The sequence below is a fragment of the Mytilus galloprovincialis genome, chromosome 2 (genome assembly GCF_965363235.1).
Source record: "Mytilus galloprovincialis chromosome 2, xbMytGall1.hap1.1, whole genome shotgun sequence".
NCBI classification, from domain to species: domain Eukaryota; kingdom Metazoa; phylum Mollusca; class Bivalvia; order Mytilida; family Mytilidae; genus Mytilus; species Mytilus galloprovincialis.
Genome location: NC_134839.1, coordinates 108,969,624 through 109,078,125, shown reverse-complemented (window position 1 = coordinate 109,078,125; position 108,502 = coordinate 108,969,624). Strand labels below are relative to the sequence as shown.

The 108,502-nt window shown below is 32.4% G+C and overlaps 1 protein-coding gene across 6 annotated transcripts; it reads left to right on the top strand.

Moving 5' to 3' along the window:
- The first annotated feature begins 4,573 nt into the window (after nt 1-4,573).
- On the top strand, nt 4,574-69,984 carry LOC143065343 (formin-like protein). 6 transcript variants are annotated; one of them, XM_076238867.1, is made up of 33 exons: nt 4,574-4,712; nt 6,309-6,503; nt 11,474-11,667; nt 15,153-15,236; nt 24,280-24,366; nt 25,016-25,033; nt 31,006-31,085; nt 32,106-32,189; nt 32,410-32,602; nt 33,303-33,379; nt 35,136-35,229; nt 35,897-35,974; nt 36,630-36,740; nt 37,501-37,650; nt 38,244-38,292; nt 38,688-38,740; nt 39,057-39,198; nt 39,639-39,803; nt 40,512-40,636; nt 41,132-41,276; nt 41,602-41,659; nt 42,234-42,303; nt 42,747-42,824; nt 43,494-43,580; nt 43,929-43,997; nt 44,332-44,412; nt 44,733-44,862; nt 45,216-45,391; nt 46,783-46,884; nt 47,609-47,710; nt 50,081-50,119; nt 50,910-51,015; nt 69,835-69,984. In XM_076238867.1, exons 1-33 carry the CDS (start codon nt 4,658-4,660, stop codon nt 69,936-69,938), a joined length of 3,381 nt encoding a protein of 1,126 aa, XP_076094982.1. In that variant the 5' UTR covers nt 4,574-4,657; the 3' UTR covers nt 69,939-69,984. The 6 variants fall into 6 exon arrangements, with proteins under 6 accessions (XP_076094982.1, XP_076094981.1, XP_076094984.1 ...); XM_076238866.1 differs by lacking the exon at nt 69,835-69,984 and adding an exon at nt 52,318-56,082; XM_076238869.1 differs by lacking the exons at nt 50,081-50,119; nt 69,835-69,984 and adding exons at nt 48,191-48,214; nt 52,318-56,082.
- Nucleotides 69,985-108,502: the final 38,518 nt, after the last annotated feature.

The following is a 108,502-nucleotide window of genomic DNA, read 5'->3' as shown; positions in this document are numbered from 1 at the left end:
GTCATATTCCTGACTTGGTACGGGCATTTCCTTATTATGTTGAAAGCGGTGCATGTAATCTGTTTAAATAGCTAGCGAAATCTCTCTCAGTCAATCATATTAACAATAATGTGTAAACATAACAAACAGACATAACTGGTAAACACCAAAATAGGGGTACAGCAGTCATCATTGAGTTATAATCTTAATCACAACAAAATCAAACAAATATGTCAACAAAGAAAAGAAAATGGAATATAGTAAAGAACGTCATCAAAAAAGAAAGACAATCATACAAAAAAAAGACCATAGCACAATAACACAATGGCGGGATGTATAAGGATAAATGAAATATGTTACGCGGGACAGCCTTAAAATAGCCGTTTTTTTTTTTTTAATGAAGCTTGTCGCATGCAGCATAAAACAGTTTCAACAATTATTTTCTTCGTTTTTATTTTAAAAAAAACATTATTTACTAAAATACGTACAATAGCAATGAATATGATATCACAAAATTATATATTTTGGACTTGCATCTTGCCAACTACGCCCGATTTTCCAATGAGGTACGAACATCGCGCGTAACGTCAATTTAGCATTCTGACACGTAATTTTACAAGATGAAGAATATATGCAACAGTAGTATACCGATATTCAAAATACATAAATCGTTTTAGAGAAATCAAATCTGGGTTAAAAACTAAAACCGACGAAAACACATCAACTATAAGAGAAAAACAAAGAAACACCAAGAACACTAAAGTGCAACGAAAACAAGCGGCAACATGCATAGAAATGAAATATTTGATAACAACTGCCGTATTCCTGACTTGGTACATGACATTTTAAGAAAAAGTGGTGGGTTGAACCTGGTTTAATGGCTAGAAAAATCACCCGCTTCATGACATGACAATGTTAAAAAATATCCATAAAATGACAACACTACGTGATGAAAATACAGCACAATTTCATAAGTCAGTGTAGACACAGACATGTCGTTTTGTAGTTGTTATATGGTAAGGAGTACACTCCTGTATATGAAGTCAGTATAATGTGAACATGCACAAGTATAACGTATTAATTGAGATTTGTAAACACCATACGACGGAGTAGAGGGTATGTTACTGCTGAGAAATGGGAAATTGATAATTGGGAAGTTGAAATCATTCAATTTGTCACAGATTTCAGTGTGAAAGTTGTCAATCTGTGTCAATATTAAGGAACATATAAAGATATTAAGCAGATCTTCTTGTATCAGTAGTATCCTTAAATCAAGTTCACTGGAATATATGAGATGCAAGTACTGACTGACATATGGGTTATTCAGTGATAGGACATCATCAATATATCTGATAGTAAAATTCAATAGCTTTGCAAGGTGCTTTTTGTTTTGTCTTTTATAAGGCCCTGGATGAATTCTGCTTCATGTGTGTACAAAAGCAAGTCACACAGAAGGGGTGCAAAATTAGTACCCATAGGAATACCGACTGTTTGTTGGAATATCAATAATCAAATATATTGTCATTTGAAAAGTCGAGCTTTTTTATTTTATCATATTCATTGTACTATTTAAAGAATAATTAGGGTTCTTCACAAAATAATAACTCCTATAACTTAAAACAAGAAATTTATATCTACGATTACCATTGTTATAGAAAAGGCTCTGTTTAATGAGAAGGTGTAGTCGAATTTCATTTGAACATGGGGAATGGTAGTGTAAAGCGTAGAAATATCAAAGGTCTTAATGTTGCTGCAAAATTGTAGAGATTGTGGTCTGAGATTGAGCAGTAGATCTTTAGAATTTTTGAGAATCCACATCTGATTGACACCACTGGTTGAATATATCTCATTATAATATTTTTAAGGCCATCTTTTACTGTAGAAAGAATAGTAGTCAACATTTTAGAAGTTGTAACTGTTTAGTCAACCATCTTGGTGATCTAACTACTTGCAAAATTTCAACATTTGTAAATGATGTTAAAGAATATGTAGGATTACAGATGTATAATCAGTTATAACAGATAAACATTTGTCAGTACCTAGAATTTATAATTCAAGACCATGTAATATTTGTGAAAAGTTAAAATACGGAGTATTAGTCAACAAGGTAGGAGTAGCAGTTGTACGCTCTTACAAATCGAAATGCAGGCGAAGTTGGTATATTGCTACTGAGGTGTGCGAAATTGATAAATTTGAAATTAGAATCGTCTCGTTTGTTATTGATTATGGTACTGAGATGACCGTTTTTGTCAAATTCTATGTATAAGTCTAAACATGAGGCGGTCGAAACCGTGTATGTTGGTTCTTTAATTTCTAGTTCTACAGGATATATCAATTGAACCCAAATTATATAGAATAGTTTGAATTGTTAACGAAAAGAATGACATCAATATATCTGAATGTGAAATTAAATGAACTGGCTTCTTCGATTTTCTTGTTTTGATAAGTGTCTGAAGTATTCCAATCCGTTTGAAAATAAGAAAAATTATGCAATAAATTTCAGACAAAGATAGTGATTTAAAATTATCCAGAAGTTCTTTAGAGTTGTTTTTTTAGAATCCACATAATATATAGCTGATAACACTACGCGAATAAACAGTTTCATAGTATTTCTGAAGACCCTCTTTCATTGCGGGCAGAAATTTTGTCAATCTAATGAACTATTCTTTTCAAGAACATGCAGATGAGCCAGTTAGCCTATGTACCGTTATTTGTATGGAATTTTGTAAAGCTTATGTATCCAATGCAAACAAGGTAAATCCTCAAAATTGCTGTTCAGTGTAATTTTCATTGAGGCCATGAAGGACTTATGATTCGCCAAAAGTTCATCATTATTAGATAATAAGTTTTATATTTGAAATTACCTGAGTGTTCATCTATTCCTAATTCTTTACAAGACATTCGTAGTAGTTACTATTCATGTACAAAGACAATATTACTTGAAGCTTTGTCTGCAGGAATAACAACATATTTATCGTGAAGAGATGATAGAAATTTCGCAGCTTCTTTGAAAACGGACATTAGTCAACCATTCACGTGTTGTTTTTTTTTTTAATTTTGAATACGACGTTTTATCAGAGACCTGATTGCTTTTACCCATTCTGACAATGTTGTCCAGTTCAACTTCTTTTCGTTTATTCCATGTTCTGACGTCATCAATCGAATCCACAATGATTTTGAATTTATTATTCCAATTGATATGTTTTAGTTTCTGAACTTATCACCATGAGAATAATTATCAAAGGTACCAGATTTATATTATATACGCCAGACGCGCGTTTCGTCTACATAAGACTCATCAGTGACGCTCAGATAAAAAATTTGCAAAGCCAAAGAAGTACAAAGATGAAGAGCATTCAGGACCAAAAATTCCAAAAAGTTATGCCAAATACGGCTAAGGTAATATATGCCTGGGATAAGAAAATCCTTAGTATTGCGAAAAGTTCATAATTTTGTAAACAGGAAATTTATATAAAAAAAACAAGAACATATAATTGATATTCATGTCAACGCCGAAGTTCTGATTACTGGACTGGTTATATCCCCGGGGACGAAACGTACATCGGCAGTGGCATCGACCCAGTGATGTTAATAATTATCATAGAGTTACCAGTAAATCACTTTTCCTTGAATTATGTTTAAATCCCCAGCTATAACATGGCAAGGGGCTGTATATATATACGGCGAGTAGGAACAATCACATGTGAGAGAGAATTTGAAGAATTAATTCTTCTAAATCACGGTCCTGCACTGATTTGTTTAAGTTAAATACTCACGGTGCAATGGTTTCGTGTATATATAACTTTGTATTAAAATACATAATACTGAGCGGGAAATTTAAACAGTAGCGATTTCTTTCGATTTCAAGCAAATTATGTATCTTTTTCTTCACCTCTGGTATGAATAATTACTCTTGAATGCAATAATAAGTTTTGATTTCATTGGCATGACTATTTATCATGATCTGTCGTCATAGTTTAGACAAAATCTATTGGCAATTAAGTTAAAAATCCTCCGTTTCATTCTAAAACAGTGCATGGTTGTATTCATGTGGCATTACGATTTGTAAATAACCTATAACACATACGAATAAACAATCACACAAATACACACACTTCATATTCAATCAAGAAGGTGACATGAGGTGATAATTTCTAAACTCCCGATTTTTTGTTATTTGTCACCCCCCACCCTTTTATATCCACCTTTTTATCACCTATATCTAATTTCCTCCTCCCATTTTACCCCCTTTATCCCACACGCACCTTTTATTTCACCCCTACATCTTACTTCCTCTCTTTTGTTACCCCCTTTATCCAACACCCAAAAGGCGTGGCATCACCCCAATGGGATGTATTTCGTTTCTCTTCCTTTGTTATATTATTTGTTGTGTGTGTTGAAAATGATATTGTGTAAAAAATGTAATTGAAACTTTGCAGCTGGAAAAAGAACATACTTTTACTAAAAGTACGATATTATCTTTGTTTGCATCCTTGATACCTTGGGTGAATGATTTTCACTCGATATTTAACCAATAAGTATTTATATTTATCCGTCAGTAGGTAAGTTGTAAATAACTTATTATAATAAAGTGAAAAGACTTGTACGTTGTACTTCCTTCCTGAATACTTTATAACAACAACAGTGTTTCTATGAACTTTTTTAACCTGTAAATAAAATGGATGTTATTCAGGAACAGACGACGCCCCCTGGTTCTGACGAAGATGAAGAAGGTATGGGATATGCAAATGTCTGTTATTTCCTTTACTGATGAAATCTTGCAAATGATTATGAGACGGATAAATGTAAATAGATAATAAGTTTCTACTTATAGATATACACATACATGTACATGTACTTCGTGATGGAATGACAATTAATTGAAAATAAGGAGTTAAAGGTTAGTACTGCCCTTGAAACGGTTGACATCGGAATTATGACCGGATATTTGAGACGGTCGAAAAATAAAGTTTGATGACGATCCAAAACGTATACTATCGACAGTTAACTAGAGATGGAGAGATGAAGGTGGAAATTGTATTAACGGATCGATTTTAGTTTGGGTGCCAATGTCTCGGACGGTCATCATTGTATTGATAGCAGCTGTTATCCAATCAAACTGAATTACATATAAAAACTGTATTGTAATCTTCATTTATGTCAGATCATTTGGAGTCTCCGAATGTTCGAAACATCACCTACATAGTACTTCTTAACTCAAATATGTGGAAGATTACAAGAAGACACAACTCTTATGATTATGCGATTAACAGCTTTACATAGTTTTAAACACTTTGATGTCTGACATTAACGTCGCGCCAGCAAGTATAGATGAACGAGATAAAATTGTACCTGAATATATGTTTAGGATTAAATTTTGTTTCAGTTTTAATCGGCCCTTTTTTCTTTTTTTTTGCCCCTTTGTCGGACAGTCCTACAACATGTTAATGATCGATAATGTATATTTTTCCTGGAGAGTTATGTTGCGTTTCTTTATGTTTGTTAAGTTGGCGTTTGTTTCTGTTTCAGTTCAGTTTCTTTTGTTCCGTTGTTTACCTCTCATAGTTAATGTATTACCCTCGGTTTTAGTTTGTAACCCATATTTGTTTTCTCTCAATCTATTTATGACTTTTGAGCAGCGGTATACTATTGATGCCTTTATTTACTATACTATCTCAGAAGTATCTAAACAGGTAGTCCAAATAGTTATGACGTATTGAAAGGCTATTATATGTTTTGCTTTGTAAGGCGCCAAAGCCAAGCAGTGTAGTAGCCTACAAGACGTCATTATTATTTGGACTACTAAACAGGGTCATAAAATTAATATAGGACGAGACCCTGCAATCCCATTTTTTTTATGTGGGACAATGAGTCATAGTTGGCGTTACCAAACACAGACAGGGAACAGGCACACGCACGCGACCGTAGCGTACTTCTACCGATAATGAGATAAAATAGCAAATAGTACATACATATTCAGGATTTGTTTTCTCTCAATTGCTTGATGACTTTTGCACACCGGTATATTGCTGTTGCCTTTCTTTATATCATGTTGTCGAGATATTACTATACCTTGCTTTGAAATAGATCTACACGCCGAGTTAAATAATTAACTTCTGCTCTCTAACAGTGCCTACAAAGACAAAATCATACTACCAAAGCCACATTATTCTGAATCTGAGCCAATCTTCGTTTGACTATTATTTTTAAATCGCCGTCAACAAACATGTTTGTCGCCATGTCTGCATATCCAGATATGTTATATTATATATATGTTCAAAACAGATGTTGACAGCACTCATATTTGGATGTTTGTTTCCTTTATTTAGATGAGAAATTATCAACCAACTTTCGGATTCCTGCAAATTCTGAAGATGATTTATTACTTCCGGGAACAACAGACGAGTCTATGTCTCCATTAGCGAGTAGTGAAGACGAAATCTTATCTTCTCAGAAAAGCGAAGACGATGAAAAATATAATAGAAAAACTCCAACTGACAAGACAATATCACAGCAAGAATCAGGTGAAAACAAATTACACATATCTTGAATGGTATTTCTTAATCAGAAAATGTGTTCTTTATGTTCTAAAACCGTTCTTTAAGTTAATCTCTAAAACCGTTCGAATAAAGACACGCTGTAAAAAGTAAAATTACAAAAAAACTGAACTCCGAGGAAAATTCAAAACGGAAAGTCCCTAATCAAATGACAAAACACATCACACGAATGGACAATAACTGTCATATTCCTGACTTGGTACTTGCATTTTCAAATTTAGGCTCGGTCTATAGATAAAGGATCTAAATGTAATATGACCAGGGGCGGATCCAGGAATTTTGGAAAAGGGGGGGGGGGGGGGCGAATTAATAGTTTTCCGAGCGGAGCGAAGCGAATTTTTTTTTTAACCTTTTTTAGGCTAAAAAACATAAAATTAGTGTAACTGCACTTTTTAAACGGTTTCTGACTTTGGGCATGTATATTTTATAGTTGCTGTTAAGTGTAAGGGTTAAACATTTTTGATGCCGTATTCTCCCCATCATGTTATTGTCTATTGTAAAACGTTTGGATAGATCCAAAGCTTTGTACTAACTGAATATATTTGATGAGGACTTGTCAGAAAAAATTGACATAGAAAATTCTCATTTGTTGTATGTTAAGTTAGTATAACCTCACAGATGTTTTGTTGTAAACAAGATATATACGCCGAGCTATTCAATGAAATTTACAATACGACCGACACGAGTTAAGACACAAACTAGCAAGTTCTATCCAAATGTTTGGTTGAAATGTTACAACCAACAAGGAAAGTGAGGGGTCCAAAATCAGCCAAAGGCTACGAATAAGTCTGAAATGACAACGAATTTACGAATGACGGTCTACAAATGGAGACATAAAGGCCACATCCAGCAGGCAGGTTGCAGTCGGTCCTTGAAAAAGTATTTAATATATCAGTTCGGCGAAAGAGACATTCCGGTCGGATATGGGATTTACATGCAAACCCCCGCCACCCCCCCCCCCCCAAAAAAAAAAACCCCAACTAAGTCCGTTTATTATCAATCATGTTCATTATATATGCTAAATAATTCTGTTGGAAATTTTTGTTTCTAATAGCAATCAAGTGGATAAGATTATTTTTTCAATCCAGGTAAATCAGGCTAAGAATTTGTTTTCTCAAACATCTCAGACTACCCCCTCAAATCAAATGGTCCGTACCTTAGACTTTAATTCTATGTAGAGATTACTGACTGGGGATCATTATTCAGCTATGTTATTAATAGGCTGGGGCGTGTGGGGTTAATATGTTTTCGTAGGTAAATAATATTGCTGTGAAACCTTTTTTTTCATGAGAGTGTAATAGAGTATAACTTTCTGTGTGGTGGAATTGTATAATAGAAGTCAGTACGTTCCTGCTCAATTCTTTGTTGCTTTGTAGATGTCATGCTTGTCACCCTTGATGAGCAGCATAAGCAATGTGCTACTGTAGTTTGAATTTGGAAATGACTGAGTGACGTTTTTTCAACGCACTGGTTAACTCCAGCGTAGCGAATCACATGACTTTGACATAACCAATAATATATTACAGTAAATACGAGAAAATATATCTGTATAAGTAACGAATTGTCGCATAAAAACAAAATACACGGGAAATAGCAAATTTCACTAAGTCTAGTCTAGTTAATTATTTTCCAAAAAAAAAAAAAAAAAGTCCAAGCAAAAGGGGGGTGAATCCGCCACTGTTGGCTCGGTCTATAAAGGATCTAAATGTAATATGGCTCGGTCTATAAAGGATATCTATCTACATCGATAAAATACTCTAGTATATAACGACAGTCAGTGATAAGTCCATCCTTGGACACCCACATTAATATGGCCCGAGCTTTTAATAGTAGTTTTTAAGGTATCCAATCGTCACTTTATTTTGATAAACCCTTTTACAGTCGCATGATGAAAGATGAACGTTTTTCATTATATAAAATGTCTTATGATTAAAAAATATGGTTTATGATGTGAACTTCCAGTCACTTTGATTTGAGTGCATGAGTCCTTTGACAAATAGAAGGGTGTGACAAATTTGATGGTTGCAAGATTTATCTTTACAATTAATCAATTTCCCTAGATCGTTAAACCATCCTCGTGAGAACAGTTGGGGATATGAATTTCTACACAGTCATGACTGTAAATGTTTCCGTAGTAGTGGAATGAAACAGATTTTAATGCCGTGCAAACAGTCAGTTCCGATTGTAGCATTTCTGTTTCTGTTATGTTGAACTATTCAAAACACTAAATGTTTTCTACTTCCTGGCATAAATGGCCTAAACCATATTTGGCACTATTTTTAGGGCCCCTGTGTTGATATGCGTTCGTCCCCCAAAGATTTTAGCTGCCAGTGTAATGAGTACTCCTGTGTTGACATGCCTTCGTCCCCCAAAGATTTTAGCTGCCAGTGTAATGAGTACTCCTGTGTTGACATGCACGTTCATTGATATGGTGATTATCTGTAAATAACGTGTTGAGTAAATTACTTTTCTTCTTCTATGTATTGACGGGATGAGTCGTATTTGATTAAACAAAAGAACTGGTTTGAATAGTTAAGGTTCTTTGGTGAGTCCCCCTTCGTAGAGTATGAAGTAACAAGTGTGGTGATTTCAACATTAATCATAGAAAATATCTTTCTATAAATCTTTTAGAAATCGGTGTCAGTTTTTTGTATAGAAAAGTCTTTCACAGTCCTGATTTGTATTGGAATAGAATTTAAAACCGCCGTGTCAACGCTTGCATTTCTACGTCAATTCATATGACGTTACATACCCAGTAGTAAGAACTCTTTTGTGTTAACTTGGCATGTCATTGGTACGGTATTTTTTTTTTGTAAATCCCCTGTACATGATGTTTAACTATTCGAAACATTAAACGTTTCCTACTTCCAGGAATAAGTTGCCTTGTCATATGTCATAAAATTGAGTATGGAAATGGGGAATGTGGTAAAGAGACAACAACCCACCCAAAGGGCAGGCAACAGTCGAATGCCACCAATGGGTCTACAATGCAGCGAGAAACTCCCACACCCGGAGGCGTGCTTCAGCTGCCCCTAAACAAAAATGTATACTAGTTCAGTGATTATAGAAGTCATACTAAAGTCCGAAGTATACACAAGAAATTAAAATTACATACAAGACTAATAAAGGCCACAGGCTCCTGATTTAAGACATGCGGGGTTCAACATGTTTTTAGAGATCTCCATATTTGCTACCAATTTAGAAATTTCAGGTTTCCAGTGCTCTTCGGGTTAATTTGACATTTCAACTGCTTTCATTTGTGTGTCACTAGTCAGTCTTAGACGGAATGCGGTTCTGTATACGTACGCGTAGTACCAGGCAGCACGACATTAAAATCCTGGTATTATTTATTTGTTTTTACAACCCGGCACAGGGTCGATACCACTGTTGGTTGAAGTTCTCAACAGCCATATAGTAATTGTTCCTATGTTGACATGACATATGATTGATATATTAATTTTCCTGTTGAGGAACAATGTTGAATCATATGAAAAGCTTAATTGTATTTTCCATAAAAAGGGTTGAAATTAGCCATATCAACTATTTTGATTCAAGTGATTTTAGCTATATAATATAAAGACGTCCCACGTATTGGACGTATCAAAACATTAGCCTCAAATTATCGACTGCCGTAGTCCTGATTTGAAACCTTCACCAGAATGTGGCGGATTGAAACAAGTTTTAAAGCCAACGATCCCGCTTTTACAACAATCAGGTCCATGATAAATGACGTATGGGGTCAATGTCTCGGTGAGGTCAAGGACGTATAAGTCTCGGTGAGATGTCGCAGGGTATTGTGCAGTCAAACGTACACGTTATACACTCTCCAGCGGACCCCATGCTGTAGTATTATGGAATTGGCGCTTGCTTTCATACCTCCGCCGTTAGAATTTTTTTTTATTATTATAAAATGTCTGTTTGTATAAATAAACTTTTTGGTAAAATATTTCACCGAACTGCTTCGGGAATGATTCAGACATAGTCAGGTCAGCAATATTAGTATTATAAATATGAGCGGTAAATGCATGTTGTTCGCTTAATTAAGAAGGCTATGTCTGTGTAATTGTCCATTTTATGTTTGTGCTTTTTGGAGTAATGGTGTATTTCGTGTGACAAAAACAGCTAGTATAGAAAATACAAATTGAATAAAAAAATAAATCATCTATGGTACTTATCTTGAAATTTATATATATATATATATATATAACAACAAAAAAATGATATCGTGTATTAGTTCATGAAAAAACTGAATTTTGACGTCATATTTATTTTAAGTCATTACTGGACAATAGTTAAAAAATTTAAAGAATGAATGAATAATATGCTGTTAACCTGCAAATACTATTTATATATTTTGACATTCGTAACGAATTTGGAATATTTAATGTCTTCATGCCTTTTTAACTATTTCAGATATATATATATATATGACTGTTATATGTTAATGATCTTAAAGTTACTCCAAAACAATTCACTACTATTCTAACATTAGAGAAAAAATTCGGGTACCTTTTTAGGAGGATCTCTGAGAATTTTATCGTTTGATATAAATGCATGTTATTGGTTGATTTGAAGAGTAAAAAAGTAATAATCATTATAAAATCTTAAAAATCTCTAAAATCTGTCCATTCTTACATTCCAACACAGACGCTTTTGATATTTAATTACTTTGAGATTGTCCCTCGAAACATCTATATGACGCAGACTTTTGATACAGATGCAAATTCTCGCGAGATTTCACGATGATCTAATAATGCTGCTCCCTTCCTGTCAAAGAATGAAGTTGATTGTTTAGAACTTTATGACAATATAAAAAGATTATGACAAAATAATACATTAATGGCATCATAGGGAATTAAAACACACTTACATGTAACCTGTGCTTACTTATCGTTATTTATGTTACTCATGATTTTGAGCCATTTTTGTTCAAGCAGAACTCTGTCAACAAGGCAAAGATGACCCTCCGGATTCCGGACGGGTTTGTGTAGAAGATAGTTTACAAACTATGGGAAATTCAGAAAGTACCCATGAATATAAAGGACACCACGATCTCAGGAATACAGCCATGCCTATTCGTCTACCCATGCCTGACTCAATGGAGTTGGAGCGAAGGTTCACTAAAGTCTTGGTAAGGATTGATATATAATTAAGTCACAGTTAAGTCAGTTTATATCATACAGGGTATTGAACCAGCAATCTGTATCTATGAGATACCTATTCCTAGGGATTTATTGAATGGGGATATCCGTCTTCCACTCAATATCGCAGGCCCACCAGCCCAGGCATGTGAAAATTCTGTCGGGCCTGGAAAAATCATCTCTACAAGCAATACTAATATACACCTTATTGCTATTTGTCTGTCTTTACTGGACATCACACAGGTTCCCATAAAATTTTGACGTCATAATACAAAATATCTGATGCCCGGGCACCACAATGGAAAAGTGATTGTTGTATGATGTCAATAGTTCAAGTGGGACAGATTCTCAGGTCAGGCGGGAATAGTGATACATGTAAGGTGTATTTACACTTGTACATGTTTACAAATTTGTCCGCAAAAACTAAAATCTCAAAAGTTTCTATAAAATTTGACATTACAACTAAAACATGATGGTACTGTGACATCAGAAGGTCATTCGAGGACAAAAATTAAGCTAAATACCAAAATTGTACATACAACGTATGTTTATAGAACATGTAGAATCCAACTATCACATTCAATATGATTTAATCACTTCCTTTACTGCAAACAACGACATTAGATCCAGATGAAATCATACATACATGTAGAGAAAAAACTATGAATTTTAACCCAAAGAAAATTAATGTTTGTACAGGATTTCATTCATGAAATTTTAGTCCGATATTGCTGAATTTGTAAATTAATTGTGTCTAAACTAAATGTATTATAACTTGTACACAAGCTTATTATTACCACAAAATACAGACAAAGCTTGAATTTGGATAGTGTTACTAATACATAGGCAGATCCAGGGGGCCCTGGAGGGCTGCCCCCCCTTTTGTGGGAAAAATTTGGTTGATTATATACATGTAGGGAATCACTGATGTATGAAAATTTCACAGAATCTTAAATACTTGATGCTCCTATTTAATTTCTTGATCCAGATGATAACTATTTTGGGTTCCCCTTGGCGGCTAGCAAGTACAAAATGTAGTTGAATTTGTCATTACTGTATCTAGGAGTACCCATGTTGTTAGTTTTCTACCCAAATCCAAAGAATCTTCACGGACAGTTTGTACACATACATGTACGGACACATTGGAGTTGCACACTTGCTCCTCTATTATAGGTTTGTTAATATGTAGGATCGTTTTAAACCTTTGTCTGCATCATTCTTACAGAATATTTTTAAAAGTTGGGTTTAATGAACAAGAAATGTAATGAATACTGATGTATAGGTACATGTACAATGTAACTATACAATATATGCAGGTTCTGTTCAGGTTCTAAAACTATTGCTTTAGGTCATGATGTTCTCTTTACATCTCCAATTTTCATTACACATAAATCAGAAATGTATCACAATACAATGTACCATTGAATCTTCTAAGTTCTGTTCCATGAACTGTTTCAGTCCAAATTGATTCTGTTAGTAAATGAATTTATTATTGCTCTGGTCATTCATACCCCAGGGGAAACTGATTTGACAATAATAAATTAACTGGTTCAGCTGTCTGATGCCGAAATAATATAACTATTATTATTGGCTTAAATGACCATAAAGAAGTTTTTGTAAGAAGAAAGATTGTATGAATGGTTCTCAATTTTCTTTTTATAAAGTTGTGAGGTCCAAACTTCCCAGTCTGGTATTAGATTGGTTATAACACTGTTAGGTTTCAACTGATATTGGATTGGCTATAAAATTGTGATGTTTCAACTGGTCTCAGATGGGTTTCTAAAGTTGTCTCAGCATTTCTTTTGTTTTAGTGTACTTTAGACATGCAAGTCAAATTTGTGTCGAAAAGACTTGTAAATGAGAACAGATGTGTCCATGAACAATTCTTTGAAGAAGTCATCAATATCATAATTATAAATGTATACACACATATGCATTGAATATATTACAAAAGGAAGGAAGCTGAGTTCACAGTTACATGTACATAACTTTATTTTGCATGCTCTTTGGAGTGTCCGTAATCACAATAGTACTATATAGTATCACTGACCTAATTACAACTACATACTTTTCATTAATAAAAAAGTCAGCGTGAGTCACCTAGGGTTATTATAGCTATCTTGTAATTAGCGTAGTTTACTCAGTGATGGGTTCTGATTGATGTGGAATGATAGGAACTAATTATAGACATGAGAAGTGTAAGGATCTGACCAGCTGGCTTCAGATAAACAATACAAAACATATGTCTTCCGTGGATAAATATGCCCTCTCAAGAGTTTATGTGTCTACACACATTGTTATGTGACTGTATTCCAAAGTGTCCTACTTATAAATAGAAGAGTAACAAGTTCAAATATATTAAAACCCTGGAGTTATAGAACTACATGTACATTTGAAGTTTGATCAAAATTATATTACAGTCAAACAATATATTTGTACCTTAGTACTTTGTATATAGTAAATAAAATCAATGGTTCCGCCTACAGTACAATGAATTAAAAGGCCATTTTTCACCTCAGCATCAGTAATATTGCTTTAAATAGATAATGATTTGTATGACAACATTTACGGTCTGAGTAAGTTTGGAATTACCTGAACAGATGTTGATTTACCTGTGGAAATGCCCTAACATTTATAGTGTGATACATAACTTTTGTCATTCAAATTTATTAAAAAGTTTTTGTGACGCATAAAATGAAATAATTTATGGAATGGAAAATGAATTAAGTATTCTGAACTTTTTCTTTGATTCTTAGCGCAAAAGGAAGCTTTTATGTATAAACAAACTGTTCCCTTTAATATGTAAATAAAACATTCCTATACATGTACATGTATAACTCTACTCTTAGGTCATTCCTTAGTCATAACTCATAAGTATTCACACTCATATTGAGAGAATATTTTATTTCCTGTTTCCCACACATAATTAATTAACTTAAAACACCTAATTGGGGTAATGAAAAAAAATTTAAGTATGAGAAATTTCTTGTTTGTACTGCAATACTTAAGCTTGTTGAAATCATGTTTAGCCCACATTTCCCAAGTATTGCCTGAACTATTTCAATGTTCTCCCTCTATGTTGTTGTAAATTAAAAAAAAAGAAGATTAAATTCCTCTGAAACCATTTAACTAATTTCAACCAAATTTAAACTGAATCATTCTTAGGTTAAATAGTAAAAATTTGTGTTTTTTTTCTACCAAACAACCAACATGGCACCCATGGCTGAAAATAGGACATATGGGTAAAATGCATTTGTTCCCTGATGTCTTGAAAACCATAATAGATATAAAAAAAATCCAACAGTTCAAAATGTCAACATCTACGTACATGTATCTAATGTCATGAATGTTCTTTAAGTTCTTGTTTTCAGGATAGGTTTATACATTTTTATTGTACAGGTTGTACATTTACTCTAGCTATAGCAGTAATTTATATGAAATATTACTATGAGATATCAACTGTTTTATATTTTAGGCCTCTATGGACTTGCCTCCAGATAAAGCTAAACTACTCAAAGGATATGATGATGATAAAAAATGGGACCTAATATGTGATCAGGTTAGTAATGTTATGTATGTTAGGGGCGACTGCATGAATAAGGCCTGGATGCTCTAAACATTTTGTATGGATCTCTGAAATTGAACCATAAGGTTCAAAATCACTAAGAGAAGGCTGGGGGATAATCCGATATGATATTAACAGTTTATGAATTAGGGACCAAAAACAAGCATTTTTGTAGTTTCCTTAACTTTGTGTAAGTGTATGGGTCTCTCTGATATTGGACCACAAGGTTACATAACACTAAGGGAAGGCTAGGATTGAGTATGGGGGTAAATGTCTCAAACATGAAGGAAATAGGGACAAAAAAGGGACCAAAAGCAAGTTTTTTTTCTAGTTTCCAGACAATAACTTGTGTTTTAATGTATGGATCTCACAAAAATTATACATGTGAAAGGTTCCATACCACAAAGGGGAGAATTGGATTGAGTTTGGAGGTAATTACTCCAAAAGGAGGGGGGGTAAAAAAAGATTTGGGTTGGGGTTTCCAATTTATTTTTGGGTCATATTTTTTCTTCAAATTTTTTTATAAATTTCCATTTTTTTTTGAAAGTTTCAAGAAAAAAATTTCGATTGCGTAGTATTGCACAATAGATTTTAATGATCTTTGACCACATTTATTTTGTGTCAGAAACCTTTATTTTGTCAAAAATATTATCAGAATCCAAATTTAGACAGTATCAAGCTTGAATATTGTGTACAAACTAGCCCCAACTGTTCAGGGTTTTGACCTGTGCAGTCGTATCAGGTGGCGCTCAGCCAAGCATTTTATTGATACTTATTTTGCTCTCATATAATAAAGTTCTAATCAGGGTAATAAAGTGGACAACACCTGTACCTATTTCCAAGTTCTATTATTTTGCTTAATCCTCATTAATTATATGCAAATGACCATTTATGATTATAAAATGAGAGATTGATATGGGTATTATTAAGTGAGAATCACAGCTGGTCGTTTGATGGCCCGTTTATCCTTGGACAGGTTGTCAATATCAGATGCTTACACTGATTTTTCTTCCACAGTATATTGTGGGTTATCTATTGATACAGTCATTGTGAAAAGCAGTCAGCAATTAAGAATTCACTAAAAATTAATGCATATGTTTTCATAAAGAAATCCAACTTTTTACTATTATTAAAGTGATTAAGTATTTATTTTGTTAGTAATTGAGTTTGTAAACATGTTTTTGTAACTAACTTAACTTCCTAAACGTCTAGATTTGTAAGGAAAATGTAGGTCTAAATCCTTAAAACTTAAGTTAAATATTCCAAATACTTTATGATTATCAAATGTTTATAAAATGAAGTAAATACATGTACACAAGTGTAGTACTGAGAAAAATTCTTGGGTTCTAACTTTATTTGATCTATTGGCCGTGATTAAGCAGTGATAGGAAAATACCACTTGAGAAGGAAATTAGTTACATGAATGAGGACAAAAAAATATTCAATCACTTGACAAATTGACTATTACATTCATATGTACAAATGTACATATGTAATGGACTAGAATTCATGACTTGTTAATTGTTGTACAAGTCATACAATTAATGATATTAATTATAATGTCTGTGATTAGACCTGTTTTCATACTATTTCTTTACAAGGAAGCTTTTCTTTATCTTGAAAAAGAAACTGTACAAGAAACTTAATGTATAAGTTAGGTTTAATATAAACTGTCTTGTTTACATTTCAGTTGTCAATAGTATAGGAAAGTAGCTTTCATACTTATCTCAAGTGATAAAATCTTGTTTAAATAAAGTCAATACCCTTAAAGCGTGTAAAAACTTAAATGGTTACATATCAAGGATAATATCTGAAAATGAGGCTCTTGTTCCACCTTCAGGGTTAGGTTGTGCAAATGTCACATTGACCTATTAAATCTTTTTAGAGGACCAAATAACCTTGTATGATAAATTAGGTGCATAGTCTGGGCATATTTTTGTTACCACTTTCATTCGGTGTAATCAAAGTCAAAAACTTGTTAAGCTACTGAAAAATTATAGGACTGTTATAACTATAGAATACCATTTTGAAGCTGTTAAAAGTTAAATCTGAGCTTAAACTGCATTGTGTACCTGTAAAAAAAAATCCTATACTTTTTCTGCTGGTATACATTGTAAAATAGGTTTTGTGCCAAAATGTCATGAATGTGTCAAAAAAGCTTTTTATTTTAGTTCATTTGTGAATGTTAAGGAAAATTTACTGCCTTTAACAATGAGGCAAATCTTCAAATACAACTCTGTTATCTCCATGCAACAGACAGAAAAAGCACCACCACTTAAAAATTAGTCACATGATGTTAGCAGTTGCATACACTATTTCAGAATATCTATCTTGGAGTTGCTGTTGTGAAATGGTTTCATTGTCCAATTAAAATGAATGTTTCCACCATTGTTACATTAGATTGATAATAATCCAATGGACTTATTGTAATGTTGTACTGTCTTGGTGAATTTTTCTGGCTAATTTAAATATGACAGTACATAGGAAGCTTCAACTAATAATTTAGTGTTTCTTGTGAATTTTATGACTGTTTTACTTTATGTAATTGTTCAAGTCATACTGATAATTCTGTATTTCTGACATATATATGACAGTATAAATTGTAAGATTAAAGTCATACTTGTAATTTTGATAAACCTTTCTGACTTTATATGACAGTATTTGATTGTAATATTTAAGTCATATTTATAATTCCGTATTTTTTATTAACTTTTCTGACTGCATATGACAATTTGAATTGTAATATGTCATATTGATAAGATCATCCATGTAAAGATCATACTAATTAAAGACAACAGTAGTTCTTATATCTCTGACCTTATCAAACTTATTGTTAACTTATGCATGGTATAGTTACATAAATATCACAGGTATTTAACATCATATTCAGATCAAACAGATGTATTTTGCATGATAGACAAATTTGTCAATCATTAAACATATGAGGGGCTCTAGACCAATGTCCGAGACTTGCATGTACTTTCATGTGGAAGATAAAAAAGTGTATATATATCAGAGGTCATGACCTGTAAACAAGTTTCCATTGTTGTCAGTTTATAAATATCTTAAAAGAAAAATAATAATATATATCTTTGCTTAAAATTATCCATTAACATTTCATTCTTTAACAGAAAATCGACAGGAATTTGTGACCTTTAACTAAAAATAAAATTGAAACCCATTTAGTGTCCCTTACTGAACATAGTAATTTCACTGAGAACTATATACTAAAGAGAACTTCCGTGATATTTTTATGAAATTTTCCATTTTGTATACTATTGTTTTTTCTAATGATCTGGAAAAAGAAATATGTTCTTTATATGTGACCTCATCATTTTTAGTGATGTAACAGTAGCAAATTGAGAGGAAAGACTCTGAGTCTACTTCTTGAAATCTAGAGCCTCAGTTGTGCAATGCTAAAAATACATGTAAGACACAAAGAAATATCTGTATAAGAAAAACTGATATATCAAAATAAATACTAAAAGTCGAAAGTCAGTTTTTTCTAAAGATATATGCTTTAATGAATGTGAAGATATGCTTATTGCTATTTAAGAAATTGATAAGTATTTATTTATGCATTCTACCTTTAGTAGACCATGACCCAAAGATAAAAATAGTGCTGGATGATATATGCACTTTTATTATAATGCTTTGAAAATCATCATGACCAGCAGTTTATGTTTTTACATGATTTTAGTAAAAATAGATGTAATTGAATTAGTCTGATTGAGGAGGTTTCCTTATTTATGAGATTGCATTCGTCTGATAGAGGGAGGTTTCATTATTTATGAGATTGCATTTGTCTGATGAAGGCAATGAAGGATGTCAATTTCCTTTTTGCCTTTTTGCAATTCTCACTAAATACAAAGAGATTCTGATAAAAGACATGTTTGTAATTTTCTCTTAGTAAAATCTTTAAAGTTAAAATATATCAGCCTGTTACTTTCATTTTCATATTTGCCCTGATCAGTTACATGTAAGCATTGAAAATATATAATGTAAAGTTGAGATGTAAGTTCTAAAATTGACCAGAAGCACAGGGAAATACTGAAATTGGGACATTATACAAACAATGAACTAACACAAGGCATGAGAAAATGATGCCCGTTCAAATGTGTTTTTTTCTTCTGAAGGGATTTGTTGTTCATATATTATTGAATCTAAGCAACGGATTACAATTAAAGTAAAGGATGAATATCAATTAAAGGTGACATGGTGTTTATGCAGGTGAAAAAACATTCTAAGAACAAATGAAAAAAAAGACATCTATTAAAGATCAACATACAGTCTTCATAATAGACAACAGTTTACAGCCAGTCTTCACTGATTATGAACAAAATGAACAGTCTATCAAAATATCTGCTATCATCACCAAACTTAAATTTAGGTAAAAAAAAACATTAACAAAAGATGACCACTGATAGGGTTCACTAATTGTAAGTGGGATACACATCTGGACATGTGGAATATACACCTGAACATGTGGGATATACATCTGGACATGTGGAATACACACCTGAACATGTGGGATATACATCTGGACATGTGGAATATACACCTGAACATGTGGGTTACATGTATATGTACACCTGGTTCCCCATGCAGGATATACACCTGAATCTGTTGAACATACACCTGGGAATGTAGGTTATACACCTGAACATGTGATGACACTGATAAGACTTCTTATAAAGATCCTCATGTTGGATGAACACCTGGACATTTGGGATATATATATACACAACTGGGCCTGTGGGATATACACCTTGACATGTGGTGAGATTGTGAGACTTCTGATATGGTTCTCCATGTAGGATATACACATAGACATGTTAAACCATACACCTAGACACATGGAATTTATGGTCCGAGACCACAAATATTTCGTAGTGCATTTCTTTTAGAACATAAATCAAAATAAACAAAAATCCCACCTGCGCTTTCTCAAAGAAACTTTAACAGTGTGTTGTACTACTTTTGGGACAAATTATATCAAAATTATGGAAAACTTCATCAGCTCTAACTCAAAATATGGACAATTTTATGTTAAGGGCGTCTTGAAATCGTTTGACAGCTTCCAAAGTGCTAATTTTCAACTTTTTTCAGCTGGACCAAATCACTACTTTCCTTTAAAATTCTCGACCCAAATTTTTTACAGTGTAATTTCACACCCTACTTACAATTTGAGGCATTAAACATGTAGAACTTAATTTGGAAGGGGTATAAAAATTAATGCCAAGTAACCCACTGTTAACACTAGGGACTATATTCGTGAACAAAGAAAATCAAGGGACGACAATTGTGGTCTCGGGACCATATACCTGGACATATGGTGAGATCGTGAGTCTTCTGATAAGGTTCCTCATGTTGAACATACAGCTGGACATGGGTTATGCATCTAGACATTTGGGTTATACACCTAGGGTTAATTTATTGTTTTCGCAACTAAACCCATCTTTTTATTCTCAGTAGAATATGTACTTCATGCATGATGATTTTAAATTTTCTTCTTTACACTCTTTATAATATTGGTGACTGAAATGCAGAAAAAGTTTTATAACAACAGCATATCATAAATATGCATTGAAAAACACAATCTTGTGCAGTGTCGTCAGTAGATTTGTACATTATACGCAGAAAAAAATACATGTACTTATAAGTGCTGTCTAAAAAAGTTAATATTTTGATTACACTAACCAAGAAAGCTAAACTTAATATCATGAAAATGGGTTACTGTGACATTTGATATTTGATACTTTAATGATGTTATTAAAAGGAAAGATCAATAGATCTTTGATCTAAGAATACAACATATAAATACATGATTTGTTATTTGATAGTTCTTATGCACTAGAAATAAGGTGTAGTTTACTTGAGAAGCAAGGAATCTTTCCAACATTTTGTAAACTGAATGTCAGAATGAGCAATAAAGTAGTACTAGAACAGTGATATAAAGTTTTCTTACAACAAAATATTACACAAGTTCATTGTTCAACATCATTAAATTGTTAGAAGTGATAAGAATTGTTCTCAAGGCTGTGAAATTTTGGTAGTAGCAATGAACCAGTAATCTGAAGGTGAATTTAGTGTAGCAGTTGTCACTCAGCTTGTCGTTCAGATAACAGTTAATCATTTCTCTGCAATAAATGCATATCTATTATGACATTGAAAAGATGCAAAACTGTGTATTCTAACATGCAGGAGATTCTTTTTCATGTACTTAAATACCGGTTTCAGTGTATGCTATTAATGCAATGATTCAGACATAACAATATGGAATGATGTTTCTGTGACGTCTTTATTGCATCATAGCTCAGTTACCTTGTCTGTACTTGGGGGAGCTCTAGTCGACCTTTTAGTATTGTATCAAAGGTCAGCTCCACATCTGTAGCTCTGGAGGAAGCTCTAACCTTGACCTTTTAGTATTGTATCAAAGCTCAGTTACTTCATCTGTATCTCTGGTGGCAGCTCTAACCTTGACCTTTTAGTATAGCCTTGATTGACCTTTTAGTATCACATTAAAGCTCAGTTACTTCATCTGTAGCCCTAGAGGCAGCTCTAGCTTTGACCTTCTTTATGGAGGGAGCTATTTAATTCATCCTAGGAGACTTTCTAGCAACATAGTTCAGATGACGGTCAGCAATAAAAGCATTATAGATTATTTCCTGGTATTTCATAAGAATTTGTTTATGTCCACAATATTTTTCATCTGTCAGAGTAAGGAGTCACAGTCTGTTGATATACTGTAACTTTTATCAGACAACACATAAACTAAATGAGTCTTCACAATAAACTTTCAAATCTGGTGTTCAATTTTTGGAAAATTTTAGTTAGATTATGGTGGCCTGTAGAGATGATTTTTGCAAGGCCTGAAAGTATTTTATAAGCTTGGGATCCAGGGTAAACTATTTATTGTGAAGAGGGTTTTATAACTAGTTTCATTTCTTACTTGAAAATAAAAACTAATTTGATCTCTAGCTAGTAATTGATCAAAGTAATGAAACATAAAAAGTTTACAGAAATAAATGATTTTCATAACATTTATCATGTTATGTGACTTTTGTTGTAATAGAATAACTTTAACCTCAGTTTTACTGTATTAAGGTGTAAACAAAACAATGATAAGTTAGAAATCAATAGGTTTGAAGTATAAATCTTTGGGTGGCACTTGTATAGAAAAGAGAAGATTTAGGGTATATGTCAATGATATGGCAACCCAACAACACAATAAAACACATGATCTCATAACTTTAACATAAAGAAACAAAATAATCTATAGGTTTTCTGAACTTTTTAGGTTTTATTGATTTCCAATAGGTTAATGACTCTCATCTTATTGACATTATATGTTACACCTACATATGATATTGTCTTGTTTATGATACACCCTAATTATTGATGGATTATTTTGTGGACACTTTTTCATGTATTTGTGGTTTTCATTATTTGACTAATTCTTTCCTGTTATTGGTCATCGCTTGGCAGAGTAAAACTTAGTTTTAGTATAATTTTGTATTCATATGTTATTTTATTTTAAATGTATTACATGTATTACTGTTAAATCTTATTCATACTGTTCTTCACAGTAAAGCCCAGTCCATCTATGTACTATTATTCATTTGTTCTGTACTTCATGAACTTAGGGCCATAAAAAAGAATAGGTTTGTTTGCCCAAACCCTACCTACCCAGAAAAAAGCTGCCTACTCAAATTCTTTTATTGTCCTGATTTGAAGAAGTTTTTTTTTAATCAGATAGGCATGAAGACTAATAAACACCCGATACTTCAATTTCTTTTTTTGAAAAAAGAAAAAAAAATGCCTACCTACCTACCCACTGTCTCAACCTTTGGGTAGGGTTTGGGCAAACCAAAATATTTTTAATTGTGGCCTAGTGGAGAACAAATTTAAAAAAATGTTTGCTGTGAAAATGACAACATACTCATATTTGATCCCCACTCCCAACCCAGTCAGGTTAACTTGTATTTTCCTGTATTTTACAAACGAAGTAAGGCCAATTGAAATTAATTGATAGATTTTCATCCCGGCCCGCCCCGATTTTTTTTAATTTACGATTTACGGATTTTGTTCGTTTCCGTTACCCGTAAAAATTACGTTTCATTTATGATTCCTGTTTCAAATTTCGGTTTCGTACCTCGAGTAAATCTAACCAAAATGATTGTCGACATATTCTTCTGCTCTATGGTGACAACATCACCTTTTGAGAGTAAAAACTGATAATGATAATGATGTGAAATATTCATGTTACGAGAAAAACGCTGTGTTCTAGACCACAAATCGTGGTATGTCACAAATTTCTGTGATTAGAAAACTGGATTTTTTTTTTATGCAATGACTTTGTGTCAGGAAGTTTAAATGGGAAAGATATCCAAAGCACAAAACTTGTGGAACCCATTGATACAGAAAACATGACTGGATTAAAGATATTGAAACACAAACACGAACTTGTATATTGATTTTAAAAAGTCGACTAACGTTCGCTTTTCATTTACACAAGATCTTAGATTTTACCCATGACTGTTGTTTCAACACTGTTTGAGTTTTCATTTTATTCTGTACTCATAATAATTGTGTTACATACCAATGCATTTGCTTCATTTTATATGGACTAAAAACCATCGTTTAGGAACCCAAATACATTTGGTGTGGAAAGTCCAACTGAAGAGAGCATTTATACACCTTTTTGTTGTTTAATTCTCAAGCCGCTATAAGAGACATTTATTTTAGGATTTGAAAAATACTGTTAGATTCCTCATACCTGTGTAAACATGATATAAGCTTATTATTACACTTGCATATATGAAGAACTCGTCACAAAATTGTTTCATATGAAATAAAATTTAAAAAATAAAATCCTCCCACCCGCCCGATTTTTTTCAAAAATTTGGATGAAAATCTACTAATTAATTTTAGTTTGCCTTAAAGTCAGAATTTTATTAAGTGTTGGTTTTCAGTTAGAAAACTGATAATTGTGATAAACAAGTATTGAAATTATATTATATTATTTCTTTTTCAGGAAAGAGTTCATGCAAAGGACCCTCCCAATGTTTACTTGGACCATCTCAAAACGTATTTGGATCCTAAGGCTAGCAGAAGTACAAGGGTAAGATTATGTTGTTCGCTAGAGCATGTCAGTTCTTACACAACAATCATAGATTAGCTTAACTAACACCTTATCCTCATTACCACATTGTCATCTCCACCGAGGCACACCCTCAAAACATAGAAACAAATTGAAATTTCTAAGCCATAAACAGAAATACTCCTAAAAATTCCTTTACTTAAATATCAAAGTGTTATGGCCACTCAGCTTTAGGCACATTATGTTTGATTGTACAAAGGTGCACCATGAAAACTTCTCAAAGGTCAAAATCATAGTAAGTCTTGACTCCACAAGCCATGAAATATGTCAAATATTAAGATTCTTGGGCAAATTCAAGTTGTCACAAAGGGTCACTGAAATTTTGTTCAAAGTTCCAGGCTTCACCAAAGCATGTCCAGAATCAAATCAGCTTCTTACTAGTCTTTATTTATGCATTTAAAACTGTGTTTGCAACATTTCTATGAGTGACAATACCCTAGTTTTACAATTGATTATGTAAGTATTGCCTCTTCTTCATGAAGATTTCAGGGAAGTTGGGGAATTATTTTAGACAAGGATTTTTCCCTGTCACTTCCTGAAACGGATCTGTGATCAGTAATACATTATTTTGTCCATCTAACAATTTATAAAGATTTTATGACTATTTCAGCAATCACAGTCAATCAAGGTACAATTCTAAATACTGAAACAAAGTGCATGACTTTAATACTCACTTCCTTCAGGTCGTTATGGTATTACTCTGTTTCCACACTTTTTAACTTCAACAAACCGTGAAATAGAAAGTGTTGTCTCACATATTCCTTAATAGAATTTTGTATCAAACAAAACTATGTTTGATAGTTTATATATTTTTTTCATTTCTCTTTAGAACTTAAATAATAGAAGTTGCACTTACCAATATTTGACAAAAGTACAATATCAACAGGTTTTACACAATTTTTTCTACATTTAGCAAGATTTTTTTTCAATTCTGTGATATATAATGATTTGTTCACTAAATGATTTACATTGTCTGATGAAGGAAGAGAAATGATTCTATAAAGTATTCAACATTTCTATATACAATTCTCTTTTTCCTATCCCTAAAAGTATTTTTTTTTTATTTACTAGTCTTATTATAATGCAAATTTTGCTCATATATTTATAGTAGTTTTGTTTTCTACTAAAAAAAATGATTTATTGTAGTTTCGTTTTATTGATAAAAAGATATCACTAAAAAATGATTTAAAGAAAAAAACATTAGAACAATGGAAAACATAAAAAAATAGACAATTTTAGTTTTGGATAAAACTTAAAATGTATTGTATGAGTTTAAACAAATGAGCAGTTTTCCAAGTTTTATGTTTGATATAAAAATGCCTAACTGTTCGAAATCCCACATAAAACTGTTTTTCTTCTGTAGTGTATATTTAGGTAGAATGACATGTACATGATTTAGATAGGAAACATTTGGTTTTCACATCATGGTTTTTCCTTGTCTATAATATATGTCTGTAGTACTTCAGCCTTAGATCTCTACTGCACCTTTCTTCCCAAATCTGCAATAAATGGATTCCAATGTTTTAAAATTTCAAATTTTCAGTTCTAGGTATTTTTTTTGGTGATTAATAGATTTATAGGATAAATAAATGGCCCATTAAATAATAAAACAATCATTGTCCAGTTCTTAAGGACTTTCCTTATTTTAATTTCCTAGTACATTGAGTGATTAAATTTAATTTCTGAGGAAAAAAAATCAATTTTTGAGTAAATTTTCCTGTTTGTTTTTGAATTTTTATTGAACAATAGTAATTATGAGTATTGTTTAACTATGAAAATGGGAAAATATCAAAGCTTATATACTCCATGGGAAAAATATTTGGAAAAGCACTTTAAAAGGTTTGGCCAATTCTATACAAATTTGAATAGAATGGAAGATGCAAGGGAAAAGACAAATATAGTTTGATTGTTTTCTAGAAAATAAGTTCAAAAGAAAACTATAACTGTGTAGCTTTTGTTTCCTTGATCTGACAAAAATTGAGATGAAGAATATTTATGACAGTATCAATTCCCTTATTCTGACAGAATAACCCGATTTTTTAACAACCAGAGAAAATAGACAATTCTTTTTTCTGAAGGTGATCACAGTAATTGTATTTTGACAATAGAAAATAGATAGAATTTCTCTATAATCAATACCAGAATCTTGTTCTATGATTATTCTGTGGTCTATTAAATTGTAGGATTTCATATTGTATGAAAATAGTAGATATATACATGGTTTTGGGGGAATGTCATTATGAAAGTGAAAATTGTAATTTGTTATAACCCCAGTCTAAAAGACAGGCTAACGTGAAGGAAAGAACTATTAATGATAAATGATTTTATGTTAAATGTCTTTTCAATTGTTTCCCATTTTGTAATTGGTACAGTGTGTGGGCTTTGTGCATTATTGAAGGTGAAGTTGTTATCTTAGGTTGGAGAGGTGTTTCACTGGCGCTTATACCATATCTCCTTATTTATACATTAGTAAAATTAACAGATGGACAAAAACTATGTTATTGATAAGAGAAGTGGTTGATTATATGTCAGTTTCATTGTAATCCTCAAAGTTTACAATGGTATATTATCTGTTGTTAATTACATCACATTTGATCATTATCTCTGATGGATGGGGATAAGAGACATTGAAATGTACTTGTTTTGAATGCAGTAGCATAAATATAATGAAACTAGAATATGGAAAACGTGAATTTCATGCAATATTAATTTGTTATGTAATAAAATCTACATTTCCTCAATGTATGCTATCCATTACTGTTATTACCATACACTATCATTAATTGCTATAAAGATTTAGAGCAGATCTCTCCGTCTCTCTGTAACTTTTCAGCAAATCATTTTGTGTGTTTTCTGTTGATTTAAAAGAGTTTTAATCTGACTGTAATGAGAAACAATCAGCATTGTGCTTGTTGTACTTTAATTTGCAGATTAATTCTTTCCTAGGAAGAAAGATTTTCATATCAAATCATATAGCATAAAAAAACCATGACATTTTTTGCAAGACAAGGCTTAGGATATTTATAAACTGATGAGATTTGATTAAGCTAACCCTGTCACAGTAATACCATGATATGTTTTGTTACAGGGAGCCTGTGTGGGAATGGTTGCCTTCCCCCTTCAGTGTGGTATTGATATTGTACGTTCATTTTTTAGCTTTTATGTGTCTTCAGTTGCAGTATCAGATGTTTTATTTCTGATTTTGGCATGATCAGTGTAGTAGTAACTAATGTCTCACAGTCGAAGAGAATGTCTTTATAGTCAAGAATGGAATGTTGTAGAAACTTGTAAATTGTCAGTGAAAAAACAAAGTAAGGGAGATGAGTATAAGAATTTCAAGGAAATTTTCTAAAGAACATTGATAAAATCAGTGTTCATCCTCTTCCACAGGTAGAAATCATCAGGTTTACATAGAATAAACAAGTTAAAAGATACATTTTTTTGCAATAATAAAAACATGGATATAATTTCTGAATTTACATTAATAAAACAAATATTTGAATGGGTAAATGCCAAGGAGACCGCACCCTAGAAACCCAAGTTAGTCAATGGTTCCTTATGATATTGGCACTACATGGCACAAGGTCTTGATAAATGGAGAAGAACTTCATTTAGGTGGTCTTAAATGTGAGGCTTAAACAACCACTTCATAAATGTGGAGAACAGTATTGTTGGAGTGCATTTTAGTTATGTTGTGAACTTAACAGGGTCAGTGTATCTAGATAAACTTTATCTACTTCACGAAAATTTAATTTTAGATACATGTAATATGCTAACAAGAATAAATATTTGGACAGTTTGTTTTCTTGAAACGGAATAATTAACTCACAAATTTTAATATTTTTTGCTGACCTTTTTATTACATGTATACCTCTCCTTAAGTGGTTGATATTGCTCATTGTTGAAGACCATACAGTGACCTTTAGTTGTGAACCTCTGCATCATTTGGTCTCTGGTGGATAGTTGTCTCATATCACATCTTTTTATTTTTATATAAATGTGAAACAAACATGTAATATTGACACATATAGATTTTAGTCTTTATATATATATAGTGTAAGCAACAAAGTATTGATCATATGTTTATGCTTTTGTCTTTATATATATATATATATGTATATATAGTGCAAGCAACAAAGTATTGATCATATGTTTATGCTTTTGTCTTTATATATATATATATATATGTATATATAGTGTAAGCAACAAAGTATTGATCATATGTTTATGCTTTTGTCCTTTGAAATTGTGAGATTTTTGTCAAAAGCAGGATAAATATAATATCTTGCATGACACTTTCATTTGTCTACTAATTTGTTTTACTATTGTCTGTTTAACATTGCATCTAGTGATTTTCGTAAAACAGTGAATTGGAAAACGTAGTCTCTTCAAATCAACATACTAGGTTAAAGAAATGCCTAAGATACTCAATTTATAAAGTTTTAACAATCTTGTATAGAAAAAAAACCTTAATGAAACATGCACTAGTATTTTTAAATCTTGATATCTTCAGGTTAAACCTATATATTTCTTTGAACTTAACCTGAAAGGTACATACAGATTTGTATTCTAATTTGCATTTAAACTGTTACAGTAAAATGCATGTATTAAGGCAAGTTTTTTTTGCCTACTAAAAATTATGTGAATTAGATGTTATAATATTATATAAAATAAATAAATAAATATATATTTTATTTGAGTGTCACACATCGATTGATACAGTACATATATACAAGTAAATTAAGTAACATCTTTAAAAATTCAATCAATGCCCAGCCAAACATTTGACTTATGAGACACTTTAAAAGCATACATGTACATATTTACAATAAACTGCATGTTAAATTTGTATAAAATATTTCTAGAGTTAAAAATCTAATAAATTACTTTTTCAAAATCGCTTTCAAAAAAAAAAAAAACTATTTGTAAAAATATAAAATGATAGTACTAATTATATGAAAAACACTATAGGAGTTCTTATTAAAAAATTATCAATTGTCTTCTAAAATAGAAATAAATATAATAAAAATATTAATCTCAATAAATAAAAATACCTTATTTTAAAGATTTGAGAAAAACAAATATGCTTAATGTTTAAAACTTAGACAAAAACTAGGCTATCAAAATAAAAATGTACTTCTTCAATCAAATGTAAATAATTTCCTTCTCATAAAACATTTCTGTTATAAGAATATATATGTGTGCTTAGCTTTATTACATTAATTACATTGGTTAATTTCTTCATGTGATGCAGTGTTTATTGTGCAGCAAAGTATTGGTAATAGGTTGTTCTGACTGTTCACTGTTCTGTTAATGTTAATGTTAGAAGTTCTCTGCTGAATTATGTGTATTATTTAAATTAACTTATGTCAAAGCAGTCGGAGTTATATTTCTTACCTCTAATGGAATTCAATTTGATTATTATTAATTCAAAAATAGAAACGAAGAAATATTTGGGTAGTGAAGTGTAAACAGTGGCGGATCCAGGGGGAGGGTTCCGGGGGTGGAACCCCCTTTTTTTTTGGACGATCAATGCATTTGAATGGGGACATATAGTTGGAACCCCCCTTTGTCCTGGGTTGGGAACCCCCCCTTTTTAAAATGGCTGGATCCGCCCCTGGTAAATCACTTTTTAAATTAATTTTTACAACAAACAAGTTTTTAACTTTTAGCTGGCCTTCCTAAAGTTTAATTTCTTGTGGTTAAATAACTATATATTATCAGAATGCTGACTAATTAAGTATGGAGCATTCATTATGTTTTATAGTCTGGTCTGTCTGTCTGTCTGTACCTCTGACAATGAATTTTGTTCTTCTCTGTTCTTGTTACCATTATAACTTTGATTTGTTGATTTAGACCAATTTTAAGAGCATGTAAAATATTACTTATGGAAGATTAAGATGAAGCAACTGGTGAATTCTTCCATTGCAGGCATTTGACATCACATACTTAGCCTTTCTTGACCTCTTCAACATGCTTTTAGTATATTTAATAAATCAAGGATCATCATTTAAATGTGTTTGAAATGTTATATTTAGAATGCAATTACATATTTTAAAAGTTAAATTTGCCTCTGAAATGATAATCAGTGCATATCTATGTTAAATGAGACACACCTTGTTTTATCTGTAGGTTTGCATTGAGTTTGGGTTTCACATAGTTGTACTCAGGTTGTTTACAAGTGCCAGAATAAACAATTTATCTACCAACAAATATTTAATGTAGTATATGATCAGAACTTGCTATTTTCAGGGAAATACATGTCATATGTTTACTTTCTATAATGTATATTATTTCAAAGTGTTTACATATGTGTATAAACTTAATTTAATTAAGAACAGACCCACAACACATACATATTTAACTTGTTAGCATTCAATAATGATGATTTGAATTATTTATATTAAAAAGAGATTTTTTTCACAACTTCTGTTCAAAGATAAAAATTGGAACCTTGAATTTATTTTTGCCATTAAATTATGTAAATGAATATGCACTATGATGTCTTTAAGAAATCAAAAGACATGTGCCAGTCAGCTTGAGATACTAGGAGTAAAATTTTGGATATCATTCTAATGTTCTATTATTTTATATTTTCAGAAAAGGAAAATGTTAGCCGATTCATCATCCACACAGGTGCTACGTGACTTAGAAATATCACTTCGTACCAATCATATAGAGTAAGTATTCCATGCTAGAACTAATGGAACAAACAGGGAACTATCGGATGAATAGTATAACAGGAAAAAAGAAACGAAAAAAATGATATCCAATATACAATTGTTTATATCTTCAGCTACATATTTAAAAAAAAATTCTTTTCATATTTTGCTTTCGAAACCTATCAAAATGCCAAAACATAGCTGACTTCTTCCATCTTACTGATAAAACCTATGGAAATGTCAATGATAAGATGACTTCTGTTAGTCTATTACAATGACTCTGATCAGCTGATCTTTGTCATCTTAAGGAGGGGGCCTTAGTGGCAAAGTGGTCTAAGTAGTTTCTCTACTGTAATCAATAGTCAAGCAGCTCTGAGGTTGTGAGTTCAAACCCCGTTTGTGCGGGTGCACTCAACACTTTTCTTGATGGACTCGGATTGTCAGTGAAGAGAACCATGGGTTGGATGTTTTAGTGGATTATTTATCATATTTTGTGTTTTACAGGTTGCACTTTGTAAATACAGCTGTTTCTCAAAACATGCCTCTTTTGGGGAGTAATTGAATATTCATAGAAAAATAATTTTGTTTACATACTGGTTCCCAGTTATGCTCTCAGTGTTCCATATCGCAGAGACAGAAATTGGGAATGTTACCAGTAAATAAACACGTGCATATTGTTTACATTGAAATCTGAGGTAACCTTTCATTCGAGGTAGGGGTAGTTAAGAAAATTAGTGTAAGTTTAAACTCTGAGAAGTTCAGGGCATATAAACGTTGAAAATATGCCGCACAGCCCTATATTTTGACCTTTGAAAAAAAATTGTGGTGCATATGAACTTTCAATTCTAGGATAAGATTTTTTTCAAAACTTCATAGTAAAAGTGGTACAGTTTTAGCTGTAAAAGGAGTTCCTATGGGAAATTGCATTGTCAATATTTACAGAAATGCAACCTACAGATGTGTAGGAGAGTTTTTAAGTGAAGAAAACCATGGATTGGATGTTTTAGTGGATTATTTATCATATTTTGTGTTTTACAGATGGGTACGAGAGTTTTTAAGTGAAGAAAACCATGGATTGGATGTTTTAGTGGATTATTTATCATTTACACAGGTTGTCATGAGGTAAACAGTCTCTTTAACTGGTTCTTATGAATTTATTGCTAGTTATTTTATTTGCAATCATATGAAATCTTAAGTCTGTATAACTTGTTGAATTTAAAAATTTAGTTAATAGTTTTTATGGATTTAGAGATGAAGGAATTTAAAAAAAAAACATTGCAACCGTTTACTTATGTTGATTTCTGTATGAGTTTGTGATTAATTAGAAATGTTATCATTGCAGAAGGGAGCAATTACTTAACAAAGAGAAGAGTGCTAGTCTTGATGGATTGTCTCGGAGTCCAACAAGAAGACTTAAGCGATCAAATACAATAGGTTCTCCCCGAAGTATAAAAAATTCCAAATTAAATTTTGGGGAGGCCAGAGATGATGTTCATGTTTGTATCATGTGTTTACGTGCCATAATGAACCATCAGGTAATTACTGTAGTAAAACACCAGTCAGGGAGGGGTTCCCAGTGGGGAGGCCAGAGATGATGTTCATGTTTGTATCATGTGTTTACGTGCCATAATGAACCATCAGGTAATTACTGTAGTGTAACACCAGTCAGGGAGGGGGTTCCCAGTGGGGAGGCCAGAGATGATGTTCATGTTTGTATCATGTGTTTACGTGCCATAATGAACCATCAGGTAATTACTGTAGTAAAATACCAGTCAGGGAGGGCGGGGGACTCAAAGCGGGGAGGCCAGAAATGATGTTCATGTTTGTATCATGTGTTTAAGCGCCATAATGAACCATCAGATAATAACTGTAGTATCAAAATGTTCAATAATAACACAAGTCAGGGAGGGTAGGGAAGGTCCCTGTGCATGCCCTCTCTAAATTCAGAAATAGAATTTCCCAATTAAAACAAGGTTACAGATGAAAGGTTTGTGTCATATTGGAAGACTCTGCAGGATAGAACAATTTTCAAAGAAGTTTGGTTCATTCAGACATTAATATATATAGAATGGCAAAATCCATTAAGCAAGTTGAAGCCTCAATGCGTTAAGGGTTATAATCCCTTAAGTTTCTATATACACATTTCAAAATTTTGCTTACAGTTATAAAAAGGAAGTTGTTTGAACATATTTATCTTATTCATTGCCATGAAATAATTCAGACTTTCTTTTTCAGTATGGTTTCAACCTTGTCATAGCTCATAAACATGCCATTAACTGTATAGCCCTCAGTCTTAATCATAAAAGTTTACGGTAAGCATAATGTAATGAAATCATCAAAATTTACATAAAATTTAGTGAAAAAATCATGAATGCTCTATAATAATGTGAAATCAAACATAAATGCAATGTCATTTAGACTTCAATGTTTCAATTCAATTCAATATTTATTGGAAAGAGCACAATAGAAGCGTGATCCAAATACAGACAATGATAATATTAAAACAACATATAAATGAAATATAGATGCATGTATAACAACAAGTCATAAGTAAATTCTATGGGTACCATACCATTCTAAGTATATTATATGAATACCTTTACATTTTAAAAGAGGGACGAAAGATACCAGAGGGACAGTCAAACTCATAAATCAAAAATAAACTGACAACGCCATGGCTAAAAACTAAAGAATAAGCAACACGACCTCATATTGATACAATACACATCACGATTATTCTAAATTTTCATAATTTTACTTAAAACACACAATCACCTATATAAGATATGAGTGTATATGCACACACTACTATAAAAGATAATTTTTTATGCCCCACCTACGATAGTAGAGGGGCATTATGTTTTCTGGTCTGTGCCTCCTTTGTCCGTTCGTCCGTTCGTTCGTCCCGCTTCAGGTTAAAGTTTTTGGTCGAGGTAGTTTTTGATGAAGTTGAAGTCCAATCAACTTGAAACTTAGTACACATGTTCCCTATGATATGATCTTTCTAATTTTAATGTCAAATTAAAGTATTGACCCCAATTTCACGGTCCAGTGAACATGTAAAATGATAGTGCGAGTGGGGCATCCGTGTACTATGGACACATTCTTGTTATCTGATGAAACAGTATGGTGGTCTCTAAAATCAAGAGCTTCTTCAATATACATACAAATAGATTTTAGTTCTTTTTCAGACATAGGATTTAACATTTAGATCTAATTTTGTTATATTGAGGACATTCAATCAAGAAATGTATCTCATTTTCAATTTTTCCTGTGCAAAATTTACAAAATATCTCATTAGAGGGTATTAATGATCTTGCATACCTACCAGTTTCTATTGCTAATGAGTGGGCAATTCTTAATTTAGAGAGTTTTGTTTCTAAGGTATTTAGGATTATTAAAGTTCAAATATTCTTGTTGTTTAATTTTAGTATAATAATTTTATTGTTAAGGTTTAATTGAAAAAATAGTTAAAATTCTGGTGGTGGTGCCTCAAAAGAAAAATGAAGTTTTGACCCCACCAAGTATTTTTTGTTGAACAGTCCTTAGTTTTAAGCATTCTATTGAGTACTTACTTACTGCCTGGTATGCAATTGGCATGTAGGGCAGCAACAACGGTTCTCTATTTCGGTCTATCTTTGGACATCTTTTTCTACTGTTCACTAGGTGTTATTTATATCATAGTCTTCAGTTTTCCTACTACAGTAGGTCTCTATGTTGTGTTTTTCCCACTCTTGCACATTCCTTCTTGAGTCCAATGTAATGCCGTTCTAGTGAGGGAATTTCTATCTCTTCTTATCACATGCCTAATTCATTCCAATGCCTTCTCATTAATATTGTACCCATGCTGTCTTGTTTACACTGTCTACGAAGGTCTTCATTGGATATTCTGTTTGACCAGAAACGGCACTTGATTCTTGTTAAGCTGTTGGTATGATAAACTGACATTTGTAAGCAGTACATTGTATTTACTCCATATGGATTCAATCTCTATCAAAGTCATTTCTTAAATTAAAATGGGTTCTTGTTGTGCCACATTTACAAATATCTGTACGTGTTATTTTTCAGAACAAAAGCATTAGTGTTAGAATTATTAGCGGCAGTTTGTCTAGTCAGTGGAGGACATGAGATAATACTCTCAGCGTTTGATAACTTTAAACAGGTCAGTCAAAATTTGCTCTTATCACTTATCACCAGACCAGCTACAGAGCTTAAAAGTTCTGATAAATTGTACTTGTTTAAACAGTTATTTACAGTATTATTCTGGAAGGTCTAGAAATGATATAACTGGGTTACTATTGGAACAGAACAACAATAGTGTTTTCTTATTGTTCAATAGCGGTATATTTAATTATGTAGCATTTAAGACCAAGTTTTGAAAGAAGCAATCCAAAAAATGAATGAATTGTTAATAATAATAAATGAAGTTGCGTCATTTTACCTTAAACAATCATCATAAAATGTGTTTACAAGACAGTAAAATAAGAATTAATAATCATAATAGGAAATTTATTGGACATTATTATCAAATTCATATAATATGGTTTGTAATATTCATTTAGGAAAGAATTAATTTAAGCACTTAATTCTAAGATAAAGGTCACATGACTGATGTAATTCAAAATAAAAAACAGTTTGTTCCAAAGACAGATATTGTGAGCCATCTTTTCTTTAGCAGGTGATGAAGATGTTTTTGTTTAAAAAATATAGATGGATGTTAAAAGTCTTTATTTTGTGGTTAGTATTGTGTGGTGTTTTTTAAAAAGCAGGTTTATACTGTAACTGACTGATAAAAAAGGAACAATTTAAATATGTTTTATGTTTTTCAGGTGTGTGGAGAAGCACATCGTTTTGAAACCCTCATGGATTATTTCAAAAATTATGATGAATTCCACATAGATTTCATGGTAAGTTGATTTTGAAACAAATAGTGTTGTCATTTGTTAGTCCTTTTGGAAAAGCAGGGAATAATTTGATTTGTTGACGTTATCTGTGTAACAAAATACCTACCCCACTCTACATTTAGATAGAAGCACTATATCTTTGAAATAAACATAGAGTTGTAACAAAATACTTCCTCAATCCCCATTTAAACAGAATCATTATACCTTGGAATTGCTAACAATAGTGTAACAAAATACCTGCTGTATCCCCATTGAAATACACTCATTATACCTTAGAGATACTCAAATTAAATAAAGGCAACAGTAGTATACCGCTGTTCAAAACTCATAAATCGATAGAAAAAAAAAAACAAATCCGGGTTACAAACTTAAACTGAGGGAAATGCATTAAATATAAGAGGAGAACAACGACACATTAAAATGTAAAACACAGAAACCATAGAGAAAAATTTAAAACATGACTTAGGATATATTGACAACAGACAATATTTTTTTATCCAATGTAAGGTACAGAAAAGAATTTCAGAACATTATATATCATTCTGTGGTACCATTGATGCGATAAATAAAATGTTTTCAAATAGCTATAGCATCTTTTAAATATATTGAAAACCCTGTAAATATATTTTTTTAATTTTTAAACCTTTTTCTTTTTCAGGTTGCCTGTATGCAGTTTGTGAATATAGTTGTACATTCTGTAGAAAATATGAATTTCAGGGTCCATTTACAGTATGAGTTCACCACCATTGGTCTAGATGACTACTTAGGGGTATGTTTACAGTTAGAACTAACCAGTCACCTCAATAAGTTGACAGTCAAAATTCAGCTCTTGCCAATAGTATATTAACTGACAATTTCTAAGAAAATGGTGTCTTGTTGAATTTAATTTTAAAAGCATAGTGGAAAAATGAGAAACTTTTGAGGATAGTGAAAAATGATATAGACCATAAAAAGAGATCTTTATTTATATGATTTTGCACAGTAAGGAAAACATTAAAAAAAAATATCTTCTGCAGTTAGGGAAAAACTGGTGTATATAATGCATGTAGAAATTTTTTCAACAGATGGATATTCAGATAGAATATTTTATCTTGCCTTTATTTATCAAGATAAGATATATATTTCAATTTGAACCAAATTAGAGAAAAATAACACATTGAAAAAATGCAACCAAGAAAAGTTTGACAGAACATGGAATTTTAGTAAGAAAGTCTTGGAATCTTTATAAGCTCTCTTACATTTTACAGATTGATAAAGTTTATAGAAGAGTTACAAGTATAATACTGTGGAGTCATTTATTTTCATGAGTTAAGAAAAACTTGCATAGTTGTGGATATTTAATTTTGTGGTTTTACCGAAGTCTGCTTACAAGCCTATATAAATTTTGATATTTGTTGGACTTTTGATTTCGTGGTTCACCTGTACCCACGTAAATTGGTATCCAACGAATAATAATGAAACCACAGTAACACAAACATCAATTTTACAGCAATTTGTAATTTCTTGAACAATGATTATTATATTTACAGAAATTACGTCACACAGAAAGTGATCGACTTTCAGTTCAGGTTCATGCGTACTTAGATAACACAATAGATGTTGCCCAGTTGTTAGAAGATTCAGAAATGAAAACAGAAGCTTTGGAAAGGGCAGAAGATTTAGAAGATGAATTATCAAGGGTTTGTATTCATTGTCCTACTTGACCAGATAAAGCCTAGCAAATAGAATTCTAATGATAATGTTTGAAAAGAAATTACCTTCACAAATGGCAATAATGAATAAGAAAAATAAAGGAAACAATAGTATGTCGCTGTTCAAAAGTCATAAATCGATTTAGAGAAAACAAATTCTGGTTACAAACTAAAACTGAAGGACACATCAACTAAAAGAGACTGGGATTAATATAAGTTGCAATAACTTGTTTCCCAATCCACTATAAATAAATATGTTTAAACTAACTAAACTAGTTTTAACTAACTAAAAGAGAAAACAACGAAACAGCAGAACAGCAGAACAAGGGCAACAAAAAAACTAACAACAATGTGACATACATAGGAACAAACTATTAGATTACAAATACCATATTCCTGACTTGGCACTGGACATTTTAAGAAAAAATGGTGGGTTGAACCCAGTTTTCAACAAAGTTTCATTAAAGAAAAAACAAAGCCTTGGTGCTAAAAGGTTATGACAAATTTATCAACAGGATATTGTTGTAAATATTTATCTTTGTATTGCCATTTCAACACTAGCATACAATTTTAATTTTTAGGAAAGAGAAAAATTCCTTGAACTAGAAGATGAAGCAATGGCAAAAACAGGTTTGTATTGTAGAAAATAAGACTGTACCAATAGGGATAAAAAAAATGATTCTTAGATAAATTACCCTCAACACAGAAAGGAAAGCCAGCAAACAATAATGATCAACAAAGCACCACATAGAGAACTTAAGATTGAGCAATACTTACTCCTCTTACTGAAAACTGGAGTGAACAATTTAGTTTAAAACCAAGATCTAAATTTCTACAACACAATTGCCAAAAAGTAAGAAGGCAGACAATATGCTGCTAGATCAACTCTTTGATTTTAGAAAATAGTTCAGTTATTTTCAACTGCTTTGTCCCATTTATATAATATTTCTACCTTAGGCAATGTTACAATGTTAAAACCAAAGTTGTCAATGCTGTATATTTCATTGTTTTGTATTTGATTACAGTTGAACTTGAAAAGCAGTTATCAGAAGCTACAAATGAAATAGAAGAATTAAAGGTAAAGTATTATGGGCATAAAGAACTCACTTAATTGCAAAATTAAAAATTACAGCAGAAGTAAATTTTTATCCTTTATAAATATTTGATAAAAGTACAAAAAAAATCTTTCTCTTTACATCCTATAACTTTGGAAAAATACATTTTAAAAAACATTAGAACTTTATTCTTTTCCTTTAAATAAACATTGCAAGTAAGATCACAATTGTATGCTTTGATTTAGATTTTCTAATGAAGTATTTTGTTCTTAATTCACAATTCCCCCCAATGTATGTTATGTAGTTGAGTTAACATACTAATGCTTTCTCACCCTGTAGGATCTGTTAGCCCGACATGAATCTGAAGTGAATGAGTTAAGACAGATTGTTAATGAGAAAGATGAGGAATCAAAGAAAAGACAGAGTATGCTGGAACTAAAACTTAAAGAAATGGAACAGCTGAAACTAAGTGCTACTACAGGTACAGTACTTGTCAATATACATCATGATTATAATAATTTCACTTATAACAATAACAATATATATTTTGTTGATATTTATTTCAATTGGTGATGCATGTGTATATGATAACTTTTGTTGGCAGTATAACATTTTTTATGAAGCTTTGCAAAATCAAGTTTGAAAAAAGATAAATTTCTTTTTAACTTGAAACATGGAAAGAAGATTCATAACTTAAAAAAAAAAACATTTTCTGGGAAATGACTTTATTAAAAAAAGAAGATGTGGTATGATTGCCAATGAGACAACTCTCCACAAGAGACCAAAATGACACAGAAATTAACAACTAAATAGGTCACCAAACGGCCTTCAACAATTAGCAAAGCCCATACCGCATAGTCAGCTATAAAATATTTCTGTTTATTTAAAAAAAAAACATATGAGGATTATTATTTGTTGTAGGAGGAAGTGCTGGAGGAATCACCACAGGAATTGTACCAGATTTACCGCCCCCGCCACCACCAGTAGTAGCTCCCCCACCCCCTCCACCACCACCACCACCTCCTGCTCCTGGGGCAATACCTCCACCGCCACCACCACCAGGAGGAGCTGTTCCAAATATGGGTGGTAAGTATCCAGGCATCTATTAACGTTCTTAATAAGTTTCAATCAAATTAATGCATGTTGTTAACAGTTTAATAAGAGACAATCAGACATCAAAATATAAGCTCAAATCTTTCATATATAAAATATGTAATTGGATGGTTAAACCACAAAGAGGATTCTTTACTTGGCACATGCACTTTGATATCATGGAGTAAAATTTAATTTGTTTTTACTCAACCTTCTCTTTGTTATTTTAATTTGTGGAAGCACAATTGATACTGCAACAAAATTACTCTGGGAAAATAGTTAGACATACCAATATTACATAGAACCTATATCAGTCACTGTACTTCTATTGGATTTCATAGAGTAATGTTATTGATAATGTAAGATAACTATAATCTAGTGTTAAGATCATAGTTGAATAAAGCATTCATATGAAATAGGATATAGAGATTATTGATAATGTAAGATAACTATAATCTAGTGTTAAGATCATAGTTGATTTAAATAAAACATTCATATGAAATAGGATATAGAGATTATTGGCAAAACTAATCAAATTTCGTAATACAGATGTCCTGATTAAATTCAAATTATGAAATATTTTTTCTTTATAAATAATGTTGAAAGTTGTAAGGACTCTTTAAAAGACTATAAAGTTAGAAAAAAAAGTGCAGTAGAATTTACTTTTTATGATTCAATATCGTAATTATTTTTGTTTTACAGCAATGACCATAAAAAAGAAAGTACAGACCAAGTTCAGGTTACCCGTACTGAACTGGACTCCATTAAAACCACAACAAGTCAAGGGTACAATCTTCTCAGATCTGGATGATGAGAAACTTTATACTGTAAGTCATACTCTGTTCTCTGAGAACCTGAGATCACCCCCAGTTTTTGGTGGGGTTCGTGTTGCTTATTCTTTAGTTTTATATGTTGTGTCATGTGTACATATGTCTGTTTGTCTTTTTCATTTTTAGCCATGACTTTGTCAGTTTATTTTTGATTTATGAGTTTGACTTCCTCTGGTATCTTTCGTCCCTCTGATAAATATATATAATTGTAGAAAATTTAAAACAAAAACTGGATGAAAAATAAGTACAATGAACAACTAGACTAGAATGAAGATAAGTACAATGAACAACTAGACTAGAAGGAAAAAAGTACATTGAAAAATTAGATCAGAAGGAAAAAAGTACATTGAAAAATCGTGCCTAAAAAGTCCATTGAAAAACATGAAGTCAAAACATTGTATGGTTACGAACATCTTTCTGATGCCAAATTTTAATAATGATCTCATTCAGGCTGTTTAAAGATATATTATCTTTTTATTGATTGTATTTTAGGTGATAAACTTCAATGAATTTGAAGAAATTTTCCGTCTGGGTGGAGGTCCAGGACTGGTTGACGATGGTACTCCTAAAATGTTGAAAAAGTCCAGAAAACCAGAAAGTATAAGTCTGATAGATGGGAATAGATTACGAAATTGTGGTAAGTATTTTAACACTTCCAAATTATTAAAGGTAGTCCTTCAAAAAGCTATGTATTAAAGAACCTTGAAAAATTTTACTTTTTAAAGCTTAATTGAAATGTTCTTTGCCTAAAGAAAAACTGACATGAGCATGGATATTTGATTTCATGGTTTTGCCAAAGTTTGCATACAAAGCTTATAGAAAATTTGTTATTTGTTTAATTTGGTGGTTCACCTGTACTAATTTAATCTACAAAAATTAGTATCCAAAGAATTATAATGAAACCATAGTAGTAAAAATGTTGTGAGTGCTGATTTGTAGACTTTTAAACATCTATTTTTTAGCAATAACAAGAAGGAAAATAGAATTAACCAATGAGGAAATAACAAGAGCTATTAATTAGTAAGTTAGAATAATGTTAAAACAAATAACTATGTCTTTTATGAATTACTGTCGTCATGTGGAGAAGACACTACAAATCACTGGATAGTAAAATTGAGAATGGAAATGGGGAATATGTCAAAGAGACAACAACCTGACCATAGCTGTCAGAAGACCACCAATGGGTCTTCAATACAGCGAGAAAATTCCACACCTGGAGCGGTGCTTCAGCTGGTCCCTTTTCAAAAATTTGTATTAGTTCAATGAAAATGGACATCATACTATTCTCCAAAACATAAATATGAACTAAAATTAAAAACACACAAGACCAAAAAGGGGCAGAAACTCATGACTTAGGACAGGTGCAAAATTGTGACAGGGTTATACATGTTTTTTGAGATATCAACCCTCCCCTATACCTCTAGCTATTGTACAATAAACAAATGCACAGCAATTAATGCTTAGTGAGATGAACAGTTTATAGGAATAATAAGTGTGGCATCTATTCTCTCTCCTTCTCTTTCAATTCTCTCTTTATCTTTAATTTAATGCGTTATACTGAAATGTTTTAATCTGACTAAATTCTATTTTTCAGTATTGATTTGAAAACCCTGTCATTAGATATGGTTGAAATTCTTTTAACAATTTTGCCAAATGACCAAGAGGTATGTTTATTTTGAATATATAAGTTACATATATATTATATCTTTGTACATTAACATCAGGCTCTATATTTCATTTAGATGAATTTCTTTTGATTAGACATGTTATTTGGATTACTTTTGTTTCTGCATTTTAACATCTTGTATATTAAAGAAGATTGTAAGGCCTAAAACATTAGTCCTGTTTACCTGAAAACAGAAGTATGGTTATTGTTCAGAAATAAGTTTCTAATCAGATGACTTCAAGAAGTAATTTATAAGTGAAATCCATCCACTACTTATACATTGAATAATGTTGAAATTCATTGAATTACTCAATTTATTATTGCTGCTTAGTTAAGAATTATTTGTGTAAATGGTTTAATTATGCTTCAATTAATATTAAAGAAATTTGGTTATCCCCATAACTGATTATAAACTTACATTAAACTTATGATTATCCCTAGGTAAAAGCCTTCAAACAGTATGAGAAAGATCGTAAACCATTGGACATGTTAACAGATGAAGACAGATTCCTCTTTCAGGTAAGATATAGGCTATTTTGTAAAAAAAAATAAAGGAATAGTTTCAATATGACCCAGCCCTATTTTTTTACTAAAATTTCAAATTAGAATTAATTGACCAATTATACAATGAATCAAAATTTAAACAGTGACTAGGTAGGCGTTCTTGGATTTGAACATTTACATTTAAGAGTTCTTTTTATGATGTTAAAAATAGCACACATTTTGATATTCGGCCAAAGTTTACGAAATTAGTAAATTTCCATTGTTTTTTTGAACAGGAAACAACGACATGAATAAGTTTTCAATTTTGATGTATCAAGATGATTTTGTCAACTTGCATCGTAATCTCTACTTTTGGCCTATTTGAGTTGTAAATGTTAAAGCATTATGAGAAAATCTGCACAAAAATAGTTCTGTTTCACTTTTGTACATGTATAAAATACCTAATGGATATGTGTAGTGACAATGAGGGGGATAGGGTAAAAAAGGGAGTAAAAGTTAATATTAAGGTAATAATCTATGAAGGTATGGAAAACTTAGAAGTTTTTAACAAAATTTGGAAATATTTATTACAATATGAAAGAAGGGTACTTTTAGTTAGTTTTCAGAAGTGTAAACCAGCTTCTGTGAACATTGATATCAGTTAAATGTATTAAGTAAAAAAAACTGTTTTATTATATATTACAGCTTTGTAAAGTGGAGAGATTGTCACCCAAATTACACATCATGAGTTTTATTGGAAACTTTTATGATACTATACATAATCTAGTACCAGTAAGTTTTATTTATATGTTTGTTTATTTGCTACATCAAATTTAACAATTCACAACACAAATAACAATAAAAACTTACAACACAAATGAGAATATCAAAAGGACCACAAATGAAGAACTAAATTGTTTGATCAAAACCTAACAAAAAAGAAAGAAAATATGTTTACCTATTTATATGTTTGTTATCCATTTTAAAATGCCATATGTTAAAAATAAGGGATCAAGTTTTAAATAAGATCATCATTGTGTCCAGTCTTGTTTGTTTTCAAACTTTGAATGGATGGCTTATCTTTTCTTCTGTTTTTAAATTCTTAAGCTCTGTAAACATATTTATGTTTTGTAATTCCAGCAAGTTAATGCTGTTATAGCAGCCTCCATGTCAATAAGAAGTTCACAGAAAGTCAAGAAGATGTTAGAGGTCAGTATAGTCGTGTTGGTTTAGTTGTCTTACAGTATATAACTTTCTTTAGAAGTTATTGTTTTTTCAATTTGTAAAAAGAAGTTTATAGTCAAGGATGCCATAGTGCAATATTTATAAAATTTTATGATTTGTATAATACTAGTATTTGAAATAAAATTGAGAATGGAAATGGGAAATGTGTCAAAGAAACAACAACCTGACCAAAGAGCAGAAAGTAGCAGTTACCTATGTGATAGTCAAAGAATACTTTGAATACAAAAATTTAGGATTTAGAATCGTTCTGTTTAATAGCTTTTTACCATATCAGTATTAAATTGTTTATTTGTTGTAGATAATTCTTGCCTTTGGAAATTATATGAACAGTGCTAAAAGAGGTCCAGTTTATGGATTCAAACTTCAAAGTTTAGACATGGTAGGTTTTATTTTTAATGCATTTTATTTTTAATGCCTTATTGTCTTGAGTTATCCGAAGTCAGTGTAATTTCATATAATTCTGCTGTCAGTCTAAGAAAGTGATACTAATTTAGTTACATTCTAAGCAAGAAAAACAACCATCACAAATACTTTTGAATTAACATTTTAAGTTTACATGTTATATTTAGCAAAAATTGTAGGTTAAAAAATACATATTACATAACACTGTACATAATTCTCACTCTTTAGTCCCAATTTTGTGATATGTTTTTCCAATGCTTTTGGTTAAAATTCTTATAAAATGCCTGTTCTTTCCAGTTAATGGACACAAAATCAAAAGATAAAAATGTATCTTTGATGCATTATTTAGTCAAAACAGTGCAAGAAAGATTCCCAGACTTACTCACCTTTGAGTCAGAGTTGAGGTTTTTAGAAAAAGCAGCCATTGGTAAGTGTTGTTTATCTTCTACACTTCTCTAAAGTTGGATCATTTAAACAATTCTGGCAAAATGAATATTTCACAGAAAAGTGCTGGTAATTTCAATATTTGTTAAGATACTGCACTTGAAATAACATGTATAGCATTGTGAGTGATGATATCTTTTATATAAGGCTGCGGTTAAGTTAAATTGAAGGGTTACTAGGTATTAAAAAGACATTCAGAGGTTAAGTTGAACTATGGACCTGCTACAGTATGAAGAAATGAAAATCAATCACTCACAATCATTCAAAGTGTTCACAAAGTTTACAAAGTCATATTGATCAGTGAATGATAAAGTATTTTATTTGATTCCATTGTAGTTTCCATGGAGAACATTATTGTTGATATTCATGAATTAGAGAAAGGAATGGAAATGACAAAGAAGGAATATGACGCCAGGAAGAATTCACGAGATTTACCCGTCATTCTTAAAGACTTCCTCAGTAATTCTGAAGAAAAACTTAAAAAATTACAAAGTGATCAGAAAACAGCACAGGTAGGTTGACATGACAACAATAATGACAACTCTATGGCATATAGCTCCCATTACAACTCCATGGCATATAGCTCCCATTACAACTCCATGACATATAGCTCCCATTACAACTCCATGGCATATAGCTCCCATTACAACTCCATGGCATATAGCTCCCATTACAACTCCATGGCATATAGCTCCCATTACAACTCCATGACATAGCTCCCATTACAACTCCACGGCATATAGTTCCCATTACATAGCTCCCATTACAACTCCATGGCATATATCTCCCATTACAACTCCATGACATATAGCTCCCATTACAACTCCATGACATAGGTCTCATTACAACTCCATGACATATAGCTCCCATTTCAACTCCATGACATATAGCTCCCATTACAACTCCATGACATGCAGCTTCAATTACAACTCCATGGATGGCAACAATAATGGTATATAGCTCCCATTACTATTCCATGACATATGGCTCCCATTACAACTCCATGACATGTAGCTCCAATTACAACTCCATGGCAGATAGATCCTATTACAACTCCATGGCATATAGCTCCATTACAACTCCATGAATGGCAACAATAATGACATGTAGCTTCCATTACAGCTCCATTACAACTCCATGGCATAAAATCTGTATCTACACACCTAAGACTCTTGGATATGCTATGGTTAACTCCTTTAACCAATAATCAAATAATATTTTGAGAACAAATTCATGATAGTGAAGCATCACAAACTTTTCCTTAGATTTTATTTCACTCTTTAGATTTTGTTTGATGTATTTCCAAATTGAGAGAAGCTCTGTTTTGACAGCTCTTCAAATGTCTAATATTGGATAAAACAAAAAAGATTGACAAGAATAATATCTTTTAAAAAAAATAATTCTTTGTTACATATATAAAGATTGACATCTTTGTGGTAAATTTTTAAAATAGATATTTTCAAATTTCTTAGATAACTGTTCATTTAATATTTCATTATGTTACAATTTTTAATACAAATGACCTTATTGTAAGTTCACCAACAGATACTTGAAAAAATAAAATTGCCTTGCAAAAACTTTAACCTGCATAGCTGACAGTGGTGGATCCAGAAATTTTCATAAGTGGGGGCCCACTGGCTGCCTAAGAGGGGGCCAATTTTGTCACGCTTTAGTGATTCCCTATATCAGCAACCAAATTTTTTTCTCAAAAGGGGGGCCTGGCCCCCCCCCCCCCCTAAATCCACCTCTGGCTGACTGTTCATACTCAAATAAAAATTAGAATATATTGTATAATACACATCAGAGATAATGCTTCAAAATTCCTCCAGAATTCTACCTATCTTTAAACATCAGGATATTGTGTCTCTGTTTTATTTCACACTAATTATTTTGTTACTTACAGGATGCCTACCATCGGGTTGTAGAGTACTTTGGTGAGAATCCTAGAACAGTGGCTCCAAACACTTTCTTCTCACAGTTCGTTAGATTTGTCAATTCATTTAAGGTAATTTATTCTTCCTTTATAAGAAGTATTATTCTGTTGCAACCACATAAAATGTCTGGTGATCTACACTATTGAGATAAAGCTTATTAGTTATTAACAGGTTTTAGGCCCAATTTATGGGCATTATGTTTTCTGGTCTGTGCATCTATTCCTCTGTCTGTCCCGTTTCGGGTTAAAGTTTTGGGTAAAGTTTTTGGTTAAGTTAGTTTTTGATGAAGTTGAAGTCCGATCAACTTGAAACTTAGTAAACATGTTCTCTTTGATATGATCTTTTTAATTTTAATGTCATATTAGACATTTTATCCCATTTTCACCATCCACTGATCATAGAAAATGATAATGCGGATGGGGCATCCGTGTACTTGGGACATATTCTTGTTTTTTGTTCGTGCAAATACTTATGGGTTTCAACTTACAGATTGGTTTTATACAGCTTAATTACAAAAGTTAATATAATTTATGTAAGACAGACCAAATGACTGAGACTAAAAAATGAAAAAAATATCACAGCTGAGTTTTGTTCAGATAATTGAGGTGATTTCAGATCAAAATCTAAAAGTATCCTTGGTCTGTTTCATACTGGTAACGACATCTTATGTCAGGGTTTATTTGGCAATGAGTTCAACAGTTTAACTTTAATATAACAGCAGTAAGGTGATATTAGAATATAAGCAAGATGTGATAGTTGTTGAAGTTACTAATACTTCCATTTCTAAATAAACAGGCAGCTTTAGTAGAGTTGGATAAAAGAAGGAAGATGGAGCATGCTGCACTGGAACCTCCTGCACCAAATAAAGATAAACGGAAAGACAAGAAACAAGTCCAGGTAACTAGTTTAATTCTACACTCATTAAGTCAAGATAATATTTTGTTTCAGAAGTATTTTACTTTGAGGACTGTTGACATGTTTTATATATATATCTGATTTATTTTCTATTTAACATGATTAAGATCTATTAATACATTTTAAGCAGTAACATATGAATATAAGAATAGGTAGTTGTGGTATGATTGCTAAATGAGAAATTATATATACAAATATCATATTAGTAATGTATCAATTCTAATATATTAAGAACACTGGTTTTTCTTCTTCTATCAATTAACAATGGCAATAAAAACAAACCCAAGGACAAAACTGGTAGAAGACCTACAATGTGATATTTATGCCTGAAGTTTTTAGGATCTTTCATCTGGAACCTAACAGGGTTTTTGCCTTGTTGCAAAAGATCTTTTTCATGGTGTAAATTTTATCTTTCCAAATCAAAACCAAAATCTACCATCTATAAAATGTATTATTTTGCAGAATTACAAGCATTTGGACCCACCGGTATATTATATGATTATAGAGTGGTCTTAACTGTTATGTCTACTAACTCATTTTACTTTCCAGAATTTATATCAAAATTTAAGACTTATTATATATTTCTTTCATTTTCAAGAGCATTATTTTTCTGATAATGTTTATTTTGGGATATTTTTAAACAAATTGACTGTAAAGTCAAGTGTTCTTGAAAATGACCAAGAAACAATCTGATGGAGACTTGAGATGTGGAATGAACTTGCTGATATTTGATACACTTGGCAGTTATAACAGCTGTTAGATATATAAGCTGGTTGCAGTGTCAAATATTTAATGTGTTTATATTGTTGGCTTATACATATTAATTTGCTTCAGCTCTTAAAACGACCTGTAAGTCTTAATTCACAAGAAAATTATTTTCATATTTGTGGTTGCTTCAGTTTCATGAAATGCTTTATGGGATAAAAAAAATGGATGCTTAAACAAACAACATCCCTCCCTACTGGAATGCATGTGATTTGAATAGTTTCCAAATATCCCTTGGTTACAACTGGAGCATTGTGTGATCATGATAAATTATGACTTACTTCCCCTTTTTAGGAAAAAATATTGTCACATTTAGTATGATGAAATAATGTACCTCCTGTGTACATGGTGAATAATATTCAGGTCTTTTTGTAATGCATAAACCATAAAGGTTTTTATACAGTATCAGTGAACATGGGAATTGCATACTGTGGATTCATTTATATTCCTTGTATACCAATTTTCGTGGACTTTGTGGATAAAGTGGAATCATGAATTCAAATGTTCAATGAATTACAAATTTTCTAAAGCAATGTATCTAAACTTTGCCAAAACCTCATAATTATAACAAGTTTCCTCCAAACACAAAAAGCATGAATCCACAGTATATAAAGCTATTTGGATTGTGACAGATGTTGCAGAGATAGAGAGAGAGAGAATAGAACTAAATGGATAAAATTATAAAATTTGGGATTCAAATGGTCAAAAGCCAGATTAATGAATTAGTGTACTGGAATTAACTTGAGACATGAATGTACTGTGGCACTGATTAAAACATACATTAGATGCAGATTTATGTGTAGTCACGCAGCATTGTTATGTTGACACTGTATCAGATGCATGTAATGTGTAGTAACAAAATATCTCAGGATTCATAAGATACAATCTCAAATAGAAGAATCTTTCAAAAGTTCTTAGTTAAGTTGTTAACTTTGGTCTTTAGTTTATCCATTTAAAAATAGGATAAAGATTTATCATCCTGTTATCAAATGACATGGTTGTTTTAAACTGATTTCAGTCTATGTTTTTCCCATGTTAAATTGTGTTTATCATGTATTGAATAAGAAGAAAATGATGATGGATAGTTGTAAAATGTCCATAGGCTATTTTGCTGCATATTTAGGACCAGAACATGTTAATGTGGTGATAATGACCCCAGCTTTGTACTAGACCAACACCATTAGCAGAATTTTTAATGTGCTTCTTTACAAGATAACAGTTTGTAGGAAGACTTGTCACCTTACCTAGACACAAACAGTGTGTAGGAAGACTTGTCACCCTATCTAGACACAAACAGTTTGTAGGAAGACTTGTCACCCTACCTAGACACAGTATTCTGACTCTGGGCTGGCCAGCTTTTGCTTTTTCTCCTAAATGGTTAATGCTTAGTAGAGAAGCAGCAAATACCAACTTTTAAGTGTTAAACTTTGATCTTGTTGGGAATCGTTCCAAAAACCTCCTGCAGTCAAGGCAATCATACTTCCACTTAAATAGTGGTATCGACCCTATCATGGTAAGAATTCCCAGGTTGAATTGGATATTATTGTGTAATGAGGTCACACAAACCTATTTTATCTCCTTTTTAAGCATGAAGAGGAGAATGGTATTATAGTGGTACCTGTAAAGGTATAGATCACATGTTGTACTCATGTTGTGTCAGGCTTTTAATCTTTTCAGTCAAACATATATTTTATCATTTCACTTGGACATATATTTTATCATTTCAGTTCTAAATATATTTTATCATTTCAGTTGTGCATATATTTTATCATTTAAGTTGTACATTATAATAAATCTTTTTCTAGTACAAGTTTTATTTAAATTGATAGACATGTTCTTTATTGGGATGATGATTTGTTTCATGAAAATGTTTATTTTTAAAAAATACTTTAATTTGTAATATTAAAAATATCACATGTTCTAAAAATAACTTTTATTTTAATAGCTATGGTGTACATCCCATTCATTTGATAGAGCTTACCCTTTTTTCCTTTTATTTTTTTTTGCTTTATTTTTCTATTTTAATTTTTTATGTTCTTTCTTCTCCAAGATTTCCTAAATAATTTAACATTATTGGAGGCAAATTATATTGTTAACTGCTTATTTTTTTCACATTGTTTTTATTCAATTAAACAGTTATATTTTTTAGTATTATCTGGAAAATACCTACAACTGTACATAAAACAATAACATGTAAAATACCTACAACTGTACATAAAACAATAACATGTAAAATACCTACAACTGTACTTAAAACAATAACATGTTGTTAAGTGATGAAATGACTATTTATAATGAAACCATCCCATTCCCTGTGTTGATTTATATCATTAACCAGATCATGTAAATAATAATAACCTTGTAATGAATTGTCTCCATGACTATAACTTATATGTTGGTTATATTTCCTTTTAAGGATGCAGTTGTAAATGAATTAAAGAACAGAACAAAACACATCAAGGAAAAGAAGTTATTAAATAAAGACGAGGTTTATCATGGTGCTTTGGAAGATATACTTCTAGGTTTGTTGTTTTCTCATGTAAACAAAACACATGTATAAGTAAATATTCACCAGTAAATATACCTTTGATAATAATAAATATAGATATGTAATAAAAAGGAGATGTGTGTTATACATCAATGAGACAGTAACCTAACAACAATAAAAAGAAATCCAAAGTCATTTGGAGGTCAATATTTAATCTTCAAAACAATATTTCTTGTCCTTATCACAAAGGATTTCAAAGTTGTGTATCAAAACCAAATTTACATAATGACAAAAACAATGATATAATCACAGGCAAATAACAAAACGTACATTCAAAAACAATATCTAAAACATATCACATGTCATTTTTATATACAAGACAAATTACTACATAGAAGCACTTGACACTACAAAACTGGATTAACAACAAAAACTTAAGCATATTTAATTTGATAATGATGATATCAAAGAATATTCATAGTACCAATAGTCCTTCACCTACTGCCAATATTTAAAAAAGGAACTAGAACAAAAAAGATTTTATATCTATGTTTTAGCCAATGCTTGACTGATATTTTTTTATGGTTTGTTTCTCAGTTTTAAAAGAACATTACACAACTAGCCAAATAATATACATTTATTTCCCGTGCCTGAGGGAGATATAAAATTTGTTCACCCAAGAATATTCATATTTCATGAGTGCTCTGCCCGAGGGAAATATGATTTTTAAAGGGTGAACAAATCTTCATATCTCCCGAGGTCATGGGAAATAAATGTTTTATTCCACTGCCTAAGCTGTGTATACTATCTGAACTTCAAATATTAGTTTGCATACAGACATTTCTTCTTATCCGCTTGTTTTTATTACTAAACACAACATGCATATTGATAAACAGTACGGTTAAACATTAATTATTCATTTAGTCTTTTTGTTTTAACGTCTGAAACAAATTTGAACAATATAATAATATTTGCTAAAGCTATTTAGAAAATAAAAAGTTCAAGACGTTATGTAAATAAACTGCGGGTAACATCGCACGATTTAGCCTTGACATTTTAGAAGGGGAATATGATACTTAGAGGTGAATATCAAGTTTTGTTCGATGTCACGAGTGAAAGTTTCAACAAATCAAATGTTTATTTCATTATCAAAATCAACATGCAGTGGAATAATAAACTCTGTAAACCTCTATATAATGTTTAAATAATAATATTTTTGTGTACTCAAAATTTGACTCACAGTTGTGAAGCATATATATGTAATATTGATATCTTTAAGATTTGACTTTTTGTTGTAAAGCCTGAACAGTTTATATGTATATTTTCTTACTGTTAGATTTGAAGAATGAACCATACAGGAGGGCTGATGGAGTAAGACGAAGTCAAAGAAGAAGAAATGAAGGACTAATGACAACATCAATGGGAAATGATATTTTCTGAAGAGTTATCTCCCTTTGCAAGGGATTAATTATAGATATACGTACATAGAAATGTATATAGCTCTCTTTGTTACAGTTAACAGGGGTAGATAGAGTATAATGCCAAGCATATCTCTCTCTAGGTCAATACACAAAAACCAAATTGATATTTTCTCCTTTTTTCAGGGGGTAGGAGAAAAAAGGGTTATTAAACTAGCTACAAATGAAGTAGAGGGCAACATGAAAAGTATTAAGAGTTTTCTTAAAGCTTTAAGAAAACTTTTCTAGTGTAAGAATAACAACAATTACTGTAACAATTTTTGCTTTTTTTCGCTTTTTTAGTAGTCAAAAATTGGAGATCAGTTCAATGTAGGTATATGTTAACCCTTTACTCCATGGATATTTTTTTTTAAATACTTGATTCGCATAGGATTTTTTTCAGTAAAAAAAATCATCAGGTTTAAAGTGTTAATGCATTGTGAAAACTAATATTTCATCAATGAAATTCAAGTCAGATATTCTCATGAATCTCCTTTTCATATTGGATACAATTTTTTTTAAGTCTGAAGCAGACATTTTGGAGACATAGCGTTTCAACTGAGGTACTACACAGGCGTCAAAAGGCGTCATTATGGAATAAAGGGGGTGGCGTCAAAAGGCGTCATTATGGAGGAAAGGGTTAAGTCATAATAAAGAAGTCAGAGAATCTCAGACGTTACTTGCCACAGAATATTGCATTTAATTCAAATGTAATCTCAAAACATTTAACATTTTTAACCTTATAAAGAAACTGTTGAAAACTGTCATTTTTTTAAACTCCAAATTGCTTGATGAAAAACGTTCTCATGGTATGCCCATGGATTGAGTACATCTTTGCTCTGTTTAAAGGGAAATAATCCATTTCATACTATGTGATTATTAGATTATAATTATATGCTGTTAAAGGATGTCTTTGTTTAAGTTCACAAAAAATCAAAGTTGGTGCTCTCTTGTTTAAGTTTTAAATGAATTACAATAATTTTCAAAGCACGTTAAAGTATAATAAAAACTTTTTATTTTAATTGATTTAAACCAGACAGATGTTTTAATTACATTTAGGTGCTGTTGATTGTTAAGCAAGGCATAAAAATTTTTAAATTCCATTGTACTTGCTTTATATAAGTAAGATGTACAAAGAATTGCACATCAGTGTTTTAAGTTTTAAAACTGTAGTCATGTTAATACATTTGAAAGAAAAGGACTATTTCACAGATTCTTGTAATGTATTTGCGATGATAGATCTATATTTGTACATAATGTTTTACCTATTGATATGAATGAATGTGGCGTGAATGAAGAAATATTTATTTCACAGTCATCTTGTGCAATTTTATATGTTTTTAATGTTTTACACATCTTTGTTATAAATCAGTGTCATTTATATATGATAGGTGCAACTGTTTACATGTATCATTTCAAAATAAATGTCATCAATGTATATCAGAAAACTATAGGCCAGTTGAAAAATGTCATATTTTATCAAGTTGAGTTTCATAGGTATTTAACAGAAACATGGTTGAAATCTCAAAATTTTCTTAAAAAAGGTAATCGTATGTTGTGTTTTTGATATCTTGTAAATCATTAAATGTTTCAATCAGACAAGGAAATGAATGATATCTTATTTCACTGATAGGGTAGGTAAGTGATTCCTTGTTGTGAAAATAATTAGTGATGAATAATACTGAAAGAAATAGATAGTATACTGTATAAAAGAGTTCATATTGATAAGATCACCAATCATATATTTTAAAGTAATATGCTTTTCCTACAAGTGATCCTTTTATATAGTTCTCTCTTTTAACATTGAGAGCTTTAAAAGTTAGGTGGTCTAAAGCTGGTTTTAATCAGCCTAAAAAATATATAAGAAATCCCAGAGAATGTGAAAAGTTGTTTTTAAAATACATTGCACTATTATTATTCAGAAAGCAGAAATAATTGTTAAAATCTCTGATCAAATATAAAACATAACGGTAATAATATTACATGAAAAAAGCATACTCAAATAATTAACCTATGCTTTTATATTTTTTTGGTAATGATGATTTAAGACAAATAGTTCTTTTGTATTCATAAGTTGGAGTATTGACTTTCTGCCAGAGGTTTGTTTTGGAAATTGGAAAGATATAAATGAAAAGTTAAGAGAAGTTCTCTAGAATTCTCCTAATCGTGGAGAGCTAAAATCCCCAAAAATAGTTTCATTGCTAAATTTTTCATCACAAAATGAATTGCTCTTGTCTTTTTGTATGTATGATAAATGTATTATGTTAATGCATTTAATAATAAAGAGTTCTTTTCTATTTTAATAAATAAAATCAAACATGAATATAACATGCTAGTTGGTGCTAACCTTCACATACTTTTAATTATATCAAAACCATTCTTTTATCCTCAACTGAAACCTGAAATTATTCTGTGGTGCAGTGAATCCCATGAAAGAACTTACTTTGGGTAAAATAAGAATAAAGTAAAGACTTAAAACTTGATAAACCTTACATTTTATTACAAGCAATTACTTTTTTTTTTTCTGGTGATATTCTTTTTACAAATAATTAGCGCTTCGAAATCTTTAGTTGCTACTTCAGTGTTTTATATATAAGATATTACAGTTCTCTGAACAAACTTTAACTACTGAGCTTTAATCAGCAATAAATAGTGCTTTGTTTTATTCGTCTAGTAAAATTTGTTAACTACGCAATAAATATTTTCCTATGCATTTGTATATTTCTTTGTACTGCCAGCATTGTAATTTTCATTTATTTAGAATTTGTTAAACATTCCTGTTTTTCATTGCTTGTATGTTTTAAATCCTTAAGCATAACAGATATCTTGTTATATTATTTTTTTTAGTTTTATTTCTCCATAGCTGTAGAATTGGCAATAAATGAAAAATTTGTGGAAAGAACATACATGTATTCAAGTGACCAAAAAACTAAATTTGGTTTAGTTTTATTTTATTTAGCTTGAATGCTGCAAGTGACTGAGTGCCAAAGTTTGCAATGTCTGGATGAATAATACGACTTTATTTTAATATAAATTCTTAGAGCAGTAAAACTGCAGTAATTTAACCCCAATTACTCCTACAGTGTTTATATTATTTATTTAATGTAGAATATATGAATTAGTTATTACAAAGACAAGTCTTATGTGTTTATAAGATCTATTTTAGTGTTTCCATGGACGTATGTTTGCTTATGGTTATTTTTGTAGATTTTTATTTTGCCTACTGTACCTCACTAATTCCCTTACTAAAAATTAAACTTCCCATTAGTTCTAGTCAAATTTGAATATTATTAAATTTAATAATTTTCCAAATCAAATATAATAAAAACTTTTTCTTTTGCACAAGTTTCTGAGAATTTCAGACATAAATTATGACTGAAGTTATATATGGTCATAGGCTGTTTAAAAACAAATAATAAGAAACAACAAAGGTCTATTTTATTCATTGTTGGTCAGAAAATGTTGTGATACAAAGTGTAGCAATTTGTCAAATCATACCATACATTCTCCTCATCATTTTAGTATGACGTTTATCTGTATATTTGTCATGGCAAAGATTTATAATGTTTTTAAAACATACATACGTACTGTCATAAGAACATGCCTTTATTTGTACAATAAACATAAAAAATACAAAGTAAAAACTGTTTTCTTTTTACTTTTGGATTTCCAGTTTTGTATATACATATACTTGTAGCTGGAATTGAAGTTCTGAATATACAGGAAATACATGTACCTGGAATTGAAGTTCTGAATAAATAGGAAATACATGTAGCTGGAATTGAAGTTCTGAATATACAAACAAAAAAAAAATTTAGGTGGAATTGAAGTTATGAATATTCAAAAAAATTACATGTAGCTGGAATTGAAGTTCTGAATATACAAAAAAATACAAATAGGTGGAATTGAAGTTCTGAACATACAGGAAATACATTGAGCTGAAGTTGAAAAAGTTCTGAATAAACCGGAATACATGTAGCTGGCTTTTAAGCACTGTATATTCGGGATTTGCTTGCAGATGAATGTCAAGTATTCATCAAGGAATCCAGTGTTATCAACCTCCGTGGCATGCAATCTGTTGCCATCCACTGTATATCCCTCTCTTACTAGTCCAGTCAAACTAAGATTTAACCTCAAACTAATTGCATCAGAAAATGGTTTAGTTCTAATCTATAGCATTATGATCTTTATATGCACAGAAAAAAGTCCCATAAAATCTTAGCTTGAGGAAAGCTCAAAATCAGCATTTTTAATTTCCTATGGAAATTAACATTGGAAGGGGAGATAACTCCGCAAAAATTATTTTTTTTTGTTTGTCAGTTTTTGGTTGATTTTCTTGAAATTTATGTAAAATATGATACTTTGATGGGGTTATATGTTGTATTTGACTAAACTATATAATCTTCTGCTCATGAAATGTACAAAACCGAAGTGTTATGGGTAGTTTTATTTTTTTCGTGCATTTTTCATTAAAGAAATTGCAAATTTGAAGCTTTGTGACCATTTTTGTTGAGTCTGCAACTTTTGTTGCAGAAAGCTCAACATAGGGATAGTGATCTGGCGGCGGTGTTAGCTCACTTCTTAAAAGCTTTATATTTTAGAAGGTGGAAGACCTGGATGCTTCATACTTTGTATATAGATGCTTCATGATATGAAGTTTCTGTCAGTCACATGTCCAATGTCCTTGACCTCATTTTCATGGTTCAGTTCAATTTTTTGTAATGTTGAATTCTCTCTTATTATAAGTAATAGGATAATTATATTTAATAAGTGCGTACCTTGCAAGGTCCTCATGTCTGTCAGACAGTTTTCACTTGACCTCGACCTCATTTCATGGATCAGTGAACAAGGTTAAGTTTTGGTGGTCAAGTCCATATCTCAGATACTACTAGAACACACCCGCGAAATCGCGGGCATATACAGCTTGTGAACTGTTGTAGGATGCTTTTTGTAAAGGATATTATGGAGAAGTTCATAAAAGGTATCAAAAGCCCTCTCCCTTTTTCCAAAGTCCGATATTTGTTTCCTTTCTGTTCAATTCAATTATTTTCGTGTGTCTGGCCTGAGACCACAATTATTCTTCTCCTTTGCTACAATGCTTCCTTTTGTAAAAGTAAAATAAAAATTTGCACCGTTTCAAACATGAAATAAATGTAACTGCTTATATTTAGACCATTATTAGTCTAATAAAATATGCTTGTAGGACAATCCATCAGTGCTTTTTCTTTTGAGAGCCTTATTAACATGCCAATGGTAGGATATGAATCATTTATAAATGACTAAGACCGACTAAGGCTTATTTGAGGGGTGGTCAGAAGGGTCCTGATCCCGAAATCCCGAGATGCAGAATTTAAAGAAAGTCATATCCCGAAATCAAAAATATATCCCTGGATCCCGTAAGAATCAATCCCCAAATCCCGAGCTTAAAAACACCCAATCCCGACACCCCGAAATAGGTCCTGCCTCCCTTTAATCTCTACCTTACTTTCATTTTTGCCAAATCACTAATTTCCCTTTCAACAATAAATTTGTATGCCCCATTTATGGGCATTATGTTTTCTAGTCTGCATCTGTGCGTTCGTTCGTTCGTTCGTTGGTTCGTTCGTCTGTCCCGCTTCAGGTTAAAGTTTTTGGTCGAGGTAGTTTTAGTTGAAGTTGACCATGCTATACTAACATAGAAAGTCCCTGACAGAATACAGAGAGTCTCTATATATTAAAGTAGTATAGTCGAGGTAGTTTTAGTTGAAGTTGAGCATGTTATACTAACATAGAAAGTCCCTGACAGAATACAGAGAGTCTCTATATATTAAAGTAGTATAATCGTAGTTTACATGTAGATAAACGCAAAAAATAATTGTCCTCTATAAGGAGGTATAATAGTTGTGGTTCTTACGATCTAAGTACCATGATAATGAGAACGCTCTGATTGGCTTATTTATTTTTATGCAGTTAATCTGCATTATGCCAGCACCCTAGATTTGTGGTCTACCCAAAAAATGCTGAAATACTTGCCATTGTTATTATCTAGCTGGCTACTATGTTATATATAACTAATTGAACACTTTTTTAATACTTTTTATTCTAGAATATAAAAAATATTACCATAAAAACGTTAAATGGTCGTTGATTTTCCCAAAAGTTTTGAAGTTGCACATAGGAAGTAGTGCTCATTAGGAATTCTTATGTAGTTTATTATCGCCTGTGCTTATATTATGGATTTTTTTTTTATATTTTTGAGGATGAGTGAGTCAGGTGAGTGGGTGTGTTCGTATGCTTTGTTACATTGTACTTATTGTTTTGGGTAAGGTTAACTTTCTGGTAGTAAGACCCGTCACGGCCAGGCTGGGAGACTGGATAGGCAAATGCTCACATTAAATCTGTACCGATACAGTGTGTTAAATGTCTTCCTTTTTACACCATAACCCATGGTGGTGCTCCTACTAAAGGAGGGAGATACGGAACATACATACATACATTTGGCTAAGATGTCAAAAAACAATAGACCACTTTCGAGTTCATCCGTCACCGGCAAAAACTCGTCAATTATGCACGCCTTTATGACGTCATTTACCAGATAGAGGGGCTCGCCTGTATCCCTGCACTAATTACGTTCATCAAGCGTCTTAGTGAGCGTCTTTGTGCAGGATAAACTAGAAATAATGGTTGCTCTGTAGGTACTTACTGACAATTCCCTAATGACAGCAGTGTTGATTGTCAATTTTGAGAATTCAATTTGCCGAATAATTCGTAAAATATAGAATTATAGTTTTCCAACCACTCGCTCAACATTGGAAGGAAGTGACGACGCCCCTAAACGCACAAATGACGGTGATAAAGGCGCGTATAATTGACGAGTTTTTTCCGGTGACGGATGAACTCGAAAGTGGTCTATTGTACGAAATATTTAATCGCCGAAAATCTTTTAAGACAAGTAGTTAAGATTTCCCAAATGGCAAAAGTCGTATGAATATTGTTTGTCGTCAATACGTAGTACAACTACGTCAGTAGTCTATTATATAATAAGTTCAACTGTTCATGCTGTTGGCGGCAATTTCAAATTAGAAGACGAAATTCGTATCTTTTCAATTTGGAGGCAGGGGTTCAAATTAGCGGTGATCCGAGGTCCGCGACCTTCCACTTTCGAATTGGTTACTAGCCACGCCCGACGGGCCTTCCACTCTGAGACAACTATATCACAGTTATAGTAGTCTCAGTTCCACTTGAAAGAAAATAAAAAATAGCTTTGCAAACCTTTTCGCCAAAGTCTCCAAATCAACGATCTCAATACTTATTTTAATCATTATTATTCATGACAGTGATGTCAATTTAGTTCAATCGCTAGCTATATACAGAAAAATCGCCGACAAAAAATGTGTTAATACGAGTAAAATCGTATCTGACTGACAAAAACAACATTGGAACACAATGACAATGGCTGCCGTGAAAAGACAATTACAATTTCGGATCCGATTCCGGAAGCGGATAAGGGTAATTCCGGGTTTTTGGCTAATCCAGGCAGGTGACAAAATACATCTATGCATGGTAAATGAATATAAACACTAGCATTGAAAACCAAAAGATATATGTAAAAGAAAGAAAAAGCAGAAAATATTTTAAACAGAAACTCAAAATTACTTTTGACAAATTTTAATGTCAAAATCCAATACAATGTGACAGCTGGGAACAGTATATGATCCAGTCTTCACGCTGAACTGCTAAATCTACAGGCCCGCAGCTCAATTTTTGAAAATTTTTAGTTAGATTCTGTTGGCCTGTAGGTCTGATTTTTACAGGCCAAAGAGCAATTTTACCACCCTGGGCTGCCTGGGCTGCCACTCGGCGTGAAGACTATATCTAACAATATATATGTTCCTGGTCACAGTTTAAATTTTCTTTATCAGTGATAAATGTTGATAATGCATGTAAGATGCTTTTAAAGTGTAAACATATTACTGCAATTTTGAAGGGGTATTTTTTTTTCTCAATTTTGAAGGATCAGTTAAAGTAGCTGGAAGATTCTTACGTTATTTTCAAAAATAACTACCTGAATGTAGGCAAATCATATGATATATAGGTGGCGTCCTTTGGGCCACCCTACCCCCTCCTGTTTGATAACTTTGAAACGGATGACCTCTCAACCATATACATTCATGTATGGGACTATATATATAACTAATCAAATGTAATATAAGGGGAGTCCATGGGGTGACCCACCCCCTCTTGTTTGGGAACTTACGAAACGGTCGAGATCCCCACCCCTAAACAATATATATTCATGTATGGGTCAATATAACTAACTAAATGAAATATAGGGGGAGTCCCCCTACCCCCTCCTGTTTGAGAACTTGGAAACCGATGAGATCCCCACCCCTAAACCATATATATTCATGTATGGGACAATATAACAAATCAAATGAAATATAGGAGAAGTCCCTGGGGTCATCCTATCCCTTCCTGTTTGAGAACTTGAAAACCCTCGAGATCCCCACCCCTAAACCATATATATTCATGTATGGAACAATATAACAAATCAAATGAAATATAGGGGAAGTCCCTGGGGTCACCCTACCCTTTCCTGTTTGAGAACTTGAAAACCCTCGAGATCCCCACCCCTAAACCATATATATTCATGTATGGGACAATATAACAAATCATTTACATTTACTATGGGCAGGTCAGTCAGACCTCACCTTTGATCCTTGTAGTAGTGAACATTTGTCTGATTTGTGTCGCATAACTATTGTACTATAGAACACATACTCAGTTTTCTTTACAGGGAAACCAGTCCATTCATAGTATGTTGACTTAGTACGAACATGTAATAGTATGAATTTCATACTATTACATGTTCGTACTAAGTCAACACGTACTACTAACAGTCAGCTAAAACCAACGTTAACTACCAACTAGAACAACTACAACCATTGCGAACTTGTACCACTGCAGACTCACCATAAAAAATATACATTTATATATTCATTGCTATTGAAACCTTGATAACATATAAATTATTTGCCTTAATAATTAATTCATTAGATAAACATAAATGTACAATATATGAATGTTTAATGGCACATCAGAGGCGGATTTAGAGGGTTTTTCAGTGCCCCCCCCCCTTTCCATTTTAGAGAAAAAATTTGGTTGATTATATAGGGAATCACTGAAGCATAACTGGAGCAGGTCCCCTGTTAGGCAGGCAGTGGACCCCCACTTATGAAAATTTCTGGATCCGCCACTGCACATAATTACGTTTGCCTGGTTTTTGGTTAACTGCCTTCAGCGCTTACAGCGCTTTGATTCATTTTTGTTATCTATCATACGATTGGTTGTATTTGTGAATTTTTCAAACCGGAAGTCTTATCTATGACTAAAAGTAAGTCCAATGACGGAATCATATCCGGACTCCTTTTTTATCGTTTTTCTCCCAAAATAACTGAATCTGAATAATCATAAGAATGGATGACAAATGCGACTATGCATGTTACCTATAGGACACAGAGGCATGATAATTGATTTATCGTGGAAGAAAGAGAAGCGACACACAAAATGAGGTCTTCTCGTTTAATAGTATAGATAAGCAATAGGGCTAGTATATTCGGTGTATGGAAGGACTGTAAGGTGTACATGTCCAACTGGCAGGTGTCATCTGACCTTGACCTCATTTTCATGGTTCAGTGGTTATAGTTAAATTTTTGTGTTTTGGTCTATTTTTCTCATATTATATGCAATAGGTCTGCTACATTTGTTGTATGGAATGATTGTAAGGTTTACATGTCTAGCGGGCAGGTGTCATGTGACCTTGACCTCATTTTCATGGTTCAGTGGTCAAAGTTAAGTTTTTGAGTTTCGGTCTTTTTATCTAATACTGTATCACGCCTGGTAAACCATCTAATCTCAACCAAATGTTGAGACGGAAAAAAGTATTCGGGCACTTCCTGTTGAGCTTTTCTGGTTCAAAATATTCAAAATAAACACAGGGTAGGTCGACTTTTCGTCAATTTACTGAAAATCAATGCGTTTTTTGTAAAATCGGAGAATGTCATGCCATAGATATTGGAATAACGGTTTATCTCGTGTATAACACAAATAAATATGATTTAAAATGACATCGAAATGACTTTTCTCCAGCAGGTAAATGTGGCCAGCGCAGTCAGCTATTGACAAAATGACACTGATATCATTGATAAACTAGCATATATATCAGTAAATTAGTATTTTTCTAAAACATTATAAACATAAAATTACAGTTTGTTCTTTTTCTTTACTAATATAATTTCATTAAGCTAAATATGTTATAAAGTATGTCATGTTGAGATTTTCTGGTATCGGTTGAGATATTCTGGAACAATGTTGAGATCTTCTGGTGAATGAAATTTTCAACTATAAAAAAGAAGATGAGGTATGACTGCCAATGGGACAACTGTCCACAAGAGACCAACATGACACAGACATTAACAACTATAGGTCACCGTACGGCCTTCAACAATGAACAAAGCCCATACCGCATAGTCAGCTATAAAAGGCCCAGATATGACAATGTAAAACAATTTAAACGAAAAAACTAAAGGCCTTATTTATATATAAAAAAGAAAAAAAAATCAACGAAAAACAAATATGATTTAATATGTAACACATAAACAAACGACAACCACTGAATTACAGGCTCCTGACTTGGGACAGACACATACATAAATAATGTGGAGGGGTTAAACATGTTAGCGGGATCCCAACCCTTCCCCTTACCTGGGACAGTGGTATATATAACAGTACAACATAAGAACGAACTATAAAAATCAGTTGAAAAAGGTTTAACTCATCAGATAGACAAAAATACAATTGGAGGTGGCCGGGTTCTTGAACATCCCGACAACAAAAAGACACTAGGAACAGATCTGAGAGTACTCGCAGTTTTCTGACAGCTAGTTCAAAGCCACTAACAACTAATAAAAAAAAATCATGCATCTTAGACTAAACTATCAATCCGTACACATCCAACATCCAATGAATTTAGTGTAAAGACGTCATAAACAGTCAGAGAAAAACATGACCTTGTGTAGCTTAGTATCAATTACATATACAACTGTCAAAATTCATAAACTTGCCGTATATTGTTTGACATTTCAACAGTCATTTTAATCTTGTCTGTAGTTATCACAGCAGCTTCTAAAGAGGCCTTTGGTTGTAATAGAGTCTAAATAGTAAATAGCTGTCTTTTTTAAAGTACTAGTATTAAAGTTCTAACGCCGGAGATTAAGTCTAGCGTTTGAGATGCAGTTTTGCACAGAAGCTTTAACGTCAATAATGTTGTAATTGACGTCTCCAGGGCTAGAATTTATTTATTTATTTTTTGTGTAACATATTTGTTTTTCGTTCATTTTTTTTATATTAATAAGGCCGTTAGTTTTCTCGTTACAATTGTTTTACATTGTCATTTCGGGGCCTTTTATAGCTGTCTATGCAGTATGGGCTTTGCTTATAATTGAAGGCCGTACGGCGACCTCTAGTTGTTACTTTATGTGTCATTTTGGTCTCTTGTGGAGAGTTGTATCATTGGCAATCGTACCACAGAAACAACATCGATAATAAAACGGATACATACAAATTGAAAACAAATCGCGTAAGAAAAAGAAATAGTATGTTAGTTTTCTTTAGTATCATGAATATTTTTGGCTCAACTTCTTAATCATGATCAGGCAAAATTATTGGCTTTTTATTCTGACATTTTTTTTTCTTATTCCTCTTCCACCCCATTTTTCGGCATATTACACGTTCGTTTTATTTGGTCATTACATCGCGGACTCCTAACGGATGCAAATTTTGTAAATGAAAAACTTTTGTTTATCCTTTCGGCGTTCGTTCGAGCTATCTGGTAAGGTGTGATCACAGTCTTTAGCAGATATCGCATGCTTAGCATAGACACACACAATTATTTTTTTTTAGAATTTAAGTTGACCAGACCAGAGTTCAAACTAACTATCTCACACAATTTAGCTACGTCGAATCCAGTTTTAAAATATTTAAAAAGAAAACTGAATTAATATTCAGAAATGGATAATCATTAAATTCATTCATTTCATCAAAAGTTATTTTCATTTAAAATAGATAATTGCAAAGGAGATGTACATACAATGGAGATTACCTCTAACTGTCATAATCTGAAGGAGAACTGTTCTAGCGGACAAATGTGGAACTATCTCCTGGCACTTTTAAGACAGTTCTAGCTAGAACAGTTCTAACCAAGAACTGATTTGGTCAGTGGTAAGTTCTACCTATAACTGATTTACACAGTTCAACCTGGAACTGATCCTGACAGTTCAACGGCTAAACAAATCTACGACTAGAACAGAACTGCGACCTGATTTCGCCACGAACGCATCACGATTGTTTTGTACATGTTTAAAGTTTGCTACTCTCAACATGATCACCAAGACCTCATCAAGACCGTAACACGACCATACTGCACTACGATCGTCAATAGCATTATTTTTTTAGAGATCGTAGTGCGATCACGGCCTAGTGTGACGGGGCCCGGGTTATAATATAAATGTTGCTGAATACTACCAAATATTAAGGATGTGCCCTGAATGCAGTTGTGAACTTTAACAAACGTCTAAGTTTTAATTATTTCAATACAACACCTGTGAATACACTAAGTTGGACGTCACTTATAATACTTACAAAGCAATTTCAAAATCGAATCATATTTTTTTTGTGATAAGTATTATAATTGACAAAAATGACATCTTTTACTCACATTTAAATTATCACCACCTGAAATAATGTGTACGAAAAAATAAACCTAGAAAAGGGGTCCTGTTCGATTGTTTAGTTTTTAACTATTTTATTTCTTTATAAATGTACGCATTTTCGGCATTAAATAATGTCTGTTAGGAATCGAATTCATCCAAATCATATTAATAAATAACCATTTGTGTTAATGTCTGTGTCATTTTGGTCTTTTGTGGATCGTTGTCTCATTGTAAAATAATCTTATTTATATTTGTAAGGCATGCATTTTTCTATCGGCAATGCCTAAAATTGTATCTGTATTTAGATTTTATGTTACCACAGACAAAAAACATGAATCAGGTTAACCGTAAAATAAGGTAAACTCGAATAGTACAGCGCAACCAGAAAGTCTCAACATTGTGACAGAAAGACTCAACCAATACCTTTATATCTCAACCATTTATATTTTTTTATTTTTCTGCTCAGAGTTGGCTTGACAAACACATATTTGTGCAATTTACAGACGTGGTTATCGTAAAGCCTAAAAAAACACACAAATAATTGACATATTTTCTTGCTAAGTCATTAATATCATAGCAGTTCTATCGGATTTAAAGAATGTAAACATTATAATCCGTAGGAGAAAAGTGATTGTGACTTCAATTTAAAATATTTTAAATTAAGAAGAGACATATTAGTTACACTTATAATTCATCTATGGCATGACATTCTCCGATTTTACCAAAAAGTCATTGATTTTCAGTAAATCGAAGAAAATTCGACCTACCCTGTGTTTATTTTGAATATTTTGAACCAGAAAAGCTCAACAGGAAGTGCCAGAATACTTTTTTCCGTCTCAACCATTTGGTTGAGATTAGATGGTTTACCAGGCGTGTGTATGCCATAGGTCAACTATATTTGGTGTATGGAAATATTTTATGATCTTTATGTCAGTTGCGCAGGTTTTATTTGACCGTGACCTCATTTTCACGGTTCATTGCACAGTGTTAAGTTTTTGTGTTTTGGTCTATTTTTCTTAAACTATAAGTAATGGGTCAACTATATATGTTGTATAAAAGCATTGTTAGCTGTACATGTCTGCCTGGATTGGTTCATCTGACCGTGACCTCATTTTCAAGGTTCATTGGTCTTTGTTTAGTTATCTTGGTTAATGTTAAGTTTATGTGACAGTTGTAATAAAGCTTAGCTTTATACTTAGGACTATCAACATAATATCAATGATTAGTATAGAAGGCGAGACATTTCAGTGTGTGCACTCTTGTGAAAAAATAATGTGAAAATTTGGTATTGTTTATATCTGTATATTATATTTTTTTCAGCATCTTACTTATCTTAAAAAACTTTAAACCACAAAAAGAAGAATACATGCTTAATTATTTTTATTAAATTTGAAATTCTTTACCTTGACACGTTGAAAAATTCAATAAATGGTCAACTAAGGAATTACGAAATCTAGATTATAGCTTGATAAAAGATATGCAACACCTTTAGAGTCGTTTGTTATAATTTAAAGACCGCTAAAAAGTCAAGAAACAATACATTCTGATGAATAGAAGCGGTAAAGTTATAATTTTTGTATCAATTTTTGTATCAATTTTTGTCGAGCCTTTCAACTTTTGTTGCAGAAAGCTGGCGGCGCCGTTAGCTAACTTCTTAAAAGCTTTATATTTAAGAAGGTGGAAGACCTGGATGCTTCATACTTTGTATATAGATGCCTCATGTTACGAAGTTCCTGTCAGTCACAAGTCCAATGTCCTTCATTTTAATGGTTCAGTGACCACTTGAAAAAAAAGGTCAGATTTTCTGTAATGTTGAATTCTCTCTTATATATGTTGTATGGAAGCATTGCCAGCTGTACATGTCTGCCTGTCATGGTTCATCTGACCTTGACCTCATTTTCAGGGTTCATTGGTCTGTGTTTAGCTATCTTGGTTAATGTTAAGTTTATGTGACCGTTGTAATAATAACGCTTTATAAAAAGAGGAAAAAATATTATCAGAAAAAAATTCAGAAATTAGAGGACAGCATCTTAACAGAGGAAATATTAAATGAAATTGAACACCATAAATCTCATCTTAGAATAATAAGGAAAGAAAAAATGAGGGGATACTATATCAGGTCAAAAATGCAATGGATTGAAGAAGGGGAAAAGCTATCTAGTTTTTTTTTAATATGGAAACTAAACATTTTATAAATAAAACCATCCCCAAACTTGTTAACGAAAAAGGGAAGACAATTTGTAAACAAGATAAAATATTAGAAGAGGCCAAAAATTACTATAAAAAACTGTATACTAAAACAGAAAGCTTGAGTAAAGTAAATCTTAATAGTGAAATACCTGATTCTGATATTAAAAAAATAAATGATACTTTAAACGAATCTTTAGAGGGGGAGATAACTTATAATGAATTGACAACAGCTATGCGTAGAATGAAAAATGAGAAAAGTCCAGGGTCAGATGGCTTTACAAATGAATTCTTTAAATTCTTTTGGACGGATGTAGGAAAATTTGTTTTCAGATCTATAATTTATGGTAACAAAAGGGGGGAATTATCAATAACTCAAAAACAGGGTATTATTACTTGTTTACCAAAAGGTGATAAACCTAGACAGTTTATGAAAAATTGGCGACCAATAAGTCTTTTGAATACAACATATAAACTAGCATCAAGTTGTATAGCAGAGCGTATCAAATCTGTTCTACCCATTATTATTAGCAATGATCAGACAGGTTTTATTCCTGGAAGATATATTGGAGAAAACACTCGTCTCATATATGATATTTTATTCTATACAGAGGTAAATGATTTGCCAGGTCTCCTCCTTCTCTTAGATTTTGAAAAAGCTTTTGATTCGGTATCAAGGAAATCATAAATGAAGTATTAGACTTTTTCAATTTTGGACCCTCTATAAAACTTTGGATAAAGACCTTTTACACAAATATAAGCTCATCAGTATCCCCAAAACTGTTTTTTTTTATCAGATTTCTTTCAGATTCAAAGAGGCTGTAGACAAGGGGATCCTTTATCACCTTATATTTTTCTTTTATGTGCTGAAATTCTATGGATTTTAATTAAAAAGAACAAAGAAATTAAAGGAATTAAAATTGATGACATAGAACATCTTATCTCCCAACACGCAGATGACACATCAATAATACTTGACGGTAACCTAAATCTCTAGATGCATCTCTTCACTTACTCCAAAAATATGCTGAAATGTCTGGTCTCTATATGAACTTGGACAAAACAAAGGTGGTGTGGATAGGCAAAAAAAAATATATATAGTCAAGACACAATGTGTGTAAAATGGGGATTGGAATGGGGTTCCAGTAGGTTCACATTACTAGGAATAAACTTTTCTGTTAATTTACATGAAATGGAACTGTTGAATTATGGTCCAAGAATTAAAGAAATTGAAAATATAATAAAAATTTGGTCTAAACAAACATTAACACCAGTTGGAAAAATAACTATCATTTAGACACTAATTATTTCAAAATTGAACATTTTTTTAACATTACAAGCACCATGCAAAAATACTTTAAAACAACTAACTGACAAAATTTATTCATTTATTTGGGAAAACAAACCTGTCACAAAAGTTAACATAATTTATATCTTTTAAGATTTGACTTTGTGTTGTAAATAAAATTGAGAAAGGAAATGGGGAATGTGTCTAAGCGACAACAACCCGACCATAGAGCAGATAACAGTCGAAGGCCACCAATGGGTCTTCAATGTAGCGAGAATTCCCGCACCCGTAGGTGTCCTTCAGCTGGCCCCTAAAAATATGTATACTAGTACAGTGATAATGGACATCATACTAAACTCCGAATTATACACAAGAAACTAAAATTAAAAATCACACAAGACTAACGAAGACCAGAGGCTCCTGACTTGGGACAGGCGCAAAATTGCGGCGGGGTTAAACATGTTTATGAGATCTCAACCCTCCCCCTATACCTCTAGCCAATGTAGAAATGTAAACGCATAACAATACGCATATTAAAATTCAGTTCAAAAGAAGTCCGAGTCCGATGTCAAAAGATGTAACAAAAGAAAATAAATAAAATGACAATAATACATAAATAACAACATACTTCTAGCAGTTAACTTACATGCCAGCTCCAGACCTCAATTAAACTGATTGAAAGATTATGTCTTCATCATATGAATATCAGGCACATTCCCTCCGTTTAGGGGTTTAGTATCATACTATGATAAAATATATGAAGAGAACATAACCCGTGTCATGCCAATAACTGTTTTTTTTTTAAATAAATGTGTTTAGTTCCGATGCAAAGACCCTATAAGTGAATCAATATTAAAGCCAAAATATGCAATCTTTAATGACCTGTTAAAAGGTTTTGTAAGCTTTTGAGGTGAATACTGACATTTTTGTGCTTTGTAAAGAATATTACCATAAAAGATTGGATGTGAAATACCTGAACGTATAAGATGTCTGCATGTTGAGTTATATTAACGAATTATTTCCTTATACCGGTGATAAAATTTAGTAAATGTTTTGACCAGTTTGTGATATCGAAAACCCTGGTGTAATTTTTCAGTAATACATAAATTTCTCTCGCTAAAATCTAATACGTTAAGCATGTATAGTTTATATGTATATTTTCTACTTGTCAGATTTGAAGAATGAACCATACAGGAGGGCTGATGGAGTAAGACGAAGTCAAAGAAGAAGAAATGAAGGACTAATGACAACATCAATGGGAAATGACATTTTCTGAAGAGTTATCTCCCTTTGCAAGGGATAAATTATACGTACATAGCAATGTGTATAGCTCTTAAGCTCTCTTTGTTTCAGTTAACAGGGGGTAGATAGAGTTTAATGTCAATCTCTCTCTAGGTCTATAGTTAACAGGGGGTAGATAGAGTATAATGTCAATCTCTCTCTAGGTCTATAGTTAACAGGGGGTAGATAGAGTATAATGTCAAGCATATCTCTCTCTCTAGGTCTTTGTTACAGTTAACAGGGGGTAGATAGAGTATAATGTCAAGCATATCTCTCTCTAGGTCTATACACAAAACCGAATTGATATTTGGAAAATAAAATCTTTTTTCAAAACAGGGGGTAGGAGAAAAATGTTACTCTACAAAATGGTATTAAACCAGCTACAATTAAAGGAGAGGGCAACATGAAAAGTATAATAGTTTTCTTAAAGCTTTAAGAAGACTTTATATAGATAGAATGACAACAATTACTGTAACAATTTGTGTTTTTTTTTTCGCTTTTTTAGTAGTCAAAAATTGGAAATCAGTTCAATGTAGATATGTCAAGTCATAATAAAGAAGTTAGAGAATCTCACATGGTACTTGCCACACAAAATCGCATTTAATTCAAATGTAATCTCAAAACATTTAACATCTTTAATCTTATAAAGAAACTGCTGAAAACTGTCATTTTTTTTAAACTCCAAAAAGCTTGATAAAAAATGTTCTTATGGTATGCCCATGGATTAAATACATCTTTGCTCTGTTTAAAGGGAAATAATCCATTTCATACTATGTTATTATTGGATTATAATTATAATTATATGGAATTAAAGTATGCCTTTTTATTTTTTGTTTAAGTTCACAAATTATCAAAGTTGGTGCTTTCTTGTTTAAATTTTAAATGAATTATAATAATTTCAAAGCAAGTTAAAGTATAATAAAAACTGTTTATTTTAATTGATTTAAACACAGATGTTTTAATTACATTGAGGTGCTGTTGATTGTTAAGCAAGGCATAAAAGTTTTTAAATTCCATTGTACTTCCTTAATATGAATGAGTTGTACATCAGTGTTTTTAAGTTTTAAAACTGTAATTATGTTAATACATTTAAAAGAAAAGGACTATTTCACAGATTATTTCTTGTAATGTATTTCTGATGATAGATCTATATTTGTAAATAATGTTTTACCTATTGATATGAATGAATGTTACATGAATGAAGAAATATTTATTTCACAGTCATCTTGTGCAATTTTATAAGTTTTTAATGTTTTACACATCTTCGTTATAAATCATTGTCATTTCTATATGATTGGTGCAACTGTTTACATGTATCATTTCAAAAAATGTCATCAATGTATAGCTGTTTCAGAAAACTATAGACCAGTTGAAAAATGTCACATTTTATCAAGTTGAGTTTCATAGGTAGCGAAACATGGTTGAAATCTCTTGTTGGAAAAATTAATTGTATACTGTTGTTTGGATATCTTGTTGAATATTAAAAGTTTCAATCAGACAGGAGCATATGGAATGACATCTTATTTCACTATTAGGGTAGGTAACTGTCTGATTGCTTGTTGTGAAAATAATTTGTATAATACTGTAAAAAATATATAATATACTGTATAAAAGAGTTCAAATTGATAAGATCATCAATCATATATTTTTAAACTTACTTTTCCTTCTGTTAAGGTCTGTAAGTGATCTTTTTATATAGTTCTGTATTTTAATATTGAGAACTTTAAAAGTTAGATGGCCTAAAGCTGGTTTATAATCAGCCTAAAAAATATTAAGAAATCCTCAGAGATTGTGAAAAGTTGTTTTTAAAATACTTTGCACCTAAAAAATAGAGGCCAGAAATAATTGTTGATATCTCTGTTCAAATATAAAACATAATAATACCTGAAAAAGTTCGTTAACATTATTACCCTATGCTTTTATACTTTTTTGGCAACAATAATGATCAATGATAACAATAAAATGGTACTTTTGTATTCTAAAGTAGGAATATTTACTTTCTGCCAGAGGTATGATTTGGAATTCTCCTAATCTTTGAGAGCTAAAATCCTGAAAATAGTATCATTGCTGAATGGTATCATCACAAAATAAATTGCTCTTCTGTGTTTTTATGTATGATAAATGTATTATGTTAATGCATTTAATAATAATAAGAGTTCTTTTTTATTTTAATCAAAAAAATCAAACATTAATATTACATAACAGTTGGTGCTAACCTTAAGATAATGTTAATGATATTACATGTAAAACAATTCTTTTATCTTAATCTTGCACCTGAAATTGTTTTGTCGCACCGCGGGTAAATTATCACGATGTGATTGGTTTAACGCCGTCACGTGGTGACCCCCTATGGATCTTTAGGGAGTTAGTAAATTTCATAGGGGGTTCATGGCGTCACGTCTACTGTTAACGGTGACGTCATCTATTAATGTTGTGTTTTATTGTTTATTTTTCTACAAAACGCAGCAGAAAAAGTCCCGCGTGCGATAAATTCGTTATACGACTCACTACAGACCCCCTACGGACCATAGAGGGTGAATAAAATCCATAGGGGATTCGGCCTTTGGCCTCACCCCCTATGGATTTTACTAATCCTCTATGGATCAGTAGGAGGTCAGTAGCGAACCATATAACTTATACTGTCGTGCAGAGAATCCCAGGAATAGTAGAAATTGAAAGATCTTCTACCTTAGGTAAAATAAGAATAAAGTAAACACTTCAAATTTTTTAGAGAAACGATTACCTTCATTTTTATTACAAGGGAACACAATTTTTTTCTGATGATATTCTTTTTAAAAATGATTAGTTTTGAAGTCTTTAGTTGCTACTCCAGGGTTTTATATATAAGATATTAGTTCTCTGAACAATCTTTAACTACTGAGCTTTAAGCAGCAATAAATAGTGCTTTGTTTTACATTGACTAGGACGTCTAGTAAGATTTGTTCAACTACGCAATAATTATTTTCCTATGCATTTGTATATTTCTTTGTACTGCCAGCATTGTTATTTCATTTATTTAGACTCTGTTAAACATTCCTGTTTTTCATTGCCTGCATGTACCTAATCCTACAGCATAACAAATATGTATTTTTTTAATAGTTTTAATTGCTTCAAAAGCTGTAGAATTGGAAATAAATGAAAAATCCGAGGAAAGAACATATTCATGTGACCTAAAACAAATTTGTTGAAGTTTTGTTTTAACTATTATTTTTATTTAGCTTGAATGCTGCAAGTGACTGTGTGCCAAAGTTTGCAATGCCTGGATAAATAATGAGACTTTATTTTAATATAATTCTTAGAGCAGTAAAACTGCAGTAATTTAACCCCAATTACACTACAGTGTTTATATTATTTATTTAATGTAGAATATATGAATTAGATATTACAGAGACAAGTCTTATGTATTTATAAGATCTATTTCAGTGTTTCCATGGAAGTATGTTTGTTTATGGTTATTTTTGTAGATTCTTTTTCTTTTGACCTACTGCACTTTATTAACTCTGCTTACTTAAAATTAAACTACCCATTACTTCTAGTCAAATTTGAATATTGTAAAATTTAATAATTTCTGAATCAAATATATAAATAAATTTCTTTTTTTGCACAAGTTTCTGAGAATTTCAAACATATAAATTATGACTGTAATCATGTATGGTCATAGGCTGTTTAAAAACAAATAATGAGAAACAGCGAAGGTCTATTTTATTCACTGTTGGTCAGAAGATGTTGTGATACAAAGAATAACAATTTGTCAAATCATATCTCCTCTCATCATTTTAGTACGACGTTTATTTGTATATTTGTCATGGCTAAGATTTATAATGTTTTTAAAACATACATTGTACTGTCATAAGAACATGCCTTAATTTGTACAATAAACATAAAAAATGCAACGTAAACATTATTTTCTTCTTACTTTTGGATTTCAAGTTTTGAATATACAGGATATACTTGTTGAGATCTCACAAACATGTTTAACCCCGCCGCATTTTTGCGCCTGTCCCAAGTCAGGAGCCTCTGGCCTTTGTTAGTCTTGTATTATTTTAATTTTAGTTTCTTGTGTACAATTTGGAAATTAGTATGGCGTTCATTATCACTGGACTAGTATATATTTGTTCAGGGGCCAGCTGAAGGACACCTCCGGGTGCGGGAATTTCTCGCTACATTGAAGACCTGTTGGTGACCCTCTGCTGTTGTTTTTTATTTGGTCGGGTTGTTGTCTCTTTGACATATTCCCCATTTCCATTCTCAATTTTATTGTAACTGGATTTCAATTTCTGAACATACAGGAAATACTTACAGATGGATGTCAAGCCTTCATCAATTAATCCAGTCTGTTTTAAACCTCCATGGCATGTGAGTTGTTGCCGTCACTGAATAACCCCATGTCCCTCTGTTACCTTACAAAAGCTCAAGGCCATGTGTGCGTCTTCCCTCAATACCCCCTCTTTAGTTTTCAAACTTATCATTCTCACCTGAGAATCACTGAACCAACAGAACCAAGTGATGGAAGGAAGTGAGGTACTGACAAAAGCTGCTACGTCAGTAATAATTGGCTAACTAATATGAATGATTTATTACCACTGAATCCTTTTAAACTAATACGACAGGAAGGTTCCATATGATTCATTGATGAAGGGTAACAACTACATCAACAATTAGATTATATTAGTATCAGTGATCAAGGTGACATGCACCTTAAGGAAATGTATTTATTATACTTCCTGTCAAAATGCAAGATTTTTATTGGTCAATTTGAGAGAGAGATACTTTACTTTATCATATACTTATAGAAAATAATGGTATAATTGTACCCCTTGATAAAACTAATTTGTACATATATTTATTCATCAAATTTCAAGACTTCTTATTATGAAATTCACTTTGAAGTTCCAGAAAATACGTTAATCAAACATACTACCAACTTTACCAGATTACCAGCCACTTCCGAAGGAACACAGCGTTTACATTCAGCATAGACTAGTGATATTTTATTTTATTTTTCCTATACCTTCGGCGGTCAAACACTTTACAGCATTACCGACGCGATTGGGAGTAGTACCTCTGGCCAAGGGAAGCCAGTCGAAATGGTACGGAACTTTCTCTTTCAATAGCTATTTATAACATTACTCACCACAGCAACATTGTGACGTTTTAATTTTCTCAACCCGATTTCGTACATCAGCACTGATGATTTTATGTATTGTTTTCTATCCTGATGACGATGGCCTAGCCACCGAAACATGTCGATCTCAATAAATTATTGGAGCATTCCTTAAAGTGTTGTTGTTATATGACCTTCTATAAATTTGAAGAATTGTGGCAAGCGTATGATATGACTTTCGTTATCAACTGCATGACGTCATGAACCCCCTATGAAATTTACTAACCCCCTTAGGATCCATAGGGGGTCACCACGTGACGGTGTTAAACCAATCACAACGTGATAATTTACCCGCGGTGCGATAACGGTTTATATCAACTGCTTCAGGTTATTATCACATGCCTTTTTGTAATGTTATCGCATGGCATTTCGACGTCACTCGGCAAAAAACATAACAAAATAGGATAAAAAAAATTATTAGGAAACAGGAAAATATATTATTAAAAAAAGCAAAACAAATAATACAATAAATGCATTTTTCAAAGTTTTAACAACAGTTCTTTTCTGTATGTCTTCTGCTGAATTATATGATAAAAAGAACATAACATGTCATTTTTCATATCAGACCCCTGATAAGCCCATGGTAAAAATCATCCCTCGAGCCTGTCTGCTCTCTGACTGATATCATGACCTAGGGCTGATAAGGGGGTCTGATTTATCAAATGGCAAATACTCTATTACCCTTTACGCAGACGCTTGATCAATTGTGCGCTTTATCAAAAACGCATGGTTGTTATGTACAAGACGTTATTAATTTGAATTTGAAATTTGATAGACAGTAAAAACAGAACATTCAGTATAATACATCAAATAAGTTATAGCTGAGAGAGTGATAGAGCAGATTGTCACCCCTCGAAAAGACATTGTAATCACTGGCTTTGCCTTGGTTGACAATGTTTTCTCTGGTGACAATCTAGTTTATCACCCTGTCAGCTCTATGTGTTCTTTATTTTGTAGCAAACTTTTCAGAACTGAAAAGGATATATTGAGAATTGGTGATGCATTATAGGATTGCCATTATTTTTGATGTATTAAATTATCAAGAAGACATTTATGAGTGCTGAGAACATGAAAATATTTTTGGACAGGTGTTGAATTCTGAGTCAGTCCATTGTAGGGTACTAAAGAAATAGACTTCAAGACTGACTCTGCAGGGAACACTACATTATGCTATATTAATATGGAAGAGAATCCTTATCGAAAAATCCAATAAAGGCAAATATGACAGAAAGAGTCCTTTTGATGTACTGATATCAGATTACATAAGATACCAATGTTGATGGGTTCCACTTATGTGGGGACTAAGTTCTACATAGCACCCTATAATTTTTTGAGAACCACATAACTACTTTTAACAGAGACATATAATAATTGTATTATATGTCTCTGGTTTTAACAAAAGAGGTAAGAAAAGTCCATTGTTAGAAACTGATTGCAAATTATTTTTAGTTTCTAAAAATGTCACACTTTGCTATCTAAGAAACAAGTTAGTACCCTGCAATTATCTTTTAAGGGTAAACATATGTGATAATAGAAAAGGGCCTCCGCATCTTTAGATCCATATATGTTGGACTGAAACTAATACATAAATACAGTATTTGTGTAGGTCTTAAACACATACACCAGATTGGATAGAATAAAAGAATGAATAAAATTTGTTTATTATAGTGTCGCATATTGATTGAAACAAGGCATCCCCATAATATTTATATACACACAAACAACAATCAACATCCAGCCAAAAAATGACGTATGAGACACTGATCCTTAAAACCAAAATATATACCAAAATATACTATTTAAACTTATAAATAATCTCGTAAAAGTTATACTCAAACTGGGACAAATCACTTAAAATATAAATAAATCTTGGATTAAAAAAGATATATATTAACTATGAAATATGAAATATTATAAAATGATCACATTTGGGTAAAAATCTGATAAATAAAAGTATTAAAAATTGATTATAGGAAAATATTACTGTAAAAATAATTTTCTACGCAAATAAAATTTATGTAAACATTTGCAAAAATAATACTGGATATTGGTACAATTCATAATTTCAATAAATGTTCTGTTTGTATTAAGATCTTGAAAGTCTTCAATAAGTTTTGAGCATTCATTAAAAAGATTGTATCGAAAATCGTCATATAATGAGCATTCCATTAGAAAGTGTTTTTCTGTGTCAACGCTGTTTGATTTGCACAACACACATATTCTGTGTTCAATGGGTGTAGGCGGACTGGAGTATCTTCCTGTCACACACGTAAGTGAACCGGAGCCAAACAGAGCCATTGAACGTCGCTCAGTTTTGAAAATGTTCAGACGGACGTAGTGTTCGGATTTCACACATTGTTTGTATTGCCTATAAGTTCGTAATTTGTTTCCGTTCTGTGAGTTATGTCGATCATTAAAAACTTCCCCGCGCCATTCCGTGTTATCTAATACAGTTAATTTTTCGCTAATTGTACGCATCACAGTTTTTTTAGATACAGATAAATTATACACAAAATCTCTCACATTCAGCAAATCAACAGTTTTATGCACTTGGAAAGCCTAGACTTTTTTATACATCGAAGTCCATTTTAGTATCTTATTACAGTTTCTGTGATGATCAGAGCGTAAACGTCTACACAAATATGGCAAGCCGTTGTGGAATTTATTCCCTATTTATTAATATTAAAAAATCATTTATTAATATTAAATATTATTTTCTAATATTAATAAATCGATTTTTTAATATTAATAAATAGGTCATTTTTAATATTAATAAATGGGTTTTATTTATTGATATTAAATATTGAATTTTTAATATTAAATATTCGATTTATTAATAGTAAAAAATAATTTGTAATATTAAAAAATAGATCCTATTTATTAATATTAAAAAATCGTTTTTTAATATTAATAATCATTTTTTAATATTAAAAATTCATTTTCTAATATTAATAAATTGTCTTATTTTTTAATATTTAAAAATGAATATTTAATATTTAATATTCATATTAAATATTCAGCTTGATTTTTTAATATTAAAAAATCATTTTCTAATATTAATAAATACGCCACCTATATATAAGAGTTGTTTGAGCGCTTTTATATACGATGATCATACGTTACTGCAAGCATGTAGCTGAGCTAGATCAGTGGAAAATATGAATAACAAAAATATCTACGAAACACCGGCTTTTATCCTGCTATCAACTAATTGTTGCATAAATAACAAGTTCAAAAATATAGTTTTGTTTATTTTTACTTGTACTAATAAAGCCTCTTGTGCTCCACCTCCATATTGAGCAAATGGTAAGGAGAATATTTCTGTTTCTGCCGTGACAGTTCAATTTCGATCAACTTCGCGGTCAGCTGTGTAGATTTCTTTAAAAAATGTAAAACTTCAGACTTGAATTTAAAAACTAACCCTTAAAGCGTCAGTTATAAATTGTAGGATATAAACAATAAATGTACATTGTCGGAAATACTAAATGTATGTGTACTAGCTACTAAGAAAGAAGAGAAAACCTAGAAAAGAGTTGCTTTTCGTTCTGTTTCTAAATCTTGAACAAAATAAGTTTGATTTTATCAGGTAAATGTAATTACAGGTGACCAGATAATCAATAGGATATTCAACAAGTACCTGCTATAAATACAGGACATTCAACAAGTACCTACTATATCTGAAGGACATTCATTTAGAACCTTCTATACCAATAGGATATTCAACAAGTACCTGCTATAGCAATAGGACATCAAACAAATACCTGCTATAACTATAGGACATTCAACAAGTACCTGCCATGACTATATGATATTCAACAAGTACCTGCTATAACTGTAGAACATTCAAGAAGTGCCTTTTATAACTAAATGACATTCAACAAGTTCATACTATAAAAAAAGTAAATTCAACACGTAATTCTATATGTCTAGGACATTCAACAAGAGCCTACTATACCGGTAGGATATTCAAAAAGTACCTGCTATAGATAAAGGAAATTCATCGAGTACCTGCTTTAACTTTAAGACATTCAACAAGTAACTGCAATAACTATAGGATATTCAACAAGTACCTGCTATAGCAATAGGACATCAAACAAATACCTGCTATAACTATAGGACATTCAACAAGTACCTGCCATGACTATATGATATTCAACAAGTACCTGCTATAACTGTAGAACATTCAAGAAGTGCCTTTTATAACTAAATGACATTCAACAAGTTCATACTATAAAAAAAGTAAATTCAACACGTAATTCTATATGTCTAGGACATTCAACAAGAGCCTATTATACCGGTAGGATATTCAAAAAGTACCTGCTATAGATAAAGGAAATTCATCGAGTACCTGCTTTAACTTTAGGACATTCAACAAGTAACTGCAATAACTATAGGACATTCAACAAGTACCTGCTATAAATATAGGACATTCAAAAAGTACCTGATATGACTATAAGACATTCGACAAGTACCTGCTAAAGCTATAGGATATCCAACACGTAACTCTTAAATCTATAGGCCATTCAACAAGAACCTACTATACCAATAGGATTTTCAATGGCTATAAATATAGGACATTTAAAAAATTCCTACTATAGCAAAAAGAAATTCAACACGTACCTGCTATATCTATAGGAAATTCACCAAGTACCTGCTATAGCTATAGTATAATGAACGGGTACCTGCTATATGTAAAGAACATTCATCAACTACCTAGTAATAATATTGGACATTCATCAACTACCTAGTAACAATATTGGACATTCATCAATTACCGACTAGAACTATGATATTCAAAAAAATCCTACTATAACAAAAGGAAATTCAACACGTACCTGCTATATATATAGGTCATTCTATGAGTACCTACTTTACAAATAGGATATTCAACAGTTACCTGCTAAGGCTATAGGACATTCAACAAGTACCTGCTATAGCAATATGACATTCAACAAGTACCTGTTATAACTATAGGACATTTTATTTAAATGATTTATTTATTTATTAATAAATAGGGAATAAATTCCACAACGGCTTGCCATACACAAAAGCCTACAGTAGTTAACTGGCTGTTTTGTAAAGCACGACGTCCAGCCAATATCGCCGCGTGACGCTAATTTAGACGTTCGTTTTCCGACGGACAAAAAGAATTTACAGGCCCTATTCTGAATTGTCGATATAGAACTAAACGATTTAGTGCCCCAAATACCACTACCATTGATGTATACAGTTTAGTGTAAACCTAATATGTCATTCCACCTAACATGGACGCCTTTGTCATTAACGCTCCGAGGGCACGACTAGCCGCTTTTGATAGTTCCGTTATATGTTTTTTAAAAGATTCACAGTAATCAAGGTTATTGCCTGAACAATTGAAAATCCGATCTGACCTTGCAATTGATTGATTTCGGAAATGTACGATTTTAGTTTTGTTAATGTTAATTGAAAGTTTCCATGTAGCACACCAGTCCGATACGACATCTATCATTCGTTGTAAACTATTTTCGTCGGGTGCGATCAAAGCTATGTCGTCTGCATATAATAAAATACTTAAATAAAAATCGTCAACCTTCACTCCACAGTCTAACGCATTAATGCGGTCCGCTAAGTCATTTATATAAAGAGAAAACAATGTCGGTGAAAGGATACATCCCTGTTTCACTCCGGCTTCAACGTTGAACCACTGGGTAAGGTCATTATTTACACGAACGGTACAGTTAACATCCTCATACAGTGACAGAATTGCGAATAAAAACTTTCCCCTAACTCCTGCATGTTGCAGTTTATACCATAAAAAGCTATGCTCAATCGTATCAAAGGCTTTTCTCATGTCAACGAAACAAGTAAACGTTGATTTTCTTTATGTTTTGCGATCATTTATGATTGAGTAAAGCGAATGTATATGCTCCTCGCTGCTTCTGCCACGTCGAAATCCATTTTGTTCGTCACATAAAATTTTGTTATCGGCAAGCCATTTACTTAAACAATAATTTAAAATGTTACAATAAATTTTACAAGGCACCGAAATCAAAGTTATTCTCCCTGTAATTGAGCAGGTTTCTATTGTCATCGGATCCGTATTTAAAAATTGGGTTTATAATACCACTTTTCCACTGAATTGGAACTTTGCCGAGATTGAAGCAGCCCATAATAATTTGATGTAACAAATCAATAGTTGTGTCATTCTTTAATACTTCTGCCGGGATGTCGTCAATTCCTGTAGCTTTCCGTGATTTGGCACGTATGACTGCATCGAGAACCTCTGCTCTGGAAATAGATGCACTAAGCGTAGATACATCAATTTCAGTATTAAAGTACCCAGAATCAAGTTCCGTTTCGGCACCGGTTTTTCGCTTAAATAATGAATGAAAATCGGTCTTCCACTTATTCATACCATCACTTCTGTTTGTATTAACTGAACCGTTCTCATCAACAATTGCCATTGGAATACACGGTTTACGTTCGTTGGCAATGCCCAATTTACCAATAGATTTCCAAAAATTTATTTTCAAGTATATGTCGTTCATTGGCTTGATATTTCCTTTTAAATTTTCGGTTAAGATGGTCAAAGTTTTTCTTTCGGAACAGTATTCTTTTTTATATTTTTGCTTTAATGATGTTGGTTCAGTGTAACGTAACCACTTCTTTTCAGTTTCACAAACTTTACTCCATTGTCGAGCTAGAATATCATTCCAATAAGGTTTAAAACGTGACTTCTTTCGTTTGTCCCCACTTGAACTATTATAAACAGGTAGTTTGTTGTCCATTTCACATTTAATTAAAGATTGGAGTTCGTCGTAGGCATTTTGAACAGCACTTGATACTTCAATACAATTTTCTATTTTCTGAATAGCTTCCAGTACTTTATGAAATATATCCTCATTTATGCAAGAAATCATTTGGAATAGATGACACAGTACGATTATATCTAGAATTATTCTCGCTTTTATTCATATCTATATTCATTTTTAAATTAGTAGATAAATTCACATCACAATATAATTCTGAGTGATCCGGAATACTATCAGAAATGTAAAAAATATTATTAATTGTATCTGACATTCGAACTATTTTGAAATCTTCAGTATTTTGCATATCTTCGTAAGGAACACATATATAATCTACTACAGATTTTCCAGTTGTAGAAATACAGGTAAAGTGGTTATCATTAAATCGCCCATTTAGCATGCCGAAATTAACATCACTTAGAAAATTAATAAACACATCTCCATGATGATTTTCTGTGTGACCATAACAATTCCTTGGTTTAACTAGATCAACACCTTCAATATAATCGGAGTTTGATCCTACACGAGAGTTAAAATCGCCACAAATAAATATTTTCCCTTTGTGTTGATAAGAATATACCTGATGTAATAGATTTCGAAAAAATACGTCCGAATCCACAGGTCTACATGAATCTGCTGGTGGCAAATAACAAATTGCAACACAAAAGCATAGTTTTGCTAGCTTAGCTGAAAACTCCAGCCATAATACTCCCTCTTCCTCCTCATCTAAAACATGTATATCAAACATATCCGTTATATTGTTTTTCACAAATGCCCCTACTCCTGCTGAGCCGAGGGTGGCACGTTTATGCAATGCTTTCCTATTATTTCCATAAAATCTAAACCATCAACGTGCAGACGTTCATTTCCGCGTAACAATGTTTCACATATTCCAATTATAGTTAATGTAATATAAAACTTTTTCCCGGAAAATTGAATTTTCGTTCGATTTTGTAGACCATCCCATGCAGTTCCATACCCCAAGCCGCACTACATCCTATGTGCGCTTGGCTAAGAGTCGACTTCCTGCAAATTTGTAGTCTTTGTCTTTTCCCATTTCTTTCAAAACGGTCCTCATCGCATTTTGGAAGTTCCTCGTTTCCAACGGCATATCATTTTCTATATACACTTTCTCAAATTGTCTAATGCTTTTAAGTTTCGATTTATTTTTCATGACTTCCTTTTTGTTTTCCATGTTGCTCGTTTCAACTACCACTATACCAGTGTAAACACCCCTGCTTTTTTTTTCTGTGTACAATTTTTATATCAACATTGGCTAAACCCAATCCATCTCGCAACAAACCTTTAAATCTATGTTTTGTCAATTCATCTTCGGTTAACTCTCGCTCGTCAAACAAATAATTCTTGATTATGAATCTGTTTCTGGTATTACTTTGGCGTGAACTGTTTGTGTCTTTATCAGATACCTTTTTTTCTAAACTCTAAATTTGAGATTTCATAACATCAAGTTCTTCTTTACCTCAGTTTTTACTTCATCTATCTTTTCCTTCAATTTGTTGTCTATCATTGTTGAAAATATTTCGGACACTTTTACTGATATTTTTTCCTCCATGTTAGTTTCGAGGTTATCAATTCTTTTTTCTAAGCTTTTACTCATAGATTTAAAATTCGCCGACAATTGAAGGATTAAAGATTCAAGTTTATTTTGGGAACTTTCGCTATCAATCGCTGAGGGTGCACTCGAGTAGCTCAAATCACATCTACTTTTCTTAATTCGATGTAGTGTTCAGACATTTGATCTGATTGACGTTTTCTCTCGGTAGGTGAAGCAATGTTATAATTTAAAGTACTTACAGGCACATGTCCATTACTCGTCATCAAGTTGTTTACGTACTGACCGGCGCCATTTGTACACAAACGATAATTAGCAAATTCATCCATCGTGTAATATATCCAGTTATTTTGCAAAATTAAATTCCCCAGTTAACCGTATTTCCACTAAGCAATGTATATATAGTAACTTGTTAGCTAAAATTTGAGTCAATATAGCAACGAAAGTTTAGAAAAACAACTAGTAAGGAGGCAATTGTGCATCAAGTCAATGAATAGTAACAGCTGGTTTATTCAAGTAAAAACAATCATGCTAAAATACGATCTAGGAAATGCAAGTGAGTGGCTAGATATTCAGATGAAAAAGGATGAACTGTTAAATAAAGCTAATAAAGGTATCAATGCCTACTGGACTGAACGAACATCATCTCTAGCTAAGCTCTATACCGGCCTTCGATACCTTAACAGTGATATATTCATGCCAGGAAAAATACATCGAATATTGCGAATCAAGCACCAATATCCAAGAGACAGCAAGGGAGTACCCACCAAGATCAAACTATTAACTGAAACTTATATTCTACAACCTTTAAGATATAAGATATACAAAGAAGGAACCGAAGATCATTTCATAGCCTGTGACTGTAAAGAAGAGACATTAGAACATTTGCTTATAGAATGTGAAGCGTGGAATTACCTACGAGATCCAATATTACAAACAATTAAGAACCTACTAACCACAAATGGGAATGTGCCAGTAGAAGATCTCACATGTGAAATGACAATTCAAGTATTAATGGACATTATCGCTATTTTGTGCATTTTTCTTTTGATCTTTTTTTGTGATAATATTCATATCATGCTTCTCGCTTGAGATGGAAAAATTATCGCTAGAAACTAAGGAGGCCACGTGGCGTTGCTAACGAAATTGACAAGAAATTGACAACGTCGTCATAGGTAAAATAGCGATAAACAGATTATCATTGGTCATCAACTCGATTGCTTTTCTCACTTTCGCTGTTCCAGCTCAAGCGAGAAAATCAATCTCGTTGAGATGATCTACGATAATCTATAATTACAAAAATACAAAAGATATACAGAATCACATCTGACCTGATATCTCAAATAGAATTCCAATCAAGAAGACTAGTGTTCCTCATACACAACGCACGATATCAACTGGTGATGAAAGACCAAGCAAAGAAAAAGGCTGCCTGAGAGTGGGGGCAAGGATGGGAGGACAGCAATGTAAAATTTAAACAAATTATTTTAAAAATTTAGTCTACTTAATACTATTTTTAACAGTATATATAATCCTTCTTATTAAATCTTAAGAGTTTCAGTTCATAAATATTCTGTGAATTAACTGTAAATAGTTGTAAAAACATCATCTTTCTAATTGTTCTCATATTACACAGGGAATAAATTAGTGTCAAATTAACTTTAAAGATATAAAGGCGAATTCCTTAAGGTCAAAGACCAAAATCTTGTCTTTTTTCATTTTGTTAATTATCTAAAAAGTGAATAGGTAACCTAATCTGTAAATGTTATCATATTAAATATTGATCAGTAAACCAAAAATAAAAAAATATATGAAAAATAACTGCTAAAAGTAAAAATCATAATTTTTCCTTTAATTGCATGTTAAAAGTATTAAAAACTGTAAACTTCCCATGTAAAAGTCAAAATAAAACCTGTAAACCTCCTTTGTAAAAACACATAAAGACTTTAAAAAATGTAAATATAGTGTATATAATGTTGTTGTGTTACGATTGTTAATTTATTCTTCATTTATTTTTTCTGGTGGTGGAACTGTTCGACATACGAAAGTATGGTTACCCTATAAAGGGTGTAAAGATCCAGAGAAGAAGAAGATAACTCTAAAATACCGGATGTTGTGATTTAGACATGAATCTCGTGGTCAACACTGTTGACAATTTTTTGTGAATTTGGAAATATTGTTCTTACTGCAGGTAGCAATATCGTTATCCGGTTGATATGGTAGAATCAGAAAATCGTAGACGTAAAATGAGTTTAGAATAAATAAAACTGTACAAACACGATATATCGTTATTTTTACTTGCATAGATCCCATGTGGTGAAGGAACAAAAATGCAAAAAACAAGATTTAAACTTTATGGATAAATATGAGCTTTGTCTGATGTCAATAAGGGATGACCATGAATGTTGTTGATAAATTTTGGAAAGGCAATGATTTGCCGTGTTTTTCCGACATCAATAATTGTGATTCATGTGAAAATATCAGTATTCAATTACTTCATTTTAAATATAGTCTGTTTCTTATTTAAAACTAGATTTACCTCCCCTTGATCACAAAGCTCAAAAGGTATGATTTAAAAAAAGGGAGACAAATCAAAACATTTCGAAAACAAACTATAGTTCATTCGGAACTATCTTCATAAAGAGAGCTAACTCCAGTTTGACTTACCTTGCTTTTCAAAAAACAAGATTTAACTCATCTTGATCACAAAGCCCATACCATTTGAAAAAAATAACTGGATAAATAACAGTAATGCATTGATTTATGAATGAAAATTGACTTTACACAATCATTTGGATAGAGATAGCTTCCTGTTACAGTGATTTTCATTAGATTTTATTCAGTTCTTAAAATATAGGTGGATAGCCTACAGTCGCTGTGTTGCAAGTATCTTGGGTTTTCAGGAAATAAGATGCGATCATAGAAATTTCGGCCTTCAATAATAAATTCATCTATAGTCGTAGACGTCCAGCTAGAGGGGTCATTAAACTGAACATTGTAAAAATCTAATAGCAACAGCTGCCGCTAGTACACTGAAACCTTTGTCCATAACTATACCGTGATGCTTGGTGTATGCTTCCTTGCACACACGAAGCCATATTGCTCACCTTGTTTGTTTGTTTTCTATTCTTCTAATCAGCTGTTTATCAATCGTCTGTTTTGTGTACACCAGAAATCAATGAAGCGGTGAAAGCGCGGATAACGAAAGGACATCTCCGTATCAATGCGGTAAATTCCGTGATTTAAATATTTTCTAATCAATATGTCCAAGCAATGAAAAATATGAGGATAATATTTTTATTCATAGAGCACACGTTTTGTGTATTTACTATTTAAAATTATAGTTTATGAAGAAATATAACAAAATAATATGTTTTGATACGCACTATAAAGTGTAGATTATATGTATTATTGTTTTTTTTTTAAAGAACATTAATAATACATAAATATACATCTTCGTACCAAAATTGCAACATAATTTCAAGATAACGTAAATTTCATTATCACAGAATGATATTATTTGCTCAAATTGACAGGTCTTCGTGAACTAACATTGGCTTATTATGATAGCAAATGAACACTTCATTATAATTTGTACCGATGACCTACTATCATGAATTTTATCCGACTCCACTTACGGACGCGTTGACATATAATGCCTGCAACTCAATAATACCCAATCAGACGTTAAGATATCATTCACTTCCCCAAGAAGCAGCCGAGAAGCAGCCATTTAATGTTACTTATAACCAATGAGATACCGTTAACAGATTTGCCACATTCCAGACGTCCAGCCTTTGACTAATCAGACCGGATCTCAAGTGATCCGGTATCAATATATATTAAGGTCATCAGATTTATAATATGAGGAAGGCGCTATCTTGAATGCCAGCTTACCAAGACAATGTCCTACATATTGATTGATTGTTGGTTTGCTTAACGTCCAGTGGCAACTATTTCATGCATGTTCAGGACGAATGTCCTACATATATAGTTTTTGTCTAAAATAAAATAAGTTCAGATGGAAAATGTTAAGGGAACGATCATTGAACTTCAAAAGCCAGGATGGAGTATGGTTTTTTTTTCTTCAAAAAATTTTGATTCCCAAATTGATGAAAAAAACATTCTAAACAAGCAGAGGACAAAAAAATATTCTAAATCCAGATTATCCCCATACCTTCTAGTGTAAATTTTTGACCAAATAATTTTGATTGATAGCGTTGAAGCCCTTTGCGTGAAAAAAAATCTGACTCAAACAAAAAAACATATTGGTGACTTATCTAAATGACAATGCTTAAATTCATTATCTTGTGCCATTTTCATATCCATTTTTCTTTCTTTGAAATTTTACAAAATTTACTGAAAACAATGAGACATTTGTTTAGTTTTTATACGACCGCAAAAAAATTTTGCGGTCGTATATTGGTATGACGTTGGCGTCCTCGTCGTCGTCGTCGTCGTCCGAAGACACATTGGTTTTCGCACAATAACTTTAGTTTAAGTGAATGGATCTCTATGAAATTTTACCATAAGGTTCAATACCACAAAAGGAAGGTTGGGATTGATTTGGGGGGAGGGGGGTTTATGGTACCAACAGTTAAGGAATTAGGGGCCAAAAAGGGGCCAAAAATAAGCATTTTTGTAACTTCAAGACAATAACTTGTGTGTTAGTGTATGGATCTCTCTGACATTGTTCCACAAGGTTCCATATCACATAGGGAATGCTGGGATTGATTTTGGGGGTAATTGCCTCAAAATTTTAGGAATTAGGGGCAAAAAAAGGGGAAAAAACAAGCATTTTTCTAGTTTCATGACAATAACTTGTGTGTAAGTGTATGGATCTATCTGAAATTGTACTACAAGGTTCCATATCACAAAGGGAAAGCTGGAATTGAGTTTGGGGGTAATTGCCTGAAACGTTAAGGAATTAGGGGCCAAAAAGGGGGAAAAATAAGCATTTTTCTAGTTTCCAGACAATAACTTGTGTTCAAGTGTATGGATCTCTCTGAAATTGTACTGCAAGGTGTCATACCACAAAGGGAAGGCTGGGATTGATTTTGGGGGTGATTGCCTCAAAATTTTAGGAATTAGGGACCAAAAAGAGGTAAAAAACAAGCATTTTTCTAGTTTCAGGACAATAACTTGTGTGTAAGTGTATGGATCTTTCTGAAATTGTACCACAAGATTCCATACCAAAAAAAGGAAGGTTGGGATTGATTTTTGGGGGTTATGGCCCAAACTGTTTAGGAATTAGGGGCCAAAAAGGGGCCAAAACAATACTTTTCTAATACTTTGTATAAATTGCTTATTTCTTGACCAATTTCAGTGGGGTTTAATTCTTGAATTCTTGGAGTTCTTTAATATGCTGAATCTAGCCGTATATTAAGTTTTTGGATTTTGGGCCCCGTTTTTAAATTGGTCCAAAGGGTCCAAAATTAAACTTTGTTTGATTTCATCAAAAATTGAATTATTGGGGTTCTTTGATATGATGAATCTAACCATGTATTTAGATTTTTTGTGGAAGAAGACGTCAAGTCTTCTGAAGACTTAAGGGGCTGACCATTGGCATTGAGTCTCCGTATGCCGCATTCATTTCGTGTATTACAATTTCAAAACAACTAAGATTCCTGACACCGATTTTTACACATGATTAGGCATCTGAATCATTTAATTTGTAAATTATGATTGTAAAACAATCACTATCGTAAATATGACCCTTTTATTTATGTAAATTATTAGATTTCATCTCATCCACATGAACGTTATTTGTTTACTTGTAACAGGATGTTTTAACTGTAGATATTTGTATTACGCATGCGTGAATTTGGTATCGGGACAACTCGCCCTGTTTACAAGTTTGCCCTTGAAGTTACGAATTTGCAATCCTGCAGACAAGAAGATTTTGTTTTTATATAAATAAAAAGGATATATAAAGTGTTGTCTTTATTCATGGTTTTCCTTTGTCATGTGAATTAGATGCCCTTCGTAACATACATGTGAACCTCCCGTTTAGGAGAAAAAACTCCCGTGTATGAAATTTTTCAGACGCCATATTTGATCATTTCTTACTACTGTACGGGTGTAATTGACACCTGTGTTAAATTTTACCTGAACATCAAAGAAGATGTATAATTATATGGCTTCACTTGACAGCTTGGGTGTCAAACATACTGGTAATCAACGATGTTTACCTCCGGCTAACTGCCGTTGTGTTATCAAAACGATGTGTATTGGGAATATTGAAATACTTTTTTGTTACTTCCCTTTGTTTTATCCTGTTTTCAGTTATTTTGCTTTTAAAAATGTAAATTGTAAAAAGACTATAAATGATTAATATTTTAATCAAATAATCATAAAAGGATGTTGATTAAATGAATTTTAAATGATTTTGGACAAATAAAAAAATTAAAATTTATAAATTATTTTAGCAATCTAGACCTCCTTTCAAGGATTAAATTGAAGTTTATATCATAATTTTGTTTACCACAGTATGTGTTTTTAATTAATTTACGATGATGCAAATATACATGTGGAGCTTATTTCTTTCTTATTTGTCTATACATTTACAAATGATAAGGAGATGAAGACATGAATAAAAATATATACAGATAAGATATATAAATATAATGATTCATTTGCCAGCAGTGAACAATCATTTGTCAAAAACAAAACAAGAAACAGATTCTTCTTATTATTTTATTTTATTCAAATAGAGAGGCAATAATGGAACTATAAACATTACAATTTGATGGAAATTTGAAGAAAAAACACAATTTCTACATCATTTGGTTACATTTATGACAAAATTTATGTCGATAAAAAACATGATGTTTTGACCATTCAGTACTTAACCCTTTCCTCCATAATGACGCTTTTTGACGCCACCCCCTTTACTCCATAATGACGCCTTTTGACGCCTGTGTAGTACCTCAGTTGAAACACTTTGACTACAAAGTGTCTGCAGTAGACTCAATAAAATTTGTATCCAATATGAAAAGGAATATCATAGGAATATTCTACTTAAATTTATTTAATGAAATATTTGTTTTTTGCAATGCATTTTAATACTTTAAAGCCTATTTTCAGCATTTTATTGAAAAATTCTATTTTGTGTTCATTTTTTACAGTGGGTTGTGATGGGTTCCAGTTAGGTTACCCTCATTTGGAGTGTTGTTCCCAACCTGTTAAAGGTCCATCTTTGTGCATAATTCAAAATTGGAAATTTCAACAAGCATCTAATATTCTTAATCTGGAAAATAAACCCTGGTCTGCTACCTTCATGTATATTTTTTCTACCGATTTAATATATAACTAGAATCATGCAAACAGACTTAAGGAAAAGGCATGTAAGTTCATCATACAAATATGACACTTTTTCTAGACAATCCAGATCTTGCAAAATACGTCGCTAAAAATTGTAACCTTTAAAATTGTTGTGCAGTAAAAACCCATATGGGAACTTTCAAAAGTTGGCAGGTATGTAACAAGTCTTACTATTTTTATGCTCCATTTATGGGCAATATGTTTTCTAGTCTGTCCGTCCGTCCTGCTTCTGGTTATAAAGTTTATGGTCGAGGTAGTTTTTGATGAAGTTGAAATCCAATCAACTTGAAACTTAGTACACATGTGTTCCTCTTGATATGATCTTCTTAATTACTGCCAAATTAAAGATTTTACCTAATTTTCATAGTCAACTGAACATAGAAAATGATTGTACGGATGGGAAATCCATGTACTTATGACCTTTTCTTGTTTGAAGAAAAAAAAAACATTTTAACGATAATGGAACAAAGCAGCCTGGGTAAGTGGGGCTGCTTTTATGGTAATTCAAGTTACCTTTTATTCACCTTCTTCCACTTCAGAGCTATCAGCTCTTTGATTAATTTTGGGTCCAGTTTTCAAATTGGTCTACATTAAGATACAAAGGGTCCAAAATTAAACTTAGTTTGATTTTAAGAAAAATTTAATTCTTGGGATTCTTTGATATGCTGAATCTAAACATGTATTTAGATTTTTGATTATGGGCCCAGTTTTCAAGTTGGTCCAAATCGTGGTCCAAAATTAAACCTTGGTGGATTTCAACAAAAATTGAATATATGGGGTTCTTTGATATGCTGAATCTAACCATGTATTTAGACTTTTGATTTTTGGGCCCCGTTATCAAATTGGTCTACATTGAGGTCAAAAAGGTTCAAAATTAAACTTTGTTTGATTTCGTCAAAAATTGAATTTTCGGGATTCTTTGATATGATGAATCTAACCATGTATTTCGATTTTGGATATTGGACCATATATAGGTAAATTTAAAATGTTTAAGTTCTTAGACCACATTCATTCTGTGTCAGAAACCTATGCTGTGTCAAATATTTAATCTCAATCCAAATTCAGAGCTGTATCAAGCTTGTATGTTGTGTCCATACTTGCCCCAACTGTTCAGGGTTCGACCTCTGCGGTCGTATCAAGCTGCGCCCAGCGGAGCATTTTATTTTATTTTGTATTGCAAACAACGCTTTCTGTTTGTTGAATTATTTGTACTGTCTAAATTAGCTGAATGTTCATATTATGTATTCCCAGCATCTCATATATGTGATCAGCAAGAGGATATTGTCCATACTATTCCGATCTGAGTTTTTATTCATACATGATAGTCTGGCAAGGCTGGTGCTATTCCAAGTTTTCTTCCTTTTCTGTTTCTTGAGAAGTATTTTTTTAACCTGTTCAGTCACTATAAAGTGTTTCAATTCATATTAAAAAATTGTTTCATCTGCAATATTTTTGATAGCTTTCTTTATTATTCACAAGGACATATAACTAAAATATTGTCCATGCTATTCCGATCTGAGTTTGTATTCATACATAGTCTGGTATGGCTGGTGCTATTCCAAGTTGTCTTCTTTTTCTGTTTCTTGAGAAGTATTTGTTTAACCTGTTCAGTCACTATAAAGTGTTACAATTAATATTTAGACGCAACACATAAATAGTGACCAAAAAGGTACTGCTTTCGCATGAGAGAAGCTAGGAAAAAATGAAATGTACACATTTTTAACATTTTTGTGGGACTATCATATAAAATTAAGGAGATATGTAGTTGGAGACTGCTGCTGAATAGAAATGTTCGTGCTCACCTGAACCTGTTTTAAAATTAGTCCATATTGAAGTTTGAAGGGTACAAAATTAAAATATGTTTATATCAACTGACATTAAATTTTTGGTGTTTTTTATATGCTAAATCTACATCTGGTTTTCTTATCAGGCTGCGCTAGACGAAGCATTTTATTGCATTTTGGTTGGTACTTTTTTTCTTTTTTTTGGCAACGAAAATTAATTTATAGGTGTGAAGTTGCTAACTATATTTCTTTAATAGGTTGAAATGTGCACCTGATAAATTTTTATTACAGTATTTGATAGAGTGGAAATGTTTTGATCAGGTTTAAACTGACGTATAAAATATACAGGTGACTGCAGGAGGCAAGTATTTATATTGCGTCCAAATAATTAGTCGGCAGCTTGAATTTCAAAGGATGTATCCCACATACTTCTCAGTATACACCTATCAAAAGTCAGGTTATCATAACTTCATCTTCCCATAAAATCCAATTTTGTACAATATGGGAGCATACAATATACCTTAATGTATCACTTAGACTCAAGTCTCCATTTATGATTAAACTTAGGGAGCTACCAATTGATTTTTATTGGGGAAAGGGGGGGGGGGGCTAGGATGGAAAATTTTGTTCTGCCTTTTTTTTAGTGAGTTATAATTTCTGTCCTGTCTTTTTATTTTTCAATCTATTCGGTCCTGCCTTCTTTTTTTTTTTTTTTTTTTTTTTTTAGTTTATCCTGACTTTTTATTTTACCCTAAATTGTTATCCTGCCTTTTTTTGGCAAAGTATCTCATACTGCCTTTTTTTTACGCATATACGTCTCCACAAAGCAAAGCGCACTTACATGTGACATAAACTTCAATGTGTTGAAGGCGTTCAATACAATCCACAAAACAAAGCGCAGTACAAGTGACATGAACTTCAACGTGTTGAAGGTGGTCACTACAAAGTAGAAGTAGAAAAGTAGAAGTAGTCATGGTCAACCGAGAACACCGGATTAAGTAGTCAGGGTCAACCGAGAGCACCGGATTTTTAGAAGTCATAGTCAACCGAGAGCACCGGATTATTAGTAGTCATGGTCAACCGAGAGCACCGGATTATTAGAAGTCATGGTCAACCGAGAGCACCGGATTATTAGTAGTCATAGTCAACCGAGAGCACCGGATTATTAGTAGTCATAGTCAACCGAGAGCACCGGATTATTAGTAGTCATGGTCAACCGAGAGCACCGGATTTTTAGTAGTCATGGTCAACCGAGAGCACCGGATTATTAGTAGTCATGGTCAACCGAGAGCACCGGATTTTTAGAAGTCATGGTCAACCGAGAGCACCGGATTTTTAGAAGTCATGGTCAACCGAGAGCACCGGATTATTAGTAGTCAGGGTCAACCGAGAGCACCGGATTATTAGTAGTCATGGTCAACCGAGAGCACCGGATTATTAGTAGTCATGGTCAACCGAGAGCACCGGATTATTAGTAGTCATGGTCAACCGAGAGCACCGGATTTTTAGTAGTCATGGTCAACCGAGAGCACCGGATTATTAGTAGTCATGGTCAACCGAGAGCACCGGATTATTAGAAGTCATGGTCAACCGAGAGCACCAGATTTTTAGAAGTCATGGTCAACCGAGAGCACCGGATTATTAGTAGTCATGGTCAACCGAGAGCACCGGATTATTAGTAGTCAGGGTCAACCGAGAGCACCGGATTATTAGTAGTCATGGTCAACCGAGAGCACCGGATTATTAGTAGTTATAGTCAACCGAGAGCACCGGATTATTAGTAGTCAGGGTCAACCGAGAGCACCGGATTATTAGTAGTCAGGGTCAACCGAGAGCACCGGATTATTAGTAGTCATAGTCAACCGAGAGCACCGGATTATTAGTAGTCATAGTCAACCGAGAGCACCGGATTATTAGTAGTCATAGTCAACCGAGAGCACCGGATTATTAGTAGTTATAGTCAACCGAGAGCACCGGATTATTAGTAGTCAGGGTCAACCGAGAGCACCGGATTATTAGTAGTCAGGGTCAACCGAGAACACCGGATTATTATAAGTCATAGTCAACCGAGAGCACCGGATTATTAGTAGTCATGGTCAACCGAGAGCACCGGATTTTACTACCTCCGGCTACGTTTCTCCCGTTATTTATTGCTTGCCAATAAGATGTTTGGTTTTTTATTTAAAAGAGAAGCGAACAGAGCTTGCTGCATATTTAGGTTAATTGTACATAGTTGTTTCTATAGATTGTCAATGGAGGAGCGTAAAATATGGTTATGAATGAAATAAATAACACTTTTAAGCGAAGAGCAGAGCATTTGTGTAATGTCCAACCCGATGTTGTTTGGGATATTGTCTAAAATAATTGATCATGAATATTGATGCGCACAGATCTCTTGCTGATCTTGAAACACTTGACAATTTTGCTCAAAGGATAATTCAATTAATTTTGATTTTGTTAATTTCCACCTCTTCCCCAACCACCACCCTTTTAAACTAATAAATCTCGCAAGAAATTTTATGAAAATATTTTATTTAGAAAATTCATGTTATTATGTAACTTTGTTATTAAATCTTGAGAAGAATGTAACATTTTAGTTTTATATAGTTATATTGTTTATCTTATATCTGTTACTTTTATTAACTTTATGTTTCTGTTTCTGTAAAGGGTCAAATTTTTGGTCCCCACCTTTGCTTATCATTATAGTTGTTGTTAATGAATATGAAATTAAAGTAGAAATAAAATAGCGCCACAAATAGTGGCATAAATTTTGCCAATAACATGTTTGTTTTTTTTTTTATTTAAAAGAGAAGCGAACAGAGCTTGCTGCATAGTTAGGTTAAGTGTATATAGTTGTTTCTATAGATCGTCAATGGAGGAGCATAAATGAGATTAATGTGTTTTTGTTAGTTTTTTTATTTATAATAATATGAATGTAATTGTCAGTTTTGTACTGAAGCCGATAAGGGCCATTTAAAAAAAATAAAATTATGTCGTAATTTCGACATAACCTATACGACAACGCTATGTCGTAATTTCGACATAACATGTCGTAATTACGATATCGATCGCTATATATATATAAAAGAATATGTATTATGATTTCCAAGAGACAAAATGACACAGAAATTAACAGTTATAGGTTTATAATGCCTTCAATAATGAGAAAAGCCCCCGCATAGTCAGCTATAAAAGAGGGACGAAATAAACCAGAGGGAGAGTCCCCGAAATGACAGATTCTTAACGATTTAATTCAAACGAGAAAAATAACGGTTTTAATAATGTACAACTTGGGTTGGGTACATACATTTATGAATAGGGTCATGACCTTTAAGTGTATTTGTGCTTCTACTGGTAGTATTCCCGTCAAGATGTTAATTGCCGGAACTGGTGTATTAGTTGGTAGTGACATCAGTTGCTTGAGCATTTTCTTTTGAAATTTTTCCAGTTTCTCTAGATCCAGAGATTGTGGTGTTAGTAGATCCATTCCATATAATAACACCGGCAAGATGTAGATTTTAAACAGGTGTATTATAGTTTCCATATCCAGTCCATTTACACCATGGAATCCACTGCCAAGTAGAGCATAAGCACTTCTTGATTTTTTTATATTCTCCTCAATATTTGCTATGATATTTTGCTTCATAGAGTTCGTTCGGATTATTCCTAAATGCATAGCTGAGTCAACTCTTGGCATAATAGCTTCATTCAATGTATATTCTTCCAGTAGCGTTTCTTTCTTTGTTGGATTAGGTTTGATGTTAATAGCGACGCTTTTTTTTGGCTGTAGTTTATATCCTTCCATGTCAGCAAAGGTGTTTGCCATATTGATTTGTACTTGCATATCGGTTGTCTTTTTGCTCATGAGTGCGACATCATCTGCACATGCGCTAGTATTGCAGAGTATATTTCCAATTCTACATCCTAAATTTGATGTTTCCAGCATGTTAAGTAGAGGATTGATGTAAAGCTTGTATAGATCCGTACTTAGGATCCCTCCCTGGCGTACTCCTTGTAGTACATTAAATAGCTCTGAAGTTTTGCCATTCCATTTAACTGTACTTGTTGCATTTGTGTGCATACTCTGAATGATTGTCCAGTGTTTATCATCAATTCCAGCATGATAGAGCCGCTTCATTAGATGGGAATGTATAACTACATCAAAGGCTGATTTTGCGTTCAGCAGTACAATTTCATATTCTTGATTGTTGTCTTTGGCTTCACCTGATATTTCTTCGACCGGTAATGCTGCATTTGCCGGACCTGAGCCTGCTGTAAATCCTCGTTGAGTTACATTTTGTGTTATAAGTATTGTTGGATGATCCTTAATTTCACAATTGTTTCTATCACTTTGTTTAACACAGGTAATACAGTGATTCCTCTGTAATTGGTTGCTATGTTTTTCTCGCCTTTGTTCTTAAACACGGGGGTGAGTAATCCCTCCTTTAGCATGTCTGGCACCTTGCCTTCTTTGAATATTATATTTATGAGGTTCAGTAGCAACATTTCCAATTTTTTTCCTGCATGCAATATATGTTCGACAGTGATTCCGTAGATATCAGCTGATTTTCCTTCATTAATTGATTTGATGGCCTTTTGTAGTTCTTCTAGTGTGGCCGGTGGTATATTCTTATCTTTCACCATCTCTGTAATTAATCCTATTTCATATTCTACTTGCTGGTGATATTGTCTATTCTCTAAGAATGTAGATTCCTCTGGAGTTGCTAAGTTTCTAAAGTGCTGTTTGGAGCCTTCCATAACATCTTGCTCACCAGACATACATATGTCTCCTACGTGCAGATCCATGATAGCATTACCCCTGTTCTTTCTATTGCTCTTTACAAGTTGATGGAATAGTTTTGTATCTTTTGTTCTTGTTTCCATTATACGTTGTTTCTCGGTATCTTTGACTTTAGCATTTTCAATTCGCACCTGTCGCCTAAATTCCTTTTTAGTTCTCAATCTTTGTTGGTATATATTATTTTCAGGGTCCTTTATTTTTCCTTGCTTGACCCACTGCGCATAATATTTACGCATCTGATCTAGGGCTAACTTTATATCTGGAGACCATACATTCAGTTTAGGTTTTGCGTTGTACCTAGGCTCGTTTGAGGCACATGTAGCGGCAGCATCATTTAGAAATCCATGCACCTGCTCTAAGACGGATATCTCCCATTACAACAGGTAAACACCCTACAACGAGGTCCCAAATGATGTTCGCATGTGGGGTAGACAGTTATTGTTTTCAATCCAGATATTACCAGAATTTTTGTTTTTAAAAGGCAAAAACCAGAGTCAGAGTTTTTCTTTCAAATATCTCAGACTGCCTTCTCAAACAAATGGTTCGTACCTTAGATTTTTTTTTTTAAATCTATCTAAAGCTTATACTGACTGGGTATCAGCTATGTTATTTCTAGTTAAAATTGGCTGGGCGTTATGTAGGCAGTGTCTGCGCGTACCCGCATGGGGGTACGCGTAGCCAAATTGACCTTCGTAGGCTACCCGTACCCGCAACCGATTTTATAATAAACTGTCATATGATCGGGAATGAAATGTGAAAGATACACGAAAATTATCGTTTATTTCCTGATTTGGGAATGCAGTGAAGAGAATAGCAAATAATATTTTTTTATTTGTGTTTAATGTATTAGTTAGAAAAATAGAAATTGAATGTAAATGCACATTAAAAGAATAACATTATACTGAATTTGATTAAATATATGTTAAAAAAACTCGGAGTGTGAAAGCTATTTTCTAATAAAATTCAAAAAAGAAGCAAAAAAAAAAAATAAAAAATATCTAAATATAAAGTTTGAGTGTAAATACAATTTAAAGTAATAAGATAAAATCATATGTCTAAAACTAGGTGCATTTGATAATTATATAGCCATTCAGAACTCCGGATTTATCGTTTACTACTTCTACTGTTGCACCTGAAATATGATAAAATATTTCAGGTGTTCATATATAGGTTAAAATGAAAAGTGTAATGTATGATGAATAAATTTATTTGAATTAATAATGTGTTTTATGGTCCGCTAAAGTCAAAATAACAAATAACACATATTATGATGATGCAGGCCACAGATGTGACAGTTTATGTTTCAAAATCAATCATATCAAAAGATACATGTATAAAATTTGCATACACTACAATTATAAGTACCAATTATGAATTTAAATATACAATAATATCATTACAGTCTGAACCAATGAGCATATTATGTAATAAGTGAAAAGACAAATGTCATCAATTATTGAAATTGAATTTTTTGAAAAGTCAATCAATTTAGAGTTATCTCCCCTTGACTATAAATTTGTTGATAATAGTGTAACATTTCAACTTTTGGGAGCAGATACCGCTCTTTTTGTCCTCATCCAATTCAACAATTAACAAACCTCTTTTCAAGGTGGAAGAAGGGGAGGGGAGGGGATTCAAATATTTTATGAAAATTGAATGTCACCAAATTTCTGTGTGTTCTTCCTTTGGCAGCTATTTGGAAAAGAGGCTGGATATTAAAACATGTGCTTGAAGTAGCGCCCTCTTATCAATTGCAAAATTCCAAAGAGATTCAAGTTAGATAATCACATATGTACCATCCGTAACTATTTTCTACATATTTCTAAAATTTACAAAACATGATAACACAAGACTGAATACAATTAAAATTTAGTCTTTCATTGTACCATAAAGTCACCTATGCTGCACATAAGTGTATTTATGGTCCGCGAAAGTCAAAATAACAAATAACACATATTATGATGATGCAGGCCACAGATGTGACAGTTTATGTTTCAAAATCAATCATATCAAAAGATACATGTATAAAATTTGCATACACTACAATTATAAGTACCAATTATGAATTTAAATATACAATACTATCATTACAGTCTGAACCAATGAGCATATTATGTAATATATGAAAAGACAAATTATTGAAATTGAATTTTTTGAAAAGTCAATCAATTTAGAGTTATCTCCCCTTGACTATAAATTTGTTAATAATAGTGTAACATTTCAACTTTTGGGAGCAGATACCGCCATGACGTATGAAGCTCTTATGGAGCTGAAAACGCTGCCCTAAAGTAAACCTGCATCATCTATCATCTATCATCCTACTTATGCAAATGATAAAACTTACGATTGATCATTCTATATACAGACATTGAGTCCCACGAATGTCCTTATCCTAAAAAATCTACTTGATACAAATCAAAAATACTAAAAAGGAACAATTTACAGACATTGTGTCCCATCGATGTATCTACTTGATACAAATCAAAATATACTAAAAAGACACAATTTACAGACACTGTGTCCTATCAACATATCTACTTGGTACAATCTAAATTATCCTAAAAAGACACAATTTACAGAATATACTAAAAAGACACAATTTACAGACACTGTGTCCTATCGATTTATCTACCTGATACGACTAAATATACTAAAAAGACACAATTTACAGACACTGTGTCCTATCAACGTATACTAAAAAGACACAATTTACAGACACTGTGTCCTGTCAACGTATACTAAAAAGACACAATTTACAGACACTGTGTCCTATCAACGTATACTAAAAAGACACAATTTACAGACTCTGTGTCCTATCAACGTATACTAAAAAGACACAATTTACAGACACTGTGTCCTATCAACGTATACTAAAAAGACACAATTTACAGACACTGTGTCCTATCAACGTATACTAAAAAGACACAATTTACAGACACTGTGTCCTATCAACGTAAACTAAAAAGACACAATTTACAGACACTGTGTCCTATCAACGTATACTAAAAAGACACAATTTACAGACACTGTGTCCTATCAACGTATACTAAAAAGACACAATTTACAGACACTGTGTCCTATCGATTTATCTACCTGATACGACTAAATATACTAAAAAGACACAATTTACAGACACTGTGTCCTATCAACGTATACTAAAAAGACACAATTTACAGACACTGTGTCCTATCAACATGTACTAAAAAGACACAATTTACAGACACTGTGTCCTATCAACGTATACTAAAAAGACACAATTTACAGACACTGTGTCCTGTCAACGTATACTAAAAAGACACAATTTACAGACACTGTGTCCTATCAACGTATACTAAAAAGACACAATTTACAGACACTGTGTCCTATCAACGTATACTAAAACGACACAATTTACAGACACTGTGTCCTATCAACGTAAACTAAAAAGACACAATTTACAGACACTGTGTCCTATCAACGTAAACTAAAAAGACACAATTTACAGACACTGTGTCCTGTCAACGTATACTAAAAAGACACAATTTACAGACACTGTGTCCTGTCAACGTATACTAAAAAGACACAATTTACAGACACTGTGTCCTATCAACGTATACTTAAAAGACACAATTTACAGACACTGTGTCCTATCAACGTATACTAAAAAGACACAATTTACAGACACTGTGTCCTATCGATTTATCTACCTGATACGACTAAATATACTAAAAAGACACAATTTACAGACACTGTGTCCTATCAACGTATACTAAAAAGACACAATTTACAGACACTGTGTCCTATCAACGTATACTAAAAGACACAATTTACAGACACTGTGTCCTATCAACGTATACTAAAAGACACAATTTACAGACACTGTGTCCTAATAACGTAAACTAAAAGACACAATTTACAGACACTGTGTCCTGTCAACGTATACTAAAAAGACACAATTTACAGACACTGTGTCCTATCAACGTATACTAAAAAGACACAATTTACAGACACTGTGTCCTATCAACGTATACTAAAAAGACACAATTTACAGACACTGTGTCCTATCAACATGTACTAAAAAGACACAATTTACAGACACTGTGTCCTAATAACGTAAACTAAAAGACACAATTTACAGACACTGTGTCCTATCAACGTATACTAAAAAGACACAATTTACAGACACTGTGTCCTATCAACGTATACTAAAAAGACACAATTTACAGACACTGTGTCCTAACAACGTATACTAAAAGACACAATTTACAGACACTGTCCTATCAACGTATACTAAAAAGACACAATTTACAGACACTGTGTCCTATCAACGTATACTAAAAGACACAATTTACAGACACTGTGTCCTATCAACGTATACTAAAAGACACAATTTACAGACACTGTGTCCTATCAACGTATACTAAAAAGACACAATTTACAGACACTGTGTCCTATCAACGTATACTAAAAAGACACAATTTACAGACACTGTGTCCTATCAACGTATACTAAAAAGACACAATTTACAGACACTGTGTCCTATCAACATATCGACTTGATACAAACTGAATTATCATAAAAAGACACAATTTACAGACACTGTGTCCTATCAACATATCTACTTGATACAATCTAAATTATCCTAAAAAGACACAATTTACAGACACTGTGTCCTATCAATGTATCTACTTGTTACAAACTAAATATACTAAAAAGACACAATTTACAGACACTGTGTCCTATCGATTTATCTACCTGATACGACTAAATATACTAAAAAGACACAATTTACAGACACTGTGTCCTATCAACGTATACTAAAAAGACACAATTTACAGACACTGTGTCCTAACAACGTATACTAAAAGACACAATTTACAGACACTGTCCTATCAACGTATACTAAAAAGACACAATTTACAGACACTGTGTCCTATCAACGTATACTAAAAGACACAATTTACAGACACTGTGTCCTATCAACGTATACTAAAAGACACAATTTACAGACACTGTGTCCTATCAACGTATACTAAAAAGACACAATTTACAGACACTGTGTCCTATCAACGTATACTAAAAAGACACAATTTACAGACACTGTGTCCTATCAACGTATACTAAAAAGACACAATTTACAGACACTGTGTCCTATCAACATATCGACTTGATACAAACTGAATTATCATAAAAAGACACAATTTACAGACACTGTGTCCTATCAACATATCTACTTGATACAATCTAAATTATCCTAAAAAGACACAATTTACAGACACTGTGTCCTATCAATGTATCTACTTGTTACAAACTAAATATACTAAAAAGACACAATTTACAGACACTGTGTCCTATCGATTTATCTACCTGATACGACTAAATATACTAAAAAGACACAATTTACAGACACTGTGTCCTATCAACGTATACTAAAAAGACACAATTTACAGACATGTGTCCTATCAACATGTACTAAAAAGACACAATTTACAGACACTGTGTCCTATCAACGTATACTAAAAAGACACAATTTACAGACACTGTGTCCTATCAACGTATACTAAAAAGACACAATTTACAGACACTGTGTCCTATCAACGTATACTAAAAAGACACAATTTACAGACACTGTGTCCTATCAACATGTACTAAAAAGACACAATTTACAGACACTGTGTCCTGTCAACGTATACTAAAAAGACACAATTTACAGACACTGTGTCCTATCAACTTATACTAAAAAGACACAATTTACAGACACTGTGTCCTATCGATTTATCTACCTGATACGACTAAATATACTAAAAAGACACAATTTACAGACACTGTGTCCTATCAACGTATACTAAAACGACACAATTTACAGACACTGTGTCCTATCAACGTATACTAAAAAGACACAATTTACAGACACTGTGTCCTATCAACGTATACTAAAAAGACACAATTTACAGACACTGTGTCCTATCAACGTATACTAAAAAGACACAATTTACAGACACTGTGTCCTATCAACGTATACTAAAAAGACACAATTTACAGACACTGTGTCCTATCAACGTATACTAAAACGACACAATTTACAGACACTGTGTCCTATCAACGTATACTAAAAAGACACAATTTACAGACACTGTGTCCTGTCAACGTATACTAAAAAGACACAATTTACAGACACTGTGTCCTATCAACGTATACTAAAAAGACACAATTTACAGACACTGTGTCCTATCAACGTATACTAAAACGACACAATTTACAGACACTGTGTCCTATCAACGTATACTAAAAAGACACAATTTACAGACACTGTGTCCTATCAACGTATACTAAAAAGACACAATTTACAGACACTGTGTCCTATCAACGTATACTAAAAAGACACAATTTACAGACACTGTGTCCTATCAACGTATACTAAAAAGACACAATTTACAGACACTGTGTCCTATCAACGTATACTAAAAGACACAATTTACAGACACTGTGTCCTATCAACGTATACTAAAAAGACACAATTTACAGACACTGTGTCCTATCAACATGTACTAAAAAGACACAATTTACAGACACTGTGTCCTAATAACGTAAACTAAAAGACACAATTTACAGACACTGTGTCCTATCAACGTATACTAAAAAGACACAATTTACAGACACTGTGTCCTATCAACGTATACTAAAAAGACACAATTTACAGACACTGTGTCCTAACAACGTATACTAAAAGACACAATTTACAGACACTGTCCTATCAACGTATACTAAAAAGACACAATTTACAGACACTGTGTCCTATCAACGTATACTAAAAGACACAATTTACAGACACTGTGTCCTATCAACGTATACTAAAAGACACAATTTACAGACACTGTGTCCTATCAACGTATACTAAAAAGACACAATTTACAGACACTGTGTCCTAACAACGTATACTAAAAGACACAATTTACAGACACTGTCCTATCAACGTATACTAAAAAGACACAATTTACAGACACTGTGTCCTATCAACGTATACTAAAAGACACAATTTACAGACACTGTGTCCTATCAACGTAAACTAAAAGACACAATTTACAGACACTGTGTCCTATCAACGTATACTAAAAAGACACAATTTACAGACACTGTGTCCTGTCAACGTATACTAAAAAGACACAATTTACAGACACTGTGTCCTATCAACGTATACTAAAAAGACACAATTTACAGACACTGTGTCCTATCAACGTATACTAAAAGACACAATTTACAGACACTGTGTCCTATCAACGTATACTAAAAAGACACAATTTACAGACACTGTGTCCTATCAACATGTACTAAAAAGACACAATTTACAGACACTGTGTCCTAATAACGTAAACTAAAAGACACAATTTACAGACACTGTGTCCTATCAACGTATACTAAAAAGACACAATTTACAGACACTGTGTCCTATCAACGTATACTAAAAAGACACAATTTACAGACACTGTGTCCTAACAACGTATACTAAAAGACACAATTTACAGACACTGTCCTATCAACGTATACTAAAAAGACACAATTTACAGACACTGTGTCCTATCAACGTATACTAAAAGACACAATTTACAGACACTGTGTCCTATCAACGTATACTAAAAGACACAATTTACAGACACTGTGTCCTATCAACGTATACTAAAAAGACACAATTTACAGACACTGTGTCCTATCAACATATCGACTTGATACAAACTGAATTATCATAAAAAGACACAATTTACAGACACTGTGTCCGAACAATGTATCTACTTGATACAAACTAAATTATCCTAAAAAGACACCATTTACAGACATTGTGTCCTATCAACGTATCTACTTGATACAAAACAAAATATACTAAAAAGACACAATTTACAGACACTGTGTCCTATCAACATGTACTAAAAAGACACAATTTACAGACATTGTGTCCTAACAACTTATACTAAAAAGACACAATTTACAGACACTGTGTCCTATTAACGTATCTACTTGATACAAACTAAATTGTCCTAGAAAGACACAATTTACAGACATTGTGTCCTATCAACGTATCTAACTTATACAAAACGAAAAATATACTAAAAATACACAATTAACGTACACTGTGTCCTATCAATGCATCTTCTTGACACAAGTCACAAAATAATAAAAAGACACAATTTACAGACAGTGTGTCCTAACAGCATGAACAGTGTATCTCCTTAATACAAAACAACATATGATAAAGAAGACAATTTACAGAAATTGTTTCACAAATAACTGTATTACCTAATATATTCTTATAATTTTACTGTCTCATATAACTAAATGCAAATGGGAAATTTTAACAGTCCTGGCAAGTTGGCTTCTGTCAACTTCCTCTGAGTAATATTTGGTCATCTCAATGGTAAACGCATGAATTCCTGGTTTCAGGTCGTCCTGGTATCAGCTTAAATGAGCGTCATAATTCCCCTTTCCCATTTGTTCACTGTTTCCATATAATATGAACTGTTATTCTTTATGCGATATGTAATGAGCTGTGACCCACAAGCCCTGTACAAAATATAAAATAATAAACGGCAGTAATTCATTCTCAAAATATGTCATTACATGATCAGTTGTGAGACAAATAAACATGACTGAAGGTTAGAAAATTGTAGTTTTTGTTGTTGACTGTCATCTCACCCATTCTTAAAAGAGCATGTTATGCTAGGGTGAACATTGCTTTGAATAGAAGTTGGTCATTCCTATTAGATATTGTCTGTTTCGATGCATCTATTAATTGATTCAAAATCGTACTAGTGATTGGAAGTCTCATATCTTGATTTCTTCCCTAGTGCACTGATTTCAGTACCTTATTGATAATGAATGAATCAGTTGGATCAGGCCAATTATTAATTACTGTCTTGTGTGAACTTATAAGGGAGCTGAACTGGTTTTTTGCATGTTAAAAATGAGTGGTTGAAACTTGCATTTATCACCAAACTTACATTCTAAACCCTTATGAAAGGAAAAACATACTCCACTTGGCCAGCGAGTATTTCTACTTTTGTTATTGTCATTCCCAGTTATAACCTTTCCTTGTAATTTTGCTCTTAAATATAGTTCTAGGTGTGTACTCCCCCATTGCGCTTCTCCTCTTTCTATTAATTTCCTAAATTCAATATCATAAAATTGCCAATTCCCCCTTCTCGTGACATTTCCATGATTATTTCTATATGGTGGGGAATTACAGACCCTAATTCAGGGGTTTTAGTGAAAATTATTGATGTAAATTTATTCCAGGCTGAAGTGATAACCATTGGTTTAGAGTTAATGTTTTCTTGTTTCGTTCTTCTGTAACGGACAATTCGGGGTTGTCCGCCCCATGAACCAGTTGTAATCTGTATTTTGTCTCATCATTTTCCAATAGGGAATTGAAGTTAATAAACTGTCCGGCCCAGATCTGTTGTTTTATTTTATCTGTTATGTTTTCCCCTGGTTTGAGTGAGCAACTAACAAAGGCTGATTGTCCCCCAACAATTTGTTTATCAACATTTGGTTGTACAGCCAGAACCTCTGGGCTGCCAACTAAATTGTTACTGTCATTGTTTTGCTCTCCATTACCTTGGATGTTTCTGTTCAGATTGTCCACATGACTTTGGACCTCAGCCGCCTGAAGATCTGAATTGCCCACAGGCACTTGTCTCAGAAAAAAAATTTCCTATATACCTTAATATAACACAAGGTACTTAACTAAATTTTTTGAAAAATGACCCCCAGTCCCGAATTCCCGTTATTTTTCGATTTCTCGGTTGTCAAACCTACTTAAACTTAATATGCCGTAAATCTAAATTGATTTATCTACACAATGGTATATGACACGACTATCATTGTTGTCGGGATCATTAGTAGCAGGTCTCAGAAGTCGGTCAACGGGATTTTTTTTGCATTCGTCTCAAACTTTGGCAACACCCAGTCCGCATGTAATTTTATACTGGTTTCTCATTGGTTGAACGCGGAAATCGAAAAATAACGGGAATTCGGGACTGGGGGTCATTTTTCAAAAAAATTTTCAAAAAATTTAGTTAAGTACCTTGTGTTATATTAAGGTATATAGGAAAAAAAATTTCTGAGACAAGTGCCTGTGGAATTGCCATTATTTTTTGAAGCTATCTTGTCGAAAATTTCCTCCATCCTCCTTTCCATACGGCTAGCTACCCTTTCTGTTACCCTATTAGTCAACTCCTCCATAACATCTGGTGATATAACTGTTGCATTATTTGGGGGGATTGAAGGGCCACTTGGTATAGCGGTTGAAGTTTTCTTCCTCTGGGCAGCAGTCTTCATTTTGTTAATGGCACATGCTGCTCCATACGAGGATTGTCTTTTTGGAGGCATTGTCTGTAATATACTAATGTTAACTTAATACAATACTTTCAATCATAAATAATATTATAGGACTATTTTGTGTTATTGAATTTGTCTATAATTTTTCTTTGTATTTCAGCTCGATTATTCATGTTATTGTTAACCTGTTTGAATAATTAAATCTGGACGATACTCAACCGTTAGAATTGTTTGTTTGTATTCAATAATGCAAGTTTCCGCTTTGTGATGTTATCTTGTATTAATTTATGGTTAGTGTCACTTGAACAATGATTATGCATCATTGTCATTTTGTTGCGATTATCCACCGGAAGTTTACAAAATATTACAAAATTTTCCAATCGGAACAACTCGGCCTTTCTGGTTGCACGAAGAAATAACCTCGTATGCATTAGGCGGAGGAATCATTGTCCGGAAAATTTTCCGATTCGATTCAAAATTATATTTTTTCGACTGGACTGGTACATTTTTTTTACCACTACTGATTTAACTTGCTCCTGTCCGGAAAATTTTCCGATCCGATTGAATTTTATATTTTTTCGACTGGAATGGTACAAATTTTTTACCATTACTTATTTACTTTGCTCCTTCTTTCGCGCCAAAATATTTGGCAGAGTTAAAGTTCTTGATTACTGTGATATGTAACCAAATTATAGCGCCACCTGGAGGATAGAACTTCTTTGTGTCGCGGATCACTACAATTCCGGCCAACAATTTAAGAAGAATTTCTCCGTAGTGCATACGAGGCTATTGTACTGCGTAGCGAGAATGGCCGAGTA

Bases quoted from the DNA above. Each gene is read 5' to 3' on its own strand.
- LOC143065343 (XM_076238867.1), top strand. From the start codon at position 4,658: ATGGATGTTATTCAGGAACAGACGACGCCCCCTGGTTCTGACGAAGAT. The intron at 32,190-32,409 runs GTAAACAGTCTC...TTATCATTGCAG, and splicing joins TTTACACAGGTTGTCATGAG to AAGGGAGCAATTACTTAACA. The intron at 50,120-50,909 runs GTATAGATCACA...TTTCCTTTTAAG, and splicing joins TTATAGTGGTACCTGTAAAG to GATGCAGTTGTAAATGAATT.